General features: G+C 42.3%; 3 protein-coding genes and 2 non-coding genes across 7 annotated transcripts; 1 reads left to right on the plus strand and 4 right to left on the minus strand.

The window, feature by feature from the left end:
- Positions 1-605: 605 nt before the first annotated feature.
- On the minus strand, positions 606-23,976 carry mrm1 (mitochondrial rRNA methyltransferase 1 homolog (S. cerevisiae)). 2 transcript variants are annotated; one of them, XM_043718477.2, is made up of 6 exons: positions 23,133-23,976; positions 10,711-11,645; positions 3,405-3,498; positions 3,185-3,305; positions 1,544-1,663; positions 606-851 (listed from the first exon to the last, which is right to left on the minus strand). In XM_043718477.2, the coding sequence occupies exons 1-6, from the start codon at positions 23,256-23,258 to the stop codon at positions 808-810; spliced, it is 1,440 nt and encodes a 479-aa protein (XP_043574412.2). In that variant the 5' UTR covers positions 23,259-23,976; the 3' UTR covers positions 606-807. The 2 variants fall into 2 exon arrangements, with proteins under 2 accessions (XP_043574412.2, XP_043574414.2); XM_043718479.2 differs by lacking the exon at positions 23,133-23,976 and adding an exon at positions 16,095-16,231.
- Positions 23,977-25,149: 1,173 nt separating this feature from the next.
- Positions 25,150-31,073, minus strand: rpl23a (ribosomal protein L23a). The gene is made up of 5 exons (XM_043718481.2): positions 30,996-31,073; positions 28,762-28,942; positions 27,688-27,864; positions 25,844-25,913; positions 25,150-25,214 (listed from the first exon to the last, which is right to left on the minus strand). The coding sequence occupies exons 1-5, from the start codon at positions 31,018-31,020 to the stop codon at positions 25,200-25,202; spliced, it is 468 nt and encodes a 155-aa protein (XP_043574416.1). The 5' UTR covers positions 31,021-31,073; the 3' UTR covers positions 25,150-25,199.
- Positions 25,985-26,054, minus strand: LOC122564250 (small nucleolar RNA SNORD42). Its single transcript, XR_006315846.1, has one exon. It is a non-coding gene; the product is annotated as a small nucleolar RNA SNORD42 (small nucleolar RNA).
- On the minus strand, positions 28,016-28,086 carry LOC122564251 (small nucleolar RNA Z17). The gene has a single exon (XR_006315847.2). It is a non-coding gene; the product is annotated as a small nucleolar RNA Z17 (small nucleolar RNA).
- A 31,786-nt stretch (positions 31,074-62,859) lies between the features above and the next one.
- Positions 62,860-120,785, plus strand: LOC122564029 (ras-related protein Rab-34). 2 transcript variants are annotated; one of them, XM_043718482.2, is made up of 11 exons: positions 62,860-63,139; positions 71,359-71,426; positions 79,414-79,505; positions 97,640-97,705; positions 98,501-98,602; positions 103,830-103,894; positions 107,933-107,984; positions 110,283-110,364; positions 112,444-112,534; positions 114,732-114,839; positions 118,259-120,785. In XM_043718482.2, the coding sequence occupies exons 2-11, from the start codon at positions 71,373-71,375 to the stop codon at positions 118,324-118,326; spliced, it is 780 nt and encodes a 259-aa protein (XP_043574417.1). In that variant the 5' UTR covers positions 62,860-63,139; positions 71,359-71,372; the 3' UTR covers positions 118,327-120,785. The 2 variants fall into 2 exon arrangements, with proteins under 2 accessions (XP_043574417.1, XP_043574418.1); XM_043718483.2 differs by lacking the exon at positions 62,860-63,139 and adding an exon at positions 63,197-63,276.
- Positions 120,786-127,515: the final 6,730 nt, after the last annotated feature.

Below are 127,515 nucleotides of genomic sequence, written 5' to 3' on the forward strand. Positions count from 1 at the left end.
AAATACATTTACATCTGTGCACAATACGTAAAATAACCATTATTCCATGCAGGTTTCCTGCAGTGAAACAATTAACACCATAACAATACTTAAGTTCCAACAATATGCAAATTGCTGCTGACATGCCTCTGGAGTGATCCAGACTGTTACTGAAAATGTAACTTAAAAAGTATTCTGAAGTTAACAAATATTAAATATACAAAGAATGTTGACAGGTTTGTCTAACGGGAAGGTAGTCAAACATGATGGGAAAAGGAATAAAAGAATACGTTGGTAAGAGTTTGATGGAGTACAGCGTAATGAGGCTTGTGTGGGGCTCAAATCCATTGATGCTGAATGGCCATTTCTGTGCCATAGATTTTATTATAATGCATACATTCCTTTTAAGAAATATGTTCCACGTTCATTGCAATCTTTGCAAGTTCCAGATTATTAGCATTATTCCCACAGTTAATGCCCAACCGGTTGCATATACAATATCACACAAAGGAATTTGCAGGTAAATTCCCCACAGAGTAGGGAAGGTAGAAGTCAAAACTTAACCCAAGCAGATGGTCACAATTATACAAATAGTCATTTACATTCGAACACCATTTCTACAAAGGTCAGTCTATAAAGCAGTTTTATTTATTCTGTAACTGTTGGGTTCACATGATAAGAGTGAATTACAAATTACACAGCACCAATGTACACAGCACTTAAATTTGTCCAGTCAGGAAGCTTTATTACAGACAGCCACCAAACTATTTCCAGATTTAAAGCAAGTGTAAAAGTGTAGGGAGACCAGCATAAGGAGATATGCCTTTGTCATGTTTTCATTCTCTTGCTGGCTATACCATGTAAGAGAATTCCTGAAAGAAGAAAATAAGGAAAATCAAGTCACGACAACAAAATTGGGAGAACAAGAACCCAATTACCTTTATTGAAAAATATTGAGTTTAAAAGTGGTGTCAAATTGGATTGGATCTAGTGAATCAGTGACCTAGAGGCCCACTTGCCCAACCATTGAGATAGCTGCTAGCTCTAATCCTGAGCATGAGGTTACACAAGCAAGCTACACATCTTTACTTACACTAACCTGTTCTATATCTTTCATAAATACTATCTGTTGCAATTTTTGTGAACAGAAGTTGTTAATTCATTTCCACTACTCAAACTACAAAAGTCCATACATAAAATATTTAATTCCAGGAATGCTGCAAATAAATTGTAATGCCTACATTAACATAGGACGTAAGCTACTAGGCAAACATTCACGTTAATTAACTAATGTGTGTGTCTCTGATATAAAATGCACGTCAGCAAAAAGTGTTTCAAATCAACTCTGAATTAAACTGCAATTTACACCTTTCACAATGTACGTTTGGCAATGTTCAGAATCCTTCCAAAAATTATTCAATGCAAAGGTTATGCTCAAAGGCTTTCTATTTATTCTTTATAATATTTGGTCCTTATTGTGCACAATTATTGTTTCTGAATAGGACAAAAAATATATTGAATGCAACTGTCTAAACTGGTGTGGAATTCTTTCGCTAACAATTACCTGCAGCAACAGACACATTCAAAGATTCAATCCCAGGTTGCAAGCCTCTACCTGCTGGTATCGTCAGCATTGCATGACACAGGCTGCTTACATCATCAGAAAGGCCAAAACCTTCATTTCCTGTAGTTCAGGAGATAAAAACGGTTTCCATGTGTAAAATTAACTGCAACAAACTCAATGTTAAACGCAAAGCAAAAGCTAGTGATTTGGACATGTAAAAACAATGTGGTTGCTTACTGCTCCTGCCTTTCTGAAATCATTGTCTGCAATGTGTAAAGCAGTTTGCAAATCCCAATCATACTGAAAACTGAATTTAATCTGATCAACACTGACGTCCAGTGACAAAAGCACTCTGTGCCTTTGACATGCACTCTGTTCTCTTGCAGCTCATTTCAAAATGTTAAGTGAGTGTAGGCAAGAGTGTGTGTACAATATTGAAGGCTTCAACAAGGGCCAGTAAATGGCTTTGACATTTTAACTGTAGTTGTGCTGCAACCAGTGTTACATCCATGTATTTGGATATCAAATTGGAACCCAAATCACAACCTAAAATGCTGCTTTTTGGTTGATGTGCAATTATCATAATGTTGGCTCAAACATTCTAGGGAGTATTGTGCTCAGACAGCTGAAGAGCAGAACAATTTGCGCACATCAAACAACTCAGGTCAGGAATACCACAGTCAGCTGCAGGGTAAGGCTCCCTTTACTCATCTCCATTTGTTTATACATCAGAAGCAAATTGCTGCAGTCAGCTCCAATCTTTTCCCTGTAATATTTCATATCAGCACAAGGACAAACATAAAAGAAATCCAAAATTATTTACATTTCTACATTGCTTTCCATATCCGCAGGATAGTTCAAAGCACCTCATAAGTCACTTAATTACATTTGTAGTATACTAACAGTTGTAATGCAGACAATAGCAGCAGTTACACTGCAACCTAAGATCCCAGAAAAGTTGGAGATAAAGATCCAGGTAATCTTTCCTGGTGGTATTGGTTGAAGTATAGAAGTTGGCCAAGCCATCTGGAGAACTCCCCTGCTTTTCCCCGAATAGTATAATGGGATCTTATAAGTTTACCTGACGAAGCAAATAATTACTTGGTTTAACATCTAATCCAAAATACAGCAGCTCTAAGCATTTAACACTCCTTCAATACTGTCAGCCTAGATTTTGTGCTCAAGTGGTTTGAGTAAAAAATTATATCAAAGTACATACAGCTGTGACAAGCCAGTTTCATAAAATTGTACATCGAATCAGTGTACACAGAAAGCAAATGGGAACATGAGAATTAGGTGTAGGAGTAATCCACTTGGCTCCACCAGCCTGCACCACCCTTCACAAGATCATGGGTTTCTGACTATTGTATTAACTCACTTTCCTGCTTGTCTGCCACATCCTTTGTCACTCACAAATGGCACTTTTTTGTAGTTGCATCACTTTTAAAAAGGCATAAATTGTTCATATAAATTGAACAAAGAAATATTTTATGTACACGTTTTCACACAGAGTAATCCTCCGCAGTAGGGTATCATTTCATCAGGTTTGAATGTAAAGTCTAAACATTCAATTTATTGCCATACAATTTTAACTACAATTTCTGTCCAACACTTGCAAATTAAGCAGCCATTTTACGCTACCCAGAACCAGAATCGTCTGTTGCCTCCACTGGAATTCTGCACAGGGAATGACTGGTGCAAAGGTAGCCTCTGTAGACTTTCCAACGGTTCCCACTATTTGCCAGCCTTGGGCTGCTTTTGCCTGTATATAAGTTAAAGAAGACAACAGTGCTATTGTAAAATTATTTAGAAAACACTCCAAAGGTAATGTCATAATATTCAAAGTCTAAATTTCTGTTACCGTTAGTACTTGAGGTAAACTAGAAGTGCAATATATAGTCATAACTTCAAGAACTCCAGCACTAGCTTTGCTCACAGTTGGTGTTAGAGAACAACTGGAAGATAATACAAAATGAACGTTAGCAAAATAAGCAAAAACTATCCAAAGTTTCTCTGGACAATGAATCTCCATTTTGTACATTTCTTCATTTACCAAATATATGATTCACACTTAAAATATACAGCTATTGTCAGCTGTGGTGCTACTGGTTGTACTCTTACCGCTGATTCAGAAGGTTGTGAATTCAAGTCCCATTCCAGGACTGGAGTACAAAATTCAAAATTGATATATCAGTCTAGTACTGGGTTGGGCATTTAAGATAGGAATGAGGAGGAATTTCTTCTCTCAGAGAGTAGTGACTCTGTAGAATTCTTTACTGTAAAGGGCTAACGAGACTGGATCATTAAGTAGATCAATGCTGGGCTAAACAGCTTCTCAAACAGTAAGGGAATCAAGGGTTATAGGGAAAAGGCAGGGAAGTGGAATTGAGGATTTTCAAATCAGCCACGATCTCTTTGAATGGCACAGCAGACTCAATGGGCTGAATGCCCTACGTCTGCTCCTACATCCTATTGTCTTACAGTCCACAGTTCAGATAAGACATGAAATTCATGCCAAATTCTGGAGGGCAAATAAGATTTCATGGCACTATTTTTGAAAAAAAAATGTGGTTATCCAAGTAATCCTGGTAATTTTTATCCTCCCACTGACATCAAAGCAATAGATTTAGTCATGAACAACATGCTGTTTGTCGGAGCACTTGCTGTGTGAAAATTGGCTACTGCATTTCCTTTGCTACAGCAGTGACTACGTTTCTAAACTATTTCATTATCCGTAAAATGCATGGGGATTTCCTGTGGTCATGAAGGGCTCTATCTAAAAAAACCTTTCTTTTCTTTTGATTTCCAAGAATTGATAGCCCTGTGTATAGTCTGCACAATATCTTGCCTGAACTCAATGAATAATGTTCATACAAGCTCAGCACCTTCTTGAGTGCTGTGTTAAAGGTGTCACACAGCAGCTAATTTTTGTAACAAGATGTTGGAGTAGATCAGTTTTGTTTGTAACTCTTAGTATAACAGGTTACTGTTAGAGACTTGACATTAAGAAAGTGTTCACAACCTCAGAATACCAAACAAAAAGTGTTTCAGAGGTAATGATTTGCTTTTTGAAAAGCAGCATGAGAGCAGGGGAGTGTCCATTAATTATGCTTGAGCTGGGGGATGGGGCAGCATCTTTGAGGCTGAGCTGATGGGCAGAGGCTGGGGGCTCTTAACTGAGTCTCAGTCTGATAACTACCTCACTTTGTGAGGGGGGGGGGGGGTGGTGATGCCAGTTAAAGCATGACATCACAGATAACAACTATGTTATTGATGGGTGAATATGTTGCATACGTAAGGCTGAACAATAATTTGGCTAATACTGCTAAAGCCCTAAAATTACTAATGTCTATTGGGAGTAAGGAGCCTCAGCTTTTGAAGTTGTCTAGCGGGTTTAGCGACCTTGCAGCTTGTGTGAATGAGCAAATGGACGATGGCATGGGAAGCCTTTCTAGCAGGGGTAGTCAGAAAGGAATGTAATGGTAGTAGGCAACGGCATAGTTACGGAGAAAGGGTACATTTCCTGAAACTAAAAATCACACAACACCAGGTTATAGTCCAACAGGTTTAATTGGAAGCACACTAGCTTTCAGGGCGACACTCCTTCCTGAAGCTGTAAGTGAGAGTCCAGACAGCTGTGTTACCTGCTCAGTGTCAGGGTTTGGGATATCTGATTGGGACTGGACACTGATGCCAATGGCATAATTGGAGGAAAGAGATTCTGCTGAAGTAGGGATAAGAAATAGTATTATTTATATCATAAATGTATAGTAAATACACAATAATGTGTGTTTGAGCTATAACTATTACTATCACAAAGACTGGGACCCAAATATTCAAGGGCACATGACATGTAGAAATGACAGGAAGCTATGTAAATGTGAAAGGATCTGTTCATTACAGATGCCATTGGAACATTTGAGAGTGATTACCTTGTTTGAAGAGACCAGGATGTAAAGTCAGTTTGCATAAAGGTGAAAAATAATAATTTTTAAGAAATCACTCTTGAACGAATGGTACATGCCTCCACCCTGCCCACCCATCGCCCTATGGGACAGGGCACGGGAAGACATATTAGGGGATTGAGAGAAAGGTATAGCACCAATTATGGGAAATTTTAATCCACATCTAGATTGGGTTAATCAAATTGCCATTAGCAGCCTGAATGTCATGCACAGTGTTTTTGGGACAGTTTCTGACAGCAACATGTTCTAGAGCCAACTAGAGATCAGTAACCAGACCCAGAGTGGATCCAAGATTAGTTAGTTATGCAGGGGAATTGAGGAAATAAAGACAAAAGTGTCTAAAGTAAATTGGAAACTAAATTAAGTTTAGGCCAGAAGAGATATAGTGTCAAAAATAAAGTGGCCCTGGAAAAAGCACAGCAGGTCAGGCAGCATCCGAGGAGCAGGAGAGTTGATGTTTTGGGCATAAGCCCTTCATCAGGAAAAAGATTTAGTGGTGGACACTCTATAAGCTTTTTCAGAATATGGAGAAAATACACAGTTATTAAAAAAAAGGATTCTAAAGGAAGAGTGCACTAGCTTTGGTGAACTAAGGAAGTTAAAGGTAATAACAAACTGAAGGAAAGTTCTGTAGAGGTGTGGCAGTTCAGAATATTGAACAGAATACAGCAGACAAAGCATGACTATAAGATTAATAAGGAAAGAGAAATTAGAGCATAGAAAGAAACTAGCTACAAATATAACAAAGGGTAGTCCGAGATTTGAGAGGTGAAATAGGAAGGAACGCGAGAACTGGTCCTCTCAAGAACAATGGAAAATATGGAACGAGCAGATGGACTGAACATTTATCTTCTGCCTGTCTTCACTGTGGACCATACGAATGACATTCCAAAAATGATTGTGACTCAAAACGTAAAAGGGAATGAGGAACTTAAAACAATTACAATTAGTAGAGAAAGGGTGCTGAAAAAATTCTTACAGCTAAAATCTGACATGTGCCCTGGCCCTGACAGATTTCATCTTAGGGTTTTAACAGACAAGGCTGCTGAGGTAGTAGATGCGTTAGTTTTAATTTTTCTGAATTCTAGAAAATGTCCCGTCAGATTGGAAAAGAGCAAATGTGGCTCAACTGTTCAAGAAAGAAGGGTGACAGAAATCAAGAAACTGTAGGCTTGCTAACTTAACATCTGACAAAGAGAAAATGTTGGAATCGGTTAAAAAAAAGGTGACAGCAGCATACTTAGAAAATCTTAATGCAGTCAGGTAGAGTTAACACGATGTTGTGAAAGGGAAATCCCACTTCACTAATTCTTTTTGAGTTTTTTGACAAAACTACAAGCAATACAGATAAAAGTATATTGACTGTACTTAGCTTTCCATAAAGTATTTGACAAGGTGCAACATCAAAGGTTCCTACACAAACTAAGCGCTCATTGTGTATGGAGTAAAGTATTGGCAAGAATAGAGGAATGCTTGGCTAATAGAAAGCTGCGAATGGGCACAAATGGGTCATTTTCAAGTTGGCAAGATGCAACGAGTGGAGTGCCACAGTGATCATTGCTGGGGTCTCAACTATTTACAGTCTTTATCAAAGAGTTGGATGAAGGGACCAAATGTACTATAACTAAACTCGCTAATGACATAAACAAGGGTAGGAGATGAGTTGGGACGAGTACATTGTGAATCTGCTAAGGGATATAGTTAGTGACTGAGCAAAACTCTGACAGGTGGTTTATAATGTGGGAAAAGGTCCACTCTGTCAGGAAGTTTAGAAGCAACAAATTATATACATAGAGAGATTGCAGAACTCTGAGGTACAAAGAACTGTGTGTGTCTCGGTAAATTAATCATAACAAAGTTGCTATGCAAGTGATCCAGAAAGCAAATGGCACATTGTTATTTATTGCAAGGGGAAAGTAATCTCAAAGTTTTACTACAGTTGTCTATGGCATTGGTGACACATGGGGAATATTTGCAGAGTTTTGATCTCAGTAAATGCATTAAAAGCAGTTCAGAGAAGCTTCACTCAACTAATTCACTGATTCTTGAAATTGGAAGTGGAGGTGTGGTTGAGGTTGCCTTATGAGGGAAGGTTGAGCAAGCTGTGCCTGCATCCATTGCAGTTTTGAAGATCAAGAGGCGATCTTAGCGAAACACACAGGATCGGGAAGGGACTTGACAGGGTCGATGCAGAAAAGATACTTCCCATTGTGAGAAAGATAAGAAATAAAGGACATACTTTAAAAACAAATGGTCTGCCATTTCAGGTACAGTTAAGGGGGATTTCTTTCTCTGAGGGATGAGACTGTTTGGAATTCTCTTCCCCAGAGAACGCTGGATGCAACGCAACTCAATACCTTTAAGGCAGAGGTGAACAGGTTCTTCCTGAACATGGGAGTCAAAGGTTATTGGCTTGAGGCAGGAATGTGGATTTGAATTCGAATTCACAATCAGACCAGCCTTCAACTTACTGAATGTTGGAGCAAGCAAGAGAGGCTGAATGGCTTACCTCTGTTTCTAATTCGTGCTCATGTATACTGAAGTTGGTATTTGTGCACAGCAAGATCCCACAAACCACATTGAGATGGATGAAATTATGAGTTAATCTGTTTTCATGACAACAGTTGTGGGACATTATATTATTTGGAAAACTGGGAGATTTGGAAAGGCAAGGACTAATTAGGGATACTCAACATGGCTTTACACATGGGAAACTGTGTCTCACTAACTTGATTGAATTTTTTGAAGAAGTGACAAAGATTATCGATGAAGGCAGTGCAGTCAATGTTGTCTATACAGACTTCAGCAAAGTGTCTGTCAAGGTTCCACACAGTAGACTGGTTAGTAATGATAGATCACATGGGATCTGGGGGACCTAGCTAGTTGGATACAAAATTGGCTTGATGGTAAGGAACAGAGAGTAGTTGTAGAGGATTGCCTTTCTGACTAGAGGCTGGTGACTAGCAGTGTGCTGCACAGATCGTTCTGGGTCCACTGCTTTGTGAATGCAGGAGATATGGTTAGTAAGTTTGCAGATGACACCAAAATAGATGGTATAGTGGACAGTGAAGAACATTAAGTCAAAGTACAATGAGACCTTGACCAGATGGGCCAGTAGATCAAAGAATGGAAGTTGGAGTTTAATTTTGATAAATGTGAGGAGATGCATTTTGGCAAGGCAAATCAGAGCAGGACTTATACAGTTCATGGTCGGGCCCTGGGCAGTGTGGCTGAACAAAAAGACCTAGGGATGCAGGTGCATAGTTCCTTGAAAGTGGAGTCATAGGTAGACAGGATAGTGAAGGAAGTGTTTGGCACGCTTGCCTTCATTGGTTAGAACACTGAGTATAGGAGTTGGGATGTCATGTTGCGGCTGTACAGGACATTGGTAAGGCCACTTTTGGAATACTGCATACAATTCTGGTCACCCTTCTATAGGAAAGATGTTGATAAGCTTGAGAGGGTGCAGAAAACATTTACAAGGATATTGCCAGGACTGAAGGATTTGAATTATAGGGAGAGGCTCAATTGGCTGGGGCTTTTTTTTCCCCTGGAGAGTCAGTGATGTGACCACAGAGCTTTATAAAATCATGAGGTGCATGGGTAGGGTGACTAGCCAAGGTCCTTTTCCTATGGTGGGGGAGAACAATACTAGAGGGCATACATTTGAGGTGAGAGGGGGAAGATTTAGAAAGGACCAGAAGGGTAACAGTTTCATGTTGAGGCGGGTACAATTACAACATTTAAAAGGCACCTGGATGGGTATACGAACAGGAATGGTTTACAGGGATATAGGCCAAATGCTGGCAAATGGGACAAGGTCTGGTCAGCACGGACGAGTTGGACCGAAGGGTCTCTTTCCTTACTGTATGACTCTATTCCTTAAAAGACTGTATGACATTTTCCATATCTGTGATGCCTCAGTTTTACATTTCATCGACAATATAACAATTCTGATACTGTGGTATTCCCTCCATATTACACTCAAGTGGTTTTCCAGATGACGTGGTTAAGTCCTGCAATGGGACTTGAGTCTACATCTTTCAAATCTAGAGGCAAGAGTATTTTCAGTGAGAATAGTTGCCACTTTGTTAGCAGTAAATGGATCAATACAACATGTTCAAAATTACCAGCCAAACACTTCAGGGGAACAGATTTTATTCAGTTTATGGCCATAAATCTGTCTCCTGTTGAGACCAGTCCTGGTCATTTCACATTGCAAATTATATTATAACAATGCAACATACCAAAATAAATATGTTTTAGAATGAGTATAATAATTTGCTGAAAATATTTTCAATAAATGACCTGTATAATATCAATAACACGTGGATATAGTTTAAATAAAACAGTATCAGTTGCTGACATCACTGTGATTCATCGCAGGTCAATCATTTCAAAATATCTTCACCAATTTAATTTTTTTCACTAACACTCACTCAACACAAAAAATGACATTCATGCAGATGGATACCAGACCAGCCCTGAGAACTCAAATTCAAAAACAATTTTGCTCCTAATTTATTTGTAGATTTTCAATGACAAAGAAAATTGTTTATCTGACCTCACTGTTACAAAGTATACATGGACACCCCTAAAATGGGACAATGCCACCTTGACAACAAGTCTTGCCGGTATTCCTTAAATAACTTTTGAACCAGTTCAGTCGGCAAAGGGGGTTGGAGAAGACGCCTTTCTTACTTAATAAACAGGGTTTGAGTGCCACCTGCTGGACAATTTTGTGAAAGCAGACACAGCATTTACAACATGTACATCAAAAACTAATGAGATGCTTATTGGTATAATTTATAAAAGATCTAAACATCTGTTTTCTTTCAAAAAGCTATTCTTGTGATAAAAGTACTATAGATGCTCTCAGTAAATAACTAATTTAAAATACCCTATCCCAAGATTACTCTTGATTTAACGTTTATTCACAACAGTTGAATGAATCGCAGAGATGTCAAAACCGGAGGATCCATTTAAAAGATCATCATTCCTCCTGGCACTAAAGCTTTATGTTTCCATCTTCGGTCGCCCAATTAAACAAGAATTTGATTTATTAATGTTTGGTTTTCATTTATTTTGTGATAATCTTTAAATACCAATTACATTTCACAGATTGTGCTCAACAGCGATTTAAAACGTAATACACCCAAGGCTAATCAATAGTTAACTTCAAATATAAGGGCTCATAGTTACCTGTTTTGCTGACTTACAAGAACAAGATCCACTCCAAGAAAGTAAGCTGAACGAAGCACAGCTCCCATGTTCATGGGATCCTGGATTCCTTCCAATGCCAGCCACAAAATCGGTTTGTCACTGTGTTCAAACTCAGAACCATCAATATCTGTTGAAGAGCATTGATCATATTTCACATAGTCCAGGGGTGTCACCTCAAGACAAATACCTTGGTGAACATGGTTCTCACATAGCCTGTCAAGAACCTTTCTCATCACCTGATGTACTGGCACTCCGATTTCCCTTACTCGCTGATAGATTTGCTGCATTTCAGCTCGCTGACTTCGATTTTCTTTCACAAACAGTCTGAAAATCTTTCTACGCAATTGGGAAAGGGCCAGGTTACAAGGTGCAATGCCAAACAATATCTCTGAATTTGGCTCTCTTTCAATGAATGGAGAAATCTTTGATATTTTTCTTTTAGTAAAATCATCATTTCTAAGGTTGAGAAATTCCAAGTTGCGGACATGACTAGGTTTCAAGTTCAATTGTGTATGTATGACTTTAGAAGGGTTTTGAGATGGCAAAATAAAACTAGCATTATTTCGTTTTCTTGAAGTTCCAGTGGAAAGATTCATTGCTGGTCTTTTTATCATTTTCAATGTAGCAGACCCGTGGAAGTTCTTTGGGAACTCAGTTAATCTCTCTGCATTACCTTTAACATCCAAGTCTGCCTTATTGAAGTCGTGTTCATGACTCTTACTTGACTTTAATGTCTTCTCAGATTTAACTGTGGGCTTCTGTTTGACTGATGTACTGTCGTCGGATATTTCCCTTTTGCAGCTATAACGACGAACAAACCATAACCAGGAAAACTGCCTGAGACTCTTCCTCAGGCACCTGGCAGCTTCGTTTGACATAACAGATAACATTGCTGCCTGTTTTAAAAACTCCACCTGTCAAAAGCAAATTGTTTCTGTCAAGCCACTATATATACAAATACTCTTTGCTGAAAGAACAGTGACAGCCCAGTAAGTAAATGCATCACTAAATGTAGTACCCAAATCATATTATCTAGAAGGCCCAAGGTTTGATTTCTTGTCTGTGCAGACAATTCATTTCAACCAGTAATTTGGATGTAGCAAGCTGACTCATGCTCTTAGCTGGGAAGGTTAAAGTGGCTAGTTACCATTCCAATGACAATTTAGTGCTTGGTGCTACCCAATGTACACAGAGAGAGAACTTTAGGTGGGAATAAAGTCTTGCTTTGCATACAATGCCTAAAAAAGTAAAATACCCTCAAATAGTTACTAGTCTGCCACATAAAGTAGCAACCAAGAAAGCAATTAGCACGCAGGGATTGCCCTCCAGTGTCAATCAGGGCAGACTAACACTGCAATAGAGTTGTTTTTCCTCGGGGGGAAGTAGAGAAAGAAAGAAGAGAGTTTAGATTCCAAATAAGAATGACAATATATCATAAGAAACTACAAAACAGGACCAAGAGCAACCATCAGCCACTTGAGTCTGTCCTGCCATTCAATAAAATCACTGTTGATCTTCTATCACAATGCTACTTTCCCAACTGATCCATATATCCATCTGTTCTCTTGTATCCAAAAATCTATTGCTTTCAACAATAAATATACTCAATAAGTGAGCATTAATATACCATTGGGATAGGACATTTCTAAAATTCACAACCATCAGAGTAAATAATGGCTAACCCTAAATAAGAAACTCTTTATTCTGAAACTATGCACTCTGTTTCCAGACACGTTAACATCAAAAACAGCTCTCGATTCTTTGTATATTTGACTGAGGTCACCTCACAATCTTCTAAACTGAGAATGTTGGCTCATTCATCTTACCAAGGTCAATAATCTCACACGTGCCCACATTAATCTCCACTTACTACCTCTTGCCCACACACAATATCTGTCCATAAGCCCTTTCAAATACTGTGTAGGACTGTCATTCCCAAGGCTGATCAAGTAGGTCAATTTCCCTGACAGATCTGATTTTAAGTCTAGGGATTGAGGGGCAGTGCAAGAATGCAACAGATTCAAGCCCCCTGGCCCAGGTGGTCACAAAGACAATTAAGTCTGAAAGTGTGTTTCTCTTAAATATTAAGCCCTTTAGCCCTCATTAACCCCTCCACCTATTTCCCATCCTAACCTGATAATCTGTCAATTTAGTATTCTAACCAACACCAGGCCATTTAGCACCCCATTCTAATTCAGATAATGATTGCTTTCCACAACCTAGGATCAATAATGGTAGAATGATACCTTCAAGAGTATTGTCAACAAACAGCTAGAACAACTTTTTTTTTCAAACTCTTACTGATACAGGCAGTATTTGTTTTTATTTAGATTCCAAGGCTTTTTAAAAATTAAATTAATTAGTATTTTGGTGACCTCTCACTGACACGGGCAGACTGTTTTTATTTTATATTTTAAAAGGGCTGAGAATTCAAACAACTGATTGGTAGCTCAAGAACAGATGCAGTTAAAATGAGACAAACTCTAAGTTTTGCTGTAAACTGCAAAATGGGTTGGCAGAGGCAGCGGTGACAGTGGCTGGTGATGATCCTGAAATTTGACAAAAGTTTCCTTGGCAATGGAGGAAATCTGGGGCCAATCACATCAGAAATGGAACGGTCTGGCTTAGCCCAAAAAGGCGCAAAGAATGATTGAATTAGCATTGACAGAATGTCATTCAGGAAAAGAGGGAAGGTTAAAACAATGGTTTTGATTTTTCCAGGTGTTGGAGAAAATTCTGGCCTATCCAAGACTTGGCATTGGATAACCAGTCTGAAAACAAAGAGGGAGTGGAGAGGGATTGTACTTGGTGAAGGTTAGGTAGAATTGTGTGTCACCAATATATAGTTGTAAACTGACTTGATGCATTTGCATAATGTTGGAATGTAGATGAGGAAAAGGGAGAGCTAGATTCATGGCAAACACCAGAGAAAGTGTGGGTGTGGGAAAAGGAGCTAACACAGGAAATTCTCCACATATAATTAGATGGCCAAAACGGTAAAGAAAGGAAAGGCAGTGGAACTGAGCTGTCCAATAGATGATGCACTGTGCTCTCAACCATTTCAAAGGCTGAAGAGAGGTGAAGAAGAAAAGGAGGAGAAAGTGCATGTAGCACAGTAACAACCAGATGATAACTTTTGATTTTGTTCGGGGTCATTTTAGTGCTGCAAAGAAAGGCAGGTGCAGGTTTGGGAGGTGCTAAAAACTGCATCCTTAAGTCATAATTATCTATAGCCCAGAAAAAGGCCTTTTAATCCTTTGTGTCCGTGCCAGTCAAAAACAACTACCTAACTATTCCATCCCATTTTCCAGCACTTGACCCAAAGCCTTGTATGCTTTGGCATCACAAGCGCACATCTAAGTACTTATTAAACATTGAGGGTTTTGCCTCTATCATACTTACAGGCTGTAAATTCCAGATTTCCACCACCCACTAGGTGGAAAAAAAGATTCCTCACATCTCCTCTAACCTTTTAAGACGATAACAAACAGGAGCAGAAGTTAGGCCATTCAGCCCATCGAGTCTGCTCCACTATTCAATCATGGCTGATACGTTTCTCAACCCCATTCTCCTACTTTCGCCCTTGATTCCCTTACCTTTAAACTACGCCCTGGTTAATGACTCCTCCATCAAAGAGAAAAGTTTCTGTCTATCCTATCTAAACCCTTCAAAATTTTACACATTTCAATGATATCCTCCTCAATCACTTCTGCAAAGAAACCAATCCCAGTCTGTCCAATCTCTTCATAACTGAAACTCTCCAGCCCAACATTTTGTTAAATCTCCTCTGAACCAGTGCCTTCCTCTCCTCACATTCCTCCAATAATTTTCAGTCCAGAACTGCACATAACACTCTAGCTCTAGTTTTCTAGAGTTCCAGCATCACCTCCCAGCTCTTAAACTCTTATGCCTTGCCTTCTTAACCACTTTATCCACCTATCTTAACACATTAAAGGGACCGGTGTATACACACAATCCCCAAAGTCACTCTGATCCTTGGTACTTCCTAGAGTTCAAACATTCATTGTGTATCCCTCTGCTTTGGTTGTTCTGTCCAAGTGCATCACCTCACATTTATCCCGTTTTCCACTGATTAGCCTATATTTTCCTATAACCTCATTATTAAGCAGCCCAGCAGTTTTTGTATCATCTGCAAAATTACTGATCTCGAAAGAAACAGGAGATTGGAGAAGTTGGGAAATGGGATACTTTACATATCATCTTGTTTACATGTGACATGAAGACAGCATCTGCCAACTGCAGAAAACTCAAAGAACCAGGACAGTGCTGGTTTTTCGTGAGGCACCATGGTAACTTTGTCAAAATAGATCACATGTCCTGGCTTTCCACCGTTTTCTCAATATAAACTGGGAATGGGAGACAGAAATCTATGCTGAAAATGTGTTGCTGGAACAGTGCAGCAGGTCAGGCAGCATCCAGGGAACAGGAGAATCGACGTTTCGGGCATAAGCCCTTCTTCAGGCTTATGCCCGAAACGTCGATTCTCCTGTTCCCTGGATGCTGCCTGACCTGCTGTGCTTTTCCAGCAACACATTTTCAGCTCTGATCTCCAGCATCTGCAGACCTCACTTTCTCCTCCAGACAGAAATCTATGTCAAACTCTGTCCTTCTTCCCATAACCACTAATCACATTGTGTGTGGCAGACCTTTATCAACCTCCTGAGCTTTCCAAGGGGAGCCATCACAAGTTTTTCATTGTCCACAGTTTGATTGTGGACGATGCCTCTTAAAACATTTATTGTAATAGGATTGCCAACTTTCGCTGGGTAAATCCCAGCGATGTCAACACGTGGCTTTCCACTGCCTGTCCCACAGACTCCTGCTATTTACTCAAACAACATTTTGATCGTTAAAAATCACACAACACCAGGTTATAGTCCAACAGGTTTATTTGGAAGCACTAGCTTTCGGAGCGCCGCTCCTTCACCGGATGTTCGTCACCTGATGAAGGGGCGTCGCTCCGAAAGCTAGTACTTCCAAATAAACCTGTTGGACTATAACCTGTTGTTGTGTGATTTTTAAGCTTTGTGCAGCCCGGTCCAACACCGGCTCCTCCAAATCATAACACGTTAATCAACCCAGACTCTGACCTTTGAGATATTTTCTCATGAACCCAGGAACAGGTGGAACTTGAACCTAGGATTCCTGGCTCAGAGGCAGGTACACTACCACTGCGCTGCAACATCCTTTAATGTTGACTATTGAAACTCTGGTTAATTATCCAGAACAGGGCAGCAAGGTAACGGTGTTCGTAGGCGATAAAGACATTAATTAATAAATAATACATCCGGTGAAGTCAGCAGCCGGGACAGCTGCAGTAAAATGCAAAGGCCTGAACTTACTATTTAAATGTTTGTGGGGTTTAGGGAACACTTTAGTTCCGCCACCCAGTCCATGAGGATTGATCAAACTGCTCCTCCGGCCGTTGGCCGACTCTCCCTCTCTCGGAGAAACCGCCCGCCGAGCAGCGCCAGCGCCGGGGGAAGGGGGGGCACGCGGCCCCCTCGCGCTGCAGCCACGTGACATTTTCCACCATTACTCCCCTAGGCCCTGGTTACCTAGCAACCATCCCGGACCGCGACCGGAACCGGAAATTCCGCTCCTGACACCGCGCAACCCGGAAATCACCTTCCTGACACCCTACTACTCTCAGCGTCTTCCATGCAGCTGGAGTGTCCCAGTCACACTCTTTCATGTTGCTTCCCCACTCCACTTCGGTTAGGTTCAGATGTTGAGCTGGGCCCATCACCGAAGATTTCAAATTTTCTACACCACTTTTGGTTTGTACAAGTTAAAAAAGATCACACAACAGCAGGTTATAGCCCAACAGGTTTAATTGGAAGCACTAGCTTTCGAAGCGCCGCTCCTTCATCAGGTGGTTGTGAAGGACACAGTTGTAAAACACAATTTATAGCAAAAGTTTACAGTGTGATGTAACTGAAATTATACCTTGAAATTATACCTTGATTGTCTGTTGAATCTTTCATCTGTTCAAATACCGTGATACTTTCACTTCTTTGCTAACACCAATTGTTAGTTTACCTGAGAATGAAACTTTTAAAAACGTTTTGTGATTTACACATGAAAAAAGTGAAACTATCATGGTATTCCAACAGATGAAAAACTCAACAAACAAGGTATTTTTCAATGTATAATTTCAGTTACATCACACTATAAACTTTTGCTATAAAGTCTGTCTTACAATTGTGTCCTCCCACAACCACCTGATGAAGAAGCTGCACTCCGAAAGCTAGTGCTTCCAATTAACCTGGTGTTGTGTGATTTTTAACTTTGTACACCCCAGTCCAACACCGGCATCTCCAAATCTTTTGATTTGGTTTGATATTTTCCTCATTGAAGGTACTGAAATGTTGGCCCTGCACGTATGTCCTTACAGTGACACATCCCACTCAGCGTGGAAATTCCCCGTCCTATGGAAAAGACAACTACCATCAACTACCTACACCTCTTGGCAAGGTTTGAGAAGATTTGTAGCTCAGGTTGAGGTTCTGGATGCAGGTTTGCTCGCTGAGCTGGAAGGTTCATTTCCAGACGTTTCATCACCCTACTAGGTAACATCTTCAGTGGGCCTCCAGACAAAGGTTTGCCCAGGGGCCACTGAAGATATTATTTAGGTGACGAAACGTCTGGAAATGAACCTTCCAGCTCAGTGAGCAAACCTGCTTCCAGTATCTACATCTCATTTTATAAATTATCAGATCATCTCTCAACCTCCTATCCTCCAATGAAAAACATCCCAGGCGTGAAAGTAAGGACAGCAGATGCTGGACATCAGAGTCAAGATTAGAGGGGGTCTGGAAAGGCATAGCAGGTCAGGCAGCATTAGAGCAGGAAAATCGACGTTTCAGGCAAAAGCCCTTCATCAGGAACGAGGCTGAGAGCCTCCAGGGTGGAGAGAGAAATGGGAGGTGGGTGGGGCTGGGTAAAGGTAGCTAAGAGTACAATAGGTGGGATGGAGGTGGGGATGAAGGGGATAGGTTGGAGAGGAGTGTAGAGCGGATAGGTGGGAAGGAAGATTGGCTGGTAGGACAAGTCATGAGGATGGTGCTGAGCTGGCAGGTTGGAACTGTAGTAAGGTGGGGGGAGTGGAAATGAGGAAACTGGTGAAGTCCACATTGATGCCCTGGGGTTGAAGTGTTCCAAGGTGGAAGATGAGGCGATCTTCCTCCAGGCATCGGGCAGTGAGAGATGGTCCAGGTGGAGGCGGCCCAGGACCTGCATGTCCTCGGCAGAGTGGGAGGGGGAGCTGAAATGTTTGGTGGGGTTAATTGGTGCGGGTGTCCTGAAACAGATACAATAAATGACATTTGTGAATATGCAGGTGAAACCTTGTGAATGTGGAAGGCTCCTTTGGGGCCTTGAGCGGAGGTGAGGGGGGGGGAAGGTGTTGTAATTCCTGCAGTGGCAGGGGAAGGTGGATTGTTGGGGGGTCGTGGATCTGACCAGGTAGTCACAGAGGGAACGGTCTTTGCGGAAAGCGGATAGGGGTGGGGAGAGAAATATATCTCTGGTGGTGGGGTCCATTTGTAGGTGGCGAAAATGTCGGTGGATGATGCGGTTTATGCCAAGGTTGGTGGGGTGGAAGATGAGGACCAAGAGGGTTCTGTTCTTGTTGCGGTTGGAGAGGTGGGGTTTGAGGGTGGAGGTGTGGGACGTGGATGAGATGCATTGGAGAGCATCGTCAACCACGTGGGAGGGAAAATTAGTCTTTAAATAAGGAGACCATCTGGTGTGTTCTCTGGTGGAACTGGTCCTCCTGGGAGCAGATATGACAGAGGCAGAGGAATTGGGAATACGGGATAGCATTTTTGCAGGAGGTAGGGTGGGAAGAGGTGTAATCCAGGTAGCTGTGGGAGTCATTGGGTTTGTAAAAAAATGTCAGTGTTGAGTCAGTCGTCACTGGAGAGGTCCAGGAAGGTGAGGCAGGTGTCAGAGATGGTCCAGGTGAAGTTAAGGACAGGGTGGAATGTGTTGAAGTTGAAGAACTGCTCAACCACCTTGCAGGAGCACATAATGGCATTGATGCAGTCATCAGTGTAGTGAAGGGGGGTGGAGTGGTGCTGGTGTAACTACGGAAGACTGACTGTTCTACATAGCCAAAGAGACAGGCATAGCTGGGGCTTTGGCTACCATGTTCATCTGGAGGGAGTGGGAGGACTCGAAGGAGAAATTGTTGAGGGTGAGGACCAATTCAGCCAAACAAATAAGAGAGTGTCAGTGGAAGGGTACTGGTGGGAACGTTCGGGAGAGGAAGAAACAGAGGGCTTGGAGGCCCTGCTCATGGCAGAGGGAGGTGTAGGGGGATTGATAGTCCAGGGTGAAGATGAGGTGTTGGGGGTCAGGGAAACAGAAGTCCTGTAATTGGAAGACAAGGGTGGTGTCTCAAACATATGTGGGGAGTTCCTGGACTAGGGGGGGATAGGACAGTATCGAGGTAGGTGGAGATGAGTTCGGTGGTGCAGGAGCATCCTGAGACAATGGGTCAGGCGGGGTGGTCAGCTTTGTGGATCTTGGGAAGGAGGTAGAATTGGGCGGTGCGGGGTTCCCAGACTACGAGGTAGGAAGCTATGGGTGGGAGATCTCCTGAGGTGATGAGGTTGTGTATGGTCTGGGAGCTGATGGTTTGGTGATGGGGGGAGTGGTAGGAGGAGGTGTCTTAGAGTTGGCACCTGGCTTCAGCGGTGTAGAGGTAAGTGCACCAAACTACCACTGCACCCCTTTTATCCACTGGTTTGATGGCGAGGTTGGGGCCTATCCACCCTTTAAAACTCAAACCTTGCATACCCAGCAATCTGTTCTGAACCTTCTCCAGCATGATAATACCCTTCCTATTAACTGGATGGCCAAAACCAGACAGTAATCCAAAGGAGGCCTTGCCAATGTCTTGCACAACCTAAACATAATTTCCTTATTCCTATACTCAAAAGGACTAAGCAATGAAGGCAAGTGTGCCAAACACCTTTTCAACCAGCCTGTCTATGAGACAAACTTTAAAGAATTATATACCTGAACCCTTAGGTCCTTCTGTTAGATTAGATACCTTTATTAGATTCCCTACAATGTGGAAACAGGCCTTTCGGCCCATCTAGTCCACACCAACCCTCCGATTAGTAACCCACCCAGACCCATTTCCCTCTGACTAATGCACTTGGCACTATGGGCAATTTAGCATGGCCAATTCACCTAACCTGCACATTTTTGGACTGTGGGAGGAAACCCACGCAGACACGGGAAGCATGTGCAAACTCCACACGGACAGTAACTCAAAGTTGGAATCGAACCTGGGACCCTGGTGCTGAGGCTAACCACTGCCCCATCATGCCACCCCAACATAGTGTTCTACAACACTACCCAAAAGGAGAAAGTGAGGACTGCAGATGCTGGAGATCAGTCAAAACATATGGCATAGAAAAGCACAGCCTGTCAGGCAGTGTCCGAGGAGCAGGAGTCAATGTTTCTAGCATAAGCTCTTCATCTCCTGCTCCTTGGATGCTGCCTGACCAGCTGTGTTTTTCCAGCACCACACTTAGCACTACCCACCACACTTTGTAAATCTTAGAAAACTCCTTCACTGTCTACAGTGACAATTTGTGTCCTCCACAAACTTAACCACACCTTCGATATTCATTCAAATCATTTATATAAATGACAAACAAAAGAGGTCCCAGAACCGATCCGTGTGGAACACTGTTGGTCACAGGCCTCCAGTCTGAAAAGCAACCCCTCACCATTACTCTTGTCTCCTGCCATTAAACCAATTACAAAGCCAATTGGCAAGCTCACCCCAAAACCCATGTGACCTAACTTTTCTAGCTAGTCTACCATGCAGAACCTTGTTAAAGGCTCTACTAAAATCCAAATAAACGTCTACTGCTCTGCCAATTTTTGGTAACTTTCTCACAAAAGTTAAGTTTGAGAGATGCTATTTTCCTTGCACAAAACCATATTGACTATCTTAATCAATTTTTGCCTCTCTAAATGTCCGTAAATCCTATCTTTTTATAATCACCTCCAACAATTTACCCACAACCAAAGAAAGACTGACAGGTCTATAATTTCCCAGTTTCTCTTTACAACCCTTCTTAAAGAAAGGTACATTAGCCACCCTCCAGCCATCAGGCACCGCATAATTATGGATGATGCAAATATTTCTGCAAGGAGCTCTCGTAATTTCCTCTCACTTCCTACAACTGGGATATGTTAGATCAAGTCGCAGAGATTTATCCATCTTTATATTATCTAAGACCTCCCAAACTTCCTCTTCTCTAATGTGAACTGTTTTTTATCTGCTTTCTCTAGACTCTACTTCTTCATTAACACCATCAAGGTTCCCATTTTCTTTACCCCAAATAGGATGCTGCATATTATGCATTACCCGCTCACTCAGTGGGATGTTTCTGGTGATTAATAACCTGGAATGGTGGACCAGTAGTGAGCTAGCTCTGGTCCGTTTAATCAATTATTGATCTGGATGTTTGGAGCTGCTAAGCTTGACTATCAACCACCAAGACTCCCAAAGTGAGCCTCAGTTTAATTGTACACTAGACACCGAATCTATAGACAGACAATAGGTGCAGGAGTAGGCCATTCTGTCCTTCAAGCCAGCACCACCATTCATTAGGATCATGGCTGATCATCCTCAATCGTATCCTGTTTCTGTCTTATCCCCATAACCCTTGATTCCACTATCCTCAAGAGCTCTATCGACAGCTCTTTCTTGAAAGAGTCCAGAGACTTAGCCTCCACAGCCTTCTGGGGCAGAGCATTCCACACACTCACCACTCTGGGTGAAGACGTTTCCCCTCAACTCTGTTCTAAATGGCCTAACCCTTATTTTTAAGCTGTGTCCTCTGATTCGGGACTCACCCATCAGCAGAAATGTGCTTCCTGCCTCCAGAGTGTCCAATCCTTTAATAATCTTATACATCTCAATCAGATCCACTCTCAGCCTTCTAAACTGAAGCGTATACAAGCAAAGTCACTCCAATCTTTCAGCATAAAATAATCCCGCCATTCCGGAAACTGACCTCGTGAATCTACACTGCACTCCCTCAATAGCCAGAATGTCTTTCCTCAAATTTGGAGACCAAAACTGCGCACAGTATTCCAGGTGCGGTCTCACCAGGGCCCTGTACAGCTGCAGAAGAACCTCTTTGCTTCTATACTCAATTCCTCTTGTTATGAAGGCCAGCATGCAATTAACTTTCTTCACTGCCTGCTGTACCTGCATGCTTGCTTTCATTGATTGATGTACAAGAACACCTAGATCTCATTGTACTGCCCCATTTAGGTAGTAATCTGCCTTCCTGTTCTTGCAACCAAAGTGGATAACCACACATTTATCCACATTAAACTGCATCTGCCATGCATCTGTCCACTCACCTCGCCTGTCCAGGTCTCTCTGTAATCTCCTAACATCCTCCTCACATTTCACCCTGCCACTCAGCTTTGTATCATCAGCAAATTTGCTAATATTACTTTTAATACTATAATCTATATCATTAATGTACATTGTAAAAAGCTGCGGTCCCAGCACTGATCCCTGTGGTACCCCACTGGTCACTGCTTGCCATTCCGAAAGGGAGCCGTTTATCACTACTCTTTGTTTCCTGTCAGCCAACCAATTTTTAATCCAAGTCAGTATTTTGCCCCCAATACCATGCGCCCTAATTTTGCTCACTAGCCTCCTATGTGGGACTTTATCAAAGGCTTTCTGAAAGTCCAGGTACACTACATCCACTGGATCGCCCTTGTCCATCTTGAGTTACATCAAAAAATTCCAGAAGGTTAGTCAAGTATGATTTCCCCTTCATGAATCCATGCTGACTCTGACCCATCCTGTTACTGCTATGTGGTAGAACATTAAAAGTTTGTGACTACTGCCAGATTTCGTATGCCAAACATTCTTCAGCTAAATGAGCTGAATCTAAAATGCTACCAGAGGCACATCTATAGTGAAACAGTCTGCCAAGGTAATGACAGGTAGGCTAGTTAGCTTGCCTGGAAACTACCACAAACTCAGTCCGAAGTCTTTTACTTGGAAAGTTACAGGAATACAATGCCAGAAAATCTCAGCAATTAAGGGGAAACTGTAGAATTTGTATGACCCAAAATTTAAACTAACATTAGGAATTTATAGCCACTGACACTGCTATTCAGCAGAAACGCATGAATGAATATGCAATTTTTTTGAATGTCCAAAAGACATCCACAAACCTATTATATTTCCTCCCTACACCTTGCCACCTTTTCCCCTAAAAGGTGCTCTTCAAAATTCAATTGTAACCAAGCTTTTAGTCATCTTTTTCTGTTGTGGCTTGGTGTCAACTTTTATTTGACAACACTCCAATGACACTTACTAGGGTGCAATTTAAAGTCACGATAATTGAACTTGTGCCATTCAAAGCAATAATAAAACAGGCCTGAAATGGAGACAAAGAATCATTAAAACACTTATGATCTGTAACAAAATAAATATCAGCCATTTCAAGTGAACAGAAAATTAGTCCTTTCTTTACCTGCAATGAGCATCAAGACTATGGACTGACACACTTGTATGAAATCAAGGACCTCAGCATTCACTATAGTTAGTGTATCATGCATTATATAAGATTAACTGAATAGGACCCTGCTGCATCATGCAAGTCTTATGAACTATTCGTCAACCTAGTTTTAATTCACCATAACCTGAAAAGGGCATTTTAGGGATTGGCAAATGTTAGTTTGCCAGGAATGCCTATATACCTTGAAGGAAAATTTAAAATGAACACATTGTAACGTTGTCATTAAATTAGCATATTATGATTTACATGTACGTAATTGATATTTTTGAAATACTTTGTATTCATGCAGGATTCAGATACTTCATAGATTAGATTCTCTATAGTATGGAAACAGACTCTTCGGCCGAACCAATTCACAACAACCCAGACCCATTTTCCTCTAACTAATTGACCTAACACTATGGGGCAATTTAGCATGGCCAATTCACCTGATCTGCACATCTTTGAACTGTGGGAGGAAACCCACGCAGACACGGGGAGAATGTGCAAACTCCACACAGACACCAGAGGCTGGAATCAAACCTGGTACCCTGGTGCTATAAAGCAGCAGTGCTAATCACTGAGCCATTGTGCCGATGACAAGAGATTTGGTGAAATCTTTCTCTTCCATAGTCACTGTTTTAATCAGATCCTTTCCCCTTGTACCCACTTCTCCAATTGGCCCCTTCCCCCACCCTGTTTCTCCATTTCCCCCCCTCGAGACTTGGATGTTTGCAATTTGTTTAGACTTACTAGTCACTAGACCACTTCTAGCATCAAGTGGCTGGGATCATTCTTGGCCAATATTTGGATTTGTAGTGGTGGGGAGGGGAATGTCTTTGTGCCAGGAGTTCAAGTTCAGGCCCTGGGAGCTCAAAACCTACAGGCCAGGGGATTCAGCATCTCATCACTGGATGCTTGAGGGTGGAATGTTGCCAAGACCATGGTTGGAGTCTTCCTTCCTTCTGAGATTGGGGAATCACAATATCAGGAACAGTGCTGAGCACTAAGTGAGAAGATCCTGCTATTTTCTGTCACTGATAGCAATTCCTGAAGCAAAGGCTGCATCAGAATAACACATCAGCACAGGGAAGCACACCCAGACTGTGCAAGTGAACAGTACCATCTCCTAATTACTGAAAGCAAGTCAAAACCAAGTCAGAATTGACAGATTTAAAACAGGTGCAGCTCAAGCCAGAGAGGAGTTTTTTTTTTCCATAAAAGTGTTATTCCATGATCTAAAAGTCAAATCTACCAAACACAAATTTCTTATCCCCGAGAATATTACTTTGGTCAGTGTCCAATCAGGATATGAAGGAAAGCCTGGTTAAGTGAATGAGTATTAAGGGCTTTAAAGGAGGTGCAGAGCACAGGCTATTGTAATATTAGATTAGGTTACGTAGTTGGGAAAAAGGAAATGCACACAAAGCATGAGATGTAACTTAAGGAAAGTGTTGTTGGAGATGTTTACAGAAATTAGGTAATCATGGGCTTTAACTGCAAAGTTAGATTCTGAGAGTAAATGTAATCTTTTAATTACAGCATTAACGCCAGAATACAGACGCTAGTTCGGATAAGACAGAAACAGAGAGGCCAGAAAATGGGAGGAAAGAAAAAAGTGTTTATCTTCAAAGCTACAGCAGCACAAGTGAAGGGTTCCAGAGCAGACAAACAAAGCAGTAGTGTATCAGCAGATATAGGATCAACACATGCAGCAATACATAAATTCTTAAAACTAGTAATGTTAAAATAAGCAGTCTATGATCCAAAAACATTTGAGTTAATAAGATTGCTCCAAATGATCAAGGAAAAACTCAATGTACACTGCCAAAAGAACTTTTAAAAATTTTATTGAAATATTTTACAGTTCTTTGTGAAGCCAGTTTAGATGATGCCAATCTGAAAAACAAAAAAAAAAGTCAGTGAGCAGGAGCTTATCTAAGATAAGAGTATACAGTATAACACATTCTATAATAGCCATAGAAGACAAACAGAACCTTTCCAGTACTGGGAAAGTGCATATACCAAATCTCTTGCACATATTGTTAGTTACCATACCAAAGCATTGCACTTTTGTATATGAAGTACAATCACTCAACTTTTTATCATGTACATAAAACTAGTAGGGGCATTTTCAATTAGTTCAGTAAACAGTGGCATCACCTCAGCTCTAAGTGTCATCTGATCATAAGCTACCATGGGAAGAATACAAACAGAGGTATCAGATGACATTCTGCAGAATCTCTCAGAACAGAAGCTGCTGCTGATAGACAGGGATAAAGTTTGCTTGTTCTGTGTCTGAGAGTTTCCACCGCGTGCTTCAGTTTGCTCACACAGTCCAAAGATGTGCAGGTTCGTTGGATTGACTGCAGTAAATACAGAATTATGGGGAGAGGGTGGAGGGCTACGAGTGGGTCTGATCCTCTTCAGAAAAAAGATGGACCAAATGATCTCTTTCTGCATTCTATGCAGGAAAACATCAAGAGAGAGAGAGCGCGCGCGCGCGAGAGCGAGAGATAGAGATGTACCTTATTAGCAACATCCAGTGCATCGTAGTCTGGGGCCAGTCGCACATATGCCTTCTTTTCACCATCAGGCCTGGCGAGAGACCAATCATTACAAACCAGAGACAAAAACAGCAGATAAATACATAACCAAACTTTATCATTGTGCATCAGTGGTTCCTTTGAATCAAATTCTTCACACTGATCAGGTGAAACAGTTTCCATCATTTTGCACAAGGAATTCTACACAACTTTACGGTTCTAACAAATCACAAGTCAGGTTTGGATAAAGACTCAAGGTTACACAGTATATTTCAGTCTTTCAGATCACCAATTCTAGCCTCTTTATTTTGTAAACATCTGCAAAAATCATCCTATGTCTTCAATTCAGAGCCCCAGGTTAAAGTTACTGCAGAGCATATGCTTCCAGTTAAGAGTTTCAACTTCCTGCTTGGAGACCTGTAATATGCCCATGTCATGTCTGAGAATGAGAGCAGAGTTCGTCCATATTTATGACTCAGCCAATATAACTGAAATATAAACCCTACAGATGACAATTTTTCAGAAATAATGAAACTGAATAATTTCCCCTTTACAACACCTCGTTAATAGATTAGATTTTTCTAAATATGCTAGAAATCAACAAGGCATTTCAATATGTAGTTTATAATATAAACTCAATTGGTTAATGTAATTAAAAACTATATGTCACTACGATTGTGCTCCAATTGATATTCCACACTAGCATTCAGAGTATGAAGATCCAGTGCATTTTTACTGAGTGAGAATATTTCACCAAAATTAGCCAATAAACAAGCTTGATAACCTATCGGACACCTAGAGATTTCATCAACTTGGTGGCAAATTCACAAATCATGTGGCATAGGAGAAGTCCATACCAGAGATCATCAGAAGCAATCTTAATGATAATCATAGCTGCCATAACTTTACCATGGGTTACAAAATGAGCCTTTGCTATTTGAGACCATGCAGAGTTTAAACTAGGTGGTATGGTTCCTACAGAGTTTACTGTCACTTGTACAGTACAAGTTTTACTAAGCAATCAAAAGTTGTCAGTATTTCCAATTGTTAAAATGAACTCTCCAAATTTGGCACCACAAAAAAAGTTTACATAAATTTACCATCTCTACAGTACAGTAATAATGGAATTTACATCTGTAAGTATCAAGATCCAGATTAAACCTGATCTTAATCTGCACATAACACAAAGCACTTTTTAAAAAATTCTTCATATAACCTTAGGCATAGTCTCCAATCTTTACTACTTTTTGGGTTACAATCTCTAAAATGGCTGTATAAACTTCCTAACAATCAAGATCCACTTAAACCACTTTAGAGAACTTGTAATATCAGTCCTGATGGTCAACCAATGACTCGTCTCACCAAAAGGTGAATGCACAACCAGATATTTTACTGTAAACTAATAGGATACCTAATACAATGAAGCATTTTAGGATACTGACTATAGCATTATCGCCACACTGATGGATGCTAAACATTACAGCCGAACCTATTCTCGGAAATGGTGCAGATGAAAGTAAAGTCCAATGAATAAAGCTTAAAAAGTCACCAGCCAATTTTACTAAAATCCTAGTGGCAATGCTGCAAAACAAAAATCAGACAAGCCGTGAATGAAGCTACAGAACATTTAACAGAAAATCTACGAAATGCAGTGAGTCTATTAAAGCATCCATCAACCTAGTTAATTCAGGAATCCAATTTAAAGCAAATTTCCAAATTCAAGGCACTGGTCCTCAAACTGGAGATACATTCAGAATATATTTCACTTTGAAAAGAACATCAATACTTAAATTTTCAGCATTCACATTTAATATTCTATTGCTTACCTGATAAGAGTGTTGACTTTAGCTACATCAATATCATATAATTTCTTGACAGCCTGTTTGATCTGGTGTTTGTTGGCCTTGATGTCAACAATGAAAACCAAGGTATTGTTATCCTCTATTTTCTTCATAGCGGACTCAGTTGTCAGAGGGAACTTAACAATAGCATAATGGTCCAATCTAAAGATAGTATGCAGAAAGATTTGATTTGTTAAACTCTGGATCATGAAAAGCTTTATAAAAGCTCTACTAGAAAACAGTAACGCAACATTTCAAAAGGTATTGCAAAGTATCAACACAAATCTATACCGCCTGTTATCTGCAGAGTAAAGGTGCATCAGTATAAAAGTGTGATAATCATACACTCTCATGCTTTGATCGCTAAAAGACATCACTTGCACCAGATACATTCCTGTAAATTCTTATCACAGATGAACAAACAAATATCCAAGCTCAAGCCAAGCCAGTGCACAAGCTATTGTTTTTCCTCCCAATCAAAAAAACAATTTACATGTAATGTGTAGATAGAAATGGAAAGGTATAAAAGCAAAGTGTCTAAATATGGAAACACCTTCCTATTCCAAAACCTAAAGTGGAAGACTGGTCCAAGTGGATAAATCGGGTTTAACTATATTCTACTGCTCTGAATACTAAGTATCCACAAAGAACTCTTGACCCAGCATCTGAATTGGATTAGAAACCTTAACTGGACAAACAAAATTGATTGATATCGGTAGATCGTAGATCAGTGAAAACCTCCACTGCAAGCAACACAGTGAAAATTGAATTCTATTCAACATGCGGCTGCGCAGCTTCCTGCTTGGCTACTTTGGATTCCAATTGGACAGTGCAGGCCAAATCACACTTTTTTTTTAAAAACCAATCCTAGTGCAAGTTCATTAGTATGAAATGTTAACCTAACGTTTTCAGCATCAGTAGTGCTTTGCTTTTCTCCAGAAAAACAAGTGAGATGTTTACTCTCCCCTCTAGAGAATGAGCATTTCCAATACAAGGCCGCACTACTATTAAGTGAAATAAAGCTTAATTGAAAAGAAAATGAATGGTTTGAAGACATACTTGTTCCTCCTGGGTGCACTCTTTCTGGGATATTTGGGTTGCCTTCTCAGTCGGAGTGTCTTTGGTCTCCTGAAGGTAGGTGTTGTCCTAATTTTCTTCTGCCTGTGACTATGAACTCCCTTCAAAATGGCCTTCTTTGCTTTCAAGGCCTTGGATTTAGCCTCCGTTTTGGCAGGGACAGCTTAAGATGATAAGCAGTCTTTATTACTTGCAGTAAGAACACAAACATTCATTTCTAATAACTGTTACACATGACTTAAATTTATCTTAGCTAATTTAGAACACTGTACACCAGGAAACACGACTGGGTTAACATGGAGCATGCAAAATTATTGCTCAACACAGCAATCACAGAACAGTTTCTTGGGATGAGGAGCATACCATTTAAAGCAAAGGTTAGGAAGACACTTTCACTCAGTGAGCTGAATCTTTCGAATTCCTCATCCCAGAGGACAATGGAGTCACAAGTATTTTCAAGATAGATCACTGGATTTCTAGATAGTTGTTATTAAGCCACATGTAAGACAAAGCTAAAGTCGTCATTGGCCTATAGGGCCATACGGCTGCTCTCTCATTAGAGACAACTTGCTGTGGTTTAATCCAGAGGTCACCACATCTCAGGCAAGGCAAAAGGTTGAGAAGGAGTGCCCTTCATGGTAACCTTTACCAGGGCAGTAATGAACCCAAACTGTTGGCATCACTCTACACTGCAGCCAACCAAGCTAACCATCCCAGCTAAAGGATAGGTGGACCATGATGGGAAGAGGCTGAGAAGTGGTAACCTTTACCAGGGCAGTAATTGAACCCAAACTGTTGGCATCACTCTACACTGCAGCCAACCGAGCTAACCATCCCAGCTAAAGGATAGGTGGACCATGATGGGAAGAGGCTGAGAAGAGTCCTTCATGATAACATCAGGTGGTGCAGGCTTTGAAATCTGACTGCTGATAAAACGATATAACAAACCAGCAACTGAACCAACTAAGCTCACCAAACCCCAATGAAACAAACAAACAGTCTTGGGAAAGTGTTTTTGATGTAGAAAATCTGATATGATCTTGGAGAACAAAAAGGTCCATCTCAGGTTGTCATTAACCTTTGTAAATTTTAAAAAACACAAAGTTAAAAATGACCAGATTGTGCTTTCCCTCTACTATTAGAGCAACATTGCAATGAGTTAATGTAGAGATTTAGATTCCCTACAGTGTGGAAACAGGCCCTTCAACCCAACTAGTTCACACCAACCCACCAAAGAGTAACCCACCCAGAACCCCTATTTGCCCCTGACTAATGCACCTAACTCTATGGGCAACTTGAGCATAACCAATTCACCTAACCTGCGCATCTTTGAACTGAGAGAGGAAACTGGAGCACCTGGAGGAAACTCACACAGACACAGGGAGAATGTGCAAACTCCACACAGACAGTTGCCTGAGGCTGGAATCGAACCCGGGTCCCTGACGCTGTGAGGCAGCAGTGCTAACCACTGAGTCATTGTACCACCCTAAAATTTGACTAGAACCCACAATCGCTGGCTTAGGAGGCCAGTGCCTTATCCATTAGGCTCAGGACACTCACAGACCCAGTTTTATCAATTATTACATTTATGGCTCACCAACTAGAGGCTTCTAAACTACAGAGCAATAGTAATCGACACAGAAATATTGGCATCGGGCTGTAAGAACACAGGAAGCCAGGCAGCACCAGTAGGTGGAAAAGTCGATGTTCCCACCTGACTGGCTTTGCTGTGTGTTCTTCCAGCTGGCCTACTTTGGATTCCAACATCCACAGATTTTTTTTGTCTCCATCGGACAATGCGGGCCAAAATAAAGCTATATTCCAATCAGAGCTTTCAAATCAGAGTTAGATTAATTTCCACACTCGGGATCAATCTGGACCAGCCGAGACAGAGCCCTGGGAGTCGAGGCCGGAATCCCCATGACATTTCCCCTCTCCTCAGGGTAGGTTAATCTACCACGGCCCTCGCTCGATGCCCTCAGACTCCCCCCCCACCCCCCTCCCCGCCGCCAGCCTGAAACCCCGAGGCCTCAGGCCCTGCAGCAACCACGTTGGCGGGCGGGCGGCCCATGGGTAAATATCTCCGCGGTTTAGAATTAACACGGAGTTAATCGGCGGCCCGTGAGGAAAACGCGAGTCTCTCTCTCCCCCCCCCCCCCCAAACCAGGCTGTTTGTCGAGGCTTGAAGCGACCCACTCCAGCCCTGAGCCCCTCACCTTCCTTCTTCACCTTCGGAGCCATCTTAGAAAAAGAGGCTGCGCACGGGGTCGCTCGGCTAAAGAGCAGGGAGTGCGGACATATCTCGCGAGAGTTTCTCCTCTGCCCCCGGAGAGTGACCCGCCGCGCAAAGCCCTATGGGATTTGTAGTCCAGTCTCCAAGTGTATGTAGTCTTTTACAGAAATTGATTAGATTCCCTACAGTGTGGAAACAGGCCCTTCGGCCCAACAAGTCCACACCAGCCCTCCGAAGAGTAACCCACCCAGACCCATTTCCCTCTGACTAATGCACCTAACACTACAGGCGATTTAACATGGCCAATTCACCTAACTTGGACATCTTTGGACTGTAGGAGAAAACTGGAGCACCCAGAGGAAACCCACGCAGACACAGGGAGAATGTGCAAATTCCACACAGGTAGTCGCCAGAGGTGGGAATTGAACCTGGGACCCTGGTGCTGGGAGGCAGCAGTGCTAACCACTGAGCCACCATGCCACCCCTGGACAATCTCAGCAGGTCTGGCAGTGTCTGTGTAAAGAAATCAGAGTTAATATTTTGGGTTCAGTGACCCTTCCTCAGAACTCTTTTCTGGCTTGCTGATAGATGTTTTTATGTGTAATATCTTGTATTGTGATTTTTTATTATTGTGTTAGAATTCATCTCTGGAGCAATTGAGATGTGACCCTGGGCCTTCTTGCTCAGAGAAGGTAACACTACCACTGCTCCAAAGAGCCCCTCTACGCTCCAGTTACATTGCAATCTCTTCATATGCTCCAAAATATTTATCAAACACATCCTAAAGATTCTGTCATAAACAGATGCATCAATGTATCTATTGGCACAGACTTGCAGAAGTATGCACTGCTTTATTCTATGATGTTAATAATTCAGTTAATGTATTAAAAATCTGACATCTGGATCAACTCATGGCAATTGTTTCAATTATCATGAAAACTGACTAATTAATCTTTTCATTTTGCAATTAAGGACTCCCATTGAGGAAACATTTGCAGGAGTAAAGATGTCTTGCTGAAGTTGTACTCAGGATTGGTGAGAACACACAGAGAGCGCATTGTGTGCAGTTTTGGTCATGCAGGCTAAAGAAGGGTATGTTTGTCATGGAGGGAGTGCAATAGACATTCACTAAACTGATTCTTAAGATGGTAGGATTTTCCTAAGAGGAGTCTCTATTCCTTCGAGTTTAGAAGACATGAGAGCTGATATATATCAATGGAACATACAATATTCAAATAGGCCTTGACAGGGTAGATACAGGAAGGATATATCACTTTGCTGAGGGCTCTAGGCATGATTTCAGAAAAAAGGAATAGTCTAATGAAGACGAAGATGATGAGTAATTTATTTACTCAGTGAGTGGTGAATCTTTGGAACTCTTCACTCCAGAGGGCTTTGAAGGCTCATATTACGTGCAAGACATGTGTTCAAATATTTCTAGATATTAAAGATACAAAGGAATATGGGAATAGTGTGGGAAAATAGCATTGAGGTATAAGGTCAGATATGATCCTACTGAATGGCCGAGAAGGATCAAGAGGTTGAATGACCTCCTCCTGCTCCTAACTCCTATGTATATTTTACTACTCATTCAAGGGATGAGGGTGTCACTGGCTAGACGAGCATTTATTGCCCATCCCTAACTGCCCAAAGGTCAGTTAAGAGTCAACCACATTGATGTGGGTCTGGAGTCACATGTAGGCCAGACTGGTTAGGGATGGCAGTTTCCCACCTAAACAACATTAGTGAATCTATTCTATGTCACCTTATTCAGCAAAAGGACTTAACAGGCATAGGCTATTTTATTCAAATTTGTAATTGGAATATAAACATTACAATATGTTTGACTTCAAATTGGAATAACTTTCAACTGTGTGCTGTGGTCCATCTAACTCTTCCCTTTCAACACCCAAAGATGACATTTGGACTTGATTCACATTGTGCAATGTCATAAGAGATTGAATGCAGATTATGTATTAAGAGATTTGCATCCAATTGTACTTGTGTAATTTTTATAGTGGCAGTCTTTGATCATGAATGTGGATACATACATCACTATATTTAAAAAAATCACATAGGAGTTGAACTGCTCTCAAGTTAAAAAAATGCTGCCTGTGAGACAATGATTAAATCGTGAGACTAATCCAGAAATGACAAACAGACAATACAACTATAACCCAAAATAATACAGTAAATCACCCTTCACAAGCATATCTACACCATAAGCAGTTTTTTACCTTGGAAGAAATTAGCTCCCTTATTGTTCCGATACATCCAGTTATATTGAAAAATGTTTCAGAGAACTATATGTATTCCTTTTCTATATCATAAGGAATAGGAAAGCTTGTCAATTTGCTCTGTTGTTCATTTATTCATTCTATGGAAACAAAGTTAGGTTGTATATAATTTGAATCTTTTTCAGTAGAGAATTAATCATGGATGATGCATTCCAATAAGCTACTGTATAGTGGAATGTGTTCTTTTCTCAATTTCTACACCTAGCTATTATTTACTTAGAAATTAGGCTCATTTTCAAGGGAATAGTGAGCATGAGGCTACCTCCAGGAGTGCTTTGTTTTTGTTTTGTTCTGTGCCTTGGTTAATATACAGATAGCTCATTTACATTGTCGACTCGATTGTAATTACAATTCTGTGGGAATGTCTTTGGATTTTCATTATTGGATTGCAAACTATGTTGAGCTGCCTAGAATGCTTGACTTAACAGGGTTCCATAGTAACATCATGTTGTATGAGTACATTTTGGCACTGGTGGGCTCAAAATATGATTTTCTTTAATATTAAGTCAAACAAATGGAAATATCATCAAAAAGAGTCACTTTCCAATACCACATCATTGTTTAGTTTGATATATATTTACTTATTGGTTCATGAAATGTAAGCTAAACCAACATTTATTGCCCATTGCTACTTGTCCTTTAGCTGCCTTCTTGAACCGTTGCAGTCCATATGGAGTAGGTACACCCAATATGCTGTTAGTGAAGGAGTTCTAGGATTTTGACCAATTGACAGCGAAGGAGCAGTGACATATTTCCAAGTCAGGATGATGTGTTGCTTAGAACTTGCAGATGGTGGTGTTTCTATTCATCTGCTACCCTTGTCTTTCTAAGTGGTAGAGATTGCAGGCTTTTGACATTTCTGTCAAAGGAGTTTTGGTGTATTGCTGCAGTGCTTATCCTCTATATGGTACACACTGCACTGTGCCAAAGTACATCAGTGGTGGAGGAAGTGAATGTTTAAGGTGCGCGATGGTATGCCAATCATGTGGACTGCTTTGTTCTGGATGGTGAGCTGAAAATGTGTTGCCGGAAAAGCGCAGCAGGTCAGGCAGCATCCAAGGAGCAGTAGAATCGATGTTTCGGGCATGAGCCCTTCTTCAGGAGCTTCTCCTGCTCCTTGGATGCTGCCTGATCTGCTGAGCTTTTCCAGCAACACATTTTCAGCTCTGATCTCCAGCATCTGCAGTCCTCATTTTCTCCTTGTTCTAGATGTTGTCAAGCTTCTTGAATGTTTCTGGAACTGTTCTGGTCCAGGCAAGTTAAAAGTATGCCATTAGATATGGATATGAATCTGGAGGTGAGTTATTAACCGCAAAATTCCAAACCTTTGACCTGCTTTTATAACCACATGTCTTTTTGAACTTTATTTATTAAGAAATATCTTCAGTGGAAGAGCTGACTCTATAACCAAAGGATTTCCTCTGGATCGCCAACTTTTGTATTCACTGCTTTTTATTATGCAGGAGAGGCAAAAAGAGCTCGAGATATGATCTCACATGTTTACCATCAGATTCTCCTACCCATACCAGTATCCACACTTGGCATAACTGTCTGGCATGAACTGAAAACACAACCTAGTTTCCCGAGTGGGCATTCACCAAAGATGCTTGGTGAGCATCCAATGACATGCCCACATCATGAGAAAGCCTGTTATTTACCTAGCTTCAAAATGCCAACATCTTGCTACAGTAATTGTGCAAATCCAAAGGAGATGGCTGAGCAGTGAAGGGGATAGAGATGTTTCAAATATCTGGAGATTGAAAGCTCAATAATGCTCAGCACAGAAGTCAAAGACTACAAAAGAAGGTAAATAGCAGCTTAAGTGAAGTTAGTGGTCACAGCATGATCCTCTATCAAGAAAGGGACATCAGGGTCATTTTTTTTAAATTTCAAAAATATACTTTATTCATAAACATATTTTGATATCTATATAATTGGTGATGCCATTCATATGTATACATTGCATTTCTTTACATACAGAAATCGGACTTAATCGTTTGTATATACAAGTCTGTATGTTAACCATCCAGCTGAGGCATCAGCGGAACCCGATTATTGAGTGGGGCCCCTGTTCTTCTTAAGCAGGCAGATGTTACACGGTGGTCTTTCCCCACCGCGCCTTGGCAGCAGCTGCCCCAAGCTTCAGCGTGTCCCACAACACGTAGTCCTGGACCTTGGAATGTGCCAGTTTGCAACACTCAGTCAGGGCAACTCCTTCAGCTGGAAGACCAACAGGTTTCAGGTAGACCAAAGAGCGTCTTTCACCGAATTGATGATCCTCCAGGCACAGTTGGTGTTCGTCTTGGTGTGCGTCCCGGGGAACAGACTAGAGCATGGAGTCCCGTGTCAAGAGCTGCTCGGGACGAACCTCGACAAACACCTCTGCATTCCTCTCCAGACTTCCTTTGCATAGGCACATTCCAGAAGGAGGTGTGTGACAGTCTCGTCCCCTCCACAGCTGCTTCGAGGGCAGCATGCAGTGGGGCAGAGAGTCCGGGCATGCATGAAGGATCTCACCGGCAGAGTCCTTCTCACCACCAGCCAAGCCATGTCTTGGTACTTGTTTGAAAGTTCTAGCGATGAGGCATTCTGCCAAATGACTTTGACAGTCTGCCCAGGGAACTGCTCAACAGGATCCGCCCTCTCCTTTTCCCGAAGGGTCTCAAGGACACTACGTGCTGACCACTTCCTGATGGACTTGTGGTCAAAGGTGTTTTTCTTCATAAACTTCTCCACGAAGGACAGGTATTATGGAACGGTCCAACTACTTGGAGCGTTCCGCGGCAGCGAGGCCAGGCCCATCCTTCGCAACACCGGGGACAGGTAGAACCTCAGCACGTAGTGACACTTGGTGTTTGCGTACCGAGGATCCACGCACAGCTTGATGCAGCCACACACAAAGGTGGCCATCAGGGTGAGGGTGGCATTGGGTGTGTTTTTTCCCCATTGCCCAGATCTTTATTCGGACCCGGTCCATCTTTGATCTCCACATTTGGGGCGGCACGGTGGCACAGTGGTTAGCACTGTTGCCTCACAGCTCCAGAGACCTGGGTTCAATTCCCGCCTCAGGCGACTGACTGTGTGGAGTTTACACGTTCTCCCCGTGTCTGCGTGGGTTTCCTCCGGGTGCTCCGGTTTCCTCCCACAGTCCAAAGATGTGCAGGTCAGGTGAATTGGCCATGCTAAATTGCCCTTAGTGTTAGGTAAAGGGTAAATGTAGGGGGTATGGGTGGGTTGCGCTTCGGCGGGGCGGTGTGGACTTGTTGGGCCGAAGGGCCTGTTTCCATACTGTAAGTAATCTAATCTAATCTAATAAAGTGGAAGATGGCCTGGGTGACTACGACAGCACAGGTTCTGGGAATAGGCCAGACCTGTGCCACATATAACAACAATGTCAGTATCTCACACCTGACGACCAGGTTTTTACCTGTGATGGAGAGTGACCGTTGCTTTTATCTGCCCAGTTTCTGCCTCACTTTACTGATATGCTCTTCCCAAAACTTGGCGCACGCCCCAGCCCCTCCGAACCAAATACCCAGCACCTTCAGGTGGTCTGTCCTGACAGTGAAGGGGATCAAGGATTGGTTGGCCCAGTTCCTGAAGAGCATGGCCTCGCTCTTGCCTCAGTTTACCTTAGCCCCTGAGGCCCGTTCGAACTGGTCACAGGTACACACAAATCTGTGCACGGACAGCGGATCCAAGCAGAAAACGGCGATGTCATCCGTGTACAGGGAGGCCTTAACCTGTAGGCCCCCGCTGCCATGAATAGTCACCCCTCTCAGACTCGCATCCTTCCTGATGGACTCGGCAAATGGTTCTATGCAACACACAAACAAGGCAGGAGAGAGAGGCCAGGAGAGATCTGACTGGGAAGCTTTCTGATTCCCATCCATTGATTGAGTCTGCACTGACAATGTTGGTGTAGAGCAGTCGGATCCAATTGCAGATTCCCTCCTCAAAGCCCATTTTGGAGAGAACATCTCTCATATACGTATGCGATATCCTGTCAAAGATTTTCTCCTGGTCCAGGCTGATGAGGCAGGTGTCCACCCCCCTGTCCTACAAGTAGGCAATCATATCCCTGAGGAGTGCGAGACTGTCAGCGATCTTCCTGCCCGGTACAGCACAGATTTGTTCTGGGTGATTCACTGATCCCAGAGCAGACCTGACTTGGTTGGCGATGACCTTTGACAAGATTTTGTAGTCTATGTTTAATAGTGAGATTGGTCTCCAATTTCTGATTTCCTCCCTTTCCCCCTTCAGCTAGTAGATTAGGGTGATGATGTCTTTCCTCATGGATTCGCTCATGGTACTTGCCAGAAGCATACTGACATACACCTCCAGCAGGTCCTGGCCAATCAAGTCCCACAGAGCAGAATAGAGCTCGACTTGTAAGCCGTCACTTCCAGGAGTTTTATTCTTTTCGAAGGACTCGAGGGCCTTGGTCAGCTCATTCAGAGATAGTGGCTGGTCCAGCCTCTCCCATGTTCTGTCGTCTAAGACCTCCGTGATAGAGGACAGGAACAACTGTGAGACCGCGCTGTCAGTTGGCTTTGAGTCATACAGACTGGCATAGAAGGATTTGCTGATCCTCATGATATCAGCCTGAGATGAGGTTACCGAGCCATCTTCTTCCTTCAGGCTGCTGAGCACCTTCCGGAAGAAGAAACATCAGGGTCATTATGGCTACTTTCCTGAGGCCAAGTACCACTTTCCCAGGCAGTGCTAGGCAAGGGCAACAAGAGTGGTGGACAAGAGCAATCCATTAGGAATGTGGTTACTGCACTCACTCCCTCCCCGATATAAATTACATGCAATGTGTTAGGTGAGAAAATGGAGTTTTGTGTCCTCAAGAACTTCCTGGGGTGTTTTTCTTTTGTTTTAAATATCCATCTGTTTTAAATATTCAACCAACTTTATATCAGTTAGATTATTGTACTGTTATCGGTGTCTTGTCTATATTATTACTGTTGTGCTACTTTATCTCTGTATCACTCTGTGGGAGTAGTTTCTCGCTTGTAGAAGAAATCAGAGTATTTTTCCACTTTCTGAATTAATACAAGAACGTGATGGACACGTAATGTATTTTCTAAATAAGAAATTTACCTTAATAATTTATTCTCAAACGTTTTGGGAAGTAAAGATTTGACCCTGCATGTGGAAACTATAATATCTCCGTGAATATCAGCTTTTAGGACAATGTGGAACATCTGGAATAAAAGTCCTGGAGAAATATTGGGCTTGAAATGTTAACCCTTATTCTCTCTCCACAGAGGAGAAAGTGAGGACTGCAGATGCTGGAGATCAGAGCTGAAAATGTGTTGCCGGAAAAGCGCAGCAGATCAGGCAGCATCCAAGGAGCAGGAGAATCGATGTTTCGGGCATGAGCACTTCTTCAGGAATGAGGAAAGTGTGTCCAGCAGGCTAGGATAAAAGGTAGGGAAGAGGGACTTGGGGGAGGGGCGTTGGAAATGTGATATTTCCAACACCCCTCCCCCAAGTCCCTCTTCCCTACCTTTTATCTTAGCCTGCTGGACACTTTCCTCATTCCTGAAGAAGGGCTCATGCCCGAAACATCGATTCTCCTGCTCCTTAGATGCTGCCTGACCTGCTGCGCTTTTTCGGCAACACATTTTCAGCTCTCTCTCCACAGATGCTGCTTGGCCTACTGAGTTTCTCCACCACTTACTGTCTTTATTTCAGAACTCCAGCTTCTGCAGTGTTTGCTTCTACTATATTAGAATATTAATATTGTTGGAGTGATTAACTGATAGATAAAATGAAAAGAAATGGAGACCAGCTTGATTATGAAACCAAAGAGGGTATATTGTAAATGATCTGATTAACACAAGATTAAATGCCCTCAAATAATCATTAAACAGAAAAACCTATTCCAACTCATGAAAGTCCAGTAGGTGGCACTCATGTGATAACATTGCAAAGATAAATTTATCAATTACGTCATCTAAATGCAAAAACAGTCACGAGAAACAGATAATACTTGACATTTAAATAGGCAATGTTTTATTTTATGTGCCCATTTATTAATTCAATTCTTCTACTGCTGATTGTTAAGAGATCAAATAAACTTAAATCATGACATGATAAACTAATCAATTTAATAATAACTTGACATTGTAGAAGAGATAGACACAGTCATTGACTACAGGCATTGTTTAGTGTGCTGAGATTTTGGCAATGTACACTCACATTAAAAAGAAAGTGTGTTTATATTTAAGGTAATGTTGTCATAGTCCTACCAGACCATAGGGCTGCTCTTATTAGAGAGAGATGACTGGTGACGGTTTAACCTGAGGGTCACTACTCCTCAGGTGAGGAGAGAAATTAAGAAGGACAGTCCATCCTAGTAACCGTTGCCCGTTCAGAAATTGAACCCACACTGTTGGTGTCATTTGGCATTGCAAAACAGCTGTCCAACCAACTGAGCTAACCAACCCCTGCTTGATTAAAGGATAAAGACAAAAAAACTGCAGGTGCTGGAATCCAAAGTAGACAAACAGGAGGCTGGAAGAACACAGCAAATCAGGCAGCATCAGGATGTAGAGAAGTCAACATTTCAGGTATAACCGTTCTTCAGGACTAGATGTGGGGGTAGTGGGAGGTACAGATAAAGAGGGAGGAATTGGTGTTCGGAGAGTAGGAGAATGGTGAGATAGTAATGGGTGGACACAGATAGTGGGTATGACCTGGTTGGTTGATGGGAGGGATGAATCCAGTTGGTAACTGGAAGGAAGAGTCGGTAGGTGGAATGGAAGGAAGGAGGCGGGGCTGGAAAGGGAGCCGGGGGATGGATGGGAAGTTTATTTGAAATTTGAGAATTCAGTGTTACGTCCTTCGGGCTGTAGGCTGTTCAGGCAGAAGGTAAGGTGTTGTTCCTTCAATTTGCGGTCTGATTCATTGTGGTAATGGAAGAGGCCGAGGATGGACATGTCAGAGAGGGTGTGGGCGGGGAATTGGAATGGGCGGTGTTGGAGAGGGAGTGGAATAGGTCAATAATACTGCAGGCAAAGACATTTAAGGACCTCTTTCTTAACACCCAGCAAAGATACTTTCTAGTGACAAAAAATACTCTAGGGGAAGGATAAACCATCTGTGGCTAACAAAGAAAATTAAAGCTAGTACCAAATTAAAAGAAAATGTATACAGTTCTTGAAGATTTTTGATGGGTCAGTAAATTGAGTAAATATAAATCAAGCAAGAATGGAAATAAGGAGGGAGAAATTAGAATATGAGAGAAAGCTAGCTACAACTATAAAGACAGATGGAATGAAGCAATCTCACAGCAATCTCATAAGCTCTGCAATCCTGCCGTGAATGGTAACAGACAATAAAACAATTCACTGGAGGAGGAGTTTCTACAAATATTCCAATCCTCAATGATGGGACATTACAATACATAAATGCAAAAGACAAGGCTGAAGCATTTGAAACGATTTTCAGCTCACAGTATAAAATGGATGATCCACTGCAGCTTCCTCTAGAAATCCACAGCATCACAGATGCCAGTACCATTCAATTAGATTAACTTCCCTTGATATCAAGAAACAGCTGAAGGTACTGGACACTGCAAGTGCCATGAGCCCTGACAACATTCCGGCAATATTACCGATGACATGTCTTCCAGAACAGGCTGTTCCCCTAACCAAGCTCACTTACAACACTGGCATCTTTCTGGTAATGTAGAAAATTGCCCAGGAATGTCTGTTCACGAAAGCACTATCAGTCTACTCTCAATCATCAGAAAGTAATGAAAGAAGTTGTCTTAAACATTATCAGTGCGGTTTGCTCACTGATGCTCAGTTTGGGTTCTGACAGAGCCCCAAAGCTCCTGACCTCACAGCACACAAATGCAAAACAAAACCTATCTCAAACAAGAGGGGAATCTGACCAGCTCCATTGTGGCATCACCATCACTGAATTCTCCAATGTCAACATCCAGGGGGTTACTATTGACTAGAAACTGAAAGGAACCAGCCATATGGATAAAGTGGCCACAGGAGCAGCTAAGAGGCTAGGAATTTTGTGACAAGTAAATCACAAAAGTTTGAAAACATGTACTAACAGATTCAAGAACAGCTCCTTGCTCTCCAATATCTTGTTTATAATCACCTCATATATTAGAGTTGATCGTACCCTGCACCTTCTCTGTCGCTGTAACACTATATTCTGCATTCTGTTCTATTACCCCTGATGTCCTTAGGTAAGGTATGGTTTGTCTGGATTGCACACAAAACAATGCCTTTCACTGCATCTCAGCACATGTGACAATAATAAATCAAATCAAAACAAAACAAATCTCCTAACTCCCCAAAGCCACCATTTAAAAGCACAAGTTAGGAGCATAATTGAAAACTCTCTAATTGTTTGGATGATTGCAGCTCTAACAACACTTGAGAGTACAATACCAACCAGGATAAAGCAATTCACTGCTTTGGCACCCAACCCTCATTCTTCAAAATTTATTCCCTCACCCCTGATGCACAATGCAGCAGTTTGTACCATCTACAAGATGCATTGTAATGACTCACTAAGATTCCTTTGACAGCGCTTTCAAATCTGCATCTTTACCACCTGGAAAGCTCAGGGCAGCTGATGTCTGAAAGCACCACCACCAGCTACTTCCCCCTCTACAGCATGAAATCTTGATGTGGAACTATTTTGTGATTCATTCACTGATACTGAGTCTAAATTCTGGAACTTCCTTTCAGTAGCATTGAGATAGATGTGTAGTCACTCACAAATAAGGTAAACAAAGAGCACTTAGATTAAAATAGATATTATGGGTGAAAAATACAGGCTGGAAAAAAAAATTCAGAAGTCCAGATGCACAAGAGGGAGTTAAATTTCCTTTCACAATTCTTTTGATTTTAGCAATGATGACATACCTTTGTCTCTAAAGCAGTGGTCAATTTGATAGTTGATCAGGTGGACTTAGGTCTTTTCTTGTATTAGAATTATTTCTATTAAGTTTCTTGTTTTTTTTTGTCTTTCCACTCAGACAGAGAAAAGGGAGAAAGATGTTTTCTGCTTGCTGGTTCTGTATGGTGCAGGCTCCACTGCTCCCACTGGTCTGTTGCTACTGCCCTCACAGTATCCAATTCCTTAAGCTGTTTCTTGATATCAGAAAAATTTACAATTCAAACAACCTGAGGGCTGTCGCCAGGCAGTTTTTCCTCTCCAGGCAAAATTTCCTGGTGTCACTCTGACTTGATAATATTACGATCTCGCTGCTCCAAAAGCAACTTTGTTTTGTACAGTTAAAAAACACATGACCTGATTTTCATACAAGTTGTACATCTAACTTGCTATTTCAGCATTATAACAACGTTCCATTTCAATTTCAGTCTATAGTCCAAAAAGGACAAAAATGTGGTTCCTTACATCTTTTATTTATAATGATTTCTTTAGCGAAGGCAATTGCAAGATATCAGTTTCAATCATTTACCACTTCTTTATTTTCCATTATTAATTCCAAAGACTACCACCCTAGAGGACCAAAACATACTTTAATAATAACTTCTCTTTATAAGCACTTTTAGAAACTCTTATCTTTTTTTTATATTCATGCTGCACTATTGGCTAGGCCAGTGTTTATTGCTAATCCCTAACATCCCTTGAGAAGTTGGTAGTGAGCTCCTTCTAAAAATGCTGCTGTCCATGGAGGGTCAGTGCACACTCAGTGCTGCTGAAAGGAAATTCCAGAATTTGAACCCAGCAGCAGTGAAGGAATGGCAAATTAGTTCCACATCAAGATTGCACGCTGTAGGAGGGAAATTAGCAGGTGGTGGTGCTTTCACACCCTTTGTTGCCCTTAGCCTTTGAGATGGGAAGGATGCAGATTTGAAGGTACTGCCAAAGGACTCTTGGTGAGTTGTTACTGTCCTTGCAGTATCCAGTTCCTTTAGGTGTTTCTTACTATCATAAAAAGTTAATCTAATTGACCGGCATCTGTAATAATGCTGATCCGTAGAGGATGCTGCAGTCGAACAACTATTTTATACTTCGAGCTGAAGATTGGTTCAAATACTTCGTCATTGTCTTTTGCATTGATATGTTCTGAAGCTCCATCATTGAGGATTGGGACATTTGTCAAACCTTCTCCTCCCATGAATTATTTTATTATTTGCTACCATTCACGGCAGGACTACAGAGCTTCGATCTGATCTGTTGGTTGTGAGATTGCTTCTCTCTGTTTATGTTTATAGCTATAGCTAGCTTCCTCTCATACTCATTCTCTCCCTCCTTATTTCTGTATTAACCATTCTTTGTTTTAATATTCTGTCCAATCTTCTAACCTGTCAAAAATCTTCAAGAATTGTATGCAGTTTCTTTTAACTTGTTACTCGCTTTAATTTTCTTTGTAACCTCTAGATGGTTTGTCTTTCCCGTAGAGTACTTTTTGTCAGTAGAAAGTGTTAAAAAAGAGGGTGTTAAAAAAGAGCTCGTTAAAGTCTTCGCCGGTATCCCTCCTGATCTATCCTTTAATCTAGCTGGAGTTGGTTAGTTCTCTTGATTGAACAGCTGTTTTGAAATGCAGAATGATACCAACAGTGTGAATTCAATGACTGAATTGTCAGCAGTTACCTGGATGGACTGTCATTTTGTTTTTATAGATATTTTTATTAGAAATTTAACATTTTTACAAGTTTACAAAAATAAACAAAACTCTCAGATATAAACATTGATATACAATTAGCTCAAATATACAATAGCCAAAATTTGACAACAAAAAAAAACAAAACAAAACAAAACAACAAAAAAAAACCCAAAAAAAAAACAACAAAAAAAAACAAACAGACAAAACTCAACTATCTACTAATCTAACCTACAACTAACCAGGGTGTATATTTAAGTCTCTTACATGCTCGGGATGTGTTAACATCAGATATGATAAAACCCGTATTCGTGCGGGATTCCTCCCCCGAGGGGCCGCGGACCAGCCAGGTTCGTAGTCTCAATTAAATAAAAGCCCTTGTTAGGATAGCCGAAATATCTGTATTTATGTAATTCAAAAAGGGCTGCCATATTTTATAAAATAATTCGGTCTTTCGGTGCACCATATTTGTAAGGAAGTCAAGGGGAATACATTCCATAATTAGTCTGTGCCAATTTGAAAGTCCAGGGGGGCCCTCCGCCACCCAGTTCATCAAAATATTTTTCCTTGCACAGAAAGAAAGAATAGAAAATAGTCTCTTCCCGTACGTGTCCAGGGAGGGAAAGTTCGAAAAGCCCAAGAGGAGAGATACGGGGTCCACTTTTATTTCCGTTCCTAAAATTTCTGTCAGGGTACTTGCTACTTTAGTCCAATATCCACGGATCTTATGACAGGTCCATAAGCAATGTACAAGAGTGCCCACCTCTATTTTGCATTTAGGACACATTGGAGATGCTCCTGCCTTAAATTTTGCCAATCGAACCGGTGCTATATGGGCCCTATGAAGTATCTTCAGCTGGATAGCCTGGGTTCTGTTACAAATAGTAATTCTTCTAGCATTTTCCCAGATATCATTCCACGTTTCTGTGGAGATTTCTAGTCCCAGATCCTGATCCCATGTTTTAAGCAGATTATCCATATCTCCCGATACTTCATCATGTAGCAAATGATAAATATTACTGACGGAAGATACCCCCACTGGTCGTAGGACACTACATTCTCTATCGGATTTATAAAGACTATCTAATAACGTAGTCTTCTTCTGTATAAAATCTCGAATTTGGAAGTATCGAAAGAGGTCTCCATTGGGTAATCCGAATTTCTGACGCAGCTGTCCGAAAGATATCAGGACCCCATATTTAAATAAATCCCCAAGACATGAGATACCCCTGGCTCTCCAGAGTTTAAAAGTGGCATCTGTTATCCCCGGTTGGAATCCCCATGCTCCCACTATCGGTGCATAGGGGGATGTTTTATGTGAATTACCCTCATTTTGCCGCATTATATTCCAAGCCTTGATTGTATTCAGTATTATAGGGTTTTTACAGTGATCTGTAATGATTTTCCTCTTGTCTGAGAATAAAAGGTTAATAAGTGGGTATTTTACTTGAGAAGCCTCGATGTCCAACCAGATTGATTGTGGATCAGACAAGACCCAATCAGCTATATAACTTAATAGGGAACTTAATTGATATTTCCTAAAATCTGGGAAGTCCAATCCACCCCTTGCCTGTGGAAGCTGTAGCTTCTTCAGCTTAATGAGGGGTCGCCTATGGTTCCAGATAAAGGAACTCAGCCAGCCGTATAATTTACATAAAGCTGTCCTCGGCAGCATCACCGGAAGCATTCTCATAGGATATAGGAGACGGGGCAGGATATTCATTTTGATTAATGCTATTCTACCCAGCCAGGAAATTGGCAGGTCTCCCCATCGCTGGAGGTCCTGCCTTATCCTTTCCAATAAATACACAAAATTAGCCTTATACAACTGACCAAATACTGGAGTAATAAAAATGCCTAAATATAAGAAACCCTCCAGGGACCAGCGAAAGGGAAAAAGGGAACCGTCCGCTAAGCGGGGTATCACAGCAAGGCCACCCATTGGCATAGCTTCCGATTTTGAAAAATTAATTTTATAGCCTGAGAATGCACTAAATGTATTAATAACTTGGATTAAGCGAGGTATGGACATCAAAGGGTTACTGAGGAATAGAAGAACATCATCTGCATAAAGGGTAATTTTATGTTTACCTGTACCAATCCTTGGGGCCACTATGTTAGGATCAGCTCGTATAGCTTCTGCTAGTGGTTCAATTATTAGCGTGAATAACAATGGCGAGAGGGGACATCCCTGACGGCAGCCCCTACCCACACTGAAGCTATCCGAGCCTAATCCATTGGTAACCACAACTGCTTTGGGATCACTATACAATGTTGAGATCCATTTGGTAAACACCTGTCCAACACCAAACCTCTCCAATGTGTAAAACAAATATGACCATTCGACCCTATCAAATGCCTTTTCCGCGTCTAATGAAACCACTACTCCTGGTATCTTTCCCTGATGACAAGCTTGAATCATATTCAGAGCCCTTCTGACATTATTGGATGATCTACGGCCTTTAATAAACCCCGTCTGATCCTCCTTTATAATATGTGGCAGTATCCTTTCTAATCTCAGTGCTAACGTTTTAGAGAGGATTTTAAAATCTACATTTAGCAAGGATATTGGTCTGTATGATGTACAATCTTCTGGGTCCTTTCCTTTTTTGAGGATAAGAGAGATATTTGCCTCTTTCAGCGAAGGCGGGAGACAGCCCTGACTATATGCATAGTTATACATGTCCATAAGTGGACCAACCAGTATTTCTGTAAATTCTTTATAGAATTCAGCTTGAAAGCCATCTGGGCCCGGCGCCTTACCATTTTGAAGGTGCCTAATTGCATCAACTATTTCTTGGGGTGTAAGAGGAGCATTTAGGACCGATACTTGTTCCGGAGTTAGGTCTGGAAAAGTCAAATTTTTAAAAAATGACTGCATCCTCTTCGCCCTATCTTCACAATCCTGTGATTTATATAACTCAGAATAGAATTTTCTAAAGGTCGCATTAATCTTTTTATGATCATGAGTCAAAATACCTGTACTTTCCTTAATAGACATAATCGTCTGAGGGGCCTTTTTTTTCTTTGCAAGAAATGCTAAGTATCTACCCGGTTTGTCGCCATATTCATATAATCTTTGCTTTGCAAATAATATTTCCCTCTTAGCCGTTTGAGTAAGTGTAGTATTTAGAGCTGTCCTAAGAGCTGTAATCCTTTGCAATTTAATAATAGAGGGTCTATCAGTGTATGCTGTTTCAGCCGCTTTTAAGCGGGCTTCAAGCAAACGCTGTTGTTCTCCTTTTAATTTCTTCTGGGTCGCTGAGTAGGAGATGATCAAGCCTCGCGTGTAAGCTTTGATGGTCTCCCACATCATTGACGGGTTGCTAGCTGTACCTGAATTAATTTCTAAAAAAGTTTTAAATTCTTGAGAGAAGTACTTTACAAATTTACTATCTTTCATTAAGAAGGGGTCCATACGCCAATGCCGAGGGGATGTCCCACTGTTCCTCGCCTTAGTTTCCATATATACAGCAGCGTGGTCAGAAATTGCTATATTACCTATTTTACAGGATGATATGGAATTTAAAAAAATTGAGGGGGCAAAAAACATATCAATTCTGGTATGACATTTATGTGGATTAGAGTAGAAAGAAAAATCTCTACCCTGTGGATGAAGACATCTCCATACATCTACTAATCCTAATTCTTTGTTCAGATCCATCAATTGTCTAGATCTGGGAGATACTCCTGCAGTACTCTTGGGAATCCTGTCTATTTCCGGATCCATAATACAATTAAAGTCTCCCCCTATAATTATATGACGGGCATCAAAAGCCATCAATTTTGAGAAGGCTTCTGTTATAAATTTAAAGGGGTGTGCCGGGGGGCAGTACAAATTTAAAATCCCATATTCCTCTCCATTTATGAGAGCTTTAATCAAGATATATCGTCCAGATTCGTCTTTTATCTGCTTTAGGATTTTGAAAGGGAAATTCTTCCGAACAAGAATAACAACTCCCCTGCTTTTTGAGCTAAAAGAAGAAAAAAAGGCCTGATCAAATCCGCCCTGTCGTAATTTCAAGTGTTCTTTATCTGACAGATGCGTCTCCTGTAGGAGAGCTATATCAACTCTTTCCTTCTTAAGATTTGATAATATTTTCTTCCTTTTAAGTGGCGAGTTACTCCCTTTGACATTCCAGGTGCACCACTTAACCGATTGATCAACCATAATCCTCTGGGCCAATCCGAGACCCCTCGGGAGGGGGAACCCTATCCAGAACATCCCGAGCATGGAACATGTAAAATTTACAAAAATAAACCCTCTTTAATACACCCACAACAATACAGTAAAAAACTATTTCTAAATAAAAAAAATATAAAACGTATCTAAGTGGAGACTTTCCCCCTTGTTCCCAGGGGGCATCACTTCCTCTCCAAAAATCCCTCATATCCTCTCCCAACCAATGCCCCACCCTTGACCCAGGCACTCCTCAATAAAGTGAGGAAAATTCAAATATAATACAAAGCTAGAGTTAACAGTGAGCACCCCACCCCCACCCCTACCAACACCTGGGTATATTTGGTAATGTTAATACCATATATAAACATATAACTATAAAATTACCAGTTCAACAAATAATAATTAAATATGATAATACAAAATAACGAAGGGAAAAACAACCCCGCTCCTAAAGACAGAGGTAAAATCGAATAAGGTAACCACCTCCCCCCACCAACATTAACCAAATCCCCCAACTTATATATACATATATATACATACACACACACACATATATATATATATATATATATATATACATACATACACACACATATACATACACCCCTCATATATACATAAAATAATAACAGAAAACAACTCCAAGGGGGGGGGGGAGAAAATCAAATCCCTCTCCCCTCCCCCCATAATAATATTAAGCAATAAGGTAAGAAAAAAAAAGGGAGGGGATATAAACCAAAACGGGGGGGGGGGGAAGGCAGACCAACATCCATTATGTCCTACAGTTTATCTAAGAGAGTCCAAGAATTCCTTAGCCTTTTCTGGTGATCCAAAGTTATATACAGATCCTTCATGGTTAAATCGTAACATCGCTGGGTAGCGTAAGGAGTACTGTACATTTAAGTCCCTTAAACGCTTCTTCGCCTCGTCGAATGCTTTCCTCTTTCGAACCAGAGCCGGGGAAAAGTCCTGAAATAGCATGATCTTGGATCCTTTGTAGATCATAGCTTGGGGGTCTTTTCCGAGATTTCTAGAGGCTTCTAGGAGTATCTGTCTCTCCCTGTAGCTCTGCAGCCGGAACAGGACCGGGCGTGGGCGCTGGTTCGAGCCGGGCCCCCGTATTGCTACCCGGTAGGCCCATTCCACCCTTACCTGGCCTGATCCAGCTTGCAGATTTAAAAGTTGTGGCAGCCACTGCTCCAGGAATGCTGTAAGCTGGCCTTCCTCTTCCTGCTCGGGAAGGCCCAGCAAACGAATATTTTTTCGACGACCTCGATTATCGAGGTCGTCAATATGATTTTCCAAGGTCCGGACTCGCTGCTCGAGAGTCCGGACCTGATCCACGGCCGATTGAGCGGTTGTCTCCGAGGTCGCGGCCTTTAGCTCCGCCCCTCCGACTCGGCGTTGAATTTCATCAATTTCACGGTCGTGTTTCTTCAGCGCGGCCGACAGCGACTCCCAACGATTCCTGGATTCGACGATAAAGGCATCGATCTTCGAGTCAAGCTTGGAAAGCATTTCTGTAAGGCTTGCTACTGTAGGTAAGTCCCCCGGGGCGGCTGTGGACGCCTCTGCTGCAGCTGGAGAGTGTGGGGGAGGGGTTGCTGCTTGCTGAGAGCTGCGGGCTCCCTTCCCTTTAGTCATTTTAACTTAGGATAAAGTTGCTTAAATATAGCTTAAATGTAATATTAAACCACTAATTCAGTTACTAAACTATTATAAATGATTTATAAATGATTTGGTGAGCTTGGTAGGGGGTAGGTGACCCACTGTGCCCAAGTCTTGGGAGGAGCACTATAGACTCAGTCTTACTGGGTCGCCGCCATCTTGGATCCCCCCGGACTGTCATTTTTAACCGCTCTCACCACCTGAGGAGTGGTCATCCTCAGGTTAAATCACCACCAGTTGTTTCTTTCTAATAAGAGAGCAGCCCTATGGTTTGGCAGGACAATGCCAACTTTACCTTTAATATAAACTCACTTCCTTTTTAATGTGAGTGTGTGCCGCCAAAATCTAAGTAGACTTAGCAGTATCTGCGGTAAAAAAACTGTGTTTATCTTACACTTACACCAAACACCACCAACTTCATCAGCAGGGACAATGTCATCAAGCTAGCGGACCTATGCCTTACCACCCACCTCACCTGCAACAACAAAACCTACAGGCAAACCAAAAGAATGCCCATGGGATCTCCGATATCAGGGTTTTTAGCAGAGGCAGTAATGCAGAGACTCGAACAAACAGCTCTGCCAACCATCCAACCCAAACTTTGGGTCCGCTACGTGGATGACACCTAGTTATCACTAAACAAAACAAATTAGAGGCAACCTTCAAGGTCATCAATAATACCCTTACTGGCATAAAATTCACTAAAGAGAAGGAAAGCAATAACAAACTGCCATTCCTAGATATTGCAGTAGAGCGAACAGCCAATGGAGAACTTCAAACTAACATCTACAGGGAAGCAACACATACAGACCAAATACTGAACTACAGAAGCAATCATCCCAACATCTACAAACAAAGCCGCATTAGAACATTATTTTAACGAGCCACCACACACTGCAGCACAGAGGTACAACGAAGAACAGAGGAAAATCACCTATGCGGTGTATTCAAAAAGAACTGTTACCCAATGAACACAGTCCGCAGATTTTGCAGCAACAAACCCAAACAAGCAGACAAAATGCATCCAGAAATCCTAGCCATTCTCCCCTACATTAAAGACATCTTGGAAATGACTGACATGCTACTCAGACCTTTTGGCATCATGGTAGCCCACAAACCCACCAACACACTAAAACAGCAGCTAATAAACTTGGAAAACCCTGTAGACAACAAGCAAAACTAATGTCATTTACAAAATACCTTGCAAGAACTGTAACAAACACTACATTGGACCAACAGGTAGAAAACTTGTCACCAGGATACATCAACATCAACTAGCCACAAAAAGACATGACTCACTCTCACTAGTATCCTTACATACAGATAAGGAAGGACACCATTTTGACTAGGACAACACATCCATCCTAGGACAAGCCAAACAGAGACTGCACATGAATTCCTACAAACATGGCGTTCCAACTTGAACTCTATAAACAAACACATTGACTTGGATCCCATTTACCAATCCCTGAGAAAAAGAACAGGAAATGATATCACAACAGGAAATGATACCACCAGAGGAAATGATGTCACCAACCCATGGAAACCTAAACACATAAATAAACAGCGGGCCATACCACCAGTGCTTCACCGGAGGCTCACTAATGATGTTACCTAGTATGGTGACGAAACATCTGAAAACAAACCTTCCAGCTCAGCCAGCAAACTTACACTCAGAACCTCAACCTGAGCTACAAATCTTCTCAGAACTCACTAATTGTGTCTATCTATTTGACAATGTCAAGTTCTTCTTTAATTGATTGGTTTATCATGCTATGATTAATTGTACAAAACAAAGTTGCTTTTGGAGCAGTGAGATTATAAAATTATCAAGTCAGTGTGACACCAGAAGATTTTGAGTTAAGGAAAACTGCCTGGCGACAGCCCTCAGTTTGTTTCAACTGTAGGTTGCTGCAGCTCTGTGGGAGCAGTGGAACCAGCAAGCAGGAAACATCTTTCTCCCTTATCTCTGTCTGAGCAGAAAGACAAAAAAAACAAGAAATTTAACAGAAAAAATTCAAATACATGAAAAGACCTAAGTCCACCTGATCAATGATCAAACTGAAAATCAACCATTGTTTCAGAGACAAGAGCATGTCATCATTGCTAAAATCAAAAGAATTGTGAAAAGCAATTTAACTCCCTCTTGTGATCTGGACTTTTGGTCTTCATAATTTATTTTCCCAGCCTAGATATTTGACCTATATGTCTATGTTAATCTGAGTGTTCTTTGCTTGTTTTTTTCGTGAATGATTACACATCTAAGGATGTTGCCAGGGTTGGGGGATTTGAGCTATAGGGAGAGGTTGAATAGGCTAGGGCTGTTTTCGCATCGGAGGCTGCAGAGTGACCTTATAAAGGTTCATAAAATCATGAGGGGCATGGATAGGGTAAAGAGACAAGGTTTTTTCCCAGGGGTGGGGGAGTCCAGAACTAGAGGGCATAGGTTTAGGGTGAGAAGGGGAAGATATAAAAGAGACCTAAGAGGCAAGTTTTTCATAAAAAGGGTGGTATGTGTATGGAATGAGCTGCCAGAGGAAGTGGTGGAAGCTGGTACAATTACAACATTTAAAAGACATCTGGATGGGTATATGAGTAGGAAGGGTTTGGAGGGATATGGGCTGGGTGCTGGCAGTTGGGACTAGATTGGGTTGCGATATCTGGTTGGCATGGACGGGTTGGACTGAAGGATCTGTTTCCGTGCTGTACATCTCTATGACTCTGTGACTCTCTTTGGGGGTTTAAAAGGGTATGGCTTAAGTGAGTAATAGATAATTGATCCTTTCTTTTTCCATGCCAATTGTTAAATAATAAGTATGTTTAGAAATAGAGATATTTTCCTTTTAATGATGACCTGGTCTGCATATATTTTGTCCTGAATACCGGTCTGTCAGGTAAATTGATCATCTTGGTGGTTTATTTGGGTATCTACACATTTGTGATAGCTTGTGGAAAAGTAGGTCTTGATTATCTGTGCACTCTTTCCAGTTAAGTGATATCAATCGAATGAAATAATTACAGTGACAAGGGAAACAGTACTGGGGAAGTTATAGAGTCATAGAGATGAACAGCATGGAAACAGACCCTTTGGTCCAACTCATTCATGCTGACCAGATATCCTAACCTAATCTAGTCCCATTTATCAGCACTTGCCCCATATCCCTCTAAACCCTTCCTATTCATATACCCATTCAGATGCCTTTTAAATGTTGCAATTGTACCAGCCTCCACCACTGCCTCTGGCAGCTCATTCCATACATGTGTGTGTTTCTGTGTGAAAAAGTTGCCATTAGTTCTCTTTCATATCTTTCCCATCTCACCCGAAACCTATGTTCTCTAGTTTTGGACTTCCCCACCCCAGGGGAGTCTATTTACCCTATGCATGCCCCTCATGATTTTATAAACCTCTATAATGACACCCCTCAGCCTCCCATGCTCCAAGGAAAACAGACCCCAGCCTACTCAGCCTCTCCTTATAGCTCTCATCTTCCAACTCTGGCAATATCCTTGTAAATCTTCTCTGAACCCTTTCAAGTTTCACAACACCCTTCTGACTGCACGGAGACTAGAATTGCACACAATAATCCAAAAGTGGCCGAACAAATGTCCTGTACAGCAACAATATGACCTCCCAACTCCTGTACTCAATGCAGTGACCAATAAAGGGAAGCATACCAACTGCCTTCTTCACTATCCTATCTACCTACGACTCTACTTTCAAGAAACCATGAACCTGCACTTCATGTCTCTTTGTATAGCAACACTCCCCAGAACCTTACCATTAAGTGTATAAGTCCAGCTATGATTTCCCATTCCAAAATGCAGTACCTCACATTTATCTAAATTAAACTCCATCTGCCACTTCTCAGCCCATTGGCCCATCTGATCAAGATTCTGTTGTAATCTGAGGTAACCTTCTTTGCTGTCCACTACATCTCTAGTTTTTGTGCAAACTTACTAACTATACCTCTTAAGTTCACATCCAAATAATTTATATAAATAATGAAAAGTAGAGGACCCAGCACCGATCCTTGTGGCACTCCACTGGTCACAGGCCTCCAGTTTGAAAAACAACCTTCCACCACCACCCTCTGTCTTCTACCTTTGAGCCAGTTCTGTATCCAAATGGCTAGTTCTCCCTGTATTCCGTGAGATCTAACCTTGCTAATCAGTCTCCCATGAGGAATCTTGTTGAACGCCTTACTGAACTTCATATCGATCATGTCTATTGCTCTGCCCTCATCAATCCTCTTTGATACTTCTTCAAAAAACTCAATCAAGTTTGTGAGACATGATTTCCCATGCACAAAGCCATGCTGACTATCCCTAATCAATCCTTGCCTTTCCAAATACATGTAAATCTTGTCCCTCAGGATTCTTTCCAACAACTGGACCACCACCAACATCAGGCTCACTGGTCTACAGTTGCCTGGCTTTTCCTTACTACCTTTCTTAAATAGTGGCACCATGTTAGCCAACCTCCAGTCTTCCAGCAGCTCACCTGTGACTAACGATGATACAAATATCTCAGCAAGAGGCCCAGCAATCAATCCCTGGCTTCCCACAACTTTCTAGGGTACACCTGATCAGGTCCTGGGGATTTATCCACTTTTAAGCATTTCAGACATCCAGCACCTCCTCTTCTGTAATATGGACATTTTTCAAGATGTCACCATCTATTTCCCTGCATTCTATATCTTCCATGTCCTTCTTCACAGTAATACTTATTTAGTATCTCCCCCATCTCCTGCAGCTCCGCACATAGGCTGGCTGCTGATCTTTGAGCGGCCCTATTCTCTCCCTAGTCCTTAATGTATTTATAAAATTCCTTTGGATTCTCCTTAACTGTATTTGCCAAATCTATCTCCTGTCCCCTTTTTCCCCTCCTGATTTCTCTCTTAACTATACTCCTATTGCCTTTATACTCTTCTAAGGATTAACTCGATCTCTCCTGTCTGTACCTGACATAGCTGAAAATGTGTTGCTGGAAAAGTGCAGCAGGTCAGGCAGCATCCAGGGAACAGGAGAATCGACGTTTCGGGCATAAGCCCTTCTTCAGGAATGAGGAAAGTTTGTCCAGCAGGCTAAGATAAAAGGTAGGGAGGAGGGACCTGGGGGAGGGGCGTCGGAAATGTGATAGGTGGAAAGAGGTCAAGGTGAGGGTGATAGGTCAGACTGGGGTGGGGGCGGAGAGGTCAGGAAGAAGATTGCAGGTTAGGAAGGCGGTGCTGAATTCGATGGATTTGACTGAGACAAGGTGGGGGGAGGGGAAATGAGGAAACTGGTGAAATCCGAGTTCATCCCTTGTGGTTGGAGGGTTCCCAGGCGGAAGATGAGGCGCTCTTCCTCCAACCGTCGTGTTGTTGTGGTCTGGCGATGGAGGAGTCCAAAAACCTGCATATCCTTGGTGGAGTGGGAGGGGGAGTTGAAGTGTTGAGCCACAGGGTGGTTGGGTTGGTTGGTCCGGGTGTCCCAGAGGTGTTCTCTGAAACGCTCCGCAAGTAGGCGGCCTGTCTCCCCAATATAGAGGAGGCCACATCGGGTGCAGAGGATGCAATAGATGATGTGTGTGGAGGTGCAGGTGAATCTGTGGCAGATATGGAAGTTTCCTTTGGGGCCTTGGAGGGAGGTGAGGGGGGAGGTGTGGGCGCAAGTCTTGCACCTCCTGCGGTTGCAGGGGAAGGTGCCGGGAGTGGAGGTTGGGTTGGTGGGCGGTGTGGATCTGACGAGGGAGTCACGGAGGGAGTGGTCTTTATGGAATGCTGATAGGGGAGGGGAGGGAAATATATCCTTGGTGGTGGGGTCCGTTTGGAGGTGGCGGAAATGATGGCGGATGATGCGCTGTACATGGAGATTGGTGGGGTGGTAGGTGAGGACCAGTGGGGTTCTGTCCTGATGGCGGTTGGAGGGGCGGGGCTCAAGGGTGGAGGAGCGGGAAGTGGAAGAGATGCAGTGGAGGGCATCGTCGACCACGTCGGGGGGGGAATTGCGGTCCTTGAAGAAGGAGGCCATCTGGGTTGTACGTTTTTGGAACTGGTCCTCCTGGGAGCAGATGCGGCAGACATATGCTTCCTTCTTTTTCTTCACCAAAGCCTCAATTTCTCTAGTCATCCAGCATTCTCTATACCTACCAGCCTTCCCTTTCACCCTAACAGGAATATACTGTCTCTGAAATTCTTGTGATCTCATTTTTGAAGGCTTCCCATTTTCCAGCTATTTCTTTACCCGTGAACATCTGCGCCCAATCAGCTTTTGAAAGTTCTTGCCTAGTACTGTCAAAATTAGCCTTCCTCCAATTTAGAACTTTTATATCCAGTCTATCCTTTCCATCACTACTTTAAAACTAATAGAATTATGGTCTCTGGCCCCAAAGTGCTCCCCTACTGACACCTCAGTCACCTGCCCTGCCTTATTTCCCAAGAGTAGGACAAGTCTTGCACCTTCTCTAGTCGGAACATGCACATAATGAATCACAACACTTTCTTGTACACGCTTAACAAATAAATCTCCATCTAAACACTAAACACTGTGGCAGTCCCAGTCTATGTTTGTAAAGTTAAAATCCCCTATCATAACCACCCTATTATTCTTATAGGTAACTGAAATCTCCTTACAAATCTATTTCTCAATTTCCCGCTGACTATTAGGGGGTGTATAATACAATCCCAGTAAGGTGATCATCCCTTTCTTATTTCTGAGTTCCACCCAAATAACTTCCCTGGATGTATTTCTGGGAATATCCTCCCTCAGCACAACTGTAATGCTATCCCTTATCAAAAATGCCATTCCGCCTCCTCTCCTGCTGCCCTTTCTGTCCTTCCTGTAGAATTTGTGTCCTGGAACATTAAGATGCCAGTCCTGTCCATCCCTGAGCCCTGTTTCTGCTTTGATATCCCAGTCCCATGTTCCTAACCATGCTCTGAGTTCATCTGCCTTCCCTGTTAGGCCTCTTGCATTGAAGTAAATGAACTTTAATCTATCAGTCCTACCTTGTTCTCTGCTTTGTCCCTACCTGCCCTGACTGTTTGACTAACTCCTTTTCCCAACTGTACCAGTCTCAGATTGCTGTCTTTCATCACTATTCCCCTGGGTCCCAGCCCGTCACCTTACTGGCTTAAATCCTCCCGAGTAGCTCTAGCAACTCTTCCTGCCAGTATATTAGTCCCCTTCCAAATCAGGTGCAATCTGCCCTTCTTGTACAGGCCACTTCTACCCCAGAAGATATTCGAATGATCCAAAAATGTGAATCCTTTTCCCCTGCACCAGCTCCTCTGCTGCTCTATCCTCCTATTCCTACCCTCACTAGCTCGTCGCACTGGGAGTAATCCAGATATTACTATCCTCAAGGATCCATGTTTGCAAACCAATTGGAGAGCAAGAATATTTGTCAACCAAAGTTTGTAACGCATGATGGGTGAATTTTAGCTCATTTCACCCGACAAAAACTAGATGGAAAGGAAATTAAAATTTATGCAGAACATTTACTATGCTGTTTCACCTCTTGGCTATTTTAACACACTTTAGCAATTAAGACATATACTCAATGTCTGCAATTTTGATAGGAGCCCAAGGCCATTTCAATGGTCTATTGAGCACAGTGTCCACCACAGATCCCTCTGGTCAGTAGAAGCATGTAGAGCAGAAGCAGACTCTCTATTAGGAAAGTATGAAGCATGCCTTTGTGGAATCAAGCCCTCACAAAGAAAATGTGGACTTTTATCAACCTGGAACATCTACTTCTAGACAAAATAATGCCTTCTAATCTCTCCTCCTGTAATGAATTACAGTACCTGAGTGCCAGCTGATTAGCTTCTGGGCCACTCAATATTTGAAAACTGCATGTGGATAACCGAGACACGCTCACCACATGTATATTAATAAGACCATGCCATTAAAATGTACCTGACCTGTTAAAAGTATCTCTTGGGTGCCTGGGCTCTATGCCACCTGCTACTAGAGATATTGGAATCAATGCCTTCTGGCCTTTGCGACTCCTACATAGAATTTAGAATATCTTCTTCTGTTTTTTTGTATGAATATATACAGTAACAATTATATACTACATAGAACTATGGCACAGAAATAGGTCTGTGACAGACCTTTTGCCCCTTGAACCACCTTCCTTCATTTTAATCTATGAACATATTATTAACTCTTTTCTCCATCATAGAGTCGGTTCTTTCTTGATTATATGTTTTACTGAAATATGTCTCTTGATTAAATTTGTAAATATAAGCCATAAGTATTAAGTTAGCCTGGAGCAGTATTTCGCAGAGGAATAAGATGGGGCTAATTTCTGGGTCTGCAGATTGGAAGAAGCAAAAATGGCCATTAGTAGAGTGATTTGCTCTTCTTGTTGGATGTGGAAGTTTAGGGAAAGTTTACGTGTTACTGAGGATTATATCTGCAATAAATGCTGTGATTGTGAATCCTATCAGATCGAATGGAATGGTTGGAGCGACAGTGAGAAGCAATGAGAAATTTACAAGAGCAAGGGGGTGTGATGGTGGCAATTATAGGAAAGTTGCAAATACAGTCGCACAGATGAGTTAACTCCAGGAAACATAAGAGAGGTAGGCAGGTAGTGCAGGAGTCTTCTGTGGCTATCCCCATTTCAAACAAGTATGTTGTTTGGAAAATGTAGAGGGTGATGGATTCTCAGGGGAATGTAGCACGAACAGCCAAGTTTCTGGTATTGAGGCTGACTCTAATGCAATGAGGGGTGACTGTGATAGGGGACTGTCTAGTCCGAGGCACAGACACATGTTTCTGTGGCCAGCAGTGAGAAATCAGAATGGTGTGTTGCCTCCCTGGCACCAGGATCAAGCATGTTTCGGAGAGGGTGCTGAATGTTCTCAAGGTATGAGAGGGGCCAGCAGGAGGTCATTGTACACATTAGAACTAATGACATAGGAAGGGAAAAGGTTGAGATTCTGAAGAGAGAATATAGAGGGTTAGGCAGGAATTTAAAAAGGAGGTCCTCGAGAGTAGTATGATCTGGATTACTCCCGGTGCTACGAGGTAGTGAGGGTAGGAATGGGAGGATAGAGAAGATGAAGGCATGGCTGAGGAGCTGGTGTATGGGAGAAGGATTCATGTTTTTGGATCTTTGGAATCTCTTCTGGAGTAGAAGTGACCTGTACAAGAAAGACGGATTGCACCTGAATTGGAAGGGGACTAATATGCTGGTAGGGGGATTTGCTAGAGCTGCTCGGGAGAATTTAAACTGGTAAGGTGGTGGGGTGGGGAGGGGCATTGGGTGGGTAGTGGGACTCAGGTAGATAGTGAGGAAAGAGATCAACTGGTACAGTTGAGAAAAGAGGCGAGTTAAACAGTCAGGGCAGGCAGGGACAAAGCAGAGAACAAGGTCAAACTGATAAATTAAACTGCATTTATTTCAATGTAAAGAGCGTAATAGGGAAGGCAGATGAACTCAGGGCATGGTTAGGAACATGGGACTGGAAAATCATAGTAATTTCAGAATCATGGCTAAGGGATGGACAGGATTGGCAGCTTAATGTTTCAGGACACAAATGTTACAGGAAGGACAGAAAAGGAGGCAAGGGAGGAGGGAGATTGGCGTTTTTGGTAAAGGATAGCATTACAACTATATTGAGGGGCGGATATTCCCGGAAATACATCCAGGGAAGTTATTTGGGTAGAACTGAGAAGTAAGAAAGGGATGATCACCTTCTTGGGATTGTATTATACACTCCCTAATAGTTTGAGGGAAATTGAGAAACAAATTTGTAAGGCGATCTCAGTTAACTGTAAGAATAATAGAATAGCTATGGTAGGGGATTTTAACTTTCCAAACGTAAACTGGGTCTGCCATAGTGTTAAGGGTTTAGATGGAGAGGAATTTGTTAAATGTGTACAAGAAAATTTTGTGATTCAGTATGTGGATGTACCTACTAGGAAAGGTGCAAAACTTGATCTACTCTTGGAAATAAGGCAGGGCAGGTGACTGAGTTGTCAATGGAGGAGCTCTTTGGGGCCAGTGACCATAATGCTGTTAGTTTTAAAATAGTAATGGAAAAAGACAGACCAGATCTAAAAGTTGAAGTTCTAAATTGGAGAAAGGCCAATTTTGACGGTATCAGGCAAGAACTTTCAAAACCTGATTGGGGGAAGATGTTCACAGGTAAAAGGACAGCTGGAAAATGGGAAGCCTTCAGAAATGAGATAACAAGAGTGCAGAAACAGTATATTACTGTTAGGCTGAAAGGAAAGGCTGGTAGGTGTAGGAAATGCTGGATGACTAAAGAAATTGAGGTTTTGGTTAAAAAAAAAGAGAGCATATGTCAGGTATAGATAGGATAGATCAAGTGAATCCTTAGAAGAGTTTAAAGGTACTAGGAGTATAGTTAAGAGGGAAATCATAAGGGGACAAGAGATAGATTTGGCAAATAGAGTTGAGAATCCAAATGTTTCTTACAAATACATTAAGGACAAAAGGGTAACTAGGGAGAGAATAGGGCCCCTCAAAGATCAGCAAGACAGCCTTTGTGTGGAGCCACAGCAGATGGGGGAGATACTAAACGAGTATTTTACATCAGTATTTACTGTGGAAAATGACATGGAAGATATAGAATGTAGGGAAATAGATGGTGACATCTTGTAAAATGTCCATATTCCAGAGGAAGAAGTCTTGAAACGCTTAAAAGTGGATAAATCCCTAGGACCTGATCAGGTGTGACCTAGAACTCTGTGGGAAGCTAGAGAAGTGATTGCTGGGTCTCTTGCTCAGATATTTGTATCATCGTTAGTCACAGGTGAGCTGCCGGAAGACTCGAGATTGGTTAACATGGTGCCACTATTTAAGAAAGGTAGTAAAGAAAAGCCAGGCAATTATAGACCAGTGAGCCTGATGTTGGGGGTGGCCAGTTGTTGGAAAGAATCCTGAGGGACAAGATTCACACGTATTTGGAAAGGCAAGAACTGATTAGGGATAGTCAGCATGGCTTTGTGCGTGGGAAATCATGTCTCTCAAACTTAATTGAGTTTTTTGAAGAAGTAACAAAGAGGATTGATGATGGAAGAGCAGCAGACATGATCTATATGGACTTCAGCAAGCCGTTCGACAAGGTTCCCCATGGGAGACTGATTAGCAAGGTTAGATTTCACGGAATACACGGAGAACTAGCCATTTGGATACAGAACTGGCTCAAAGGTAGAAGACAGAGGGTAGTGGTGGAGGGTTGTTTTTCAGACTGGGGGCCTGTGACCAGTGGAGTGCCACAGGGATCAGTGCTGGGTCCTCTACTTTTTGTCATTTATATAAATAATTTGGATGTGAGCATAGGAGGGATGGTTAGAAGTGTGCAGATGACACCAAAATTGGAGGTGTAGTGGACAGCTATGAAGGTTACCTCAGATTACAACGGAATCTTGATCAGATGGGCCAAGATGAATAGTGAAGAAGGCAGTTGGTATGCTTTCCTTTATTGGTCAGTGTATCGAGTTTAGAAGTTGGGAGGTCATGTTGCAGCTGTACAGAACATTGGTTAGGCCACTTTTGAAATATTGCATGCAATTCTGGTCTCCTTCCAATCGGAAGGATGTTGTGAAACTTGAAAGAGTTCAGGAAAGATTTACAAGGATGTTGCCAGTGTTGGAGGATTTGAGCGATAGGGAGAAGTTTGAATAGGCTAGGGCTGTTTTCCCTGGAGCATCGGAGGCTGAGGGTGACCTTACAGAGGTGTATAAATCATGAGTAGCTGGATAATGTAAATAGACAAGGTCTTTTTCCCTGGGGTTGGGGAGTCCAGAACTAGAGGACAGAGGTTTAGAGTGAGAAGGGAATAAAATATAAAAGAGACCTAAGGTGCAAGCTTTTCACGCAGAGGCTGGTACGTATGTGGAATGGGCTGCCTGAGGAAGTGGTGGAGGCGAGTACAATTGCAACATTTTAAAGGACATCTGGATGGGTATCTAAATAGGAAGGGTTTGGAGGGATATGGGCTGTATGCTGGCGGGTGGGACTAGATTGGGTTGGGATGTCTGGTTGGCATGGACGAGTTGGACCAAAGTGTCTGTTTCCATGCTGTACATCTCTATGACTATATGACTGTATATATGTTGCTAGTTTTCCTTTAAATATACCTATTTACTTCAACTCCACTACCTTCTCCATTAGATTCCAGCATGTAGCCCTTTTGGAGATATCAGTTGTTCTGTGCATAAAAAAACCCTAATTTTCTTGTGATTCCAGTCTGTAACATGCTCCCAGGTATTCATTAGTCTGGATATAAAGCCTCCAAACCCCACCCTTAAAATATTCATTCACGAATAGGTTCCTATTATATTCTGGTTATCCATCCTCTGTATGATAGGTTTGCAGAAACTTTCCTACTGTATTTCCTTCAAAATAAAAGCATTACACAAAGCACATTTTTCACATTGTCAGTAAGCGCCCCTACATATTTAAGTCCCAGTGACTTTCTGTGCAGAGCTGCCCCTGCACACCCCAGAAATAAGACCCAAAAACTAAAATGCAGCTCGCAGTATTCTTATTTCAGAAAATTCACAAGCTTTTTTTTTAAACCGACAGTTCAGTACCGGTTCTCCAGCGCCCTCCTTTTTAATACTACAATGATTTCTTCCTTTCCCGAAAGCCAGACATTATTAGCAATTTTTGCAAACCGCTCAGACTGCAAAGCTCAACACCTGTCACTTGTGACATTGAATCGTTTGTTTGCGACAAAAGTTCGGTGGACACGGCAAATGGGAATGACAACCGATTGCACACACTCTAATCAAAAACAATTGGTGCACTTTCTATGGGAAACGGTGATATAAAAAAAAGCCTGGCCTTTTTTTTTTGTTCACCTATCCTAACATCATTTCAATAGCAAATCGGGTTTGGTTTGATCATGCTCCCAGGGGGCGTCTTGAGGCTTTTTCTCAACTGAAGGCGCTATATAAACGCAAGGTGAGGTTGTCGATGCCGAATAGCATAGGAAATAAGCAATGCTTGTAATCTTGAGCTATTGCTGCATATTCAGTTTCCTTTAAGGTTTGCTACAGTTCTTCCAGCAGCTGTGCAGAAGGCTGGGATTTGTCTCCCTCTCTCTCCTGGGCTGAAACACTCAGTCCTGGTTGTGATTCCTGTGAGGAACAGCAGCAGCAGGGAGTTCTGGAAGCGGCAATGGAAAACAGCTGGCGACTCTAGCAGGGCGCCTTGCGGGCACTCGGGAATTTTGGGGCAAGTCAGTCAGTGAGTGAGCCATCCCTCTTTCTTTTCAGGAGAGAAAAAAAATCTGGCCACGTTGATTCTCGGCGAGAGAGCGACTTCTCGAGATTGTAATTAACATCTCCAAGGAAACCAAAAAAAAAACCCCTGAGGCATCGGCATTAATAAGGTGAGAGAAATGTGGGAGAAAACTTTCGTCCACATCGTGTGCGTGTGTGCGCGGTTTGGTCTGTGGCATGCAGAGAGTGAAATTATTCCAGGATTAGTTCCCACCTCCTTCACTAACATCCTTTCGAACTGAGGACGGTAAGATCTTGTCGATTTTCTGATTGTCTTAAGAAACTAACCTTTCGGGTATAGTTTGTATTTATTCATGTAGTGTTTACAGCCACCGCTTTGTAGCGGGAGTTAACACAACGCTTTAATTGTATCGAGTTTACAGACTGACGCGAAGTTGAAACATAATCAGACAGCACCCAGAGTTACTATAACTGGCCTGAAACATTGATACTTTGTGACAAACCGATGATAATAGGAAACGGGGTTGTCGTAAACTGTGACCATTTGTTTCCCCTGGATGCAGTTTACTAACTCAGCCGAGCTAATACAAATTTGGAATAATCGTCCATTGTAATATTTGCTTTGGCTCCCTTCCAATCTTGAGGAAGTCATGTTCTATTGTTTCCGGAATTGGGGGGGGGGGGGACGATAATGTGAGTTAGGGATCCCGGCCAGAAATCTGGAAATGTTTGACTGACAATGTTTGGGAGAACAAAACAAAGGAGGCGAGGAAAATCTTTATTTTTGAGGGGATAAGGCGAGGAAATGCAAGGGGGGAATAATATGCAAAACTTTATAAACCTCAAAGAAAACCTCCCCCTCTTTTTGATAGAAGCTCCTGTCCCTTAATTTCTGGCCGTTTCACTGCATTTTTTCCCCCACCAGAATAAAGGATTTGGAATAGCAGAGGGGCACCAGTCTCCCAGAATCTAATGAAAACTTGTGGATAAACTGCTTATAGTCTAGCTGCAGCTTGTTCTTAATGCACAGTGTTAGGCATCTGTGTTGATTTGCAGTCTCCTACTAGCGGTTTGGGGTGGTTCTGCAAACCAGGAATGGGAGGTGGGTTGTTGGCAATGCAAACTGTACACCACCCACACCTCACAAGTCCGAGCAGTTTGATGATCAAAGATCCAACAATTTAGTCTGACTGTACTGTTATTTCTTCTTTGCAGTTTGTCTTATTTTAAAAAATAATGTCTGGCCTACATACAGATTTTTATTTTGGTGGGTGAGGAATGGCACATGGAGAATTTAAGTCTCTGAATCCCTGTGGAATATTTGTTTTCTTGATACAGATATCGGATCCTCTACCACTAACCTAAATCCAGGGAGCAGTTGATGGTGCCAAGTTTTGGGGGACCCCTAGTGCCAAAACAAAACACTGGCACACTTCTTGCTAATTCTTTTGATAGGGCAGTCCGTTAGATCAGGCATAGGATCACAGGATTATTTTCTGTTTCTGTTTTGGTCACAGTGCCTTCGTAGTGTGCCATCCATATTCCACCAAAAAGTCTTAGTGGATGAAAAGGCAATGGGACCAGCTCAAATGTCATTGCAGTGTTGGTTGAGGGATGGATATTATGCAGGACACCAGGGAGAATTCCTCAACTCTTTTTGGGAATAGTGCAGTACATCTGGATCTGGGAAGAGAGCCAGCTAACAGTAAGGTGAATGCCTTTTCAGAACTCCTTGTGAACCAGACTGGTTGGTCAAGTTCCCAATGTTGCCTTCCCCTGACCCCTACCCATCCACCCACCCAACCACATATACTGTGGATCTGATGAATCAGATGTTAAGTTGTTATGTTTTCATGGAGGAGTGATTTATGTCTGAACTTTCAGGACTACATCATCTAAGATCCATTTCTCTTCAAAAAGCTCATTTTCTATTCCCCCCACCCCCTGAGGTGGTTAATCATTAAATTGATCCTAATGCCAAAACCTGTGCTCAGCCCATTTGCCTAATTAATGGGTAAATGGTAACACAGAACATGTTAGTATCAGCTATTTAAGATGCAAGGAAATTAATGGAATATTAATTCAATATTAATTTGTGACTGTCAAGGCTCTATATAGAACAGTATGAGCACTATTTCAAAAAAGAGATGGGGAGTTCTCCCTGGGGTCCTGGACAATATCTATCCCTCAATCAATATGACAAAAAAGTACTGAGCTGGTTCCAGTGTTTTTTCATTCACCAAAAATCATGTTGATATATGGACATCAGACTATAGCATACACCAGTGACTTTAATGAAATAAAATTCAAAGAACATGAATTGCCGATTCATTAACACTCTATACATATAATCTCATAAAGTGAAAATCAATTGAGATCAAAGGTGACAGGGGAGTGAATAAACATTTGAGAGTACATTGACTAAGAATGTAAGAATTAGGAACAAAAGTATACCATTTGGCTTCTTAAACCTGCTTCTTAATTGTACAAAATAATGGCTGATAACCTGAGCCCCAATAATCTTTAACTCCCTTTGATAGCCTATAAATCTCTGTCTTTAAAAATATTAAATGACCCTGCCTCCAATACTGTCTGGGGAAGAAAATTCCATTGGCTTGTGATCCTGTGAGAGAAAATATTTCTGAAATGGAATAGAGCAGGGGTAAAGCTGGGAAGTGGAAACAGAGTTTGAACTGATGGAGAGGATGTGAGGTCAGAAACACAGCTTGTGGGTTGGACAGGATTCCATGCTTATGAGCAGACTGGATCATCTGAAAGGGAGGGAGCCAAAACTTGGTGCAGAGTTTTAAAGATATTGCCTTTGGTCTTTGAGGGTTATTTAGTTTACTTGAGATTGCAAAGTGCACCTGAAGAGAAAAGCTAATAAGCGATATTGTGAAATAAAATTAGAATTAGGTTTAATGTCATGTGTACACAAGTTCCAAAAGAACAGGAGTACGGTGAAAACTGTACAATGTCCCAACACACAGCTCCATCTTAGGTACAAAGTATCTAGGTACAAAAAACAGAGAAAATTAAGAAAAAAGATTACACTACATTATAGATATGCATAGTATAAGTTAGGAAAATAAGAAATCTAAAACAAAGGACATTAATGCTTCTATAATGGCTTCCATGTGGTCTGACTGGGCTCCAGTAGTAGTCATCTTCATTCTGGGCCTACTGGCCTCTGTCCCCACTCTGCTCTGGGCCTCAAGCCACTGTCCCTGCTCTGCTACAAGCCTCAGATCACCGTCGCTGCTCCCCTCCGAGTCACCATCCCTACTCCGAGCTACAGGTCGCTGACCCCACTCCACTCCGGGCCTCTGTCCCAGCTCTGCTCCGGCCGCAGGCCGCTGTCCCCACTCTGCTCCGGCTGCAGGCTGCTATCCCCACTCCGGGCCGCGATCCGCTGTCCCTACTCTGCTCCGAGCCGCGATCCGCTGTCCCTACTCTGCTCCGGGCCGCGATCCGCTGTCCCTACTCCGCTCCGGGCCGTGATCCGCTGTCCCCACTCTGCTCCGGCTGCAGGCCGCTGTCCCCCCTCTGCTCCGGGCCGCGGGCCGCTGTCCCCACTCCGCTCCGGGCCGCGATCTGCTGTCCCCACTCCGCTCCGGGCCGCGATCTGCTGTCCCCACTCCGCTCCGGGCCGCGATCCGCTGTCCCCACTCCGCTCCGGGCCGCGATCCGCTGTCCCCGATCCGCTCCGGGCCGCGATCCGCTGTCCCTACTCCACTCCGGGCCGCGATCCGCTGTCCCCACTCTGCTCCGGCTGCAGGCCGCTGTCCCCACTCTGCTCCAGCCACAGGCCGCTGTCCCCACTCCGCTCCAGGCCACGGGCTGCTGTCCCCACTCTGCTCCAGCCACGGGCCGCTGTCCCCACTCTGCTCCGGGCTGCGATTCGCTGTCCCCACTCTGCTCCGGCTGCAGGCCGCTGTCCCCACTCCGCTCTAGGCCGCGGGCTGCTGTCCCCACTCCGCTCTGGGCCACAGGCCGCTGTCCCCACTCCGCTCTGGGCCACAGGCCGCTGTCCCGACTCCGCTCCAGGCCACAGTCCAGTGTTCCCACTCCGCTCCAGGCCGCTGTCCCCACTCTAGGCCACAGGCCGCTGTCCCCACTCCGCTCCGGGCCACAGGCCGCTGTCCCCACTCCGCTCCGGGCCGCTGTCCCCACTCCGCTCCGGGCCGCGGGCCGCTGTCCCGACTCCGCTCCGGGCCGCGGGCCGCTGTCCCCACTCCGCTCCGGGCCGCTGTCCCCACTCCGCTCCGGGCCGCGATCTGCTGTCCCCACTCCGCTCCGGGCCGCGATCTGCTGTCCCCGATCCGCTCCGGGCCGCGATCCGCTGTCCCTTCTCCACTCCAGACCGCGATCCGCTGTCCCCACTCGGCTCCGGCTGCAGGCTGCTGTCCCCACTCCGCTCCGGGCCGTGGGCCGCTGTCCCCACTCTGCTCCAGCCACAGGCCGCTGTCCCCACTCTGCTCCAGCCACGGGCCGCTGTCCCCACTCTGCTCCGGGCTGCGATTCGCTGTCCCCACTCTGCTCCGGCTGCAGGCCGCTGTCCCCACTCCGCTCTAGGCCGCGGGCCGCTGTCCCCACTCCGCTCCGGGCCACGGGCCGCTGTCCCCACTCCGCTCCGGGCCACAGGCCGCTGTCCCGACTCCACTCCAGGCCACAGCCCAGTGTCCCCACTCCGCTCCAGGCCGCTGTCCCCACTCTAGGCCGCAGGCCTCTGTCCCCGCTCCGCTCCGGGCCGCGGGCCGCTGTCCCCGCTCCGCTCCGGGCCGCGGGCCGCTGTCCCCGCTCCGCTCCGGGCCGCGGGCCGCTGTCCCCGCTCCGCTCCGGGCCGCGGGCCGCTGTCCCCGCTCCGCTGCGGGCCGCTGTCCCCGCTCCGCTCCGGGCCGCGGGCCGCTGTCCCCGCTCCGCTCCGGGCCGCGGGCCGCTGTCCCCGTTCCGCTCCGGGCCACACGCCGTTGTCCCCACTCTGCTCCGGGCCGCTGTCCCCACTCCACTCCGGGCCACAGGCCGCTGTCCCCACTCCGCTCCGGGCCGCTGTCCCCACTCCGCTCCGGGCCGCAGGCCGCTGTCCCCACTCCGCTCCAGGCCGCAGGCCGCTGTCCCCACTCTGCTCCAGGCCGCTGTCCCCACTCTGCTCCAGGCCGCTGTCCCCACTCCGCTCCGGGCCGCGGGCCACTGTCCCCACTCCGCTCCGGGCCGCGGGCCACTGTCCCCACTCCGCTCCAGGCCACAGCCCAGTGTCCCCACTCCGCTCCAGGCCGCTGTCCCCACTCTAGGCCGCAGGCCGCTGTCCCCACTCCGCTCCGGGCCGCGGGCCGCTGTCCCCACTCCGCTCCGGGCCGCGGGCCGCTGTCCCCACTCCGCTCCGGGCCGCGGGCCGCTGTCCCCACTCCGCTCCGGGCCGCGGGCCGCTGTCCCCACTCCGCTCCGGGCCGCGGGCCGCTGTCCCCACTCCGCTCCGGGCCGCGGGCCGCTGTCCCCACTCCGCTCCGGGCCGCGGGCCGCTGTCCCGACTCCGCTCCGGGCCGCGGGCCGCTGTCCCGACTCCACTCCGGGCCACAGCCCAGTGTCCCCACTCCGCACCAGGCCGCTGTCCTCACTCTAGGCCGCGGGCCGCTGTCCTCACTCCGCTCCGGGCCGCTGTCCCCACTCCGCTCCGGGCCACACGCCGTTGTCCCCACTCTGCTCCGGGCCGCTGTCTCCACTCCGCTCCGGGCCACAGGCCGCTGTCTCCACTCCGCTCCAGGCCGCAGGCTGCTGTCCCCACTTCGCTCTGGCTGCAGGCTGCTGTCCCCACTCCGCTCCAGGCCACAGGCCACTGTCCCCACTCTGCTCCGGGCCGCTGTCCCCACTCCGCTCCGGGCCGCGGGCCGCGGGCCACTGTCCCCACTCCGCTCCGGGCCTCTGTCCCCACTCTGCTCCAGCTGCTGGCCACTGTCCCCACTCCGTGCCAGGCCACAGGCCGCTGTCCCCACTCCGCTCTGGGCCGCTGTCCCCACTCCGCTCTGGGCCGCTGTCCCCACTCCTGGCCACAGGCCGCTGTCCCCATTCCGCTCCGGGCCGCTGTCCCCACTCCGCTCCGGCTGCACGCCGCTGTCCCCACTCCGCTCCGGCTGCACGCCGCTGTCCCCACTCCGCTCCGGGCCGCGGGTCACTGTCCCCACTCCGCTCCGGGCCTCTGTCCCCACTCCGCTCCAGCTGCTGGCCGCTGTCCCCACTCTGTGCCAGGCCACAGGCCACTGTCCCCCTCCGCTCCGGGCAGTTGTCCCCACTCCGCTCTGGGCTACATGCCGCTGTCCCCACTCCGCTCTGGGCTGCTGTCCCCACTCCTGGCCACAGGCTGCTGTCCCCACTCCGCTCTGAGGTGCTGTCCCCATTCCACTCCGGGCCGCTGTCCCCACTCCGCTCCAGGCCACAGGCCGTTGTCTCCACTCCGCTCCGGGCCGCTGTCCCCACTCCACTCCAGGCCACAGGCCACTGTCCCCACTCTGCTCCGGCCCTCTGTCCCCACTCTGCTCCAGGCCACAGGCCGCTGTCTCCACTCCGCTCCGGGCCGCTGTCCCCACTCCGCTCCAGGTCACAGGCCACTGTCCCCACTCCGCTCCGGGCTGCTGTCCTCACTCCAGACTGCTGGCCACCATCCCTGCCATGACAATTGAGAAGTAAAAAACACAATAGCGAGGAAGGAAAGTAAAATGGAATGAATGGAGCAGATGAGCTCTGGCTGGAGAGTCCTGTTCGCCGCCACCTTGGAATTAGCAGGTCGATAGAGTGCTGATCCATCAACATTTAACAGGTTGCTGATTATTTTTCTATTCCTAAAATCTCTCTGTTCTGGAAATAAATAAAAACTAAATGAAGTGGTTTCTGAATTTGCACATAACTATGGTTGATTTTCACCTTCATTGCACTGATGGGGCTAATGGCTGCTCTTTATTGAATGCGCATGATTTTCATTTAAATGAGATGCTGTCTCATAAGGTGCAGTGATGTGCCTAACCAATGTATGATCCAAGCATTGAGATGGAAATTGGTCACACTATCAAACAGACATGGGATCAGGTGAAAGCCATTCAGACTTCCAGTCTATTCAAATAGATCATGGCTGGTCTGTACCATTATTCTGGATATGTTTCTGTGCTCCATGATCTCTCCAAGAAAACTCTGGCAACTTCAGCCTCAATCTCCAAATGATCTGGAATTCAGTCTTTTGGGGAAACAAGTTCCAGATTTCCATCACTGTGTGTGAATAAATGCCTCCTGATTTTTTTTGTCCTAAATTGTCAGGTTATAATTTTAATCTTATGCTCTTCTGTTGGGAATCTGTTATCGGATGAAATAGGTTCTATAAGACTCCAAGGCATAGAAGCAGAAATCAGGCTATTCAGCCCATCAGGTCTGCTCTGCCATTCAATCATGGCTGATAAGTTTCTCAACCCCATTCTCCTGCTTTCTCTCCGTAACCCTTGCCTCTCTTGATACTCAAGAACCTATCTATCTCCATCTTAAATATACTCAAGTCTCTGTATGTATCATAGTAAATCCCATTAAATGCCTCTAATAGTTCAACTGTAACTTTCCAAATATGGAAATATAGCCAAAAATAGCAATTGCTGGAGAAACTCAGCAATTCTGGCACCTGTGGAGATAAAGTGTCAATAATGTGACTGAATAGCTGCATTTCACAGTTGGTAAGTACTCTATGGGTGAGTATACAGTTGTGAATTGAATTCTGCCACAGATTTCTCTCTCTACGGATTCTGCCAGACCTGTTGAATTTCTTGAGTAATTTCTGTTCGTGTTTCAGATTTTCAATGTTCTGCATTTCTTGTTTTATAATAGGAGTACAACCCCAGTTTATGCAATCCCTCCTCATAACTTAATGTATTACAACCCAGGACTGTCCTGTTGAAATATTTCCCTGACCTTACCGCTCCCATCCAACACTTAAATTAAATTGTTCCCCTCTGTTCTGCCATGGTGTTTAGATAAAAGCTGTCTTATCAAATTGTAACTTTTCAAGGGAGAATTCCAACTCACAACTGCATCCTCATCATTGATGTTTCACTTCTTTACAATAATCTCATGCACTGTGACCAGAGTGAACGGACAATGACCTACTGAGTTTCGCCAGCAGTTTCTGTTTTGTTTCAGATCTCCAGCATTTGCAGTTCTTTGTTTTATTATGTTAATCTCCTCCATTTTGTCAATGTAACTTATCTATATGAAAGAAGATTAGTTTTGGATATTGACCAAACAACAAACACTTTAGCAGAAGGTATATTATATAAATCAGTGTTGCTCATGAGCTTGTTTTGATAACATTTTTTTCTATTGTATTTCCTCTGTACAGGGCAGTAGCCAAACATGAGTGTATTACCACCTGTCAGAAGAGATCGAATCATACCGGATCTCCCTTCGGTAAAGTAGACTTCTCGTTCTTGTTTGAACCATCACTTACGTGGTTCTAGCACGGCATAAAACTGTATATAACAGAACACAATATAACACAAATTTCAGTATAAAATCTCACCTTGGTAAACATGCAGGAATATAGAAATTGATAATATAAGAATCATAGCCAGTTTTCAAATAATCCAATTGTAAAATGAAACAGACTGCTGAAATGTAAGTTTTTATATGACAGCATGTGTCAGATTCATACAGCATTAGCGGATGTTGTTTGTCAGTCTCCCAGTTCAAGCAGTGAAGGTGAGAGCTTAATGATGTAAAATAACATTGTAATAGTGCTGATAGTTATCTGAGGTTTGACAGCAAAGACTGGAAATCATAAGTCTTGGACTATCTGTGAGTGATGATGCCGCAGTAGCTATATTGAAGGAGATGATAGTATAGTGGTAAAGTTAGTGGGTTAGTCTTCTGGAGCCATAGTCGAAAGATCTGTTCAAATCCGACTACAGCAGAAATTTTAATTCAATCAAATCTGAAATAAAAAACTAGCCTAATGGTTTCCACTAAAATATCACCATCGATTGTTTAAAAACTCATTCGATGTCGTGAAGCCCTTTGGGGAAGTGTAATAATTGGAACCAGGGCCAGGTAGATCTCATTGACTGAGATCCTTGATTGGGGTTGTTAACCTGGAGCAATGGCTGACAGATATAGTTATTCAGAAGGTCTCCTCAGTCCAGGGACTGGCTTTGAGCTGGCTAGTCAGAGCCCATGTATGGTGCACATGTTAATAAAGAGTGATTTGGTGACAGGATACTGGCCTCTGTGCAGTTATTTCAGGAATGAAATCTGCTATCATTACTTGATCCGGCCTCCATGTGTCTCCAGATATACAACAATGTAATTGATTTTTAACTGACCTCTGGGTAATTAGGATTAGGCAACACCCACATCCCATGAATGCATTTTTTTTTAAAAAGCTGAATTTTGCTCATATCGTCAACCATAGGGCTTAACAATAATTTGTACACAAACTCAGCACCTGATTTAATAACATTTAGCAAAATGTTTAATATTTCAATATGCCCAATGGTGATATGGTTTACAGACTTTTTTTTTCTATATGAAATGGGGCTTCAGGGTCGTGGTACGTGCCGCAGTATCGCTCTAAGAATTTCCAATCATTAGCAAATCATTAGTGCTTGTGGATTGTAAAAAGATACTTTTTGCAAGAATTAAGTCGATTTGATCATCTTGCAGCTGCGAGTGCACCATATAATAATGGAATTCCTGTAAGTAAGACACACATTGCAGAATTCTCTGCTTATCCAAATCCCAGCATTCAGAATAATGCTTTGTTTTTGTTTGTTGTTTCAGATAATTTGCTTTATACATTTATAGGGAACTCGTTGGCACATCTGTAAATGGCTTTCCTGGGGAAACCAAAGTGGCTTCCTGTTTAAATTAATTAAATGCAGCAAACAATCACTAAACATAATATTGATACAGGTTTGACTGAAATATCTGAATTATACATGTTATTCCAGAGAAGAAAAACACAGGGTATTCGACAATAGCAAAGCAATTGGCTCTCAATATTTGAAATAAATCCCCGTATTGTACAGTTAAAGCAGCCTTTATAACTTTTTTAACAAAGCAAACTAATTCAAAATACCCTGGTCATGATTTTCTGATCATAACACCAAAGGAATCCATTACAAATAAAAATGGTCATGATAGAAAATTTTGGCCCTTATTTTGATCACATTATAATAATCACCATCTTCTCATCTTCACCATCTGGAGGAAACATAATGAAGTATACTTGAAACACAGTGCTACAAAGTGAATATGTGCTGAATGTAAGGACATGATTGATCCTGGCTTTGATGATTCCTTTGGGTGATTGCTTGCAGCGATATTTGCTATCCACGCTGATGTAAGTATCTAGCTGAGGGACTGGTGAGTTGTAAAACTGGTCTAGCATGAGGCTGTACTTTCAGGTAAGGAAGGGAGGAAATAGAAGAGAAATTGAAAAATAAATAAAGGCAGTAGACCTGCATGTACCAGGTCAAGCTATGACTAAGTACATACAGTTTGTGTTTGCTGAGCTTCATTATGTGTCTCTACTAGTGTAATTTTAAGTTGTTACAGGTATGATTTTACAATCATGAGGTTTATGTGATAGTCTTGAAATTATGCTGTCAATAAGACAATGCATTTGTCTGTATTTCCCTTTCCTGTGGTTTAAAATAATTGTTTGCTCCTCTACCTCAGGAATTTTGCCAAGCATTCTTCCAATTGGGGTCCCTCACTTTAATTTCAAGTTCCTTCTTATTCACACAGACAAATAGCAATGTGAAATACAAACAAAAAACATAAAATGCTGCACGTCTCAGTACTATGAGTGATACAATATTTATTCCACCTAAATTGGGGCCCTACATGTTTGTGCATGTATTGGTTGGAAATGATCTCCAACATTATTTACATCAGTCTTAGTTTTAGGAAATTGCTCTTCAAAAATTACCCGAAGCTCTTATTCTTCAAAAAGATTTGAAACATCAAAAAACCCTTTACCGCTCCTTTGGTCCCAGCCTAGACTTGTCTTTCAACAAGAATGTTTTTCTCACTTACTACTTTCACTCTATTTGCAGGCAAAACTTTAATTGTCAAGTTACAGCCAAGATTATTTCTTACTGTGTGGTCTTGCTTATTCATTTCCTAAAGTCTGCAGGCCAGAATCAGCAAAGTCTGAATGTTTAAGTATTCAACTAACGCACACATAATACAATATGAATATATCAGTCTAAAACGCCATGTTGGTGTCCTGTTCAGAGTTTAACACAAACTACTGAAGTTTTTTGGGAGAAATCATGCCCACCTTAAATAATATTGAATTGCATGTCAAAGATTGTACATTTCCCCACCTACCCAGCTGGCTGATTGACAGAGCAATGGATTGCTGAGCAGCATTCAAATGAATTAAAACAATATATTTAACCTGTGGCAGTTTCTCAGGAGAGTGGAACCCAGTAGTTATTCTTGACAAAGTTATTGTAAAGTTTTTATCATTTTGTTTTTCTGTATTTTTGATTCTGGACTGAAATGGAAGAGGGACTATTTCAAAACTCAAAAGATTGTGGAAGAGACTTCGGCATTTTAAAAAAAACTACTAGGATAGTGAAGAAGGCGTTTGGTATGCTTTCTTTTATTGGTCAGAGTATAGAGTATAGGGGTTGAGGTCTTGTTGCGGCAGTACAGGACATCGGCGAGGCCACTTTTGGAATATTGCGTGCAATTCTGGTGTCCTTCCTGTTGGAAGGAAGTTGTGAAACTTGAAAGCGTTCAGAAAAGATTTACAAGGATGTTGCTCGGGTTGGAGAATTTGAGCTACAGGGAAAGGTTGAATATGCTGGGGCTGTTTTCCCTGGAGTGTTGGAGGCTGAGGGGTGACCTTATAGAAGTTCATGAGGGGCATGGATAGGACAAATAGGCAAAGACTTTTTCATGGGGTGGGGGAGTCCAGAACTAGAGGGCATAGGTTTAGAGTGAGAGGGGAAAGATATAAAAGAGACCTAATGAGCAACTTTTTCACACAGAAAACACACATGTGTATGGAATGAGCTGCCAGAGGAAGTGGCGGAGGCTGGTACAATTGCAACATTTAAAAGGCATTTGGATGGGTATATGAATAGGGAGGGGTTGGAGAGATATAGGCTAGGTGCTGGCAAGTCAGACTACATTTGGTTGGGATATCTGGTCGGCATGGACAAGTTGGACTGAAGGGTCTGTTTCTGTGCTGTACATCTCTATGACTCTATAATTGACCAAAACTCATGTTAAATGGGGTTTACGCTGCTGTTTTGCTCAGCCATTGGAAGAAGCTGATTGCCGATGAGTTGGCACCAGGGGGTATGTACAAAGTGAGATTCTGCTGGCAACAAGTAGCTAATTGGTTTGGGAAGTTGTGACCAACTGTTGATGACAACGACCATCTATCTACTATCAGATTGGCTCCAAAGTAGCTGATAAGCTGGCATATGAAGGACATGGGCAGATTCTTTTAAACCTCTTCTGAAGTACTGTGTCCAATTCTGGTCTCCCTGTTATAGGAAGGATATTATTAAGCTGGAGAGGGTTCAGGAGAGATTTGCCAGGATGTTGTTGGGATTGGAGGGTTTGAGTTATATGGAGAGGATAGATAGGCTGGGTTTGTTTTCACTGGAGCGTAAGAGGTTGAAGTGACCTTTATAGAGTTTTATAAAATCATTAGGGGTATAGATAAGGTGAATGGCAGGTGTCTTTTCCCAGAGTGGGGGAATTCAAGATGAGGGGGTACAATCCCAAGGTGAGAGGAGAAAGATTTAAAAAAGACATGATGGATTTTTTTTTTTGCAGAGTGGTTCGTGTGTGGAAAGAACTTCCAGCGGAAGTGGTGGATGTGGGTGCAATTATTACATTCAGATAAATACATAAATAAGAAGTGTTTGGAGGGATTTGGGCCAAGCACAAGCAGGTGGGACTAGTTTAATTTGGGATTATGGTCTGCATGGACTGATTGGACTGAAGGGTCTACTTCTGTGCTGTATGACTCTTTGACTCTATGGTGTCTTTCTCCATCAGTAGTAAAAAAAATGCCTAAAGCCAGTTTATTTTCCCTCACCAGTTACTGTATGCTAGTCCTTTTTAATCAAGAGAGTGAGTAAGTGGAGTTGGGGCCACAAAAAGATCAGCCATGATCTTATTGATGGCAGGGCAGGCTTAAAGGGCCAGATGGTCTACTCCTGCTCCTGGTTCTTTTGTGCTTATGAAATAGCTAAGAGACTTTGCAATTTGTGAACCAACCACTCTGTGCCTTCTGCAAGAAAGCGAACAGTATCTGGAGATAAGACATTGAAGAATACCAAGCTCTGGCAAGCAAAAAAAAATCAGTTCAATGTGTGGACATAGACCATTGAACCGCCTTCCCAGTATCTCCCTTCACCCATAATGCTGATGTATATTTTTCTGCCTCTCTCTGTATGTGTGTGTGCATGTGTGTAGAGGGAGTTTTATAAAGGATTAGAGTTTTAGCTAACAGAGCAATATATCAATACGTAATAGTGTCTACCTGTAGCTAGAATCAGTTTATTTCTAATATGTAGTCATTCTTGGTCCATGCTTTCTGTTAGCCTGGGTCTAAAAAGACAGGTAATTTTTGTCTATTTTGATGAAATCTTCAACTTTTGTGATGACTCCCAGAATAACAGGGCTTGATTTCCAGAGTACTTCTCCCGTGAGAGGTAACACCATGAAAAATAGAGGTTTTCAGAAAAAAAAACATTTGATTTTACACCAAAACCACAGAGGTTACCATTTTAAGCAGTGAGGTAAAAGATTCCTTTAATGGGCCAAGGACACTGTCCTCACTCGTCATGGGAGATCATTTCAGGCAGAGTCAGTTGTATTTGCCGTACGGAATCAGGCCAGAGAGAAGTTAGTGAACTTAAAGAAAGCTGCAGTATAATTTCATGTCAGGAACTTATCCCTGGCTGAATGTCCCTCGGAGATCCTATGTACAAGCAAATCTTAAGCCCTTCATACAAGCTCACCCTATGCAGGGCTGCAGTTAACCGAACATATAGATGGCCAGACTGTAACAATTTAGATGGCAATTTATTTGACTTAAGTTTTAATCATGTTATCCTTATAAAACAACTTCACAAGATTTTTTAGTGGAATGGGCAGATATGTGCTGTCTAAACTGGCAAAATATGAAGATCACTTCACTGCATTGGACCTAAGACAGAACGTGATAACATACAGGAAATGAGAGCACAGTGAAGAATGATGTGGAGGCAAGAGTGAATTTGAGGTTTCAAAGATTTTGTTCATTTGAGGAGATATCCATAATTGCTATTGTGTGGGGCAGCTTTGAAGGAGAAGACTGAATGGCCTAGTCCTGCTCATGTTGGTTATGTTTTTATTTGAGGATATAGGGATAATGTGGAGAGATGGAAGTAAATTAGGAGATTGGGCCATGACTGTATTGAATGTGGAGTAGACTTCAAAGGTCAAATGACTTTCTCCTGCTCCTATTTCTTATGTTCTTAAGGGATATAGAACCAGAGACCTACTGCAAGGCTAATATTAATCTAGTCTTGTTATGGTTTGACCCGTACTCACTCACTGACCAAAACAAAAGATCAGCTTCAAAATGTTGGTCACTGTATTTTGCAGTGAAGCAAATGTTTGAGGATTTTTTTTTCAGAAAACATTTCAATGTGTTCTTCCTTTATTTTTGTTGAGCTTGAAGAGCAGTAGAAAGTACCACTTCAGCAATCCTTATCACTCACAACATGACCTCCATGTTGGTTTAAAATTTCTGCCCTGATCAAATTGACATAACATTTGAGGCAGAGATTCACAGATGTTAATGTTAACCTGAGTGCTGCCTGAAAACAGATCATTGGGCTGACAATTTGTGAAGAAATCATGCAGTCAACACGTGTGCAATCACATAGTTGTAATATGTTGGGGGCAAGACAATATACTTAATGAGCCAGCACTGTGTGAAGGTACCATAGTAAGACATATTGACACTACTCGCACATTATACTGAGTAGGGTAATAAATTGAATGTGTTGTACTTAAACTTCCAGCACAATGTTTACCTTTATTTATGTATGATCACAATGCAGCAAAGAATTACATTTCCTCAACCATCAACAAATTTAGCAGTCAGTCTTATAGTTTGGGGCTTGGAACCATTTGTGCACACTTGGACGGGACAATTCGTAAAAGAAGCAACTAATCACTTAACAAGATGTAGCCTGCACTTTAACCTAATGTACCAGTTGTAGTAGTGTTTCAGGAGCTATCTCATTTACTGTATGTTGTACTTTTCATGAACACTGGGCAACTCAAAGTAGATTATGGCTGCTGAGGTGTGTTTGAAGTATGTTGACTGTTGCAATGTAGGATCCGTAGCAGCCAATTTGCACAGAGCAAACTCCCATAAGCAGCAATGACCATATAATCACTTTTTTGTTATATCGATTGAGGCAAATATTAGCCAAGACAAAGGAGTTCAACCACCTGCTCTCCTTTCAAAATAGCTTCATAGACTCTCTACCCGAGCAGCCAGATGTTTAATATCTCATCTAAAAGACAGCATCTCTAACTGTGCAGTTCTCCCTCAGTATTGCACTGCGGTGTCACGTATCAACCATTATTATTTCACTCAAGACCTGAAGTGGGACTTGAAATTAGAACCTTGTGACTCAGTGGTATGGTCAGCAGGAGCAAAAAGTCTGACTACAAAATGGGAAAGCGAGGAAACTTCTGAACTGTTTCCCAATTTTGCCCTTTCTTTCTTGACGAGGCTAATGCAGATTAACATTCAGTGCATGTCCATGCTACCTTTCTGTGCAGGAGACTGTGGATTTTGTGTATTGGGATGCCAGCTGTTTGTTCAACTGGATAAACCATAATGACCACAACCTTCTGCTGTCCTCACATAAGATCCATTGACATATGCAGCCCGGCACAGGAAACTAGACAGAGATTGACAGCAGCAACTCCACTGCTTGATCGTAGAATCCCTACAGTGTGGAAGTAGGCCACCTCTCCGAAGAGTATCCCACCCAGGCTCACTCCCCTACCCTATGTCTGTAACCCTGCATTTCCCAGGGCTAATCCACCTAGCCAGCACATCCCTGGACACTGTACGAAATTCAGCGTGGCTAATCCAATTAACTGCACATCTTTGGACTGTGGGAGGAAACTGGATCCCCTGATGCTAACCCTTGCAGACATGGTGAAAATGTGCTAACCACTGAGCCATCCCACTGCCTTGCTTGTGTTCCCTTTTTAGCCAAGTGGCATTGAACTGTTGCTCCCTCTAGTCAGACTAATTCAGCACATACTTATCATTGAATTTAATTAAAATCTATCTTCAAATTTTAATTCAGTATATTATTGCAACGTGAGTTGACACCCATTTTTTTTCCAGTGTTTCACAAAAGAAGCTGCTCTCCATACCAAGGCCACATTTAATCCCAGAGTGAGACGTGCCTGTCAGGACGACCGGACAGGAACAGTTGGGTAAGCCTTTTCTGAGATGTTCATTAAGAATACTAAGTTTACTTCATTGAAGGAGGTAAATTTCATAATACTTTTGTGATGCACAACAACTTTAAGTGAAAACCTCCGTCAGTTATAATTAGAGACTGTAAGAGAGTGCCAATCTAAAGTTTACCAGTTCTGAATAGTTACAATGCCCATTCCTGTACGAAAATCTTTTCAAACGTTTCACAGAATTTACTAAGTTTACCATAACAAGTACAAAAGAAAATAATACTTAATAAAAGCAGTTGGTTTTCACTGTCTGCTTCAGGATGCCAGAGCACAGCACTTATTGACTGGGCACATGTTTCTTGTTCCGGTCAGTTTAAGTTCTGCTTCACTCTTCAGTCTTCCTCCTTGTTCTTCGAGCTACTAAAACCCAGACTTTATTATGGGCACCTGCTCCAAGACATCCTGAGCTCTAATTGACCTATCCACGTGTGACAGTTTGTCGTCAATCATGGTTTGGCTAGTGTCTGTCTAATTCCTGAGTGGTTTCTTTAACAGTAAAATATTAGTAATATCCTACTTATTCTTCATTCATTCTTTGATATGCCAAGAATTTGTAGGATTATTTTATGATACTTTGTTCCTCTCAGCTTACTACCTCCATTTTCCTTTGGTAAGGATCTGATGAAATAGTTACATGCTAAGCAGTATGTAAATTAACATTCTAAATTGTCCAAACTGATATATCTAAAAGGATCAAACTATTGACAAGAGAACCTAACTTATATACAGATAGGCCTATTATATACTTTAAGCCATATTAATATATATCTATGTCCTTGAGCCAAAGCCTTTAACCTGAAAGCAGTTCTTACATGTGTTAGCCCAAGTTTACATCAGCATGAGCCATAAAACCATAAATTGAAAGGTGTGGCACTGGAAAAGCACAGCAGGTCAGGCAGCATCCGAGGAACAGGAGAGTCGACGTTTCGGGTATAAGCCCTTCATCATTCCTGCTGAAGGGCCTATGCCCACAATGTCGACTGTCTTGCTCCTTGGATACTGCCTGACCTGCTGTACTTTTCCAGCACCACACTTTTCCACTCTGATATCTAGCATCTGCAGTCCTCACTTTCTCCATTAAACCATAAACCAATGATGTTACTTATGACCTAAGCCAAACTGCTCTCTCCCTTATCAAAAATGTTTACAACTAACCACATTCAAACAAAATATAATTTACTTCTTCATTTGCTTAATCAAATCAAAAGTATTAATTATTCAAAAATATTACAATCCTATACAGTTTGTGAGCATTAGAATGGAACCTAATTACCACTCTGAGGTGAAACTAAATCTGTTTGACATCAAAACTTGAACTGGTAATCATTTGGACAATTACAGAACATCAGTGATATTTCCTGTCTTTTCAAAGGTCCAAAGCATTCCATAGTGCTGTTCTGCTGTCAAGGTGATTCTGTCTTTCACTGATTGGATTATCCCAATTACGTTAAATAGTCACTTTATTCAGAGTTTCACTTTCTTTTTAAGTGTAATCAAAATTAAAAAGCAAAAGATATTTAGCCTGGATTTTCTAAACCTGAAGATCTAGACTTCTGACACAGCAATCTTTGGTTCATGGACAATTTTGGCCCACTTTCAAAGCTGCCCTCATTTCTTTAGAAAGTTTTACACTCGTGACACAAATATTTGACTTTGATACTTGAAGCTTGAATTTCTGGAAGTTCTTCATCACTTACATGAAGAGATTTCTCACAGACCCTTCCACAGGAGTCCACTGACCTTAAAAAGGGGTGATGCACTTGCAGCAGCCTCGACAAGGTTAGAACAGGGCTTTAAAATAGAAAGAGTTTTCTGAATTTTAAAATAAACTTAAAGTGCAGGCTCAACTGCCCAAATGGAAAGGCTGGGAGATGAATTGTTCCATAAAAAACCACATGTAACAACTGGCTGTTAAATGGATACCTGAGTTTTGGTTGTTGTTTTGAGAACAATTCAAATTTAACCAATTTGTTTAAATTATTAGATTAGATTCTCTACAGTATTGAAACAGGCCCTTCGGCCCAACAAGTCTACACCAACCCTCCAAAGAGTAACCCAATCAGATCCATTTCCCTACCCTATATTTACCACTGACTAATGCACCTGACACAATATGCAATTTAGCATGGCCAATTCACCTAACCTGCACATGTTTGGATTGTGGGAGGAAACCAGAGCACCCGGAGGAAATCCATGCAGATACTGGGAGGATGTGCAAACTTCACACAGACAGTCGCCTGAGGTGGAACTCGAACCCTGGTCCCTGGTGCTGTGAGGCAGCAGTGCTAACCACTGAGCCACCGTGTGTCCCCGGGAAATTATGCCCAGGATACCAGAAGCCAACAAACTTTTTATGTTATTGTTTTGACGACTGGAAACCAATCAATTTATAAGAATTTAATGAAGCATTGAGGGTATACAAACCCGATATTTTGAAGATTAGAGGGAAAGCAACTGCCATCGATCAGAGCAGAAGAGCAACTGCCTATCTAATATCTTACTCTCGAAGAAGTTAGAAAACACTCTCTATTAAAAGTACCTTTCACGTGAAACATCTTTTTTACTATGAAATAACATGAACCAGGGAGATCAGCAGCTGGAAAGGTGAAAACACTGAAGACAGAAACTATGTGGTCTTGAGGTTAAGTTAATGTAATGTTCAATAAGTTTGCTATTGGAGTAGCATATTATTTTAGAGTTGGGGTCAGATGGGGGAGCTTGGATTTTTGAATAGTTTCTGTTTAATGTTCACTGATAGAGAAAATTGTTGCTTTTCTTTAAGCAGTGCAATTTAGGAGTTCTCTGTCACTCACACACATTTTGACAGATTATGAGGTGAGACAAGCTTTTCTGGGAGTTTGGTTTTAATTAACAGAGGGGTTCGATCTCCACGTTGGCTAACATCTGTTTCAATGTGATTGGTAGGCAGCTTAATCCCAGCAGTGCTAGAATGTAGTAGAGGCTCTTGCTAGGACAACAAGCAGGTCCCATGGAGAAGATCATGGTTTCAGGATATAGAGGTGAATGGGAGTTTTTGGTCAGGGAGGAATTGGGGACTCCAGTGAAGGAGAGAAGGTGCTGGGATGTTCAAGATACCAGTTCATGAGTTACCGGCCTCTCACCATCACATCTAATTTATTTAAGTCTTGCTCAGAAATACTCTAAGCACTGTAAAGCTGGTAAAACACAAGGAACACATAATATAAGGCCTGTCCACACATTCCCTGCTTCTCAGATGTCACAGTGTGTTGCCAGGACCTCCAACATTACTGCATTCCTCTTCAGTTTGGGGGTAAGGCTGGTGTGGCGGAGGGAGAGTGGTGCCACATTATAATGGGGAAAGGTGTATACCCCTTTCTTTAGGCCTCTTGCCCTGAGTCAGGATATCATTCCGAGCTGTGCATAATGATCTGATTTCATTTACAATGATCCTTCAGCAGTTGGAGCGACAGGTATCAGCATCAACATTATCAGGTAAATGCTGGGTAGACTTTTTTAAAAGTTTAATTTGCTGCCAGGTGCTCACGTGAGAAGATCAAAAGATAAAATGCTGCATATCCAAATGGCTGCAGAGTCAGCCACAGGTTCCGAATTGTATATTTTGAACAGCTTCAAACATGCAGTCTAGACTTGCCAAATAGGTATTGTTTTAGCCTCCTCAGTCTCCAACCATTTTTTTAAATCCATTGGCAAGGGTTTTGAATTTGGGCCAAAAATCAATAGCTTTTGGCAATGAGTAATGGCTAAAATTGGGTTGGAGGTGGTTTGAAGGCAGTGACAATACATGTGTTGTTCTCTCAGTAATGGGCAGAGACTATAAATAGCTTTATTCACTGGGCCTTGTGAGCAAATGACAGTGTTAAAGTTTTCTTTTCTGAAAGAGGAAGTTTTCTTTCTGTATCTTCAGAAGCACTTTCTTACAAAAATCTTGGCTGTTTTCCACACCTTCTGACTGATGCATTTGCAAGTGCGTGAGGCATGAGAAGCAGCAGCAAAATTGAATAAAAAGAGTTCTGTGTGTTGACTGAAATTACACTGTTCTCGCTAGATAACTGGGTTATAATTTGATTTCCTTCAGCAGTAGCTTTTACCTTGTAACCTTAAATGATCACATGTCTATTGCAGTGAGCTAACTAAAGAGGAATGTGGCAACGTTGGAGGTCCTGGCAACAGCCTGTGACATCTGAGAAGCAGGGAATGTGTGGACAGGCCTTTTATTATGTGTTCCTTGCGTTTTACCGGTTCTACAATGCTTAGATGTCTGTCTCAGCAAGACTTAAATAAATTAGATGTGATGGTGAGAGACGAGGAACTCTTCAGGGCATCTCGACATTGGTGACAGTAACTGCCAGTAAACAGTATTTTGAGGCTGAGATTTCTGAACTCTTTCAGAAGCTGGCAAAAGTATGGTGGGAGGGATAGAAATGAGACCAAGAACTGGGTAATTCAGAATCCACTGTGTGCTGGAAGTTTCTACCAAGCTGTTGCAAGACCACACATAAGGGACATGGACTCCTCACAATCTCGGTGAGGGTTTTAGTTGGCAGTTCTTCGGTGGGTGGGACAGCCATTGGGAAGTGGTTACTCTGCCTGATTTCTGAGCCAAACTTTACAGAAGAACACAGCCGGTATTCAGTTTGTCTGCTTTTGGTTATGTAACTCTTAAGTATGAAAAACTGCAGCAAACTAATTCATGGCAGAAGATAATGTGGATCCATGAATCTGTAATCAGTGCCAGGGTTCCTCCTCCTGTAAATAATGGGGTGGGGGAGGGGAGCGGAATACACCTGTGTATTTGTCCCTTAAATAAGTTTCAAATCTATATGTAGAAAAAAAAGCTTATTGTGCCTTTCCTAAGACAGGAATGATATTTAAAGATAAACTCAATTCAAGGTAAACAGTAAATACAAAAAAAAGTAAAAATGCTGTCTGCTTAAAATCTGTGATGAGGAGAACCCTTTGCGTAGAGAATCCTTGCTAGATTCTTGTTATTTCAGTGGGTTTTTTTCCCCTAGAGGGACATGAGGCCATTGACACATCTCTCCCAATACCTACCAGTCCCTCTCTGTGAAGTGTTCTGGAATCCTTTGCTCCCTTAAAACCACCGCAGGAGCAAGCCCGGTAACAAACTTGTAGCATCTTGTCAGAGACCATTGTTTTGTTAGAATAAACCAACATAAGCAGCTCTTTCATAATTGATTAGTTGTGTTTCTAAAGGAGAGTGGAGAGGCATTGATGAAACAGAACCTGAAGGCTAATTGCCCTGGTTGCATGTTTACAGGTGCCTGCACACCAGTGATGGGGGATGGGTGCTAACATTCTATCAATCATTCAGGAATCTATATACTGAGGTGTCTAGCTTGGTTAAACTGAGAATAGTTGAGTAGCAGTGTGCCATTTGTTTATGGCGAGCATCATTCGCATGGTGAGAACAGTTCAGGGGACCAGCCCCCATGTAAACATTCACTAACATAACACCTCTGTTTTGGACCCTTGTACCCCACTGCTGCTCCTACTATGTTGTTGATGGCTGGAGGATTAGCCATTACTTACTGCTGGAAGGAAGTTTCACCAACATAACAATTCTCTCACAAAACTATATACCAGCTAGAATTACTTTCATTTGCGAGTAGGATTGGTGCCAAGTGGGAAAAAGTAGAAGGAAAGATGGCAGTGAAGGGAAGAGGGAAGCAGAGACAGAGAAAGGCAATGCGATGAACAAATGGGAGAGATAGAGGACAGTGACGGAGATAGACAAGGAAGAGAGTGGGCAATAAAGGAGAGAGAAGATAATGAAGGACTGAGAATGGGAGAATGAAGTGGGCAAGAGGAAAGGGTAAATGAAAGGGAGAGAGAGGATTAAGAGAATGGGAAAAGAAGAGAGGATAATGAGACAGAAAGTAAAAGAGATCATGAAGGACACAAGGTGACAGAGAAATGGACAGGTAAAAATTGCTGGCAGTAAAAAGAGGGAGGGGAGAAATGGCAGATAAGGAGAGTATGAAGTGAAGGGATTACCTGCCTTCAAGAGTTGATTCCAAGGGTATGATAACAGCAATGCTTCATAAACATCTGTGACCTTTCCCACTACTGTATACCCTTTCATGTTAGTTTGTCTGGCTATGTGGGTTGCAAAACACAACAGTGTTTGAATTTTAGTGAATCTATATGTTAATCATATATGAAAGTTTAGGGGTTCAATTTTCTGTTTAATGTGCCTGAGAAATCCTTAGTTGTCCACGGAACTATAAACATACAGGAAAGTAACTGCAAATGTAGATTGAAACATACAAGATTCTGAGGAAACTTGACAAGGGTAAATGTTGAGAGGGTATTTCTGCTAATAGGGGAATCTCAAATCAGGGAACACTCATTTAGAATAGATTCAAAGGAATTTCTTCTTGCAGAAATGTCTGGAATTCTCTACCCCAGAGAGTAGTGAAGTTGTGAATCAAGTTCAAGTCTAGACCACAAGATATGGCTGCACCAGGACAAACTCGAACCCGCCAATCAGTCAACCCTCAATTATCAGCAAAGTGATGGAAGGTGTCATCGGCAGTGATATCAAGCAGCACTTACTTATGATTACCCTGCTCATTGACTCTCAGGTTGGGTTCTGCCAGGGTCACGTAGCTCCTAACCTCATTACAGTCTTGGTCCAAATGTGGACTTCAGAGCCACACTGCAGAGGTGAGATGAAAGTGACTGCTCTTGACATCAAGTTAGCATTTGACCAAGTGTGCCATCAAGAAGCCTTAGCAAACCTGGAGTCAATGGGAATCGGGGAGAAAATACCCCACAAATTGGAGTTAAACCTAACACAAAGAAAGATGGTCTGTGGTTGTTGGATGTGAATCATATCTGTCCTAGAACATCACTGTCAGAGTTCCTCAGGGTAGTGTCCAAGTCCAGACCATTTTCGGCTGCTTCATCAATGACCATTCCTTCATCATAAGATCAGTGTGGGGATGTTCACAGATGATTGCACCCCTCAAGATACTGAAGAAGTGTCTGACCATAGACAACAAGAACTGAACAGCATTTAGGATTTCACTCCTTGCGAGTGCCAATCAATTACCATCTCTAAGCAGGGAGAATCCATCTATCTGTCCTTAATGTTCAATAGCATCACCATCATGGGATATCACACTATTAACATCTTGGAGGCTTACCATTGATTAAAAATTGAATTAGGCCAGTCAAATAAATATTGTCGCTACAAGAGGAGGTCAGAAGTTGAGAATTTTGCACCAAGTAAGTTACTTCCTGACACCTAAAACCCTGTCGACCAAGTCAGGTGTGTGTCGGAATACTCTTCATCTGCCTAGATGAATTCAACTCGAACAACACTCAAGATGTTTAACATCTTCCAGGACACAATAGCTCTTTTAATTGGCACCACATCAACAACCTTCAATGTTCATTCTCTCCACCACTAAGTGTATAGTTGTGTAACATCTGCAATTTGCATTACAACTCAGCAAAGCTCCTTTGACAGTACCATCAAAACCTGTGACTTTACCACAAGGAAAGACAAGAGAAGCAGATGCATTGGAACACCACTACCTGCAAGTTCTCTGCTTCTCTATTTCTAAATAATGCTCCTTTGACCAAACTTTGAATCATTTACCCTCAACCTTCCTTCTATAGATGGATGGATAATTTTGCTTTATAAGGCTGTGAAGTGCCTTTGTATGATGTATTACGTTCAAGGGATAGGAGAAATGTAAGTCGCTTTTAGAAATTGACACAAATCTCTTTTCACATAAAGAAGACAAATCTCGATTAGTTAACACTGTGTGAGCTGTATCAATTAACATATTCATGCCTTAGCCTGTTAGTCACAACACATTTACACAACAGTGTTTGAATTCCAGTGAAGGTTTATAATCTATATGTTAATCATATCATTATGGATCTAATTACAGTTAGTAATTACAGTATTAGGGAATAAAAATTGTTATTATTTTACAAAGCACAAAAATAGTGTGCTATATGCCAAGAAGATTTTATTAACTTCGTACTTGTACTTGTTGAATTTTATAGACTGTGTCTGTTTGTTCAACATTAAGGATCTTCCATTATGTTGTTGGAAGTTTGAATAATGCTTGGTTGCTAAGATAGCTCTGTGCACACACATTACTATTGATGGCAAACTGTAATGTGCTACAATTAGGTGTAGCTAGGTAACTAGCCATATTAATATAAGTTTGGGAGTTGCTGACACATTGAGCAAAGGTTGAAATGAAGAGGCAAAAGCATGTTGCTTTTCAAAAATAAACCAAAGTAAGGGATTTGTGTTGAGGACCCTACTGGTGGTATTGATTTTTAAAAATTTTAAAATATACTTTATTCATAAAAAAATCTTTATGTGAGATACATATATATATATACATATACACACACAGTCACAGATGCAGTTCAGTTCTGTACCGTAGTATATCAAGGAAACAAACAAACACTGGAGTTTGACTCTATCCAAAAAAATCAAAAACCTCTCTTACACATACAACACTATATTTACATACATTGGGGCAGCAAGAGGGTATGGTAACTGAAGAGACCCCCATTTACCTTCAGTAGGAAGACCTTAGAGCTCTTTCCTCACTGTGCCAGACTTTAGTGTGTCCCTCAGCACGTAGTCCTGGACCTTGGAATGTACCAGTTTGCAACACTCAGATGAGGTCAACTCCTTGTTCTGCAAGACCAAAGAACGACTTTCACCAAATTGATGGTCCTCCAGATGCAGTTGATATTTGTCTCAGTGTGCGTCCTGGGGCACAGACCGTTGAGCATTGAGTCCCGCATCACGGAGCTATTCAGGATATACCTCGACAAAAACCACTGCATCTTTCTTCCTGACGTGTGGGTCTCACACACCTAATTATACACTGAAAGCAAACATGCTGGATATTGCTAATGATGACAGAAATATACTTCTGGGTTACAACTGGTTGTTGGAGACCAGTCTATAAGATTTTTGTGCAGCTACCACAACTGTCATGCAATAGAAAGATTGTTTTAGGCTTTGAATCAGAAAGCAATGAAACGAGGATTCCTGTGGTCACTCTTGTCTCGTGCAAATTCATTTGCATAGTTTTTACCTGTTCAGCCTTTCTGGTTCTCACAGCAAACTTTCATGATTTGTCAGAACATCCTCACAATGACACCACAGCAGTTACGATATCCAATTCTTATTTTAAGTTGTCAAGGAAATTTTATGAAGTCTGTACCCTTTTCTGCTTTTCCCACTCTTGCTTAGAAAAACATTGTTTCCAGCCAGTTTGATGAACACTGGGTTAGTGAAACATCAGGCAATGGTTATTATTCGTGCACTCCCACTCTTGGCAACACACATGGAGCCAGCATTAAATGCTTCCAGATCAAACCCAAAACCTTCCAAATGCAGAGAGAAATTCCTTCAATTCTATCTCAGTTCCAGAAAAGTCCCATTTATCACAAGTGTGAATTTTTCTATTTCCCAAACCATCTATTCTTATGAGCCTTCCAGATGAGGTAATTTAACACAGTGGAATTTGGTATTAAACTATATTTTTGTTGAACTGTTTGTGGCTAGTTGCTAACAATGATTCACCACATATTTATGCAATTTGCAATAGATGTTGAGAGCTGTTTACAGCTCTATGGAAAATTCTAGCAAACTGGTCAAAGATACCTGAAATTGCAGAGACAGGCAATCAAGTGCTTGTTTTTAGTTGACATTTATTTTGCAAGGTCCAAGATATTTTGTGTGATTGTTTATTAATTAGAATATTGATGCTATCTGTGTACTAACTCAGGAGCCGACGCTGTTGTGAATGAATAAATAGAGTCATAGAGATGTACAGCATGGAAACAGACTCTTCGGTCCAACCCGTCCATGCTGACCAGATATCCCAATCCAATCTAGTCCCACCTGCCAGCACCTGGCCTATATCCCTCCAAACCCTTCCTATTCATATACCCATCCAAATGCCTCTTAAATGTTGCAATTGTACCAGCCTCCACCACATCCTCTGGCAGCTCATTCCATACACGTACAACCCTCTGCGTGAAAACGTTGCCCCTTAGGTCTCTTTTATATCTTTCCCCTCTCACCCTAAACCTATGCCCTCTAGTTCTGGACTCCCTGATGCCAGGGAAAAGACTTTGTCTATTTATCCTATCCATGCCCCTCATAATTTTGTAAACTTCTATAAGATCGCCCCTAAACCTCCGACGCTCGAGGGAAAACAGCCCCAGCCAATTCAGCCTTTCTCTATAGCTCAAATCCTCCAACCCTGGCAACATTCTTGTAAATCTTTTCTGAACACTTTAAGTTTCACAACATCTTTCCAATAGGAAGGAGAACTGAATTGCACCAATATTCCAACAGTGGCCGAACCAATGTCCTGTACAGCCGCAACATGACCTCCCAACTCCTGTACTTAATACTCTGACCAATAAAGGAAAGCATACCAAACGCCTTCTTCACTATCCTATCTACCTGTGACTCCCCTTTCAAGGAGCTATGAACCTGCACTCCAATGTCTCTTTGTTCAGCAACACTCCCTAGGACCTTACCATTAAGTGTAGAAGTCCTGCTAAGATTTGCTTTCCCAAAATGCAGCACCTCGCATTTATCTGAATTAAACTCCGTCTGCCACTTCTCAGCCCGTTGGCCCATCTGGTCCAGATCCTGTTGTAATCTGAGGTAACCCTTTTCATTGTCCACTACACCTCCAATTTTGGTGTCATTTGCAATCTTACTAACTGTACCTCTTATGCTCGCATCTAAATCATTTATGTAAATGACAAAAAGTAGAGTTGGGTATTATGATTTATATAGTCAGATCATGATGGATACAGATGGAGACTGGTCTTTATGGGTTTTTTTAATAAATATTTTTATTGAGAAAAAAGATTTTTGAGATTTTTTTACAAAATTTGTCCAAAATAGTATATTCCACTTTACAATATAATAACAACACCAATATAATTTTTTTAAAAAAACTAACTACTAATCTATTCTATAGACTACCAAAACACAAAGTAAAATATAAAAAAGAAAACTCTCTATATAAAAAAATGACCACAATGTCTTACATTACTAACAATAACCAAAAAAGAGAAAATAAATAAATAGATAGATAGATAAATAAATAAATACGCATTCGAAGTAAAGTTATATCAAGTCATAACAAAACCCGTATTTATATGGGATTCTTCCTCCCGGGGATGCATTTTTATTTACAGAGGTACTCCATATCATGCGCCTGACTTCCAAAACACTTTTCAGCCTGATCCTATGTATATGAGCATAGGTATTTTCCTAATCAACGTGTTCAGCAATGTTACTGCATACACTACAGCAAGTGGAACTTGTACCTGGCCCAGAGGTAGGGTATATGAGCATAGGTAGGGACCCTGTAAATGCCCATCCCCAGAATACCATTAAACACTCAATAATAAGCAGTTATTTGATGGGTCCCTGTTGTGGCATAGTGGTTTTGTCCCGAACTGTGGACCAGAAGGCCTGGGTTTAAGTGACACCTGCTCCAGGGTTGTGTAATAACACCTTTGAACAGATTTGTTAGAAAAATTGAAGCAATGTGGATCACTGGGACACCTTCTGGGGAAGTGGAGACCTGTACAAGGAGGACGGGTTGCAACTGAACTGGAGGTGCACCAATATCTTGGGTGAGAAGTTTGCAAGAGCTCTTCAGGAGGTTTAAACTAGTTTGGCAGGGGGGGATGGGAACCAGAGCTATGGATCAGAGAATGGAGTAGTTGGTGAACAGGCAAATACAGCATGCAGAGAGTCTGTGAGGAAGGATAGACAGTTGATAGGACAAAGTTGCAGTCAATGTGATGGGTTGAAGTGTGTCAATTTTAACGAAAGAAGTGTCAGGAATAAGGGTGATGAACTTAGGGCATGGATCAGTACTTGGAGCTATGACGTTGTGGCCATTACGGGGCTTGAATATTACAGGGGTAGGAATGGTTGTTGGATGTTCTGTGGTTCAAATGTTTCAAAAGGAATAGAGAGAGAGGTAAAAGAGGCGGGGGAGTAGCATTGTAAATCAGGGGTACTTTCACACTGCAGAAAGGTAGGTCGTTGAGAAGGGTTTGTCGACTGACTCAGTATGGGTGAAAGTCAGAAAGAGGAAAGGAGCAGTCACTTTATTGGGAGTTTTCTATAGACCCCCTAATAGCAACGGAGATACTGAGGAGCAGATTGGGAAGCAGATTTTGGAAAGGTGCAGAAGTAACAGGGTTGTTGTCATGGGTGACTTCAACTTCCCTAACATTGATTGGAACCACCTCAGTGCAAATAGTTTGGATAGAGCAGATTTTGTCAGGTGTCTCCAGGAAGGATTCCTAACTCAATTTTTAGATGGGCTGATTAGAGGGGAGGCCATATTGGATTTGGTGATTGGCAACGAACCAGGTCAGATGTCAGATCTGTTGGTGAAGAGCATTTCAGTGATAGTGATCACATCTCCCTGGCCTTTACTATAATCATGGAGAGGGATAGGAGCAGATGATATGGGAAAGTATTTAATTAGAGGGGGGGAAATTCCATTTTTATTAGGCAGGATTTGTGCAGCACAAAATGGGAACAGATATTCTCAGGGAAATGAATGATAGAAATGTGGAGGTTGTTTAGGGAGCGCTTGCTACGAGTGCTGGGTCGGTTTGTCCCACAGAGGCAAGAAGAGGAGAGTAGGGTGAAGGAACCTTGGATGACAAGAGATGTGGAACATCTGGAAAAAGGAAGCTTACTGAAGGTTGAGGAGGCAAGGATCGGATAGGGCTCTAGAGGGTTACAAGGTAGCCAGAAATAAACTGAAAAATGGACTTAAAAGAGCGAGAAGGGGGCATGATAAAGCTTTAGTTGGTAGGATTAAGGAAACCCCCAAGACATTTTACACTTGTATGAGGAACAAGAGGATGGCCAGAGTGAGGGTAGGGCTGATCAGGGATAATGGAGGGAACTTGTACCTGGAGGCAGAGGAGGTGGGGAGGTCCTTAATGAAATCTTTGTTTCACTATTATTACTGAGAGGGACCTTGATGTTTGTGAGGACAGCGTGAAACAGGCTGACAGAGTCATAGAGTCATAGAGATGTACAGCACAGAAACAGACCCTTCGGTCCAACTCGTCCATGCCGACCAGGTATCCCAACCCAATCTAGTCCCACCTGCCAGTACCTGGCCCATTTCCCCCAAACCCTTTCTATTAATATACCCATCCAGATGCCTTTTAAATGTTGCAATTGTACTAACCTCTGCCACTTCCTCAGGCAGCTCATTCCATACACGTACCACCCTCTGAGTGAAAAAGTTGCCCTTTGTTCTCTTTTATATCTTTCCCCTCTTACCCTAAACCTATGCCCTCTAGTTCTGGACTCCCCAACCCCACGGAAAAAAACCTTGTCTCTTTACCCTATCCATGCCCCTCATGATTTTATGAACCTCTATAAGGTCACCCCTCAGTCTCCGTAGCTCCAGGGAAAACAGCCCTAGCCTATTCAACCTCTCCTTATAGCTCAAATCCTCCAACCCTGGCACCATCCGTGTAAATCTTTTCTGAACCCTTTCAATTTTCACAACATCTTTCTGATAGGAAGACCAGAACTGCACGCAATATTGCAACAATATGTGCAAACAGGTTGATATTAAGAAGGAGGATTTGCTGGAGATCTTGAAACACATGAGGATAGATAAGGCACCTGGGCCAGACAGAATACACCCAAGGTTTCTACAGGACGTGAGGGAAGAGATTGCTGCGCCTTTGACGGTAATCTTTGCGTCCTCAATATCCACTGGAGTACCAGATGGTTGGAAGGTGGCAAATGTTCAAAAAAGGAATAAGGATAACCCTGAGAATTACAGTCTAGTCAGTCTTAAATTAGTGGTGGGCAAATTATTGGAAAGGACTCTGAGAGACAGGATTTATTATTATTTGGGAAAGCATCATTTGATTAGAGATAGTCATCATGGCTTTGTGAGGGCAGGTCATGCCTCACAAACCTTTTTGAAGTCTTTGAGGATATGACAAAACGTATTGATACAGGTAGAGCAGTGGATGTGGTGTATATAGATTTAAACAAGCATTTGATAAGGTTGCCCATGATAGGCTCATTCAGAAAGTAAGGAGGCATGGGATACAGGGAAATTTGGTTGTCTGGATACAGAGAAGACAGAGGGTGGTAGTAGATGGAAATTATTTAGTCTGGAGTTCAGTGTCAAGTAGTATTCCGCAGCAGTCTGTTCTGAGACTTCTACTCTTAGTGATTTTCTTAATTGACTGGGATGAGGAAGTGAAAGGGTGGATTAGTAAGTTTGCTGATGACACGAAGGTTGGTGGAGTTGTGAATAGTGTGCAGGGCTGTTGTAGGTTGCAATGGGACATTGACAGGATGCAGAACTGAGCTGAGAAGTGACAGATGGAGTCCAACCTGGAAAAGTATGAAATTATTCATTTTGGAAGGTGGAATCTGAATGCACATTACCGGGTGAAACACAAGATTCTTGGCAGTGTGGAGGAACAGAGGGATCTTGGTGTCCATACCCATGGATCCCTCAAAGTTGCCAACCAAGTTGATAGGATTGTTAAGAAGGTGTATGGTTTGTTGGCTTTCATTCGCAGGGGGATTGAGTTTAAGAGTGGTGAGGTTATGCTGCAGCTCTATAAAGCTCTGGTTAGACCTCACTTGGAATAATGTATTCAGTTCTGGTTGCCTCATTATAGGAAGAATATGGAAGCTTGAGAGAGGGTGCAGAGGAGATTTACCAGGATGCTTCCTGGACTGGAGGGCATGTCTTATGAAGGAAGTTTGAGGGAGCTCAGGCTTTTCTCATTGGAGCGAAGGATGAGAGGTGACTTGACAGAGGTATACAAGATGATGATGAGAGGCATAGATAGAGTGGATAGCCAGAGATTTTTTTCCGGGGCGGAAAAAGCTATCATGAGGGGGCACAATTTGAAGGTGATTGGAGGAAGGTTTAGGAGAGATGTCAGAGATAGGTCCTTTACACAAAGAGTGGTGGATGCATGGAATGCACTGCCAGCAGTGGTAATAGAGTCAGATACATTACGGACATTTAAGTGACTCTTGGGAAGGCACATGGATGGCAGTAATATGAAGGGTATGTAGGTTAGTTTGATCTTAGAGTAGGAAAAAAGGTCGGCACAATATCGAAGGTCAAAGGGCCTGTGCTGTGCTGTACTGTTCTATGTTCAATTGTTTGAAGGTGCAATGGTAGTATCCCTACTTCTGAACTGGGAGCTGAAAATGTGTTGCTGGAAAAGCGCAGCAGGTCAGGCAGCATCCAAGGAGCAGGAGAATCACGTTTCGGGCATGAGCCCTTCTTCAGGAATTGGGAGGCCTGGGTTCAATTCCCACCTGCTCCAGGCGTGTGTAATGACATCCCTGAAAACGTCAATTAGGAAAATATCATAAAGCAGACTGAGGGCGCTGCACTGATGCAGTGATAGTGTCCCTATTGCTGGGCTAATAACTTTCCTGTTTCAAGTCCCACCTGCTCCAGAGGTGTGTAAAAATGTCACTGAACAGATTGATTAGAAAATAAATAAACAATTATTTGTTGAGGGTCTTGTAATACACTGGTAGTGTCCCTACCTTTGAGCCAGGAAGCCTGAATTCAAGTCCCACCTCCAACAGAGGTGTGTATTAACACCACTGAACAGGTTGATTAAAAAAATACCTAAGTAATTATTTGAGGGGAGGTGGTGGCATAGTTGTATTGTCACTGTGCTAGTGATCCAAATCTGCAGGCAGATGTTGTGCGGGGGTTTCAGTTCAGAGTCCCATTGCAGCAGATGATGGAAAATGGTGTTCTGGAATTAAAAGCTAATGGTGACCATTGTCAATTGTTGCACAATCTGACTTATTGGTTTTTGTTACATGTGACAGTAATGTGGTTGACCCTTAACAATTAGGAATGGGTTAGCCAATGAATGAATGAAACAGAAATAAGCAATTTATTGTAAGGCCTCTATCGCTGAGCCAAGAGGCCTGGGTAGAAGATCTAATTGTTCTGGAGGTGAGTCATAGCATGTCTGAGCAAGTTGGTTAGAAAATATCTAAACAATTATCTTTGGGTTGGGGATAAGATCTTGCCCAACTATAAGTGAATGAATATCGTATTGGTGATGATTAAAGTATAAAACAGAAGTAGATGTTTGTAACTTATTAAACCTTTTACTCTGTTTACACTGGCCTTTTTGGGGGTTTTGTGGTCTATTGTATGCAAAGGTCTAATGAGAAAAGTCTTGTACAGTATTCGTTCCATCTCTGCAATTGTTTACAGGTTATAAGAATAGGCTGTGCATCATTATAGAGACTTTGGGAGACCTAGGCTTAGATCTGTCTCCCACAAGATCCTACATTTGTGCCCCCCAATACCCCCCTCCCCCAATCCTCATGTTACCACTGTAGCTGATGGTGGTTATTGCATTTACTTAAGTACTACTGCTTCCAGATCCCTCCAGACCCACATATAAATAAGATTTGTTTTTCTGGTAACCATTATTTTTACAAATTTGTTTGTGTAATTACATCTACCGCAACCCCATTCCCCCCTAAGTCTTTGCCTTTACAAATTCAGATGATCTGAAAGTTTCTGCTTGGAATGAATTATTATAATGTGTGAAGCATCTGCAGAAATCAACATTTCCTTAATCTTCTGAATTCTCTTGATGAGAAACCCAACACTATCTTTGTGCCTTCTTGAGGAATTCTCTCATATGGTCTGTCATGGCTGCTCATGTAATTTTGAACTCACACAGCTCAAAGGTCACGAAGCAGGGATTCTTTATTCCATTTTCATCAGGACATTAGAAGCATGAAAGGAAATTTAAAGTTTAAGCAAGGAAGACACAGTATGAACTTGGAATTAGGCTTGTGGTTTATATCTGGCTGAGGATATCTTTTGTTCCATCCTTCCAACAAAGACATCCTTTCCTCCAGAGAGATCCATTTGACTGTTCTAACTACCGGACTTGACATCCTCCCTCAATGTTGCTACCTACAGCTGGAAACCTGATACAATTGGCCCAGTTGCCTGCTCAATGCCTTCCTTTACCATCAGCACCTGCTGCTGGAGGTTCTGCTACATGACACCAGGCAAATATTTCACCAATTGAATCACCATACCGAAAAATCTCAGAAGATCCTAGATTAACATTGGAGCAGAGGAATCCATGATGGCTCTAAACATCTGCACTGTTGATAATGTGTCCAAAAATCAAATGAGTTTGTTAGAAAATTCATACTTATCATGAAGCCTCTTCTTGTAAGCACAACATAGCTTTTTTAAAAAACGTTCTCTCCCTTCTAAAATGAATACTGTACTGTTTAAGGTTTCCTTTCATACCAGAGATTTTTAGCTATGACTCACATAATCTTTGATATTGGTTTATCCTCTGGCTGAACGTGGACCAGGACTGCTCTCATGGGTCACTACCTCACAATGCAGCCTGTATCTCTGCCTTGGAGCTGCAGACGTCATCCTTCCAGTGGTGTCTTAACAGGTCTGAAATACTTCCTGTGTCATGCTTTGAAGAATTCTTGAGGGTTGAGTGTTGACTCAAGATTTTTTCGGGTTCACTGACCTCAGCAATCAGTAGTATCTGTTTTCTCTGAGGCCTTCTGAGTTATCAGTATGTAAGCCTTGTTGGGACTGGTTCTGCTCAGTTAAATCTTTACATCCCACCACTGCCAGCATATGCTGCCGCCTGTATTGTCGAAGTGAGTGGGTTCTTCAGGGCCTTATGTTGTCTAAAGTGTGTCAGGTTGGCAACTTCTCGTCTAATAAGAAGAACCTTGTAGAGAAAACCAAGGTGTAATTTATTGTATCTCTACAGCTATTTTTAGATTAAAAAGAAAATGCTCTGTAATACAACAAAGATAGGGTGGACCTAATACTTTTCACCACATTTTATGAACGTGGTGAAGAGTTTATTTCAAGTATTAGCAACCTTCCAAAAAGAGCGAGGGAAAATATTGTATTTGGCCAATATAAAATAAATGAAAAAATGTCTTTTTCCATCACTTTCAAGAGATATGTAAGATCAATCCATTTTAATTTTAGGTTGAAGATTTCCAAGATTATCGTGGTTGGAGACTTGTCAGTTGGAAAAACATGTTTAATCAATCGGTAAGTACAATCCTAAATGGACTTAAGCCAAGTTACATTAAATGAAATAGAGCCATTGAGATGTACAGCATGGAAACAGACCTGTTGGTCCAACTCGTCAAAGCTGATCAGATATCCTAAATTAATGTAGTCCCACTTGCCAGTACTTCGCCCATATCCCTCCAAACCCTTCATACTCATGTACCCTTCCAGATGCCTTTTAAATGTTGCAATTGTACCAGCCTCCACCACTTCCTCTGGCAGGTCATTCCATACATGCACCATCCTCTTCATGAAAAGGTTGCCCCTTAGGTCCCTTTTAAATCTTTCTTCTCTCACCAACGTCCTCTAGTTTTGGATTCCGTTACTCTGGGGAGAAAGACCTTGGCTATTCCCCTCATAATTTTATAAACCTCTATAAGGTCACCCCTCAGCCGCCGATGCTCCAGGGAAAACAGCCCCAGCCTATTCAGCCTCTCCCTACAGCTCAAACCCTCCAACCATGGCAACATCCTTGTAAATCTTTTCTTAACCCTTTCAAGTTTCACAACATCCTTACTATAGCAGGGAGACCTGAATTGAAAATGGTACTTCAAAAGTGGCCTAACCAATGTCCTGTACAGCCACAACATGACCTCTCAACGCCCATATTCAGTGTACTGATCAATAAAGGAAAGCATACCAAACCCTGCCTTCACTATCTTGTCTCAGATCTGAGAAAGAGGGAGATACCTTGCTGCATTTTTCAGCTTTTATAAACAGTTGTCTGAGATTTCATATATTTCATAACTTTCTATATCTCTATTTGCCTTTCAGATTTTGCAAGGACACATTTGACAAGAATTACAAAGCGACTATTGGGGTGGATTTTGAGATGGAGCGGTTTGAAGTGTTGGGAGTTCCCTTCAGTTTACAGCTGTACGTATGAAGGTGGAGAAATTAACTGCCAACATTTATCTGATTTGATTGCTGGAAAGTATTTGATTTGCTCTCACAATTCGTGGAGTTTGCAATATTTACAAATGTCAGGTGAACAGAGGTGGAATGGTGAAATAAGGGAGATTGTGACAGATGAAACTTAATGTAGGGCAGAGGAGAGGTAATAAAAACAAACTTATCCATTTTAAAGGGTATGTAACACCTAGGCACAAGGGAGTGAACTTACACAAATCTTTGAAGGTGACAGGAGAAATTGATAAGACATTAAGAAGCATTGAGAATTGTTGTCTTTCTGAACAAAGGTACAGTACAAAAGCAAGGAAGCTACATAGAACCTTTAGATGTTACTGATTAAACAATAGTTGGAGTACAGTATCCAAATTTGGGCATTATACTTTAGGAAGAATATTAGTGAGTTGAAGAGGATGCAGAATGGATTTACTAGAATGGTGTCAGAGCTGAGAGACTTCAGCTATGTGATGAAGCTGTGAAAGCTAGAGCAGAGCCTGTTAGAAGAACATTTAATAAGGATGTCCAAAGTTCTGGTGGGCTTTGGTAGAGTACACAGCGAGAAACTATTTCTGCTGGGGGCTAATGGTCAGTAACTAGATTTCAGGTAAGCACCAAGAAAATCAGCAGGGAGATTGGGAAGCATTTGTTCACGCAGCTGAAAGTTATGATCTTTAGCACATTCCTTGGAAGGGTAGTAGAAGGGGATCCAATAGCAACTTTCAGACGGGGATTCATGTTCCTGTTGAGCAGGAACTGAGGTCACAGATCATGATACAGGATAGGCCATTGAGATGAGGAGAAATTGAGAAGAACAACTGAAAAGGAAATCCTTGCAGGCCTTTGGGAAAGGAGCAACAAATGAGGCTAATTGGACAGCTCTTCCAAAGAGTAGGTACTGAGCCGAATGACTTTTCAGGAATTTATGGTGTGGATTTATGCTTTTCAGCAGGTTGAGGATGGAGGAATGGAAAGTGAGTGTTCTATGTGATCTTGCCTTCTCAGTTAGGCCAATCAGCCATTGAATGGCTGATGGCAGTTGCTCAGCAGGGTGGTAACCAGTTAGTGATCTGAGGAAAGGGATTCTACATGCAATTGGGAGTCTAAGCTTGGAAGTCATACAGCAGAGGGATTATACTGTGATCAGGAAATTGATTATGGCTAACCCCCGTCCCCCCCAGTCTCTCAATCACTTATTTTGTTTCTCATGGCAGGCTCAAAAAAGCTAATGAACGAAGTGTAAAAACAGAGGCCTCCACCAGCAGAGAACCTGCTGCTAAATTCAAGGTGATGCCATTGACAGAACATTGTTTTCTCTCTCAGTGTTGCCTCGCCAATACTGCTGTAAACTACTCCCAATTCTATTCCCATCCAATAGCCTAGAAATAGCCTGGGTGGCATGCGGCTCAGTGGTTAGCACTGCTGCCTCACAGTAACTGGGCCCCAGGTTTGATTCCACCCTCAGGTAACTGTGTAGAGTTTGCACACTCACCAGTATGTGCATTGATTTCTTCTGTGTGGTCTGGTTTGCTCCCCCAGTCCAAAGATATGCAGGTTAGGTGGATTGGCCATGCGAAAGTGTTCAGTGACTTACAGACCAGGTGGATGAGCCATGGGAAATGCAGGGTAAGAGGTATAAGGTAGATGGGTGGGATGCTCTTCAGAAGGTCGATGTGGACTCGATGGGTTGAATGGCCTGCTTCCACACTGTATGCTATGAAATATAGCAGGCAAAGAAATACTGGTAGATATTTTCACATGACTGGCTCTTTAGCAGTGTTATTTACTTTCCATAATATCTGAGGGTGGCACAATGATATTGTATTGCCAAACCAATATCTTCAGGCCAAATTGACCTCATTTTACCCTGAATGATAGCAGTAATGTCCATGCCCAGGAAACATGCATTCCATTTTATAGCACCTTGAATGCTCCATTAGTGCATCCTTGGAGTGCAGATGGATTCAGCTCCTCTGTTTCTGAGGCTTCTTAACGTTAGACCAATTGGAGTGCAGTGTCATGCAAATACACTCCATGTCCAGACAGAAGGCATTTACAGCTAAATCTGTGATGAGCAAGCAATGAGCTGAGGGGAAGTAGATCACACTGTATCCACCCTGTAATCAGAAAAGCAGGAAGCTAAAATTTTTTTTTTCATTTGTCATGTCATACTTCCACCTGAATCTGCCAGGAGCAAACAGTGTTCATGTAGATTCAGTAGATCAGTGAAGAGAGTAATAAGTACAGGCCTTTGGAGTAGATTGTATAATTCGTTGTCCAAATATTGCCACACCACTACCTCACTTCGACTTGCAATAGCTCGGTGGTTGAGCCATGTTTTGTAGAAGGTCGCTGGCCTGCAACTTTAACTCTGCTTTCTCTCCACAGATACTACCAAACCTGCCGAGTTTCTCCGAAATTTCTGTTTTTGTTTCTGATTTCTAGTGCCTGCACTTCTTTGGTTTTTTTGGTTAGGTGATCAGAATTCCCAATTCTGATTGGTATACACAGTGACCCAAATGAGTATTCATGAATCTATGTCAGTAACCCCTGATTAGCACTCTGTGATCCTGATTCAGATTCAAGTCAATACACTGTGACCTTGGAGAAAAAAAGAATACAGTGACCTCTAATATTCAGCGACTATATTCAGTAATTCCCTGAGTGATAGTCAGTTATTGATAATGTTGGTACCCGGTAACAACAGATCAGTTTTCAGTGATTGTCTCTAACAACCCCGCTGGAAATGTTTAGGAAGTCAAGATTAGGAACAATAGTGATACATCTGAGATTGGTATTCTGCCTGAACTATAGATGTGTAAAGGCCACTTGAGTGATGAACTGGAGTGTGCTGGCATGTTTTTTGAATGGAACAGAACAACCAAAAAAAAACGTTTAAGTGAAATTGTGGAGTAAATGAGTATGTCTAAATTGCAATATCACAGGCAAATGTACCTTAAGTTTCAATACCTGATATTAAATAAACCTTCAATCATTCAGTACAAGATGTGGCAAAAATTGGCAGTGTTTCCGGAATCCTGTTGTTTTGTAGGTTCATTTTTCAGATCTGAGTTTTAATATTCCCTAGATTCCTGCCATTTCAACAAGTCATGGGGTGGAGTCATTCCAGCCCAAAGAAGTGGATTTGGAGGGAGAGGGCAAGAAGAAGTGTGAGAAGCTGCATTTTGAGATGGCAGTGAACGGATTCTGACTTCTCATTCTTAAAGTAGCAGTGGTTCCCTGCCCAATAGTCATCTCCAAGTAAAAATAGAAGTAAAGTTGCTGCAGTCCTAATGGACCATGGGGCTGCTCTCTCACGAGAGAGAGTGAAACAACTAGGTGGTGGTTTAACCTAAGGGTCACCACACCGCAGGTGAGGGGAAGGTTGAAAAGGAGAATCTTTCGTGGTAACCTCAGCTAGTGCAGGAATTGAACCCACTCTATTGGCATAACTCTTCATCGCAAACCCACTGACGAGCCAACTAAGCAAACCAAATCCCAATCTCCAAATGATTAGACATTTTAGGTGCTATTTGGAACAGTCAAGCAGAGCGCCAGGCGCTCTACAAACGCAGTACACATTCTGTACACAAGAGTGTGCTGCTGGAAAAGCACAGCAGGTCAGGCAGCATCTGAGGAGCAGGAGAATCGACATTTTGGGCATAAGCCCTTCTTCCCAAAACGTCGATTCTCCTGCTCCTTGGATGCTGCCTGACCTGCTGTGCTTTTCCAGCACCCCACACTCCACTCTGATCTCCAGCATCTGCAGTCCTCACTGTCTCCTAATCTTCTGAACACTACAACAACAGATTCTATAACACAGCCTCCCATTTAGGAGGTGGAAGCACTGTAAAAATTCAGGTTATGAAGGATCCAGTAAAGGTCCCATCTCCTGGAAATATTCAGAGGGGAGAGGACTCGGCCCCTGGTATTTGCTAGCTCCAATCTGTACAATGAAGCGGAGCTATGATGAGGGTTTCAAGTGTGCTGATCTGATGTGGACACCAAGAGTAACTGAAAAGAGAGAGACTCTGTTTGGATGGGGAAGGGAGATCATGTTACTGGTGAAACTTGAAAGAATGCAGGACTTCCAAAGTGGGGCGTGAAAGATGAGAGAAATCCTTGATATGGAAGAGAGCGAGAGATATTGTTTTGAGAGACTCTGTTCCCAGAGAGAGAAGCATAATTTTAAGAAAATGCTTATTCTCTCAAATCTGCTCCAAGGACCTGACACAGATATATGAGCACCTGTGTTGAGTGCAGTAGGGTGTGACTGTGTAAAAGGGGCTGGATTATATGGGATGCTGTGTTCATTATCCTCCCTGGTGCTAAGTGATTGAGGGAGCGGGGGAGGTTGCCCTCCCAAGCCTGATGGTAGTCCTTCAGCAGTGTCAGCCTGGAAGTGATGTTAATTACTTTAAGGCGACCCTTCCACCCCTTTGTCAGAAGGAAGGCCCCACCTTCGAGAGCTGCTGGACAATCAGTGCCTTTCCAGCAGTGTCCAAACCAGGAGCAGTGACTATGACAGGAACTGCAGGCAGTTGTGGGGGAATGATTTTTAACAGGGTACCTCCGATGAACCCAGAAGAGGTATCCCATCTATCCCCATGAGCTTGTCTGACACCAACCCATGTAGCTAAAATGGCTGGCCTTCCCACATGGCCCAGCGTTTGTACTGTTATGGTTAGAACACCATGGATGGCAGAATGAAGACCTTAAGTGGCCATGAACTAGCCCAGTGGGCCCAAGGTAATGCGAGTCACCTGACATCTCCCCAGGGTCACACTTGAAATTTGAGATAGATTGGAGGCCATTTGGGTTGGTGGTGGGAAGGGCAGCAGCTGGATTTTGCATGCCCCACCCTCATTCATATCTGCTGCCACAGGAGTGTGTGAAATGGTGTCAGGAGATCATCCAGCATGCAGTAAAACCAGAGGAGAAGCTCTGAAGCATCACATATGCAGCCACTCAGTAGGCTACAGATATGCCCCTGGTATGACACTGTGGTACACTGTATATCAACATCACAATACTGAGTCCTGTGTACCTTCTCCTTTAGTTGTACAGACTGTACAATTGCTCTTCATCTTGTCTACGTAAGACTTCTGAAGGTAAACTTGGATACAAGTGAATTGTACATTATAAATATATAATAATGCTGAAATATTTTCTAAATTATGGACATGTTTTCTAATAGATGGGACACGGCAGGACAAGAAAGATTCAAGTGTATTGCATCCACGTACTACAGAGGTGCACAAGGTACAAGTCTAATTTTTCAACAGTATAGTTTTTTTTAACTATATGGTAATAAAGATGCTTTATCAGATTGGCTGAGTCATGTAAGCCAAAAAAGTTCAAATTCTTTCTACACTCCCGACCAATCTGTTGATGAGAGCCTATAAATAGCAGTGAGGGACTGCTGCTTTGATGAGCTGCTGTCTTCAAATGAAATATTAGCTGCAACCTGAGTGAACAAAAACAATCTATTGGCACAAACTGAAGAGGAGCAGCAAGTTCTTCTCCTTTCTTGAAACCAGTTACCTTGCCATGAAGTTAATTTGTTGTTTGTTTGATATTGCAGAACAACTTCAAGTCTGCCAGTTTGATTAGATTAGGTTAGATTCCCTAGTGTGGAAACAGGCCCTTCAGCCCAACCAGTCCACACCAACCCTCCAAAGAGTAACCCACCCAGACCCATTTCCCTCTGACTAATGTACCTAACACTATGGGCAATTTAACATGGCCTATTTACCTGACCTGCACATCTTTGGACTTTGGGAGGAACCAGAGCACTCGGAGGAAACCCACACAGACACAAGGAGAATGTGCAAACTCCACACAGACAGTCTCCCGAGGCTGGAATCAAATCTGGGACCCTGGCGCAGTGAGGCAGTAGTGCTAACCACTGTGACATTGTGCCGCCCCAAGAATCACTGCACTTGTAAATCGTTAATTATCTGAGGCACCTTGAGACATTTCAACATGACTAGAGGCTATATAAACACAAAAACTTTCATTATTGTATAGAATCTAACTTTGTTTTCACATTGAACTGTTTGAGGTAAGAAACCTGAGAATTCTGCATGTCTCAGAATTCCAGGCTTACTGAATGGAAAGCAATCCCTCCCCCCATTACACATTGCAACACATTCTCGTTGTTAGCCTTCTCTTCCCTACTCAGGGTGAAGTAAAATACTCCCCACAAATAATATATCCTTAAAACGTAGAGTCACAGAGTCATACAGCATGGAAACAGATCCTTTGGTTCAACCAGTCCATGCCAATCACCTGTCTGCTCCTGGTCCATATCCCTCCAAATTTTTCCTATTCATGTCCTTATCTATCTTTTCAATGTTGTGCCCACATCCACCACTTCCCAAGGAAATTCATTCCACACGTGAACCACCCGCTGTGTAAAAACATTTGCCCCTCATGTTTTTTTAAAATCTCTCTCCTCTCACTTGGTCTTGAAATCCCACATCCTAGGGAAAAGACGCCTACCATTAATCCTATCTATATCCCTCATGGTTGTATGAACCTTTATAAGATCATCTCACCACCTCCTACACTTATGCAGCCCTTCTTTATAGCTCAAACCTTCCATACCTGGCAACATCCTGGTAAATCTCTTCTGAACCCACTCTAGCTTCATAATGTACATCCTGTAACAAGGCATCTTCTGGGCCATCTGTCAGCTGGAAAGTTGTGATGTATAACTGGAATTTGGAAACTCTGAGACATTCTTCCTGATGCTCTGAAGAGACACTGAACCCTCTACATGGCCTTACCACTCTCAAGAGGTAAGTACAGGCCAACCCAGCATGGATTCACAAGCTAACATAGTCCCCTATATTCACGTCTCACAGTGATATTACGACTGGGTGACTCCCAACCACAACAACTCGCATTTATATAGTGCCTAGCCAAAAAAAAATCCGTAAGTGTTTCACTGGAGTATTATCAAAGAAAATGCAACATCAAAACATCATGAGATATTAGGGCCGCTGACAAAAGCATTGGTCAAAGCAGTAGATTTTAAGGAATGCCTTTAAAGATGAAGGGAATAAAAAAGAATTCCTGACCTTGGGGGCTTGTTAGCTAAAGGCCTGGTCACCAGTGGTAGAGCAATTTAAACTAGGGAGCATAGAACTGGAGGATTGCAGGTACCTGGGAGAATGGTGAGGCAAGAGGAGGTTACAGAAATAGGGAGGCTGAAGCCATGGAAGGATTTGAAAGCAAGGATGAGAATTTTAAAATTAGGGCATTGCTCATCTCGGAAACAGGAGAGCGAGCACTGAGGGAGATTGGATTTCTTTCCACATGGACTGAGCCCTTGATATTCTCTGATCCAATTTGACCAGTATCAATGGTCCTGAACCCTTCTCAAAAGCTGTGCTGCTAACATGCCTGATATCAGCAATCCCATTGTACCAAACTATAAAAATTGTTCTAAGCTCCTGCATTTAAAATGCTTTGAGACCTCTGTTGGTAACGAACATGCTGTAACATCGGTGCAAAGGGCGGTGCAGTACAACTGTAGTGATTGCACAAATTATTTGCCTGAATTCTTCGTGAAAACAAGACATACAGCACCATCCTGTGGTCAGGAACAGGTTTACAGTCATGTGTCAAATATCAAGCTCAAGTGATTGTGAAGCCAGAGGAACATTTTGGGGCGAGTTAAATGCCATACCACATGGACACCCTGCTGCTGAGTTTGAAGGTGAGAAGACATGTACAATGGAATATATGGCTAACCCACCACCTTTCTGCCAAGCCCTGAGCCATTTCTCATATTATAGCGGGCAAGTAAAGCTTCAGCCAGCCTGTCTGTCCCTAGGCCAGTGGAGGCCTGTGAGTTCCCGATTAAAGGCTATGTCAGGGTCTCTCTGTCACCATAATACGGTGGGCAGGGGAAGATGGAAGGCAGGTGGACATCTCTTCACTTCAGTGTGAAAGGTGTTAAGGAAGTGGGTACCTTCATGAAGTGTCCCCTGACACTTTGGGTGCAAACCCCTTCCCACCAAAAGCAACCCCACCCCTCCATGTTATCACCACCTTTTCCACCAGGGTGAGACGTCATAGTGGTGACCTTAATGCTACCTCTAGTAAACATCCGTTCTCTACGTCAGAAGATAAGTTGATGCTGCCTTTGCTGGTGGGTTGAGGTTACAAAGTCTCAGTTGCTGTCTCTCCATTAGAGCAGTGAAGTGGTAAGTGGATTAAGTTAAAACTTTTCCATTTGTTATCTGGGCTTAAGCTAGGGATTTTCTGTTTGTACATATATGCATATATTTTCATAGCAGCACACAATTGTTCTGTCGTACATCACATCGCTTCCAGAAGGAGGGGCAAGGGTCTGACAAAATTTGAAGGTTCCCAGTTGTTTATTCTGTAATTAGAAAGTACCATGCTGGGACTCTCCAGATGTGATAAAGAAGCATCATCATTGGAGGTTTGTCTCTACTGAAAATAATAAGTGGGAACCTGACAGATCTCCAGCTGGAAGAATTAGAAAAATGAGTCTGAACTAATTTTCTCTGGTAGTGGTGGGGATGTCCACTTGAAGTAATGAAGAGAAAAATAGGAGTTGTGTACAATGTCAGGGCAATTCACTGTGAACCTAATATCAGGAGCGGTATTATAACAGCAGGGCAATCTATTGTGGCACAGTGGTTGGTTGGCACAGTGGCTTAGTGGTTAGCACTGCTACCTCACAGCTCCAGGGACTCTAGTTTGATTCCAGCCTTGGACAACTGTCTGTGTGGAGTTTACACATTCTTCCCTTGTCTGCATGGGTTTTCTCTGGGTGCTCCGGTTTCCTCCCACAATCCAAAGATGTGCAGGTTCAGTGGAATGGCCATGGGAAATTGCCCCATAGTATCTGGGGATGTGTAAGTTATGTGGGTTAGCTATAGTAAGAACTCCATGTGGGTCTGGATGGAATACTCTTCAGGGGATTGATGCAGACTCAATGGGCTGAATTGGGATTTTATGTTTATCGGAGCCTAATTCTTACCATACTGGAAGACTGATGATATCTCTAAAAACCCAATTCTAGAATATTGTTTTAACAAGAACTTACCCTCATCACAGGTCAGTTTTACTAATCAGTGAATCAGTGGGTGACTTGAGAAAGCCTTATTCTTAAAACAGAAATTAAAATATTTACAAATTAGCAAGATAACTTTTCTCAGATCTCATCTGGGGCTTTGAATGATTTTCTTTGATATTTTGTTGAACATAATTCACTAATTTTACATAAAAATAATAATTGAAATGCCATCTCTTTTTCAGCAATAATAATTGTGTTTGATGTCAATGACATAGCATCATTGGATCATGTAAAGTAAGTAACAAAATGAAGTCTTTGCTTTATCTTTGAATTCACAGAGATACCTTCAAACACTCCATACTTATCCTTCCAAAAAATCTATTATCTTTTCTTTCATACCTGGATTTGTGATGATCACAGCTCAGTCTGGTGTGCTTACTTAATGGTGTCAAGGAAGACATTGTGGATTTCTCAACCTATACCAGACTAGCAGGCTGGTACAATGCACCAGAAGCTCAGGTCTCCTCCAGAGGAAGGAAGGAAAGTATTAACTGTATTAGATATCAACCCACTTTAAAATTTGCTAGTCCTTTGGACCATCCTGGACTTGCACAAAGCTCTTCCATTATTGCATGTCCTGGTTTTTCAACCGAATAGGAGTTTCCCTTCAAAGGAAAGGGACAATAGTAATTACTATAGTGGGGAAAAGAAGGAAAGAGTGAATAAATCATCTTCACATAATTAATAAGGGATTATGCACACAATCAAGTCCTCTCCTGCTCTCAACTTTGTTTCAAAGGTGACAGCTGTACCAAAGGTATTTGAGCCATCAGGACTTTATTTTTATGTAGCTGATTACTAGATTTATCCATTTTTGGGCTCATGAAAGGGAACAGCCTAGTTCCAATGAATGGTAGGTTAAACCAAGGGAAGATTCTGTCTCACAAGTCATATCTCTAGCATAAATCTGCTGTTTATTTGTTCACAAGACAAGACTTGTACTGCAAATTGCAGTGTAGATAATTTACAAACCTGGTTTTCTTCCACCCAGAACATGTTTTACTCTTTCATGAGGTTTGGGGCTGTGTGGCTAATCCAAAATATGTTGCCCACCCCTGATGTCCGAGAGAAGGTGGTGGTGAGCCACTTCCTGAAACTGTTTCAGTTCATGTGATACAGGGACACCCAAAGTCCTGTCAGCACTTGTCATGGCAACAAGGTAGGGGGTGGTGATATAGTTCAAAGTCAGATGTGTGGTTTGCAGGGAATGGTGTTCTCACGGTACATGCAACTCTGTACCTGCTGCCTTGTCCTTCTAGGTTGTAGAGCTCACAGGTTTGCAAGGTGCATTGGTGAAAGGCTACATATATCATGTATATTCAGTTCAGTAAATGGCAAAGAAATCTTGGCTTGATTTAAACTAATCTCTAGGCTTCTCTTTTTTTTCACTCATGCTTGGGATGTGAGATTTACTGGCAATGTCCGTATTTATAGTACACTCCTAATTACCCTTGAACCGAGTGGCTTACTAGACCCTTTTAGAGGGCATCAGACAGTCTGCTGCATTGGGTCTGGAGTCACGTTTGGTGGACTGAGCAAACAGAGCAGATTTCCTCCCTGAAGGGCATTAGTGAACTTAGACGTCAATGGATTTTTGCAATCGTTCAGTAATTTCATAGGCATTATTAATAATATTTAATCCAGTTTTTTTATCAATTGCATTTAACTTTCTCCAACAGCCTTGTTAGGATTTGAATTCAAACCTTTCAACTACTAATCAAGTAACATTGCTGCTATGCTACTGATCCCAGCTCTGATGCCGAGCAGCCAGTTCTGGTGGAGGAGGGTATACTTAGCCATTTGTGGACATAAACATATGTTGGATAAGTGCATCCACCAAAGTGTATCTGGACATTATGCCGAGGCTGTCTTGAAGACAAATGTCCAGTGTTCTCCTTATGGCAGTAGGTGGGCATGTGATTTTTATTTTGTGTTTAGGCCTGTGCAAATGCAAGTGAAGCATGACCATGCCCAAGTGGAAGAGGAGACCCTAGGGTTTAGCTACATGCATCTCCACCTGCAACTTGCAATACTGATGGTAACCACCAACACCCTGTATTTAAGTGACCCTTAGGTAAGAGTGTTGTCTGTAATCTGACGTGCATCGCCATGAGTGATCCACATCTCCTGGAGATGCACCCTCAGCAATATTTGTACTGAGTACAGGTACTGTAGGTTGACTGTTGGATTCCAAATCCCTAGTTTTGAATCTTAAGCTACTGGGAGTAGAACAATTTAACTGTGTGGCAATAGAACTGTAACTGTTACATTCAACATCACATCTTTTCATTTCATAATCATTCGCTGCTCCTTGACACTTCTTGAAATATTTAAACTGTTTTTGGCAGAATTTTGTTTAACATAGAAAAACACATAGAAATAAGTGATATAACATGATAACCAAATATTTTAGTGTATCAAATTAGCTTTTAGAATAAAAAGTCAAAATCAGCGATGGAGTGTGGTCATTTTCAGCTCTAACTGTTGACACTCTTATCCTTATAACAATTGCTATCGTGTTTTTTTTTTCAGACAATGGTTAAGAGATGCTCTTAAAGAAAATGACCCTACATCTGTCCTATTGTTCTTAGTTGGGACAAAGAAAGACCTTAGCGTAAGTAGAAAATACCTCTATTTAACTATTTATTTCCTATACTGCAAACCTTAAATTAGATTAGATTCCCTACAGTGGGGAAACAGGCCCTTTGGCCCAACAAGTTCATACCGACCCTCTGAAGAGTTACCCACCCAGACCCATTTCCCTAATGCACCTAACACTATGGGCAATTTAGCATGGCCAATCCACATGATCTGCATGTCTTTGGACTGTGGGAGGAAACTGGAGCACCCAGAGGAAACCCATGCAGACTCCACACAGACAGTCACCTGAGGCTGGAATCGAACCTGGGTCCCTGGTGCTGTGAGGCTGCAGTGCTAACCACTCAGCCACTGTACCAGCCTATGAGTGCTCCGATCTTGTTAGCTCTTAGAATGCAGGAACAGGAATGAGTCTTTCAGTTCCTTCCAAAGGAAGTGGTGGATGCAGGTAAGGCAACAATGTTTAAACGACATTTGGATTAGTACATAAATAAGAAATGTTTGCAGGGATATGGGCCAAGCACAAGCAGGTGGGACTAGTTTAGTTTGGACTGAAGGGTGTGATTGTGTGCTGTATGACTCTATGACTCCTGTCTATCATTCTGAACATGGTTAAAAATTACACAACACCTTCAAAGGAGCAGCACTGTGAAAGCTAGTGCTTCCAAATAAACCTGTTGGGTTATAACCTGGTGTTGTGTGATTTTTAACTCTGTCTACCCCAGTCCAACACCAGCTGCTCCGCATCATTCTGAACACGGCACTTCTGTGCCTCAACTTCATTTAACAACCTCTCAGCCACATTCTTTAATATCCTAACAGGACAACTGTTAGGTGGCACAATGACTCAGTGGTTAGCACTGCTGCCTCACAGCACCAGGAACCAGGGTTCAATTCCAGCATCGGGTGACTGCCTATGTGGAGTTTGCATGTTCTCCCTGTGTCAGCATGGGTTTCCTCTGGGTGCTTCCCGTTTCCTCCTACAGTCCAAAGATATGCAGGTCAGGTGAATTGGCCATGTTAAATTTCCCATAGTGTTCAGGGATTTGTAGGTTAGGTATTAATTAGGGGTAAATGTCAGGAAATAGGTCTAGGTGGACTAGTCTCCGGAGGGTCGGTGTAGACTTGTTGGGCCAAGTAGCCTGTCCCCACACTGTAGGGAATCTAATCAGATCAACTAACTACCAGTTAAAGCAAAGTATGGCGAATGCTGGAAATCTGAAACAGAAAGTGCAGGAAAAATGCAAAGTCTGGTAGCAACTGTGGAGAAAGAAATAAGAGTTAATGTTTTAAGTTGAATTGATTCTGCTTTGGAGCCGAAAGAAATTCTGAAGCTGTCATATTCAACTCAACATATTGACCCTGTTTCTCTGCCCACCTTTGCCTGACCTACTGAGGTTTTCCAGTACTTTCTGTTTTTACTTCAAATGTCTATCAATCTCAGCATTGCAAACTTAAATGAAGAGAATTGCACATTTCCACTGCTCTTTTGTGTGGCTCTGTTACCTTCTTTTGTCTTAAAAAAAGGTTACTTCCAGTTTTGGAAGTGCAGTTATTTTCACTACCTTACTTTTATGATTATTGGCCATCTTGTCCTGCCTTACTTATTCATTGTAATGTATAGGGTTTAACTTCAGGAGTGTATTACGTGTGGAGGAGCAGGATTACTCTGTTTGACCTCAGAAGGAAATGTGGAAATCCCCTGCCCCAGGAACACCTCCTTCCACACTACCTACATACACACACAAGCACACAAACTGGATTTTCTCCACAGTTAGTTATCTGAATTTGGGAAGCATTCCTGTAGTTCTTTAGAAGTTACATCTGTATGAATTTAACAGCTGTGCAAACTGCTTGGCATAGACTTTCCGGCCAATCGATTGGGAAGTCGGGAAGGGGTATGCAGGCCTATGCCTAGGATTGTCCAAAGCCTCCCAATTGTTCTGACTACTCAATGTGCCATATTCCACCCTGAGAGATAAAATTGACCCCCTTTAATGCTGACTACACTCACCAGAAATCCCTGCAGTGGAATGAATTTAAACACATTTTGCTCAAACTGCTTAAACAATATGTCATTCCTTGTTCTTTACAGTCAGCTGCCCAGTATAATTTGATAGAGAAAGATGCCATCAAAATTGCCAAGGAAATAAAAGCTGAATACTGGGCAGTGTCCTCTCTCACAGGTGAGTATAAAGTGAATTTAGCTTCGCCTCATGTTGAGAAAAGCACAGACCCGTTGTATATAATTTCAGATATTATTAATCTAAAGTATTAGTTAATTACTGAGTGAAGCGATTGCACAGCTCAAGCTTGGACCATTCTCTGTTTTTCAACAAGCTGGGGTCATTTTAACTTCTGTGGTATTGTAAGCGGGTGGTATCGGCACCCACAATCACCCTCAGTGTCTCTGTTCGCCTGCAACCTTACTTTCTCATTGTTTAAAAATGAGATTGTGGCTATTTTAAGACTGACCAAATCTCTTGCATTGACTAGATGTTTTGTCTGGGGCACTAAAGCTGATGGAATTGAGACCTGCACAGTTTTACATTCTAACATTTCAATGTTATAGGGTTACTATTGCAAGATGCAATGAGATCAAGTGATGACTAAAATTGAGGGCAAGTCATTCCAAATATCTTGTATGTACACATGGCAGATGTGCTAGTGTTTGCATGTGCACTTCTGTGCAACATTTGTGTTTGGGCAAAAACATCTTTTGTCTAGAAACAGTCCATAGTGACAAATTTGAAATGCCCTGGTCTTTTGCCTAAGCCCCTCCCATCTCTCAATGTTCCCTCCCTCCTCCTCTTCCATCATCTGTGACAGGACCTTCATGTAATGATCCCTGCACCTAGGATATTTATCCATCCTTTCCCGAGATCTCTCCTGGGCTTTAAATGCCCACACAGAACAATAGTATTGGACAGGTCGTTTTGTTATAACACATGTTCCGTTAGCACAAATTCACTTTAACATGATTGATGTATTGTGGACACTGTTTCTAAAGCGCAGACTTTTAATATGTGTGTTGGCTGTAATGCAATAATAACATTGCCAACACTTTAAGCGCTTTTTCTAAAGCACCATTTTTCTATAATGCGGGGTTGCACAAGAACACAACCGTCACATTATAGAATATCTGCCTGTTTTATGTATCCTGACTTTTTGTTCAGTGAACAAATTGCACCTGCACCCCATACCCACCACATCACCTTACAGGTCGTTCGGCATTTTCTTATGGTTGACGTATTTGCTGAGAATTTGCTGAATCGACCTTCCCCAGTTGGCCATTGCAACTTCTGTGGAAACTGTGGATGAACCATTTAAATGAGCTTTCCACCGGTTACAGTGTTCTGTCAGGAGAAGCCATTGAGCAATTTCCTGATGATTATGTGCGTTCTTATTGGAGGGGCCTAACCCAAGTTACTGGCTGTATAGCGCCAACAGGCGGTGCTCTTGAACCAATGTTCAACGCTATGTAATTCTAGTCAGATGCCAAAATTCCAATAGATTCAATCTCTAAAATAGATCCTACCAAAAAGCTGAAAGCAAGCAGTTTATTTTATCAGCCTGCCAAAACTGAATGAGATAAATGTAATAGTTATGGATTTCCTCACAAAATGCATCCAACTGATTCAACAATCTGTTACTAATTTGTGGGTTTTACAAAATTAAAATTGTGTATCCTTTTCATTTCCATGTTACTCACTCTAACAAAGTTAATATTTAAAATGTAACCAACGAACTGGAGTATATTTTGATATGCACTTTAGACGCAATGTATTATGGTTAAGACGTGGAGTCATTTAGTTCAGTTGGTCGAAGGGCTGGTTTGTGATGCAGAGTGATGCTGACAGCATGGGTTCCATTGCCACACCGGCTGAGATTTACTGTGAAGGTGCCACCTTCTCAACCTCGCCCCTCGCCTGAGGCCTGATGACCCTCAAGTTCAACTCACTACTGGCTATTTCTCTCTAATGAGGGAGTGGGACTTTGGTTCCATTCTATTGGTGACAGTTATATCACTCGGGTATTTTCATTTTCTGTCATCTGCACAGGCCTCCTGGATTATGCATTGTTCCTTCAGGCAGTTTCCAAAGAAACTATAGATCTATGTATTAAATGTACTGTGAGAAACTAGGGGAATTTGGTCTTCTCCTTATCTCCTGGTTTAAGGGTCAAGTAGTTAAACTTCTTTATTTGGCAGTTCTCCACTGTGCTTGCATATGTGCACCACTATATCATTGTGTTGACATGCTGGTATGTCTTTGCATTGCCGTGTTTGAAAGCAAGTCATTATTCTGTACAACACACTGTACCAGTAAACTGTTCTGTAGCACTTCAACTGAATGCTAATATGTTGCTCTTCATTAACATTAGGAGAGAATGTAAATGAGTTCTTCTTCAGGGTTGCATCATTGACCTTTGAAGCTAATGTATTGGCTGAGCTAGAAAAGACTGGCCCCAGGAAAATTGGGGATGTTGTTCGTAAGTATAACTGTTAATAAAGTACAATATCTTTCCCACTCTGTAGTAACTATTCAGCTTGTCAAAGTTGTAATGGCAGCAGTAGTGATAAACCATCCCACTGGGGATATAGAAAAGTGGTTTGAAATATACATTTTAAAAGATGAGATTTCTTCTGAAACAGTGAGATGTCAAACTTTCCAAAATCAAATAAAGTCAGTTGTCAGGTTCATGAAAAATACACAGGCAGGAGGCTGGAAGAACACACCAAGCCAGGCAGCATCAGGAGGTGGAGAAGTCAACATTTTGGTGTAACCCTTCTTTGGTCAATTTCATGGGGGCTTTATGCACCCCCAAACAGATCCTGATGCTTAACAACAGGCCCCTGAACTACCCTGTCAACTGAAAAAGTGTATTAGCTACTGACAGTAGAAAAATGAAAACATAGAGAAAACTATTTAAAATATCTGTCAAGATGGGCGTGGAAGCATTTCCCAACATGCTTCAGTGAGGAGTTATTCCCAGCTTCCTAGCCTGTCACTTCCCTGCTGTGACAAAAATGATAAATGATGCACTATCAACTTCCATTGTCTGGTTTTAACACTGGACTTTCAAAATGGTTTCGGAAGGGAAAGAATCACTGCCTTAAACAGTAAACACTTGACAACAGTTTGAGCAAAGATTTAAGAAACTGTCAGTAAACAAGAACCAGTCAGAAGTGAAATTAATATTTTTATCAAAAGAGACTGCTACCAGGCAGGCTTGAAGAAAGTTGTATCTCCTGTTTGATTTACACCTTTATTATAAGTGTCACACACTGGTGATGAAAGACCATTGCTTACAAATGTACAACTTGAAGACAATGAACCCAGATTTGGGATTACATTGATAAGATATATCTCAGGGATTTATTTTCAGCAGAGCAGAGGAGATGAATTTGTACCAGAACTGGAGAACTCTCTCTCTCCCCCTCTCTCTGTCTCTCTTTCTTTCTTTCCTTTCTTACTTTCTCTCTCATCTCTCTCAGGAAGGACGAAACTCAGTAAATTGGAGAAATATTTACAACTGATCCAACACGACACTGATCAACTGTGGTCTCAGGTTAAAACTTACACCTGCAGGACACTCCAGGAATACTAAAAACATTGCATTTTATAAAAATTATCCTTTTCAATAGAAACTATTCATGTTTTAACTCTGTGTGTATGTGTGTGTGTGTGGGGGGAGGGGGTTAGTTGAAGGGCTTTTGCCCGAAACGTCGATTTCGCAGCTCGTTGGATGCTGCCTGAACTGCTGTGCTCTTCCAGCACCACTGGTCCAGAATCCTTAGTCTGTCTCACCAGAGTTCGAAAGTAATGCATCTGCTCCTCCCATCTTTCATTCTCTTCCTTTCAATCTTGACATTTGTAGTCCCCTTTAAATTGAAGGCTGTTCAGTTTCTTGGATACCATTTATGGAGAATGTCTTTGTCAAGTGGGTGATTGCTTCTCTGCAGTTACTTGAGTGTCCGAAACAGGCAGCTCCTTCCTTGCAGTGTCTTGATTCATTGGACATTAGTTGTCTCTTCTTAGTGGTAGCTTTTATGAAGTTGTAATACACCAGATCTTTGATCAGCCAATTCTTATTCCCAATCTGCCTGTAGATTTGTGCTGAAGCATGTAAACTTTTACTTCGAATTATTGATTGGTTTTCACTGCCTCAGTCTTCAGCAGTAGTTGCAGTATTTGTGCAACCAAACATGTTCCCTTCCTCAAGTCTACTGTTTGAGGTTTGCTTCTTGGCATGATCTCTGTCACTGTATTAACGACTCTTGCTAGAATAATAAGGAAGTCATATATTCTGCTTGAACTTGCCCCTGGTATTAGGGGCAAAATACTGACATGGATTGAAAAGTGGTTGGCTGACAGGAAACAAAGAGTAGTGATAAACGGCTCCCTTTCGGAATGGCAGACGGTGACCAGTGGTGTGCCGCAGGGATCAGTGCTGGGACCGCAGCTTTTTGCAATGTACATTAATGATATAGATGAAGGTATTAAAAGTAATATTAACAAATTTGCTGATGACACAAAGCTGTGTGGCAGGGTGAAATGTGAGGAGGATGTTAGGAGAATACAGGGTGACCTGGACAGGCTAGGTGAGTGGACGGATGCATGGCAGATGCAGTTTAATGTGGATAAATGTGTGGTTATCCACTTTGGTGGCAAAAACAGGAAGGCAGATTACTACCTAAATGGAGTCAAGTTAGGTAAAGGGGCAGTACAATGAGATCTAGGTGTTCTTGTACATCAGTCAATGAAAGCAAGCATGCAGGTACAGCAGGCAGTGAAGAAAGCTAATTGCATGCTGGCCTTCATAACAAGAGGAATTGAGTATAGAAGCAAAGAGGTTCTTCTGCAGCTGTACAGGGCCCTGGTGAGACCGCACCTGGAATATTGTGCGCAGTTTTGGTCTCCAAATTTGAGGAAAGACATTCTGGCTATTGAGGGAGTGCAGCGTAGGTTAACGAGGTCAATTCCCGGAATGGCGGGATTATCTTACGCTGAAAGATTGGAGTGACTGGGCTTGTATACGCTTGAGTTTAGAAGACTGAGAGGGGATCTGATTGAGACGTATAAGATTATTAAAGGATTGGACACTCTGGAGGCAGGAAGCATGTTTCTGCTGATGGGTGAGCCCCGAACCAGTGGACATAGTTTAAAAATAAGGGGTAAGCCACTTAGAACAGAGTTGGGGAGAAACTTCTTCACCCAGAGAGTGGTGGGTGTATGAAATGCTCTGCCCCAGAAGGCTGTGGAGGCCAAGTGTCTGGATACTTTCAAGAAAGAGTTGGATAGAGCTCTTAAGGATAGTGGAATCAAGGGTTATGGGGATAAGGCAGGAACAGGATACTGTTTGAGGATGATCAGCCATGATCATAATGAATGGTGGTGCTGGCTCGAAGGGCAGAATGGCCTACTCCTGCACCTATTGTCTCTAGAGTCACTTCAGCATCTAATGTCAGATTGGAATCTGTCACAGCTACTTGTTCACCAAGTTGTATCACACTCCAAGTTACATCCATTTCATCTTCATCAGTTGGCACTAGTAGTGTATGCTGTTGATTGGGTACCTTTGTTGCTCTTTTAATTGGGGCCCTATGTATGAAGATTACAAGTGATATCCCAGCTGAAGCAAATCAGGACACCAAGAAGATGGCAACCAAAATGCCAGGGTAAATGTGCTGTCAACTAACTTAATAACATTTCCATGCCTAGTGACTTTGCTTAAAATAGACCTTGGTGTCATTAGTTGAGTAGGAAAAATTGAATTAAGGTACAGGAAAGAATAGATTTTAAAGTTGTGCGTGTTCGTTCCGAATTTATTTTTGTTATGAAGTATCATCAGCTAGAATGTACAGTCTTGTCTGTTTACCTTTTTAACAATACTTTCTTTCTCCACAGGTATCAACAACAATGACACAAACCTGTTTAAAAATGCAAAGAAATCCAAGCCTAATTGCTGTCAATGACAGAGAGCACACTGCCAGTCTAACAGGTTACATGTATGTTGCACTGTATTCATTTTTAACCAAAGTTTTCTCACGCCAACAAAATGTCACCAGCCACTTCCCAATTGCCTTTATAATGCAAATCAATGTTAGGAGATGAAAGAATAATGCCATTCAGGAGAAATGTCCAGCAAGGAACCCTGTCCATTTGAAAATATTGCTGTCAAGCCTTTGCCACATATGTCAATCTTGCAACATGTCATAATCATCAGTGGAAATAAAACGTAACACTCCCATGAACTGCAGCTCACTTGGATGGTCAGTTGCGTTGAACTCTGTTATAACCAGAAAGAAAACCATTGTTGGAGATTTTGTGCCTTGCACTGTTGACTTAGACCTAAAAATATCACTTCTCCAGGACAAACATAAAAAGCAAAGGTCTGGGATGGAAAACACAACAAGGTACCCACTAAAATTCCTCTTGGGGAATTTTCCTCATTTTATATACAAAACAAGAGGTGGAAAACTAGGCTTTGAGTGTCACAGATTCTTAAATGAGCTCATTCAATTGATATCCATTTACAACATTGGAAAGAAAATTGGATGATCTCCCTTACAGGCTGATTTTCCTGCATTTGTCTCAACTGAGTAATCCGTAGCCCCAAGTTCAGGACCTGGGAAAATACTGTTTTTGACGGTATGCAAAGACTCCACAAGGTTACATAAAGCAACACATATCAACAGTACTGTATACCCAATTGTATAGCTGAACCAAAGCTTTGTCATGTTTGTATGTACTCAGTGCTAATTGAAGAACTGCAGAGATGGAGTGTTCAAGTATTAAGGAGAAACATTGTTTGCATGTATTTCAACACCAGAATCATTAATCCTGCCAGCAATGCAAGTTTACATACAAATGTAATTATTGTGTCTATAATTTTGAAATGACTCAGCTGCATCATTATCAACATAAAATACAAGGTATTTCCTTCCTCTGTCCTAAGTTCTATCCTTTTATGACACCTGACTTGCAGATTCAGTCCAGGTATAAAGGGAACCAGATAGTGACACCGCTGTTTGTTGGTTTCCAGTGGACAAAAGGAATATTTAACCTGTGCCAGCAACCAGACGACACTTAGTTACACAGGTAGAGACCAACATTATGGGTCACTGCCCCTTGACAAAGCCCCAGGAATTTTGGGACTCTTCCAAAGCAGGCCCAGATGCAAAGGCATTCTGACCCTTCCAAAATATTTTCTTGCTCCCATAAGAACCAGATATCCATCGGAGATGTCCTGATGAAAAAGTCCTTAAGACTTTGTGAGCAGTTGCCTTTCGATTTAGTGTATTGTGTCTGTGCCAGCTCAGGAATGACTATTCAAACTCTCCAACTCAGTTCTTATCATGCTGCCAATTACTTATCAAACTTTTTACTAAGGGATATTCATCCTTCACATTCACTCTGTCCAGTCCCTCATAATTTTGTACATCTCAATTAAATCTCCCACCAGCCTCCTCTGTTCCACAGAAAAGAACTCTAGCCTATCCATTTTTTCCGAATAGCTAAAATTCCTTATTCCTGACAACAGGCTTATCATTCACCCCTATCCCTTTCAGTGTGATCCTGTTTAATACAATAAACAGAACTCTGTGTAGTACTCAGTGTTCCCCAATTAATTTTGTATACTCTCAAGAAGCTTGCTACCATCCAGGAAAAAGCAGCTTGCCTGTTTGGCATTCCATCTACCACCTTAAATACTCAGTCCTACCACTCTGATGTGCATTAGCTATGGTGTGTACTGTCCAGTTGATGGACGACAGCAATCCTTCAAGACTCATTTGACAGCAACATCCAAACGTGTAACCTCTGCCATCTACAAGGACAAGCTGGTACACGTGAACACCATCAACTGAAACCATACACCATCTTGATTTAGAAGTACAACAGCGTTCCTTCACACTTTCTGGACCAACATCCTGGTACCCTCTCCCTAACAGCATTGCAAGTGAATGTACCTCCACTACTTGGACTGAAGAGGTTCAAGAAAGTGCATCACTGCCATCTTCTCAAGGGGACCAGGGATGGACAATAACTGCTATCTTGCCAGTGATGCTTGATACTGCACTTAAAGAGTAAAGTGCTGACATAAACCATCCTCCCTTCTTTCACCTCATCTTCGAAAATGGAAAGTGGTGTTTCAGCAAACAACTTGGTAACTTCTAAGGTGTTGAGTTCGACTAAATTTTAAACTGTCCATGCAATGTTGCAGCCTGACAATAGAAACTGTAGAGGTTACAATTTTTTTGAAGAGGATAAACAAAATAATTCATATTTATAAAAGGGATAAGTGCAATTGGTTGAGAATACTCCAATACAGTATTATTCTTTCTGTACAGGTTGTTTAAAGATAATCCAGTTTTACATGGCCTTATGATTTAATAATGGAAATGTGTTGCTGGAGAAGCGCAGCAGGTCAGGCAGCATCTAGGGAACAGGACAATCAACGTTTCGGGCATTAGCCCTTCTTCAGGAAGAAGGGCTAATGCCCGAAACGTCGATTCTCCTGTTCCCTAGATGCTGCCTGACCTGCTGCGCTTCTCCAGCAACACATTTCCATCTCTGATCTCCAGCATCTGCAGACCTCATTTTCTCTTATGATTTAATAGACTAGTTCTGCAGCTTGCCAAATTATTTATCCCAAATTTGAGGACCAGAATTTAATGGAAGCAGCAGTGAGCCCATCCACAGGTAGAGAGCTGGTGATAATCTCCCTGTAACTATTTCAGGGACCCCCTCATCTCTGCCAGACTCAATTTAACATGAGTCAGGCATTTAACTAGTTGGTGATGGAGGCCTTGGTGTCTTTGGAGGTAATTTCCTATTTCTAATAGCTGCCTACAATTAGATACCGTCAGCTCTCTATTACTGGCAATGCCAGTAGGAGTGTGGGCCACTGCCAGTACTACAGTAGGACCCAAGAACAGCATCATTTTGGAGCCCTGGAGGAAGGGTAAGTCAGGTGAGATAACTGGGATCAGTCAAAGAGACCCTGATGAGGAGAAATTTGTGAATCGGTGGGGTGTCACTTTAAAGTGCAGAAAGGGGACTGACATTGACAGACTGCTACCAGTGTGGCTTTCTGTCAGGTAAGTGAGAGCAAAATTCTCCTCATGCTCCCTTCCTACCGAACCAAGTTTTTTGAGGAGCTGCTCCTAGTCTTTTCAAGGATACAGGATTGCTGACTTGTAGTGAAGATAAGAAACCTGGGTGTGTCATTTTACAGACTCCGATGGCAGAGTCTCCACACAACACCACAGCACACACCAAAAACCTGCACCCCATTCCTTTGCTGGTTGTGAACAAACATTTCCCTGTGGACAGGGACTAACTGAGCTTCCCTATTGTCAGCATCACTATCATTCTATGTACTGGTGGCAATGTGACATTGTTCAATGGTTTGCTTATACATCAAGTTAACAATTTTGTTCCATTATACATTCTACATCCTTACTTCTTTGATTTGCAATGTAAGTTGAAGCCCAAATAATCAAGAGAACCACAACTCACAAAGACTGTCACTTTTATTTCACTCTTTTGTTTTGAGATTATTGAGGCATGTTTCTGCCTTTTTGGTTGTGAGTTATTTTGCAATACCCTGGTACCATAAAAGGTGCTATGTAGATGCCAGCATTTTATTTCTTTGTTTGTATTTTAACCCCTTTGCTTTATGTGACTGCTGCAATGATCTTTTCCCAAACAGCCTAAGTTTTTGTGGCCTCCCAGCCAGTATTCCTTACTCACCCAAATTAGTGGTCATGTTTGTCTGGATGATAGATACTTAAAACGCCCTTTGTGAGATCTTAAATTCATTTGAATGCTTTGAAGTCAGAAAAAGAAAGGGCTCTTCTATCTGACTTCTTGACAAACAGAGCAAGCTTTCTTGGATGATATATTGTGAAAACTTTAAAAGAAATTTAATGGCGCTCAAACTTCCTTGATTTATAATAAAAGTTTATTCAAAATACGTTTTAAGTTAAATTCTGAAGAAAATACATCATGTATTTATACTTACCAACGAACTAACAAGACATTCTTATGATTGAATCAGTAGAACTAAAAACCTTACTTGTTGGATAGGGACAGATTTTAACTTTGGGGGTGAAGTGAGAATGAGGTTGGAAAACAGTTACCTTCCTGCAACCCTGTCTAACAAAGCCTACTTGATTTTCCTTCTCATTGACTTCCTTGGATGAGAAAGACAATTAGATGAGTTGTATGATGGGCAGTTTATCCCAACCTCCCCCACCTGCCCCTGCCAACAGTTAATATTTACCGCATAGCGGGTCATTCCTTGAAGCGGTCTCAACAACCTTTCTTTATAACATGCGCATTTGCAAGGTCATTGTAGGGTAAACTCTCTCTCCAGATTACATATAAATTTAGGGATTAAACATTTGGACAAACCTATTTTTTGATTTACATTTTTAAATCCAGTGATCAATTGATTGCTCATTTCGGAAGATTAATGTATGGGAATGATAAGTGGCAAAGATATTGATAAGTCAGTTAACTAATTTTCGAAGTGCCACTGATAGAGAAATTTTGAAGTCATGTTATCTGACATCTGTAATGAATCCATTCAAAATGAGTTTAGGGCAATGGGGTTTCTTGCAAATGTATTGTATTCATCACTGAAATACATCTTAGTGCAGTTTGTATTTGTTTGCTGTTGTGAGAGGAGTCAGCACTTGGGAATTGAATCCAACCATATGAAAACCCAAAGTTATTAACCCACTGTTGAGGTAAAGAGCGTGAAGGGGACAGTGATTATTTCTATGATGATCTTACACAGTAGTATGTGCAAGCCTTTTGACAGGAACACAATTGTTTTCTTAATCTTTGTGGTCACCAAGGTTGATCAATCTTTTCCTCTGTGTCTCCACTCATTTTGGTGATCATAATATTTCAGAAGTTGCAGCTTTATGTTCAGATTGTTTTTTTCTCCACTTTACAGTAGACTGGTACATGTTGCTCCAATAAAAATGTATTCACTGTTTCAGGAGTGAATCTACTTTTCAGCCTGAGGTCTGTATGACATGAGAACTTTGTAATAAGTTTAGAGACAAATCAAGTAAAATGAGAAAAAATATGAGCTCCATTTCTGATCGGAATGTGCTAAACATTATCCAGCAGCTGCAGGGTTAAGACCATAAGTAATAGGAACAGGAGCAAGCTGATCGGTCCTTTGGAATTGCAACAACATTCAATAGGATCATCACTGATCTGACTTTCCTGACATCCATTTCCCTGTCCTTTCCCCATAACCCTTGATTTCCAAAATGATTAAGAATCTATCCCAGCCTTAAACATACACAAGAACTCTACCCCCCCAGCTCTCCGCAACAAGGAGTTTCAAAGAACCACCAGTCCTCTGAGAGAAGAAATTCCTCTTCATCTCAAGTCTTAAATTGGGGCCCCTTTAGTCTGAGACAATGCCCCTCTGGTCATAGACTCTCACATGGGGAAACAACCCCTCAGCATTTACCCTGTCAAGTTGCTTAAATATGATATCACCGCCAATTCTTCTAAACTCCAGTGAGTATAGTGTCAACCTGCTTAACCTTTACTCATAAAGCAATTCCTCCTTATCAGGGATCATCTTAGTGAACATTCTCTGAACTGCCTGCAATGAAATAATATGCTTACCTAAGTAATGGTTTAAAAACTGCTCACAGTATGCCAAACATGGTGTCATCATGTTGTACAATAAGACTTTTCCTACAGTTGTACTCCAATCCCCTTGAAATACGGGCCATTAACCTTCCCGATTCTCTGCTGCACCTGTGTGAGATTTCAATGTAAAGAGCAGTGCGGGATCTCAAATAGTATCTTCATAAAACATTTCTTTCCTTGTAGGATGGAAGTACGGCTGGAGACTAATACAAAATGAAAAGAGACTCACTGTCTAGAGGGAGGGATTTTTTAAAAATGAATTAGTCACTCTGGGTTGTTTTCCAGTGCTGCTGTGACACTGATTTATGCTGGTTTTCCTTCAGGGAATGTCACAAAATATAGACACATAGCACTGTTGTGGTTCTGTTCGCCGAGCTGGGAATTTGTGTTGCAGACGTTTCATCCCCTGTCTAGGTGACATCCTTAGTGCTTGGGAGCCTCCTGTGAAGCACTTCTGTGATCTTTCCTCCGGCATTTGTAGTGGTTTGAATCTGCCGCTTCCGGTTGTCAGTTTCAGCTGTCCGCTGCAGTGGTCGGTATATTGGGTCCAGATCAATGTGCTTATTGATTGAATCTGTGGATGAGTGCCATGCCATGGCTGGTGTACACCAATATCCATGAAACAACACGACCAGCTATCCTTAATAGCCACACACGCAGATGACAAGCAACATGAATTCGACTGGGACAACACTACTATTATAGGCCAAGCCAAACAGAGAACTGCCAGGGAATTCCTAGAGGCATGGCACTCATCCACAGATTCAATCAATAAGCACATCGACCTGGACCCAATATACCAACCACTGCAATGGACAGCTGGAACTGACAACCGGAAGCGGCAGATTCAAACCACTACAAATGCCGGAGGAAAGATCACAGAAGTGCTTCTCAGGAGGCTCCCAAGCACTGAGGATGTCACCTAGACAGGGGACGAAACGTCTGTAACACAAATTCCCAGCTCGGCGAACAGAACCACAACAATGAGCACCCAAGCTACAAATCTTCTCCCAAACTTTGAACACATAGCACTGTCTCCAGGAGCCTGTTCAAAGGCACAAGATGCAAGCTTCAGGGTTTAATGACTTTGGAGATTAACTTTCCATTGGATTTTGTGATTTAACGTTGGATTTGCTGTGTTGTATGCTTGGGGCCAACCTCATTATGTTATATAACGATAGTGGTTCTGAAGGAGTTAATGGAATGTCACACTGGCTCCACCCATTCTACTGACATTGCACACAGTTTCTGGGTGGAGATGAGTTTTCTAGATTTTGGAGAGAGCAGGTATATCTGTACCAGCATTGAGGTGCTGGTCCCAATTATTATACATGACTAAAATGTAATGATACTTATTACTTGAATATGCAACAAAACCTCTTGTTATCTAAGAACAGTGCTTCTCCTGTGGAAACTCAATGATAGCTTATCCTCTAGCATGAATTGCTAAATGAACCCAAGACAAAGAAAAGGGAGGGTTTTTGGCAGAGAATAACATCAACCAACCCTTTCCAGATACAACGTACTGGTAGAGAAGGCAAATACCACAGGGCACCAGCAATTGTTGTCTGGGAAAATAGATCCATTGGCATGCCTCATGATTGTATTTTATATCCTGAAACAGTTTGTAATAATTCAAATAGTGTATAATACCAATAAGCAGTGTGTGTATAATACCAATACCAATAGTGTATAATACCATTTTTCCTGGTAGAAGTAACAGAACCATAAGATGATTTCTGGTAAGCATGTTATCATGGTTAATGGGCAATAAAACTAATTTTAACTTGAACATGGGAATAGATGTATCCATTCTTTCATATACATACATATAGTTAAAGGCTGTATTTCTCCAACTGAGGGTGCAGGAGGTATTAAGGTATTATGCCACATGCATATTACCTTCATTATAATTGAGGTGAATTCACTGATAAACTGTCTCTTCTACTCAGCATTGTTGTTTATTAAACAGTGATATTTGTGTAGTTTTGGATATTCTTTATTCAGCAGTTGAAGAAATTTTAGTTAATGTATTATGTTGTGAATCAGTCTTCATTGAAGAAACTCCATCCTTGTGACCACAAGATGACATTGTGGGGATATCATTTTAAATTGAGAAGCTGGATGAAGCAGAAGAGAAGCACACCAATTATGAAGGGAATCACTCTCTCAGGAAAGAGTGGAAGAGAATTAAAAATGCCACTGTTGATTTATTGGAGGATGAGATCCTGAATTTTGCTTTTCTCCTTGAAAACAGCGTAATGTCTATGAAAGTCCTAGTGTCTCTGCTGATCGGTATATTGTAGAAAAAGTCCTGAGCACTGCAGGAAGATTATTTCAGCAAATTCAAGTTCTGACAAAAAAAGACTGGTAGGTGCACGTTTGGTTGGAACATGTTTGAGGAAGATTAACGAAACACTGGCACTATACAGGAGTTTCTGAGTTTCATGGTGGAAAATGCTGCAAGACAAGAAATTGACACAATGGCCGGAATTAAAGGAAAGAAGGAGTACAGTATCGTCTCAGACATGAAAATTTGACGTGTCTTCCGTCTGCCGAATTTAGAATTCCAAAGTGCCGTTGCTGTTCTACATGTTGCAACACACTGAACACTCTCGGAAACAGAAGACAGACACTGCTGTAAATAACTCACCCACACCATTGTGTGGCATAGTTCACCTCACGGCTCAGCTCGACAAATCAAAGACATTCTGTAGCTCAAATGTTTGGAACTAAACTGGATAGTTTTCAGGCAATTACTGTGGATCTGTATACGAAGAAGAAGCAAACAGATTTCTGTAGAATTAAGTGCACTCTGTTTCACAACATGATAAAGACCAGCCAGTTCTACAGCACTATCAAACAGAGAGAAATGGTGCAATGGGAGAAAATGAATGTGACATAGTGGAGGAAAAAAACCGAAACAACTGTAGAAGCTGATAATCTGAAATGAAAACAAAACTGGCTGGAGAAACTCAGCAGATCTGGAAGCATCTGTGGAGAGGAAGCACAGTTAACATTTTGGGTCCAGTGACTCTTCTTCAAAGTTATGAAGTAGGGTCGCAGAATCCAAAATGTTAGCTTTGCTTCCTTTCCACAGATGCTGCCAGACCTGCTGAGATTCTCTAGCAATTTCTGTTTTTGTTTGTGACACAGTAAAGGAATGTGCAAATGCTATAACACATCTGAAGAGGTTAAAAATCTGTTGAATATGTTTGCCATAAGGCAAATATCTGAAACTAGATATCTATCCTGTTACCAGTGTAGCTGTTATACAGGGAATGTCCTATGGTAATGTAACTTTCAATCAGAATACTATGGAGGAGATGCCTATAGAGCTACCAATCTTAATGTAAGTGTCCAAGAGAGTCTGATGTCTTCAATTATTCTATTGCTGATAATGGTGAACTCCTACCTCGGGTGTTCCTGGGATATCATTGTTTGCAGAGGAGAAGCTTCAAGCTGAAGCCAGTGTG

The sequence above is a fragment of the Chiloscyllium plagiosum genome, unplaced genomic scaffold (assembly GCF_037043375.1).
Source record: "Chiloscyllium plagiosum isolate Xiang-an unplaced genomic scaffold, Cpla_swu_hap1 HiC_scaffold_31, whole genome shotgun sequence".
Classification (NCBI taxonomy): Eukaryota; Metazoa; Chordata; class Chondrichthyes; order Orectolobiformes; family Hemiscylliidae; genus Chiloscyllium; species Chiloscyllium plagiosum.

Coding starts and splice junctions, on each gene's coding strand:
- rpl23a (XM_043718481.2), bottom strand. CDS start 31,020: ATGGCTCCGAAGGTGAAGAAGGAAG. Junction 28,943..30,995: donor TCCGAAGGTGAAGAAGGAAG/GTGAGGGGCTCA, acceptor TATCATCTTAAG/CTGTCCCTGCCAAAACGGAG. Junction 25,914..27,687: donor AAAGTCAACACTCTTATCAG/GTAAGCAATAGA, acceptor GTCTCTCGCCAG/GCCTGATGGTGAAAAGAAGG.
- LOC122564029 (XM_043718482.2), top strand. CDS start 71,373: ATGAGTGTATTACCACCTGTCAGAAGAGATCGAATCATACCGGATCTC. Junction 79,506..97,639: donor GACCGGACAGGAACAGTTGG/GTAAGCCTTTTC, acceptor TTTTAATTTTAG/GTTGAAGATTTCCAAGATTA. Junction 112,535..114,731: donor GGCAGTGTCCTCTCTCACAG/GTGAGTATAAAG, acceptor CATTAACATTAG/GAGAGAATGTAAATGAGTTC.
- mrm1 (XM_043718477.2), bottom strand. CDS start 23,258: ATGGCTGATATTTATTTTGTTACAGATCATAAGTGTTTTAATGATTCT. Junction 11,646..23,132: donor TGACTTTAAATTGCACCCTA/GTAAGTGTCATT, acceptor TGCTTTTGACAG/GTGGAGTTTTTAAAACAGGC. Junction 3,499..10,710: donor CTTGTAAGTCAGCAAAACAG/GTAACTATGAGC, acceptor ATTATCTTCCAG/TTGTTCTCTAACACCAACTG.